This window comes from Barbatula barbatula, assembly GCF_947034865.1.
Source record: "Barbatula barbatula genome assembly, chromosome: 13".
NCBI lineage: Eukaryota > Metazoa > Chordata > Actinopteri > Cypriniformes > Nemacheilidae > Barbatula > Barbatula barbatula.
This window is the reverse complement of record NC_136776.1, coordinates 16,625,455-16,765,724: the sequence shown is the minus strand read 5'-3', so window position 1 is coordinate 16,765,724 and position 140,270 is coordinate 16,625,455. Positions and strand designations below refer to the sequence as shown.

The following is a 140,270-nucleotide window of genomic DNA, read 5'->3' as shown; positions in this document are numbered from 1 at the left end:
CTAGAAGGTAGATACGAGAATGGCAGTATACCAATGCAAAGGCAATAAGGCATGTGCATTGGCACTGATAGAAAAGAAAAGAGGTTGGAGTGAATGACAGTTGTTGGTGGTGTATGCGACTCGAGCAGGCATGGAAAGTCAGTCCTCTGAGATTAGAGGACCGGAAAAGGCTGAAGGGTCACCCTGCAAAGTCACAACCCGGTTGACAGTTGCAAACAGCACCAACAAGGCAGAAGAAAAGACAGAGTGCAGAGAACCAGGTGGTAAGAAAAGTACAGAATTGAACAGTTTGGAAGTAGGGGATTAGGATTGCAGGGTAGGTTAGTTTTAGATGTGTTCACCGCAGATAAAAGCAGTGTGTGTGTAAAAAGCTCAGGGTCAGTTGTTGTTTCTACATTCAGGAAGCTGGATGATATGACTGAACAGCCTAAATATGGAAAGTGATGAAGGCTGAAGCAGGTGGTGTTACCAATTCTAGTGGGATTTTAAGAACTGTTTAGATAGAAGAATGAAACCTGTAAGAGAAAGGGCGTTGCTCATCTTACATGGTCAAAGTATAAAGATTTTGGTTATCATATATGATAAAAGGGGGGAATGTAATGGAAATTTTCTAGTCTAGCTTCTTGATGTGTCTATCTATATGTTTATGAAGTTTCTATCTATGTTTTCTTTTCTATGTTATCATGTTTTTCTCTATACGCGTCATACCACTCTGCCTTTGCCCTCGAGCAGAGGCCAAGATGTTCTGTTTGGAATAACGGGCATCACTTCTCGGAAACCAGCTCGGGATTCTGGCTAGGGGGCAAAGGGAGGGGGTTTTCACGTTTTAATATATAAACTCTGGGTGCAGAAGGAAAGAGTGCCTTTGCTCTGCACCATGCTCATTGCTTATGATGCAGATTAAACGACAATAAAATACTTTGCAAAGTACCTGATGTCTCTGTATATTGCGTTTGTCAAAATTGACTCACCTTGATTAAGGAAGAAGAAAATTCCACCACACATGCGCCACAGAGAGCCGTAACTTCCATAAAAGCATGACGCTCGCTCTTCTAAAGTCCTCGCACTCTGGGTATCTTGAAACTGGCCTGCGGGCGCGAGAGGTTCCCATAGATGCGTTTTTTGACGTTGAATAGTTTCGTGACACTTGCGCATAGCACTGCATGTATTCATAAGTATGTACAATGTTTTTAACAATCAAATGATGGTGAAGGGTGAGACACCTGGCGAGTCAGGGGGTTTTTAAAACAGCCACGTGGTTCCCGCCCACAGACCTAACCCAACCACCACAACCACCTCTTAACCCCCCATCACCCAATCGTGGGTCTCCAAGATTTCGGTTTGAAACTTGTATCACTGTTTACTTTATCATATATATATATTCTGCAAACAAATCATCCTAAAGGCAAATGAAACAAGATTGTATTTACCATGAACTGTAGTATACTGCTTAATCTTTGTATTTGATACTGTGATTTCATTAGCTATCATTTGTCCTCCACCACCTTTAATAAAAGATGGAGATTATATCATTGAGGATAAGAACGACGAGGTCATCACAAAGGTATCATACTCTTGCCAATCTTACTATGTGCTGAAAATACAGAAAAAACATTACAGCTGTAGGGATGGGATATGGGACACCCCTCCAGAATGTCTGAGTAAGTCATCTAATACCATATTATTGTCAATCCTGTTATGAAGTTTATTCTGATGTCTTTAAATCAGTTTGTCTCTCTCATAGAGCCTTGCAAACTAACACCTGAGATTTATATGGAGTACAACCTACAACCTGTCCAAGATAACTACATAAGGCACAGTGATGAAGAGATTCAACTTTATTGTAAAGAGGGATGGAATGCTGGAGGTTTACGGAAATTAGATTATGTGATGGGGACATGCTCTGATGGGAAGATAACTATTAAAAAGAAATGTGAGTACGTGTTAGTCTGTTTTCACTTCACACATTAATGACAGTGCTGTAGTCACACTGGACATCTGAATGTGTTTCATCAAAGATCAATTCTGCATTTTATTGAAGTGATGTTTTACCATAATAAATGTACCCACAGTACCCACAATAATAGTGTTTTTATCCTTTTCTTAAGGTGATTCAAAAAATATATTTGGATAGACTTGGGTTAACACTGAGGTAATGCAACAATGCAAATTTACAATGAATTTAAGAGAAATGTAGAAGTGAAACATTTATACCAACCAACCTGTAATGATGTATTTTCTGTTTCATTATATTTTGTATTTAGACCTGAAGATTTGTTGCTGCAATCTATATGCTCACCATAAAGTTTCATGGTTTCAAATAATCTTTATAAAATTCTCACTTCGGAATAAAGATTCACATTCAATCTGTTGCAGTGAGTTTGGTTTATCATTCAGTAACATTCTCCTTTTTTATTAACACACAAATACTAACTATATTGAAAACTTTAATAATACTATCATTATTTTATTATAATGTTTATTTGCCTGTACGTTTCTTTAAACAACATGATTCTGTTACTTGCCGAGCAAAAGCTCAATGACTGTGGAGGCCTCGTGTTGAGAAACTCTCTGAGACGTTTGAATCAGATAAATGAATTCTATAATCTGACAAAAGTTTTAATATATACACCAATATCATGCAATCCTTCATTTCAACCTTCTCAGATTGATGGAGCTTTTTTTCTGGATGGAGGAAAAAAGGTTTATGCCGTATCAGAGATCTATCTATAGAGCCACTATGGTTCCCAATCTTTTCAGTTCAAGTACCACCTTTAATAAAACAGTTATTCAAAGTACCAATGACCGCCATAGAAAAAATCACATGAATAAACATTAAAATGAATAGTAGATCTGTGAATCTGTATCTTTACACCTAAATACTAATGTGTTATCAACAATACAAACACTTTCTCATTTTCTCACACTGTCTTCAAACTAACTACATTTTCCATGTTTTTTCACAAAAACTCACAGTCGAATCTTCACAGAGGTGTTATGCAATGGGGATCATGCCATTTTGGTTATATGTTCAGTGGCCTAGAAGACGGGCACACACTACACCGTCAAAAATATAATTTACGGTGTAAAGAAATGGGATATTTTTAGAGTTTGCTACCGGAACCCCTGAAGCATATGAGCGTGAGGTCCGGCTATGACCCAGCGCAGGATCACATCTCTCCGTGTCTTCTGTGCTGGGAGACCGATAAAGAGAAACAGCTTGTTCCACACGTGATTCGTGAATGTGTACACCGTTTTACAAACTTTTGTCACTCTCTGAATGTTTGGGCATTTTAATGTGAATTAACACGTTGTCTGTAAATTCACGTTCTAAGACTGAACTTTATGCTGCATGATACAAAAAATTATAATAAAGCAATATATCCAAAATCACTGCATATAGCAAGCAATATGACATTTTCAGAACTTGTCATTCTTGTCAGGAGGACGGAGAAAGAGTGTGAAGGGAAAAAAAGGAGAAAGGGCCTTTATGACGGTTTAAATGTTAAGATGCTTTCTTGCATTCCTCCTTTACATGCGGAAAATAAAGTAACTTTATCGGTAGTTCATTGGTAATGAAGGTGATGTATTCCCGTTTGTAAAAAACATTCATTATTATCAAGTAGTTTTAAGGTTTTGTGGTCTAGTATTGTATGGCACAGCCTTGTTACGGGACGTTCAAGGAATATCTCCATTCATTTGACTATTTGTGGCTTGTGTTTTGAATATTTTCCTCTGCATTTCAGACATTTTACCTATACACATTTATTATTTTTTATTATAAAGGTATATTCTGTTCTGAACAAATTCTGTAAATTCATGTTTTTTGGTGCATCAATGTTTTTTTGTGCTTAGTTTCAGGGTTATATTTTCTGTTTGATATATTGTAAAGGTTAATAAGAGGAAATAAATAACACAAGTTTATTTGATTTAGAATCTGGTTGTTTCTTGTTGTCTCTATTTCACCCTGAAACTGAAGAGAAACAAACACAAAAGAAAGTATTTAGCAAAGATACAGGTATCCTACAAAGGTTTTTCAAGGTTAAGGTTGCATGACTTTTGAATTATTCACTTCTGTGTATACAGTTCAACTTCCATGTCAATGTAGACGGGATTTAGCTCTTCTTCAGCTTCTGTTCTCTGGCATTTTTTAGCAGGTTTTACTTTACAATAAAGACTTATTTTAAAAAACACTGTGTATTTGGATTTGTTTAGATTCTGCAATGTTTGTCAGCACACAACCCTGAGCAGAAAATCATTAAACTTTTTACCAGTCAACTGTCAATCTTTGCTAGGAGACTACATTACTTCATTCCATTAAAACAGGTAAACTGCTATAAAGATTTTCTACATTTACACAATATATTACAGGCATCATGTTTTACACTATATTTACTGACTACTGTATTTACACATTTGGATAAAGGTTAATGTTTAAATTCATATTGAAATAAACTAATATTAAACATTCTTTAATATTTGTATAGCTTATATTTGATAATAAATTGTACTTTCGGTCATGTTAGCGCCAACATTGTTTTATTCTCTGTTTATCCAGCTATAGACTTTCTTGCAACAAACACCGACGGCTCACATGTTAAAACACATTTAATGTCTAATTTATGCAGGAACTGTTGGCACAGTTTATTTGTACTATTTTATTTTACTATCATTATTTAAAAAACATCATTCCTCGTGTTTTATACATTCTTCAAACATGTAAATCTTCTGTGTAAAAAGTATTAATCCAAGGACTGCTTATGATGTTCTGCTTACAGTTTAACATGAAATCCTGCAAGATATTTCTCTTTATTCTTCTTTTGACATGGAAGGAAATCACAACAAACACTGAAGGTAGGGCTGTTTGTGTTCTGTGCCAAAATCATACCAAACTGTGGCCTCGGAGTAAACTGAGTATTGAAAATGCCTGTTTTTCTCCAAAGGAGACCTTTTATATTCTTGTACATTCTTATATCATTTCTTGTAGAAGTCACCTGTCAGGTGCAAGATCTCAATAAAGTTCACATTTTAATGGGACATCCAGGAGTCAATCCACCTTATAAATCTGGACATGTCTTGGTTTTCAAATGTACTCATGATAACATGAAGATGAACGGCCAACGAGCAATTGCATGCCAGTCAGATGGAAACTGGGATAATCCATATCCACAATGTGAAGGAAAAGGTATATTGAACTTTCAAATGCTTAACACTATGTTTTTCTGTGACCTTTTCTGATTTGTAGTTTTGTTTCCAGTCAAATGTAGCCACGTCTTAATACAATACAATAAACAAAATGTTCCTATTGTACAAAACTTGGTTTCACTGGGTTCAAGCACTCTGGGTTTTATCTTGTTTTTTCCACGTTTATTGGCAGCTTTTTGTTCAAAGCCTCTTCTGACTGTAAACAAATCCAAACTTATTGATGAAACCCAATATTCACACGGAGACACAGTACGCTATGAGTGTGAGGATGGCTATGAATCTATGGGAGAGACCATCGCCAAATGTGACGTGCACACTTGGATTTACCCAGAATGCATTAGTGAGTCAAGTTCTATAAATCCTGTAATTAGAATATAATATATGCACATTACATGTAGATACATGTCTACATATGCATGACATAGTATCCAGTATATGCAGGCATTGTTATTTGTTTAATACAGGAATATTTTATTTCAGAAAAAGCTCAGTGTGCCAAACCGACAGTGAACTTGCGGTTTGTAACTCTGTTAGATGAGAAAAATCTATACAACAACTTTGATACTTTGACATACAGGTGCAATAAACCATATGACAAAATACCAGGAGGAACTTTGATGTGTAAAAATGAAAAATGGATTGGAACGATTGACTGCGCAAGTGAGTCACATTTACAAATGATTTATAACAATAAGTCTGAAAACTCATTTAACATTTCAATTAAAAGCAAGATATTGAAATATAGCTATTAAAAAGGTAAGTACATCAGTATTTTATTGATGAACTGTAGAAAACTGTTCAAACCAGACATACATGCGTTTGTGATTTGTTCAGGCAGCATTTGTCCTCCACCACCTTTAATTGAAGATGGAGATTATAACATTGAGAGTGAGATTGATGAAATCATCACAAAGGTATCATACTCTTGCCAATCTTACTATGTGCCTGACAAACCACAGAGATTTTACATGTGTCGGGATGGGAAATGGGAGACGCCTCCAAAATGTCTGAGTAAGTCATCCATTACCAAAGTAGTCGAATTCCATTACACTCCTAAACACATACAGTACTTCTGGACAGATTACACGAGCCATGCAAAATAATAATGCAAATGAACAAACAAGTAAAGATGATATGAAAGTATACACGTCCATCTTATAGACATCTAGCAAACACTCACAAAAGTGTTTGTTTGTTTGTTCATTTAAGTTTTTAACAGAAATCGCTCACAGCACCTTTCATCCGTTCTATTTTGTCTCTCGCAGAGCCTTGCGAATTTACACCTGAGATTTATAAGGAGTACAATATAGAACTTCAGCAAGATAAATATGTAAAACACAGTAGAGAAAGCTTTACACGTGATTGTGAGTATGGATGGATGGTTGGAGGTTCGAGAGGAAAATACACAGTTAAGGTGTCGTGCTCTGATGGGAAGATGACAATTGATAATAAATGTGAGTACATGTTAGTCTCTTTATATTTATCACAGTGTTGGTTTAGTCACAGTGCACAGCTGAATGTGTTATAAATGTTATGTTATCTTATGCATGTCCTGTAAGAGGAAGGTTTGAAAAAGCGACAGATCATTCAGAGACCATTAAACTCTTCTCCTCACATGAGTTTCCATCAGGAGAAGAAGCAGTTATTAGTTTACTCATGTGATCACATGTCATTTTATTATACTGTATATAGCCACAATCTTTTTTCTTTTCTTTAGGTGACCAAAGATATTAAACAAAATAAACTGAAGCACACTGAGGTAATGCATGAAAGTTCACAATGAATCTGAGAGAACGTTGTTGAATATTGTTCTATTTTTATGCACAGAAAATCTGAAATAAATTAAAAGAAAATATGACAGGGTTATCAAAGATTTGATTTCTTTGATCACATTTTATATAGAATACTTAATTTCATCCAAAGTATAATCGGAGATGATAGGTTCTCAAGTCAAACCCCATTCTGTTAGTCTCGACACAACAAGACAACATTTTTATTTAAAGGCAATAATTGTTCAATAAAAACAAAGTGAATATCTTATTCTAATGTTCAGTGAGTTATAAGATGTATTCACAGTTTCATAATGTTATGTGTTAAGGCCTGCAGATTTCTGATGTAACCAAACCATGAAGATGGACAGACACAGCGACAAGAGCACTCAAACGCATTTATAACCACTGTTGCTTTAGTGTAAAAGCTTATCTTATAGTTCAATTTAACTTTGAAAATGACCCAGATATTATCAGATACTGTATAAGAGAAAAGTCAAGATCTTTGACCAAAACATGATTTAAATACAGTGTTGTAAGCCATGACTGTGTGTGATGGAGTTTTTGTTGTCTGGTCAGGTGGAAACATTTTGTTAAGATAACATCAGATCACCAAACCACAAACAAGTGACATCAAAATCTGTTCTGTATGCAATGGACATTTTAGGATGAATCACAACAAAACAAGGGATTCTAACTTTGGTGTGTTGTATAAAAAACACCTCATAAATAGACACATTATAAAAAGAGAGAGCACTGAGCATGTGTTACTGAAAGATGTTTGATGTGGGTGGAAGGACATTATGGGGAGGGACAACGCTGTTGGGAGGGTGCAGTATGAGTCAATGTTTTTATTCCCGGAGAAGCAGAGGACCTTGATACTTGTTTTACGTGCACCTAAACACCCATTTGATTTAATTCCATTTGACACATGCTTGCATTTCTCTGAAGATACTGGTTGTCAAATATTTGCTTGACTGAACATTCTTCAAACAGATCACATCTCTGGAAAATGGAAATATATCCGATAATCGTCAGTTTGATTTTAGGTTTAAATACACTTGGATCCTCAAACGCAGCAGGTAATAAAATGTTTCATTCAATTGGACGATTATAATTGATTCATGAGAGATGAGAAGAATCTGTACACTTAATGCCTTTCAGTAAAAGTATCAGTTGATTGTTTAACTAAAAGCATTTAAAAAAGAGATGGACATTTGAACTAAATCATGAAAACACTAAATAAATAAAGTTGCGAAACGGTACATCACTGCCCGATTTTTCATATGTGTACAGCTGCAGTAAATGTTATAAATTATGCTAAATGTTCAATACATGCATAAAGAATGATCATTGTCTCATTGGGTTCCCTTTCTGTTTGTCTCTCGACGTTGTTTCGAGACTGACAGAATGGGGTTTGACTTGAGAACCTATCATCTCCGTTTATACTTTTGAGAAGGCCAATGAACTTGGCGAATGGGACAGCGTGACCATTCATTCTCCTTTTTGTTCTTCGGAACCTGCAAGGCTTATGCTGAGTGATCTTAGATTCTTTCTACTGGGTCTATGAAGCAAAGCAGCGGAACTCGTCCAAGCGTTTTGCCACTTCCCCTGTGCGTTTCGGTAGTTGTTTCTAAATGGGCAAATTCTCCTACAGCGAGCACATGTCACCAGGCATGTCTCGCCGCTGTAGTCTTGGGTGCGACCGTCCCCAGCATGCTGAGGTAGCAATCGTGGATATGGTAATGCAGTCATTGCTGGTTGTTTGCGTGGACACAGCCACAATACCGTCTTGGATAGCAACATTGGATGGCGTCTTTCTGACATCAGACGCTGAGGACTCGCAGCTTGAGCCCAGGTCAAGACTGACGCAGAGTTGTTTCAGCTATGCTAGCCCGGCCGCCATGAGCATCGGGTTGCGGTGCACTTTACTGCCTTCCCAGCAGCCCACAGCCGGAGTCTTGGTACCTGGATACGGAACATGGGGAACTGCGTCCCGCATAGGGGCCAGTTTCCCGGAAAGGCATGAGGAGCACGAAAATCTGGAGTGCCCTCTTCGGGGTGTTCATGGTAGATGAGCTTGGTCGCCCTGACTTCCCTCAACTCTGGAGCACCTAAGGGCAATGTCGGTAGCCCAGATAGAGCGTGCTGTTATGGGACCTTCCGAAGCTTGTAAGCTCTCGTCATCGCTGAGGTTGGACAATGTGCACTTTGGTGGTCTGAGGCAACTTGTGCAGATGTGAGATTTCAAGAAAGCCAGCTTTCTAAATGCATCCATCGCGCAGCGTGGGATGTTGGTGACACCGGCAGCAGACAGAGGAACGTCTTCAACCAGCCATGACCAGGCCCCGGTCGGTATTTGCAGCCCTCCAGGTAGTGGCCCGGACGGGGACCACCCAGGGAGACTTGCGCAGCTCCAGTAATATCGTCGCTGTCGAGCCGCACTGGGATGGTCCTGGCCACGTCCCACCTCAATCCTACCCAGGGCCTGTCGACCATTTTGCCCACTTTCTCCCTGGGTGCCCATGACATGCAGCAGCCTCAACTCGAAGTTGCGCATCCAACTTTCGCAGCCATCCGCACCCTCCATTCGTCGCTGCGTCCGGCGGCAAAGACTTTAGGCAGGTGAGTTAGCAGACCGGCTTGCCACCTGCCCTCACGAGACAGCCATGCTGCCCACAACAGAACATCCCCCCACAGGGGCAATGAAGCAGATCCCCTCGCTAGCTCCTTCATCATGCTATCTAGGTGCACGCCAGCACGTCACGACGAGTAGTGAGGACGATTCGGTTCGTCAGGCACCCCGCCCAAGTTACCTCAGTCAGAGGTGAGAACACTCCCGTGCTTCGGTCTGAGGTTACCAGCCTTCTGGAGAGGGGGGCGATCAATGAAGATCGCCAGAGTGGGGGGCAATGCCGGACGAACGCCAGAGCAGAAGGGACCGCAGCATCGCGCTCTTGCATAGATCATTCAAATGGGGACATACCTGACGAAGAGATGGATGAGGAGTTATGAGCATACTTGAGCCACGAGATCTGTTGGCTGCAGGAGCTGGGATTGTGGGACGTCAGACAGCTGAGTCTTCATTCTAGATTCTGGTGGGCTCACTCACACTGCCAGTTGGACTGGGGATGGAAACCTGAGGACAGACTAACAGAGGCCCTATCTGTCTGCAGAACTCTTTTCAGAACTGGGAGGTGAACCGAGGACCCCAATCGGAAATGACGTCAACCGGTAGACCGTGGAGACGTGGTCCACCAACAGCTGAGTTAACTCTTGGGCGAAGGGGATCTTGGGCAAGGGAACAAAATTGACCGCCTTGGAGTAGTGATCCAACACCATAAGGATGATGGTATTATCGCTAGAGGGTGAAAGGCCGGTGACAAAATTCATGGCAATGTGTCACCAAGGGCAGGAGGGGATGGAAAGAGGATGGAGTAGACCAGCCAGTGGTCGATGAGATGGCTAACATTGAGCACACACTGAGCAAGCCAACACAAAGCTCTGGCGCACGGAAACCAAGGTTCCTTGAACCCCTGGATGGCCTGCCAGCCGGAAGTCCCGTTGAGATAGCTCCGAAGGAGGGAAGATCCCCATAGTGAGATGAGTGCCGGTGGTGGAGGGTGGTGCAGTCCGGGACGCCAACAGGAACTTTGGAGAAGTAGAGAATAGGCTAACGAGAACTGAGGGAACTAGGTTAACTGCTGGAGATATTACTACACAAGACAAGATAGTTTTAACTACAAGACCTAAAGCCAAGACGGCAGAGCACAGCGTTCAGAGGTTTACCTTGTGACGGTCCGAAAAGACAAGAGAACGAGAGGGACTTAATAGGGGAACCTAACAAGGCTCAGGCAGCGAGAAATCAAAGATAAGGATGATAATGATGGCCAGAAAGAACTACAGGAGAACAGGGTGAAGTGGTGATGAGAACCTGGTGAGGGAAAAGCCTGACAGGGGGGATGAGTGAGGTAGACACCGGACGTACGGCAAGCTGACAAAAACACTAGTACGTGCCTCCGAAAGAACAACCACAGACAAAGTGACAGGAAGGTGACAGGAAGGTGATGCTTCACTATTAATAAGAATAAAGGATTCTGAAGAATCTATTGAAATAAAGAAAACAAGGCTTCAAAGTTATAGTTTGCAATAATTGTTAATGTAATTTTATATTATGTTTTTAAAATCTCTATTTGGTCAAATCCTCCTATATTATTATTTTGCTTGTGGCTATATAAATAATATAAAGATCCAACACAAAGTCAACAGTGCCACAGTCAAATATGCCCCAAAACAGTTATGCAAATAATTCATTTAAGTTTGACCCCTTTATTATGCTCGTTTTATTCAGAAATAACCTGTGAACTCAAGAATGTAAAATATGGAATAGAAAATATTACACCAGAGGGAAAAACTTTCTTTCGAGCTGGAGAGACGGTCCGTATTACCTGCTCTGAAAGATTCTTGCTGTTATTTACAAAAGAAGGCACAAAAACATTTCACTGTCAGAATGATGGGGAATGGGACAGCCGTCCTACTTGTGCGGGTGAGCATACAGAGAAGCTTTTATTGGACTTATTGCTTAACTCGTTGTATAATTGTTTTATTATAATAAATCTTGAATAACAAATCTTCTTACAGAGATTAGATGTGAAATTCCACGTGACGGACGTCTTTATTATCCAAGTTATTACTTCGATGGAGAAATGAAATTGGATGCGAAAAGATCTTACAGGTGTTTGCCTCGATATCGTCAAACGGCAGAGATGGCCACATGTACAAGAGATGGTTGGAAACCAGATCCACTGTGTGCTGGTACTGTATGTCTTTCTATCCATCCGCAATCGGTGCTATTAATACATCATATAATTTACATTCTAATACTGTGATGAATTTGTTTTCCAGACATTACCTGTGAAGCACCAAACATCCCAAATGCAAAGATTGTGAGTCGTGAACGCACTAAATACGATGTGTCCTCAAGAATAGAATACAAATGTCTTCCAGGATTCGAACCCGAGCAACTTATACAAATCACATGTAATTCTGCAGGCGAATGGATAAACAAACAGGACTGCGTTGGTAAATCATGTTATTATCATTCATCTAAACACCCTCAACATCTGAGTATTGTGTCAATGAGACCGTATTTATATACTTCACAGAAAAGGAAGGATCTTGCATTACACCAACTTTGGAAAACGGGTACATAGAGAGAAACCCCCCTACAGAGGACAGTATCTATTATTCATGCAACACAGGTTATAAAACGGTCTTTGGGTACTGGTGGGGAGCAGTGACGTGCCACAACAGCCGCTGGTCAAATGAGCCGCAATGTATTCGTGAGTGTTTTTACTGAATCAGATTTCACAGCCCAGGAGTAAATTTTACTTTATATTAAGTAACAAAGTAAACTATATGCAAATTTATTGAAAATCAGTATTGAGAATGATTTGCTTGGGTAGTATTAACTAAACCTCAAGAATATTTTTTTTCAGTGGAATGTGTTTGTTATGAAAATGTGTTTGTTGGGTTTACAGCGGAGGACAAATGTGGTGTTCTGCCAATTGTTCAACATGGACATCTAAAAGAAACAATCCCTGGACAATCTGCAGATATCGTATGTGATCCAGGATACAAATCATTAAAAAAATCTATTAAATGCGACAAAGGAACATGGGAAACAATAACCTGTGAAGGTGAGCCGTTTCATAAATCTCTCTGTATATACTGTATGTTGCAAAACACAAGTGACATATTACATTAGATAAATGAATACATGTTAATTATGTTGTGGTTTTGTTGCTGAAAGTTGGCAGTTACTGTTTGCTCTTAAAGCATTCCTAAACATCAATTCTGCTGTCATTCAAGACATTCTGGAAAAAAATATAGTATATTAATTCAAGTGTATAATGCATCATGCTTAACGCTATGTTATTTTTTGCATTCTGCCAACAAGTTGCATTGTAAAAATGAAAGACTCTCAAATCTTGTGATTTTCCAGTGGATGAGGAGGGTTGTGACAGTCCTACAAGAGTTGAAAACGCGGTCATCATCTCTAAACCTCAAGAACGTTGTAGCGACTATGAGTTTTGGGGAATAATTAACTCAAATGGATTGAATATTCATTAGTTTATGAATATAATTTGCTTGTCGTTAACAACAAATATCAATTTCCCGATAGGGGAATTGTTTAATTAAGTACAAGTAACCTTTATAGAATTGCTTTAAGTTATCTGACGACTTCGTTTGTCCTGCAAACTAAAGTTGTAGACTTCCAACTCACTTCTCAATAGAGGATTACTGCTTTACAAACGTTTAAGAAACATTAAATTTCTGATCAGGATAAAATAATATTTCCTATGTTCGTACAGTTTGTATTACTAAAATAGTAATACAATATACAGCTTAAATAACGTTTAAGATCTTATTTCATTGACTTCGAGTTATATGAGCAAACAGCAGATTCAATTCAGGTGTACTTTTGGGATTTTATTGACTACGAGACAAAGGGGAAATAAACCAACTAACTAAACAATGATGAACAATTAGACAAACACACATGGAACGTAAAAGCAGTAAAGAATGAAAGTAATAGACAAAGTAGGAGTGGCATTATTACATCAGCAATTCACATCTGCATAAACCATCAAGGACAACCTCCTTATTGAAAGGGGTAAAACTTATGTGCAGCTATTTATAAATAGACCAGATACTTGCATTGGCTTTTAGATGTGCTGGGACATGTTCTGGTCTGCGCTGATGGAAGTCCTGATGCGTTTAAAGCGAGCGGTGAGTCCGTTGGGTTCTCCCTGAGAACCGGATTGGCTGCCGAAGGAAGTACGAACTTAGCCGAAGCAAACTGCCGAAAAAGGGCTGTCTCCAGGGAGGAGACAGGTCTCGAGATATTGAAGGAACAGCAACGAGCGCATTTTCTTCCGTGCACAGATGTTTTAACCCTGAGGGCGTCACGCCCCTCCCGAGTGGGCGATCCAATGTAGTGAGCTGATTTTTGAGCGGGAATGTTCCTTTGTCCGGCTCAACAGCTCATTTGCATTTATGGTCACCGGGAAGTTTTGGCGCTGTAATATTCTTAGATGAAAATAAAACGAGTATGGTATACAATACATTACTGTGCTATACACCATCATCTAAAGAAGGAAAAGGGGAACCTTTATGTATGAAACATGATAGGGTTATTAGAACATTGACCCATAATTTGTACAAGAACACAATTATGAGCCTAGTTACGGTGTAACACCTATGCCTTTGATATTATGGTTAGGCTAGCATATCATGGGAACAAACATAAACGGTAGAAACAATTATTTACACTTTAAGCCTTTCTAAGGTGGCAAGAGGGGAGAAAGAGACATTCTTTGGTAGACTTTGAATCTCTCTCTGTTCCTGGTGCCACATGGCTTTTGTCACCTTAGGACGCGGATGGACTTATGGATGGTCTTGAAAAATCACAAGATCATGTGGTTGAGTAAAAAATTACAACATTTTTATTTTGAGGTGAAGTTTTCTTTTAAGGTTCCTCGACATCACCACCGCCAAGCCTCCGAAAAAGCTTTCGAACTATAAAAAATATGTTCCCTGGAAAGTTATCATCTGTGAATGAATCCGCATCTACGTTTTAAGAGATTTGTGTCCATGTTGCATTATTTGTGAGCTTTATATGCGCGATGACGTGTAACGTCCCCGCCAAAGTAAGTAGACACCTTTACAAACTTGATAGTAACCACCATTTTAAAGACACAATCAGGCTTTTAAAAAACAGTGTGTTTTATGTCAAGGAATAAAACGTTAAAAAGTTTTAGCCCTATTTGCCCTGCACAACAGCTGCAACCACCTGTGGGGATCAATTGTTCTCTTCCTTCGAAAAGATAACATGTCCACAGACAACTCAAAATCAGTGAAACAAATTCAACGATGGATGCATTACTTATAAACAATTTATAGGTTTACATTAGGCTTCCATTCAATTAAACTTCATAATATCTAACATATAACAATTTTTAAACGTGCATGTTCCCATAGCACGGATACTCGCACAACACTGCAGTTTCGTTCGACTTCTTGAAATTCTGCAGACTGATCGGCAAATGTCTAAACTTCTGCTCTGCTCATGAAAGCAAACATAACTAGCGTCTTTCAAACAGCTTTGTAGTTCGGTTTGTACTTTGTCAAGACACTAACATACCGCCATTTGAACTCCTCTGTCAACCTTGACAGCTGTATGTATGGACTTCATAGGATTCATATGCGAGAAATACTGCTCACACGGATATGATGAGCGAAGATCAGCACACCAATACTAACGCGTTGCAGTTTGCTTCAATCTGATCAACGGATACTTTGCTGCATGGTTTGTCTTTAAAACGTTTTACTTGTGATTATAGCCAGGCAACAAGTTCTGTATCATGCGCCACAGAGAGCCGTAACTTCCATAAAAGCATGATGCTCGCTCTTCTAAAGTCCTCGCACTCTGGGTATCTTGAAACTGGCCTGCGGGCGCGAGAGGTTCCCACAGATGCGTTGTTTGAAGTTGATTAGTTTCGTGATACTTGCGCATAGCACTGCATGATTCATACGTATGTACAATGTTTTTAACAATCAAATGATGGTGAAGGGTAAGACACCTGCAGAGTCACGTGGTTTTTAAAACAGCCACGTGGTTCCAGACCACAGACCTAACCCAACCACCACAACCACCTCTTAACCCCCCATCACCCAATCGTGGGTCTCCAAGATTTCGGTTTGAAACTTGTGTCACTGTTTAGTTTATCATATGTATAATCTGCAAACAAAACATCCTAACGGCAAATTAAACAAGATGTATTTACCATGAACTGTAGTATACTGCTTAATCTTTGTCTTTGATACTGTGATTTCATTAAGTATCATTTGTCCTCCACCACCTTTAATAAAAGATGGAGATTATATCATTGAGGATAAGAACGACGAGGTCATCACAAAGGTATCATACTCTTGCCAATCTTACTATGTGCTGAAAATACAGAAAAAACATTACAGCTGTAGGGATGGGATATGGGACACCCCTCCAGAATGTCTGAGTAAGTCATCTAATACCATATTATTGTCAATCCTGTTATGAAGTTTATTCTGATGTCTTTAAATCAGTTTGTCTGTCTCATAGAGCCTTGCAAACTAACACCTGAGATTTATATGGAGTACAACCTACAACCTGTCCAAGATAACTACATAAGGCACAGTGATGAAGAGATTAAACTTTATTGTAAAGAGGGATGGCATGCTGGAGGTTTCCGGAGATTAGATTATGTGATGGGGACATGCTCTGATGGGAAGATAACTATTAAAAAGAAATGTGAGTACGTGTTAGTCTGTTTTCACTTCACACATTAATGACAGTGCTGTAGTCACACTGGACATCTGAATGTGTTTCATCAAAGATCAATTCTGCATTTTATTTAAGTGATGTTTTACCATAATAAATGTACCCACAGTACCCACAATAATAGTGTTTTTATCCTTTTCTTAAGGTGAAACAAAAAATATATTTGGATAGACTTGGGTTAACACTGAGGTAATGCAACAATGCAAATTTACAATGAATTTAAGAGAAATGTAGAAGTGAAACATTTATACCAACCAACCTGTAATGATGTATTTTCTGTTTCATTATATTTTGTATTTAGACCTGAAGATTTCTGATGCACCAAAGCATGAAGATGGACAGACACATGAGACAGAGACACAGAGACAAGAACACATGAATGCATTTATGTTGCTGAAATCTATATGCTTACCATACAGTTTCATGGTTTCAAATAATCTTTATAAAATTCTCACTTCGGAATAAAGATTCACATTCAATCTGTTGCAGTGAGTTTGGTTTATCATTCAGTAACATTCTCCTTTTTTATTAACACACAAATACTAACTATATTGAAAACTTTAATAATACTATCATTATTTTATTATAATGTTTATTTGCCTGTACGTTTCTTTAAACAACATGATTCTGTTACTTGCCATGCAAAAGCCCAATGATTGTGGAGGCCTTGTGTTGAGAAACTCTCTGAGACGTTTGAATCAGATAAATGAATTCTATAATCTGACAAAAGTTTTATTATATATGAATTACCAATATATACTGAATATATTAGCAATATCATGCAATCCTTCATTTGAACCTTCTCAGATTGATGGAGCTTTTTTTCTGGATGGAGGAAAAAAGGTTTATGCCGTATCAGAGATCTATCTATAGAGCCACTATGGTTCCCAATCTTTTCAGTTCAAGTACCACCTTTAATAAAACAGTTATTCAAAGTACCAATGATCGCCATAGAAAAAATCACATGAATAAACATTAAAATGAATAGTAGATCTGTGAATCTGTATCTTTACACCTAAATTCTAATGTGTTATCAACAATACAAACACTTTCTCATTTTCTCACACTGTCTTTAAACTAACTACATTTTCCATGTTTTTTCACCAAAACTCACAGTCGAATCTTCACAGAGGTGTTATGCAATGGGGATCATGCCATTTTGGTTATATGTTCAGTGGCCTAGAAGACGGGCACACACTACACCGCCAAAAATATAATTTATGGTGTAAAGAAATGGGATATTTTTAGAGTTTGCTACCGGAACCCCTGACGCATATGAGCGTGAGGTCCGGCTATGACCCAGCGCAGGATCGCATCTCTCCGTGTCTTCTGTGCTGGGAGACCGATAAAGAGAAACAGCTTGTTCCACACGTGATTCGTGAATGTGTACACCGTTTTACAAACTTTTGTCACTCTCTGAATGTTTGGGCATTTTAATGTGAATTAACACGTTGTCTGTAAATTCACGTTCTAAGACTGAACTTTATGCTGCATGATACAAAAAATTATAATAAAGCAATATATCCAAAATCACTGCATATAGTAAGCAATATGACATTTTCAGAACTTGTCATTCTTGTCAGGAGGACGGAGAAAGAGTGTGAAGGGAAAAAAAGGAGAAAGGGCCTTTATGACGGTTTAAATGTAAAGATGCTTTATTGCATTCCTCCTTTACATGCGGAAAATAAAGTAACTTTATCGGTAGTTCATTGGTAATGAAGGTGATGTATTCCCGTATGTAAAAAATATTCATTATTATCAAGTAGTTTTAAGGTTTTGTGGTCTAGTATTGTATGGCACAGTATTGTTACGTGACATTCAAGGAATATGTCCATTCATTTGACTATTTGTGGCTTGTGTTTTGAATATTTTCCTCTGCATTTCAGACATTTTACCTATACACATGTATTATTTTTATTATAAAGGTATATTCTGTTCTGAACAAATTCTGTAAATTCATGTGTTTTGGTGCGTCAATGTTTTTTTGTGCTTAGTTTCAGGGTTATATTTTCAGTTTGATATATTGTAAAGGTTAATAAGAGGAAATAAATAACACGAGTTTATTTGATTTAGAATCTGGTTGTTTCTTGTTGTCTCTATTTCACACTGAAACTGAAGAGAAACAAACAAAAGAAAAGAAAGTATTTAGCAAAGATACAGGTATCCTACAAAGGTTTTTCAAGGTTAAGGTTGCATGACTTTTGAATTATTCACTTCTGTGTATACAGTTCAACTTCCATGTCAATGTAGACGGGATTTAGCTCTTCTTCAGCTTCTGTTCTCTGGCATTTTTTAGCAGGTTTTACTTTACATTAAAGACTTATTTAAAAAAACACTGTGTATTTGGATTTGTTTAGATTGTGCAATGTTTGTCAGCACACAACCCTGAGCAGAAAATCATTAAACTTTTTACCAGTCAACTGTCAATCTTTGCTAGGAGACTACATTACTTCATTCCATTAAAACAGGTAAACTGCTATAAAGATTTTCTACATTTACACACTATATTACAGTCATCATGTTTTATACTATATTTACTGACTACTGTATTTACACATTTGAATAAAGGTTAATATTTAAATTCATATTGAAATAAACTAATATTAAACATTCTTTAATATTTGAATAGCTTATATTTGATAATAAATTGTACTTTCGGTCATGTTAGCGCCAACATTGTTTTATTCTCTGTTTATCCAGCTATAGACTTTCTTGCAACAAACACCGACGGCTCACATGTTAAAACACATTTAATGTCTAATTTATGCAGGAACTGTTGGCACAGTTTATTTGTACTATTTTATTTTACTATCATTATTTAAAAAACATCATTCCTCGTGTTTTATACATTCTTCAAACATGTAAATCTTCTGTGTAAAAAGTATTAATCCAAGGACTGCTTATGATGTTCTGCTTACAGCTTAACATGAAATCCTGCAAGATATTTCTCTTTATTCTTCTTTTGAAATGGAAGGAAATCACAACAAACACTGAAGGTAGGGCTGTTTGTGTTCTGTGCCAAAATCATACCAAACTGTGGCCTCGGAGTAAACTGAGTATTGAAAATGCCTGTTTTTCTCCAAAGGAGACCTTTTATATTCTTGTACATTCTTATATCATTTCTTGTAGAAGTCACCTGTCAGGTGCAAGATCTCAATAAAGTTCACATTTTAATGGGACATCCAGGAGTCAATCCACCTTATAAATCTGGACATGTCTTGGTTTTCAAATGTACTCATGATAACATGAAGATGAACGGCCAACGAGCAATTGCATGCCAGTCAGATGGAAACTGGGATAATCCATATCCACAATGTGAAGGAAAAGGTATATTGAACTTTCAAATGCTTAACACTATGTTTTTATGTGAACTTTTCTGATTGGTAGTTTTGTTTCCCGTCTTAATACAATACAATAAACAAAATGTTCCTATTGTACAAAACTTGGTGTCACTGGGTTCAAGCACTCTGGGTTTTATCTTGTTTTTTCCCCGTTTATTGGCAGTTTTTTGTTCAAAGCCTCTTCTGACTGTAAACAATTCCAAACTTATTGATGAAACCCAATATTCACATGGAGACACAGTACGCTATGAGTGTGATGATGGCTATGAATCTATAGGAGAGACCATCGCCAAATGTGACGTGCACACTTGGATTTACCCAGAATGCATTAGTCAGTCAAGTTCTATAAATCCTGTAATTTGAATATAATATATGCACATTACATGTAGATACATGTCTACATATACATGACATATTATCCAGTATATGCAGGCATTGTTATTTATTTAATACAGGAATATTTTATTTCAGAAAAAGCTCAGTGTGCCAAACTGTCAGAGAACTTGCGGTTTGTGACTCTGTTATATAAGAAAAATCTATACAACAACTTTGATCTTTGACATACAAGTGCAATAAACCATATGACAAAATACCAGGAGGAACTTTGATGTGTAAAAATGAAAAATGGTTTGGAACGATTGACTGCGCAAGTGAGTCACATTTACAAATGATTTATAACAATAAGTCTGAAATCTCATTTAACATTTCAATTAAAAGCAAAATATTAAAATGTAGCTATTCAAAAGTTAAGTTCATCAATATTTTATTGATGAACTGTAGAAAACTGTTCAAACCAGACATACATGCGTTTGTGATTTGTTCAGGCAACATTTGTCCTCCACCACCTTCAATTGAAGATGGAGATTATAACATTGAGAGTGAGATTGATGAAATCATCTCAAAGGTATCATACTCTTGCCAATCTTACTATGTGCCGGACAAAACACAGAGATTTTACATGTGTCGGCATGGGAAAGACAACGCGATCATGCCGATATGCAGTATTTAACATTAGAAAGGTTAGACCCTATCTCACTGAACATACGGCACAACTCCTTGTCCAGGCCCTGATCATCTCAAGGTTGGACTACTGCAATGTTCTCCTTGCTGGTCTTCCTGCAAAGGCTATCAAACCAATTCAGCTGGTTCAAAACGCAGCAGCACGGCTCATCTTCCAACAGCCCAAAACGGCTCATGTGACACCCCTTTTCATCTCTCTCCACTGGCTACCGGTTGAAGGCCGGATTAGATTCAAGTCACTGATGTTTGCCTACAGGACAATCACTGGATCTGCACCGGCATACTTTCACACCCTACTACACTCCTACACCCCATCAAGAACACTGTGTTCAGCAAACGAGCGGCGCCTTGTAATACCTTCTCATAAGGGCAGTAAATCCCTTTCCCGCTCATTCTCCTTCACGACTCCTTCCTGGTGGAACATTCTTCCCAATGCGGTCCGGTCAACCACATCTCTCACAAACTTCAAAAAACTACTTAAAACACCTCTTCTGTGAATACTTGACAGAAATATGAAAAAAAAACATGAACAAAAACGTACACTAACCCTCTCTCTACTCTCGACAGGAAGTGGTCTAGCTTTTGTTGAAACTAGTAACTTTGTATTAGCACCTATTGTACTATTGCTCTTTGTATGACATATGGCTTATTGCTCCCCGAACTCTTTGTAAGCAGCTTCGGATAAAAGCGTCTGAGAAATGACTAAATATAAATAGCCAAAAGCCCCGCCCCTTTTGGCGGGTGCCATCGCCATTGGTCTGTGCAGCTTCACTGCCATTGGTTTAAAGTTTTACTTTTCTCACACAAATGGCCGTACAGTTTTCACTGCGCTATTGAAAAGCTTCAGTCATCAGAAAAAAAGGAGTTTTCCCCATAGCGTCCTGCTACGCAGTACGAGTGAAGTATCGATAGGGAACTAGCGTCTTGCAAATAGCTTTGTAGTTCGGTTCGTACTTTGTCAAGACACTTACATACCGCCATTTCAACTCCTCTGTTAACCTTGACAGCTGTATGTATGGACTTCATAGGATTCATATGCGAGAAATACTGCTCACACGGATATGATGAGCGAAGATCAGCACACCAATACTAACGCGTTGCAGTTTGCTTCAATCTGATCAACGGATACTTTGCTGCATGGTTTGTCTTTAAAATGTTTTACTTGTGAATATAGCGAGGCAACAAGTTCTGTATCATGCGCCACAGAGAGCCGTAACTTCCATAAAAGCATGACGCTCGCTCTTCTAAAGTCCTCGCACTCTGGGTATCTTGAAACTGGCCTGCGGGTGCGAGAGGTTCCCATAGATGCGTTTTTTGACGTTGAATAGTTTCGTGACACTTGCGCATAGCACTGCATGTATTCATAAGTATGTACAATGTTTTTAACAATCAAATGATGGTGAAGGGTGAGACACCTGGCGAGTCAGGGGGTTTTTAAAACAGCCACGTGGTTCCCGCCCACAGACCTAACCCAACCACCACAACCACCTCTTAACCCCCCATCACCCAATCGTGGGTCTCCAAGATTTCGGTTTGAAACTTGTATCACTGTTTACTTTATCATATATATATATTCTGCAAACAAATCATCCTAAAGGCAAATGAAACAAGATTGTATTTACCATGAACTGTAGTATACTGCTTAATCTTTGTCTTTGATACTGTGATTTCATTAGGTATCATTTGTCCTCCACCACCTTTAATAAAAGATGGAGATTATATCATTGAGGATAAGAAAGATGAGGTCATCACAAAGGTATCATACTCTTGCCAATCTTACTATGTGCTGAAAATACAGAAAAAACATTACAGCTGTAGGGATGGGATATGGGACACCCCTCCAAAATGTCTGAGTAAGTCATCTAATACCATATTATTGTCAATCCTGTTATGAAGTTTATTCTGATGTCTTTAAATCAGTTTGTCTGTCTCATAGAGCCTTGCAAACTAACACCTATGATTTATATGGAGTACAACCTACAACCTGTCCAAGATAACTACATAAGGCACAGTGATGAAGAGATTCAACTTGATTGTAAAAAGGGATGGAATGCTGGAGGTGTCCGGAGATTAGATTATGTGATGGGGACATGCTCTGATGGGAAGATAACTATTAAAAAGAAATGTGAGTACGTGTTAGTCTGTTTTCACTTCACACATTAATGACAGTGCTGTAGTCACACTGGACATCTGAATGTGTTTTATCAAATATCAATTCTGCATTTTATTTAAGTGATGTTTTACCATAATAAATGTACCCACAGTACCCACAATAATAGTGTTTTTATCCTTTTCTTAAGGTGAAACAAAAAATATATTTGGATAGACTTGGGTTAACACTGAGGTAATGCAACAATGCAAATTTACAATGAATTTAAGAGAAATGTAGAAGTGAAACATTTATACCAACCAACCTGTAATGATGTATTTTCTGTTTCATTATATTTTGTATTTAGACCTGAAGATTTCTGATGCACCAAAGCATGAAGATGGACAGACACACGAGACAGAGACACAGAGACAAGAACACATGAATGCATTTATGTTGCTGCAATCTATATGCTCACCATAAAGTTTCATGGTTTCAAATAATCTTTATAAAATTCTCACTTCGGAATAAAGATTCACATTCAATCTGTTGCAGTGAGTTTGGTTTATCATTCAGTAACATTCTCCTTTTTTATTAACACACAAATACTAACTATATTGAAAACTTTAATAATACTATCATTATTTTATTATAATGTTTATTTGCCTGTACGTTTCTTTAGACAACATGATTCTGTTACTTGCCGAGCAAAAGCCCAATGACTGTGGAGGCCTCGTGTTGAGAAACTCTCTGAGACGTTTGAATCAGATAAATGAATTCTCTAATCTTACAAAAGTTTTATTATATATGTATTACCAATATATACTGAATATATTACCAATATCATGCAATCCTTCATTTCAACCTTCTCAGATTGATGGAGCTTTTTTTCTGGATGGAGGAAAAAAGGTTTATGCCGTATCGGAGATCTATCTATAGAGCCACTATGGTTCCCAATCTTTTCAGTTCAAGTACCACCTTTAATAAAACAGTTATTCCAAGTACCAATGATCGCCATAGAAAAGAATCACATGAATAAACATTAAAATGAATAGTAGATCTATGAATCTGTATCTTTACACCTAAATTCTAATGTGTTATCAACAATACAAACACTTTCTCATTTGCCTGCTGTCTTCAAACTAACTACATTTTCCATGTTTTTTCACCAAAACTCACAGTCGAATCTTCACAGAGGTGTTATGCAATGGGGATCATGCCATTTGGGTTATATGTTCAGTGGCCTAGAAGACGGGCACACACTACACCGCCAAAAATATAATTTACGGTGTAAAGAAATGGGATATTTTTAGAGTTTGCTACCGGAACCCCTGACGCATATGAGCGTGAGGTCCGGCTATGACCCAGCGCAGGATCGCATCTCTCCGTGTCTTCTGTGCTGGGAGACTGGTAAAGAGAAACAGCTTGTTCCACACGTGATTCGTGAATGTGTACACCGTTTTACAAACGTTTGTCATTTTCTGAATGTTTGGGCATTTTAATGTGAATTAACACGTTGTCTGTAAATGCTCGTTCTAAGACTGAACTTTATGCTGCATGATACAAAAAATTATAATAAAGTAATATATCCAAAATCACTGCATATAGCAAGCAATATGACACTTTCAGAACTTGTCATTCTTGTCAGGAGGACGGAGAAAGAGTGTGCAGGGAAAAAAGGAGAAAGGGCCTTTATGACTGTTTAAATGTTAAGATGCTTTATTGCATTCCTCCTTTACATGCGGAAAATAAAGTAACTTTATTGGTAGTTCATTGGTAATGAAGGTGATGTATTCCCGTATGTAAAAAATATTCATTATTATCAAGTAGTTTTAAGGTTTTGTGGTCTAGTATTGTATGGCACAGCATTGTTACAGGACGTTCAAGGAATATGTCCATTCATTTGACTATTTGTGGCTTGTGTTTTGAATATTTTCCTCTGCATTTCAGACATTTTACCTATACACATTTATTATTTTTTATTATAAAGGTATATTCTGTTCTGAACAAATTCTGTAAATTCATGTTTTTTGGTGCATCAATGTTTTTTTGTGCTTAGTTTCAGCGTTATATTTTCTGTTTGATATATTGTAAAGGTTAATAAGCGGAAATAAATAACACGAGTTTATTTGATTTAGAATCTGGTTGTTTCTTGTTGTCTCTATTTCACCCTGAAACTGAAGAGAAACAAACACAAAAGAAAGTATTTAGCAAAGATACAGGCATGGGCGTAGCTAGCCCCTTTTTAGGAGTTCTTCAGCACCCCTAAAACTTGCAGTAAGAAATGTTGTTATTAATTGCTTGAAATAATTGAACCCCAAAGGGTCATTGACAGGTTTGCCAGCCTCAAAGTGCGGCGACACAGATGAACTCTCCCAAAGAAGAGCCAAATGGGGATTCAGGGGAAGTACTTTAAAGATTTCCCTCTATTTCTTTTTTTTATATCTTTACTTTCTAAGTATTTTCAAGACCTCTGAAAATTATCTGGATATTTTGGACTTTTTGGTTTTACCTTCTTTTTTTTAATTTTTTTTATTTATTGATGACTTTTATTGGTTTATGAAAGTTCAGACTGGCGTGCGACCAGATACGTTAGAGATGGTCATTTGTAAATAATTTAAAGAAGGTGAATTACATTTTGTTGTCCAAGTACCTGTTACTTGGTTCAATGACAATAAAGATCTAATCTAACCAATCTGATGACTGTTGATACAGAAGGAGGCATATGGAGTTAAGGGTCAGGAAAAGCTGTGTGAAGAAGGTTTTGTGTTTGTTACAGGGGGCTGTCTGTGTGAACTCTCACGATTAAGCTGGTGTCCTGAAAAGGTCTCAAACCTTGTTTGTATGTGTTAGCGACCACTCGTTCAGTATTTTAGGTTTAGTTAGTTAAAACGGCTCCGTTCTAACGTTCTTACTTTAAAGGGATTGCCATGCAAGGAGTTCTGTTCTGCAAAAAAAGGTCTAAAAAAAGGTGTAAAAAAATACATCTGGATTTTGGAGTTAGTTGAGTCAATGTTAAAATGATTAAGTTATTTTTCAATAGACACATTTTTTGTTTTTGTGTGAAAAGAGGGTGGGTGGTGGCAGTGGGGCTCATTGGGTGCTCAGCACCCCTAAAGCTCTGACCCTAAAATTGCCCCTGGATACAGGTATCCTACAAAGGTTTTTCAAGGTTAAGGTTGCATGACTTTTGAATTATTCACTTCTGTGTATACAGTTCAACTTCCATGTCAATGTAGACGGGATTTAGCTCTTCTTCAGCTTCTGTTCTCTGGCATTTTTAGCAGGTTTTACTTTTCAATAAAGACTTATTTAAAAAAACACAGTGTATTTGGATTTGTTTAGATTGTGCAATGTTTGTCAGCACACAACCCTGAGCAGAAAATCATTAAACTTTTTACCAGTCAACTGTCAATCAGTGCTAGGAGACTACATTACTTCATTCCATTAAAACAGGTAAACTGCTATAATGATTTTCTACATTTACACAATATATTACAGGCATCATGTTTTATACTATATTTACTGACTACTGTATTTACACATTTGGATAAAGGTTAATATTTAAATTTATATTGAAATAAACTAATATTAAACATTCTTTAATATTTGTATAGCTTATATTTGATAATAAATTGTACTTTCGGTCATGTTAGCGCCAACATTGTTTTATTCTCTGTTTATCCACCTATAGACTTTCTTGCCACAAACACCAACGGCTCACATGTTAAAACACATTTAATGTCTAATTTATGCAGGAATTGTTGGCACAGTTTATTTGTACTATTTTATTTTACTATCATTATTTAAAAAACATCATTCCTCGTGTTTTATACTTTCTTCAAACATGTAAATCTTCTGTGTAAAAAGTATTAATCCAAGGACTGCTTATGATGTTCTGCTTACAGCTTAACATGAAATCCTGAGAGATATTTCTCTTTATTCTTCTTTTGACATGGAAGGAAATCACAACAAACACTGAAGGTAGGGCTGTTTGTGTTCTGTGCCAAAATCATACCAAACTGTGGCCTCGGAGTAAACTGAGTATTGAAAATGCCTGTTTTTTTTCAAAGGAGACCTTTTATATTCTTGTACATTCTTATATCATTTCTTGTAGAAGTCACCTGTCAGGAGCAAGATCTCAATAAAGTTCACATTTTAATGGGACATCCAGGAGTCAATCCACCTTATAAATCTGGACATGTCTTGGTTTTCAAATGTACTCATGATAACATGAAGATGAACGGCTGTTCTGTTCTTATCATATTACAGTAGAATTTAAATAAGCATTTCAGTATTCTAATGTGTTTTCCGGGAATATGCATTTTGTACGTGTTTATATTCAGGTTACGTTCACTTTAAGATCGCGCTGTTTGGATTGTGCTATCGCGTTATCCGTAGGTCAGAAGTGAACACTCACGCACTTCATGCGCATTTCTGCGTTTTCCTCCTGTGTTTTAAAATCACGGTGCTTCTTATCTGTTTTCTCATGTCTGACGTAGCATCGTCGGTATGTATACTTTGTTTGTGAAATTATTTGGAAGAATTATTTGATATTTCTGCCTATTATTTTAAGTTCGTAAAGTGTAATCTGAGGATGGTTTGGATGCACGTCGGCGATGTATATGCTAGCTCTCACGTGTTCTTTGTTAGCGAGCTGCACGGTAAAAGTGTTATAATGTCTTGAATGTATTTACATGTATTTCTTGTTAGTTTAATAACGAACTTTGACTAGTAATTGTACAATTTGCTATTTTTCACGTAATTCGTCATTGCTCCTTTGTGTGTTACAGTTTCACTATTTTCCTTGTAACTCCAATAAACCTGTGGAACTAAGAATTAATCTTCAGAGTCTTGGTGTTGGGAAAAAGTTTAGCTGGCTGTCAGGATATTAAGCAAACATATCGAGGACGGCACAGTGAAACGACGACTATCAAGCAAGCGAGATATAGCAAAGTTGGAAGCTACCCAAACATGTCTGCACACGCATCCAGTGGACGATCGATGGACCATACTCTTCAGTCAAGTGCTACTGGAGCAGCGCGCGCCACAGAGCTACAGGCTAAAGAAGAGAGTTCACATGGAAATATAGCAGCACAGGAGAACCCATGCAGTGCATCAATAAGGACACGCTCGCAAGTATGTTGTTCCATGAGATCCAGTTCATCATCAGTGGGGTCTGCAGCTGTCAGAGCAAGAGCGAGGGCCGAAGCAGCAAAGGCACGGCTATGCTATGCTGAGGAGGAAGCAAATCTGAGGCTACAACAAGCTAAGTTGGATGTGTCTATAGAAATGCTAAAACATCAAAAAGAGACAGCAGCAGCCATTGCTGAAGCAGAGGCGTTTGAAGCTGCTGCTGAATTAAAGAGTGAGAAACATAGTTGTGACCTGAGCAAAGACACTGTTCCTATAGAAGCCTCGCAACGTACAAAGCAGTATGTGCTTGATCAACTAAAAGAAAGGGATTCAGAACTTAAGTCATGTGAACACGGTGACACACCTGCAAAGGCAGAGCCGGTCACCAACCACAACGTGTCACCTCCACCACTAAAGCCTGAAGCCAGTCCCTTCTATCCGCACCAGAACAATAGTGCTCCACATCATCTCATCTCACAGCAGCCTTACATCAGCACATACGAGGAAAGCCAAAAGCCATTCAGAAGGACATCTGGAGAAGTTCGTCTACCTCACTTCAAGTCCAATGGTGAGCATGCTTGGCCTACACACCACTTTAGACCACAAAAGCACGACACTCAGCCTCCTCTCGCACACCATGCCATACGGCCAGACTCCTATGAATGCAGCTCATACATAAATGATGGCGGCTCACACATAAATGACTTTGTCAGGTATCTAGCCCGCCGTGAGCTTGTGGCTACAGGCTTGCTTCAATTCAACGACAAACCTCAAAACTACAGAGCATGGAAGCGTTCTTTTTTGGCTGCCATCAGAGGCCTTAACCTGGGACCTAGTGAGGAGATGGATCTTTTGCTAAAGTGGCTCGGAAAGGAGTCAGCTGAGCATATAGAGCAGATAAGAGCAATACACATCAATCGGCCAGAAGCAGGACTCGCCATGGCATGGGAAAGACTAGAGCTAACATATGGCTCAGCTGAAGCAGTAGAAAATTCTCTGTTCAAACGCATTGACAGCTTTACAAAAATAATAAACCGAGATGGAGCTAAGCTGACAAAGCTGGGTGATCTACTAATGGAACTGCAGGCCGCTAAGGCTGAAGGAGACTTACCAGGCCTGGCTTTCCTTGACACTGCGAGAGGCGTCAACCCGATCGTACAAAAACTCCCGTTTCGTCTCCAGGAGAAGTGGGTGATAGCTGGTGCAGCCTACAAGCATCAAAACCAAGTGAGCTATCCCCCCTTTTGCTTCTTTGTTGATTTTGTCATCCAGCAGGCTCGCATTGCCAATGATCCAAGCTTCAGCCTCATCACCAACACAGATACAGCCCCCAAGACAGAGAAGACCGTGTGGAAGCCGAATAGACAGCGGGAAATCTCCGTCCACAAGACCGATGTATCACCCAGAACCACATTTGACATGGATGAGCCTCTAACAAAATCTGACGACAGCGAAAGACTGTGTTTGTTGCATAAAAAGCCACACCCTCTCCATAAGTGCCGGGCTTTCAGAGAGAAGCCCATTGACGAGCGCAAAACATTCCTCAAAGAAAACAATGTGTGCTTTAAATGTCTGTCTTCCTCGTCTCACATAGCAAAGAATTGCAAATTCAATGTCCAGTGTTTTGAATGTAAGAGCAACAGGCACAACTCCGCGCTCCACCCTGGACCCGCACCCTGGCAGCAGGAGGATGGCCCTGCTGAGCACGGCGGGGAGGGAGATGAAGCTTCAGCGCGGTCTCAGGTAACCAACAAATGCACGAAAGTCTGCGGAGGTGAACTCACAGACCGCTCCTGCTCGAAAATATGCCTTGTTAAAGTGTTCCCAGCTGGCCATAGAGGAAAAGCTGTGACGTTGTACGCTGTCATGGACGAGCAAAGCAATAGGTCACTGGCTCGCTCACAGTTCTTCGAAATGTTCCATGACCAAAGTGCTAGTGCTCCTTACACACTGAGAACATGTGCTGGAGTGAAGCAATCAGCAGGCAGAAGGGCCAGTGGCTATGAAGTGGAGTCTCTAGATGGAGCTGTTCGCATCCCGTTGCCAAGCCTCATAGAATGTAACGACATACCGAATAACAGAGAGGAGATTCCAACCCCCGAAGTAGCTCTTCATCATGCTCATCTAAGGTCAGTTGCTCACCTCATCCCAGACATTGATCCGCAAGCCCCTATCATGCTTCTCTTAGGACGGGACATTATCAGAGTGCATAAAGTCCGCAAACAGGTGAATGGCCCTCACAACCTGCCTTACGCACAGAAGTTAGACCTGGGGTGGGTCATTGTAGGAAATGTGTGCCTAGGTAATGTTCACAGGCCATTGACAATTAGCACGTTCCACACGAACACCACAGAGCTGCAACGCCCCACTCTCTTTGACGCATGCCCCAATGTGTTCCATGTGAAAGAGAGGTTCAGTGACACCCAAGCCACAAGTGAGCCTCCAGCATATCCTGAGGACCAGCCTATCTGCGAAACCGACCACCTTGGATGCACAGTGTTCAGGCTGACCAAGGATGACAACCAGGTGGCTCCCTCCATTCAAGATACAAAGTTCATGGAGATAATGGCTCAGGGACTGCGTAAAGACTCAAATAACAGTTGGGTGGCACCATTACCATTCAAGAGCCCACGGCCACGGCTCCCAGACAACAGGCTACAGGCGCTGAGGCGTCTCATGTCTCTCAAACGTAACTTTGAAAAAAAACCTGAGATGAGAGACCACTTTCTCTCCTTCATGGGCAACATGTTTCGGAACGGTCATGCAGAGTTAGCCCCCCCTCTCAACCCGGATGAAGAAAGGTGGTACTTACCAACATTCGGGGTGTATCATCCAAAAAAACCCAAGAAAATCCGGGTGGTATTCGATTCCAGTGCCCAATATAACGGTGTATCACTCAACAACGTCCTGTTAACAGGACCTGACCTTAATAACACACTACTGGGAGTGCTGATTCGGTTCAGAAGAGAGGCCATCGCAGTCACAGCCGACATAGAACAGATGTTCTATTGCTTTCGGGTAAAAGAAACAGACCGTGACTACTTGCGTTTTCTCTGGTTCGAGAATAATGACCTCTCAAAGGCCATCGTGGATTACCGCATGAATGTCCACGTCTTCGGCAACAGCCCATCACCTGCAGTGGCTATTCATGGTCTACACAAGTCTGTCCAAGGCAACCAATTCCACGTCGACCCAGATGTGCAGCACTTTGTGTTGCATGACTTCTATGTCGACGATGGGCTGAAGTCCCTGCCCACAGCTCAAGATGCTATTAGCCTGTTAAAAAGGACACAGGATGTCCTCTCCAAGTCAAACCTGAGACTTCACAAGATTGCAGCGAACAACAAAGAGGTCATGGACTCCTTTCCATCCAGTGACCACGCGAGTGACCTCAAAGACCTTGACCTCGACGCAGACGTGCTGCCGATGCAGCGCAGCCTCGGGCTTGACTGGAATCTCAAGACAGACTGTTTTCTTTTTAATGTCTCCAGTGAGACCAAGCCTTACACACGGCGGGGTGTCTTGTCCACTATCAATAGCCTCTATGACCCACTTGGATTCGTTGCGCCCGTCACAGTCCAAGGCAAGGCTATCCTGCGAGAGCTCACGACGGAGAACGGTGACTGGGATGCGCCCTTACCTCCTTCCATGGAAGAAGCCTGGACGTCATGGAAAGCCTCTCTGTCCGAGCTCGCTGAGCTTTCCATCCCAAGGCGCTACACAGAAGCCTCACCATCTGCAGCGGTAAGAAGAGAACTGTGTGTGTTCTGTGATGCGTCAGTCAAAGCTATCGGTGCTGTGTGCTACCTGAAAGTGACAGACAGTAATGGCAACAACCAGATTGGATTTGTAATGGGAAAAGCCAAGCTGGCCCCCCGCCCTGAACACACAGTACCAAGACTTGAACTCTGCGCGGCTGTGCTTGCTGTTGAGTTAGCAGACCTGGTCTCAGCAGAACTAGACCTACAGCTTGATGCCGTAACGTACTACTCGGACAGTAAAGTAGTCCTGGGCTATATTTGCAATGAGACCAGGCGCTTTTATGTCTATGTCAGCAACCGAGTGTTACGCATCAGAAAATCCTGTCGTCCAGACCAGTGGCGTTACGTGCCTACAGACATGAACCCTGCAGATCACGCAACACGTTCAGTCCCTGCTAGCCAATTGAAACACTCCAACTGGTTTAGTGGGCCCAAATTTCTCTCCAAGCCGGAGCCCAGTATCTCTGAAAGCACTTATGGCCTTGTTGACCCGAGCTCAGACCCAGATATCCGCCCTTTGGTGTCTGCCTTAAGCACTGCAGCCTCAAACCAGCAACTGGATTCACAACGCTTTGCAAAGTTCTCTACCTGGAAGTCCTTAACTCGTGCATTCACTCGCCTCATTCACATAGCCTGTCATTTCAAGACAGCTCACAGAGTGAACAGTGCATGCGAGGGCTGGCATTACTGTAAAGCTGAATTCACAGTTGAGGAATCAGAGAAAGCGTCAGCTGTAATCATCCAAGCAGTTCAAAAGGAAGTCTACAGTCAAGAGATAAAGTGCATTCAAAAACATGAAAGGATGCCAAAAACGAGCCCTCTCAGAAATCTGGACCCGTTCATTGACACACTCGGCCTTCTCAGAGTGGGAGGCCGACTTCATTATTCAAGTGTGGATCAGAACGAAAAGACTCCCCTGATTATTCCTGGCCAGCATCACATCGCCACTTTGCTTATCAAACACCACCACAAGCAGGTCCAGCATCAAGGCCGTCACTTTACTGAAGGGGCGGTCCGTTCAGCTGGCCTTTGGATAGTTGGAGGGAAGAAAAGAGTGAGCAGCATCATTTACCAATGCATAACATGCAGAAGGCTCAGAGCTCCACTCAGTATCCAGAGAATGGCTAACCTGCCAGCCGATCGTCTTTCAACAGATCCTCCATTCTCTAATGTAGGTCTTGATGTGTTCGGCCCATGGAACGTCTCCTCACGCAGAACCAGAGGTGGCTGCGCTCAAAGTAAAAGGTGGGCAGTTATATTTACGTGCATGAGCATAAGAGCTGTGCACATTGAAGTCATAGAATCCCTCGACACCTCTAGCTTCATCAACGCGCTACGGCGCTTCCTTTCAATGCGTGGGCCGGTCAAAAACATTCGTTCCGACCGCGGCACGAACTTCATTGGTGCCTGTAAGGAACTGAAGATAGCCTCAAACATTGACAGCACTGCCGTAAAGACTTACCTCTCAGACAAGGGTTGCATCTGGTCTTTTAATCCCCCTCATGCATCCCATTGGGGTGGATCATGGGAGAGAATGATAGGGCTGGCAAGGAGGATTCTGGACGCAATGTTCCTCCAGCTGAAAGACAAGCTCACCCACGAAGTGCTGGTTACTTTCATGGCAGAAGTCGCAGCTATCATCAACGCCAGGCCACTTGTTCCAGTGACTATGGACCCTGATGACTCGTTCATACTCACGCCAGCTGCTCTTCTCACACAAAAGCCGAACTATGTGCCTGCTCCTGCCGGTGAGTTTGGAGTTGCAGACCTCTACAAGTCCCAGTGGAGGCAGGTTCAGCAGCTGTCCAACACCTTCTGGGACCGCTGGAGGAAACAATTCCTCCCAACACTGCAGGCCCGCAAGAAATGGCAGTCCACTCAGCCAAACATTCAGCCTGGAAGCGTTGTTCTCCTTAAGAACAGCCAAGCGCCTAGAAATGAATGGCCTCTTGGATTGATTACTCAGGCCTTCTCTAGCAAAGATGGGAAAGTACGCCAGGTTGAGGTAAAGATCATCAAACCAGGCGGGACTAGCCTCTTTCTCAGGCCAGTCAATGAAATTGTTCTCCTTCTACCTCCAGAGGTATAGTAAATGGACTGTGGGGTGACGTGTGTCCACGTCAGACGGGGAGTGTTCTGTTCTTATCATATTACAGTAGAATTTAAATAAGCATTTCAGTATTCTAATGTGTTTTCCGGGAATATGCATTTTGTACGTGTTTATATTCAGGTTACGTTCACTTTAAGATCGCGCTGTTTGGATTGTGCTATCGCGTTATCCGTAGGTCAGAAGTGAACACTCACGCACTTCATGCGCATTTCTGCGTTTTCCTCCTGTGTTTTAAAATCACGGTGCTTCTTATCTGTTTTCTCATGTCTGACGTAGCATCGTCGGTATGTATACTTTGTTTGTGAAATTATTTGGAAGAATTATTTGATATTTCTGCCTATTATTTTAAGTTCGTAAAGTGTAATCTGAGGATGGTTTGGATGCACGTCGGCGATGTATATGCTAGCTCTCACGTGTTCTTTGTTAGCGAGCTGCACGGTAAAAGTGTTATAATGTCTTGAATGTATTTACATGTATTTCTTGTTAGTTTAATAACGAACTTTGACTAGTAATTGTACAATTTGCTATTTTTCACGTAATTCGTCATTGCTCCTTTGTGTGTTACAGTTTCACTATTTTCCTTGTAACTCCAATAAACCTGTGGAACTAAGAATTAATCTTCAGAGTCTTGGTGTTGGGAAAAAGTTTAGCTGGCTGTCAGGATATTAAGCAAACATATCGAGGACGGCACAACGGCCAACGAGCAATTGCATGCCAGTCAGATGGAAACTGGGATAATCCATATCCACAATGTGAAGGAAAAGGTTTATTGAACTTTCAAATGCTTAACACTATGTTTTTATGTGACCTTTTCTGATTTGTAGTTTTGTTTCCAGTCAAATGTAGCCACGTCTTAATACAATACAATAAACAAAATGTTCCTATTGTACAAAACTTGGTTTCACTGGGTTCAAGCACTCTGGGTTTTATCTTGTTTTTTCCCCGTTTATTGGCAGCTTTTTGTTCAAAGCCTCTTCTGACTGTAAACAAATCGTCTCGGTTACGTATGTAACCTCCGTTCCCTGATGGAGGGAACGAGACGTTGTGTCGACAGAATGGGGTTTGACTTGAGAACCTACCTTCTCTGACTGACTTGAACAGGCCAATGAAAATTGGCGAATGAAATTTGCATGCCGGACTCCGCCCCCGGATATCCGGGTATAAAAGGGAGCCGGCGTGCCGCATTCATTCACCTTTTGTGCTGAGGAGCCTGAGGATCTTGCCCCGACTGCTGCAGCGGGCGGCCAGCGTTGTGGCATGAAGGACACAACGTCTCGTTCCCTCCATCAGGGAACGGAGGTTACATACGTAACCGAGACGTTCCCTTTCTGTCGGTCTCTCGACGTTGTGTCGACAGAATGGGGTTCCTCGGAAAACGCCACAGCGCTGTGCCGCGTCACAATTCCTCGCGAAGTTGACTGGCCTGGGCGTGTCAAACGTGGGCGCTAGCATGAATTGCAACCTTCCAGTGGAAGGGAAGGGGTCCAGAGCTTTCCTAAAAGATGGGAGCCCCTTCCACCGGCCGTCACGGACGGCGGCCTAGTTCTCTTAACAGCGAGAAGCCGCCCGGCACCGTAAGGCCACTGGGAAGCGTCATTCCCCCCTGAGGGAACGCGCTACGGAGACCACTTCCTACCGCAGGGATGAGTTTAGTGGAGATCCACACACGGTCTCACCAGATAGGGGAGAGCACGTGGGAACATGCAGACACGAGAGGGTGTCGCGAGCAGGTGAAGTACACCTGGGAGAGGTCATGGGCCATCGATTGAGAGCCATTCATGAGAAGACAACAGACGGAACCGCCCTGTGGGGGGATTACTACGTGTGGAGCACTAGGCCTTGTTTGAGTCACTGCTAGAGCTCAGAAACAGGCCAAGGGAGACAGGGCTGCTCCGCCGAGCAGAAGGGCGCGATCGGGACGCGCCTGTTGCCGGTGTGCCCCGCACTCCAAGGAACTCTGCTCTGTAGCCAGTGCTGTAGCGGTCTCATGTGCATCAACCCGAGGGGGACCACCCCCGCCGAGGATGCCATGTGTCCTATGAGCCTCTGAAAAAGTTTCAGTGGGACCGCTGGCTGCTGCCTGAAGCTCCTCAGGCAGGTCAGCACCGACTGGGCACGCTTGGAAGAAAGACGTGCAGTCATGGAGACAGAGTCGAGTTCCATACCGAGGAAAAGGATGCTCTGCACAGGGGAGAGCTTACTCTTCTCTCGGTTGACCTGCAACCCCAAATGGTCTAGGTGCCGGAGCACCAGGTCCCTGTGTGTACACAACAGATCTCGCGAGTGCGCCAAGATGAGCCAGTCGTCGAGATAGTTGAGTATGCGCACCCCCTGCTCCCTGAGGGGAGTGAGGGCGGCCTCCACGACCTTCGTAAAGACTCGAGGAGACAGGGACAGACCAAATGGGAGGACGCGGTACTGATATGCCTGTCCCTCGAAAGCGAACCGTAGGAACGGCCGGTGACGAGGGAGGATGGACACACGGAAGTACACGTCCTTCAGGTCGATCGCCATGAACCAATCCTGACGCCTGACGGACGTCAGAAAGCGCTTCTGCGTTAGCATCCTGAACGGCAGCTTGTGAAGGTGCTTGTTCAGGGTACGCAGGTCCAAGATGGGGCGCAACCCGCCACTTTTCTTGGGGACAATGAAATACGGGCTGTAAAACCCGGAGTACATCTCGGCCAGAGGGACGAGCTCGATCGCCCCCTTCGCCAGAAGGGTAGCGACCTCGGCCCGAAGCACGGGAGCATCTACTCCCACTGATGTGAAGAGGATGCCCCGAAACTTGGGTGGGCGTTTGGCGAACTGAATCGCATAGCCGAGACGGATCGTTCTCTCTAGCCACCGTGCTGGCCTGGGAAGAGCCAACCAGGCTCCCAGGGACCGAGACAGGGGGACCAAAGGTTCGATCTGGTTCATTGCCCCCGTGGGGGGTGGTTCGATGGCTGGCAGTACGGCTCCCTCGCCGTGGGGGGGGGACCCCGGGGAGGAGAGCGGCTCTGCCGAGGTGCCTGCCGGGCGACATCGCGGCATACCGCACCGTCTGGTGCCACGAGCACAGCGGGACATGCCGCGCTGGAAAATCTCTAAGCCCTGAAAAGGACTCGCTCTTTAGAGAGATGCCTTGGAAGTTGCCGAGACGCCCAGGGGAAGTCACAGGAAAAGGGACAGTCCGCTGCACCACGTCGTAAGACCAGCAACACGTAGATAGTATCTGCAGAGTCGTCAGCATCAGGATGCGAAGGCTCCGAAGAACAAAAGGTGAATGAATGCGGCACGCCGGCTCCCTTTTATCAAAGATTTGATTTCTTTGATCACATTTTATATAGAATACTTAATTTCATCCAAAGTATAATCGGAGATGATAGGTTCTCAAGTCAAACCCCATTCTGTTAGTCTCGACACAACTGGACAACATTTTTATTTAAAGGCAATAATTGTTCAATAAAAATAAAGTGAATATCTAATTCTAATGTTCAGTGAGTCATAAGATGTATTCACAGTTTCATAATTTTATGTGTTAAGGCCTGCAGATTTCTGATGTAACCAAACCATGAAGATGGACAGACACAGCGACAAGAGCACTCAAATGCATTTATAACCACTGTTGCTTTAGTGAACAAGCTTATCTTATAGTTCAATTTAACTTTGAAAATGACCCAGATATTATCAGATACTGTATAAGAGAAAAGTCAAGATCTTTGACCAAAACATGATTTAAATACAGTGTTGTAAGCTATGACTGTGTGTGATGGAGTTTTTGTTGTCTGGTCAGGTGGAAACATTTTGTTAAGATAACATCAAATCACCAAACCACAAACAAGTGACATCAAAATCTGTTCTGTATGCAATGGACATTTTAGGATGAATCACAACAAAACAAGGGATTCTAACTTTGGTGTGTTGTATAAAAAACACCTCATAAATAGACACATTATAAAAAGAGAGAGTACTGAGCATGTGTTACTGAAAGATGTTTGATGTGGGTGGAAGGACATTATGGGGAGGGACAACGCTGTTGAGAGGGTGCAGTATGAGTCAATGTTTTTATTCCCGGAGAAGCAGAGGACCTTGATACTTGTTTTACGTGCACCTAAACACCCATTTGATTTAATTCCATTTGACACATGCTTGCATTTCTCTGAAGATACTGGTTGTCAAACATTTGCTTGACTGAACATTCTTCAAACAGATCACATCTCTGGAAAATGGAAATATATCCGATAATCGTCAGTTTGATTTTAGGTTTAAATACACTTGGATCCTCAAACGCAGCAGGTAAAAAAATGTTTCATTCAATTGGACGATTATAATTGATTCATGAGAGATGAGAAGAATCTGTACACTAAATGCCTTTCAGTAAAAGTATCAGTTGATTGTTTAACTTAAAGCATTTATGAAGCATTTTTTGCTGCCATATAAAAAAGAGATGGACATTTGAACTAAATCATGAAAACACTAAATAAATAAAATTGCGAAACGGTACATCACTGCCCGATTTTTCATATGTGTACAGCTGCAGTAAATGTTATAAATTATGCTAAATGTTCAATACATGCATAAAGAATGATCATTGTCTCATTGGGTTCCCTTTCTGTTGGTCTCTCGACGTTGTGTCGAGACTGACAGAATGGGGTTTGACTTGAGAACCTATCATCTCCGTTTATACTTTTGAGAAGGCCAATGAACTTGGCGAATGGGACAGCGTGACCATTCATTCTCCTTTTTGTTCTTCGGAACCTGCAAGGCTTATGCTGAGTGATCTTAGATTCTTTCTACTGGGTCTATGAAGCAAAGCAGCGGAACTCGTCCAAGCGTTTTGCCACTTCCCCTGTGCGTTTCGGTAGTTGTTTCTAAATGGGAAAATTCTCCTACAGCGAGCACATGTCACCAGGCATGTCTCGCCGCTGTAGTCTTGGGTTCGACCGTCCCCAGCATGCTGAGGTAGCAATCGTGGATATGGTAATGCAGTCATTGCTGGTTGTTTGCGTGGACACAGCCACAATACCGTCTTGGATGGCAACATTGGATGGCGTCTTTCTGACATCAGACGCTGAGGACTCGCAGCTTGAGCCCAGGTCAAGACTGACGCAGAGTTGTTTCAGCTATGCTAGCCCGGCCGCCATGAGCATCGGGTTGCGGTGCACTTTACTGCCTTCCCAGCAGCCCACAGCCGGAGTCTTGGTACCTGGATACGGAACATGGGGAACTGCGTCCCACATAGGGGCCAGTTTCCCGGAAAGGCACGAGGAGCACGAAAATCTGGAGCGCCCTCTTCGGGGTGCTCATGGTAGATGAGCTTGGTCGCCCTGACTTCCCTCAACTCTGGAGCACCTAAGGGCAATGTCGGTAGCCCAGATAGAGCGTGCTGTTATGGGACCTTCCGAAGCTTGTAAGCTCTCGTCATCGCTGAGGTTGGACAATGTACACTTTGGTGGTCTGACGCAACTTGTGCAGATGTGAGATTTCAAGAAAGCCAGCTTTCTAAATGCATCCATCGCGCAGCGTGGGATGTTGGTGACACCGGCAGCAGACAGAGGAACGTCTTCAACCTGCCATGACCAGGCCCCGGTCGGCATTTGCAGCCCTCCAGGTAGTGGCCCGGACGGGGACCACCCAGGGAGACTTGCGCAGCTCCAGTAATATCGTCGCTGTCAAGCCGCACTTGGATGGTCCTGGCCACGTCCCACCTCAATCCTACCCAGGGCCTGTCGACCATTTTGCCCACTTTCTCCCTGGGTGCCCATGACATGCAGCAGCCTCAACTCGATGTTGCGCATCCAACTTTCGCAGCCATCCGCACCCTCCATTCGTCGCTGCATCCGGCGGCAAAGACTTTAGGCAGGTGAGTTAGCAGACCCGCTTGCCACCTGCCCTCACGAGACAGCCATGCTGCCCACAACAGAACATCCCCCCACAGGGGCAATGAAGCAGATCCCCTCGCTAGCTCCTTCATCATGCTATCTAGGTGCACGCCAGCACGTCACGATGAGTAGTGAGGACGATTCGGTTCGTCAGGCACCCCGCCCAAGTTACCTCAGTCAGAGGTGAGAACATTCCCGTGCTTCGGTCCGAGGTTACCAGCCTTCTGGAGAGGGGGGCGATCAATGACGATCGCCAGAGGGGGGGGCAATGCCGGACGAACGCCAGAGCAGAAGGGACCGCAGCATCGCGCTCTTGCATAGATCATTCAAATGGGGACATACCTGACGAAGAGATGGATGAGGAGTTATGAGCATACTTGAGCCACGAGATCTGTTGGCTGCAGGAGCTGGGATTGTGGGACGTCAGACAGCTGAGTCTTCATCCTAGATTCTGGTGGGCTCACTCACACTGCCAGTTGGACTGGGGATGGAAACCTGAGGACAGACTAACAGAGGCCCTATCTGTCTGCAGAACTCTTTTCAGAACTGGGAGGTGAACCGAGGACCCCAATCGGAAATGACGTCGACCGGTAGACCGTGGAGACGTGGTCCACCAACAGCTGAGTTAACTCTTGGGCGAAGGGGATCTTGGGCAAGGGAACAAAATTGACCGCCTTGGAGAAGCGATCCAACACCATAAGGATGATGGTATTATCGCCAGAGGGTGAAAGGCCAGTGACAAAATTCATGGCAATGTGTCACCAAGGGCAGGAGGGGATGGAAAGAGGATGGAGTAGACCAGCCAGTGGTCGATGAGATGGCTAACATTGAGCACACACTGAGCAAGCCAACACATAGCTCTGGCGCACGGAAACCAAGGTTCCTTGAACCCCTGGATGGCCTGCCAGCCTGGACGAATGACACCACTGAAGGACGTCAGGGCACAGTGCAGCGCAGTGCAGTCGGCATGAACACCCTGCATGCCGGACACTCATCCGGCACTTGTACCTCTCAACCACCCTCGGCCACTCATTGCTTGAGACTCCAGGTTACAGCCCCAACCACCACCAAACAATTACTATAGTCCAAGAGAGTCACCCCCACCAGCGCAGTGGCAATGGGACAAATGTTGGGGATAGGCTCATTCCACGGATAGGCTCGATCCACTGGAGAAGTAAGGGGAATAGAGCAGAGGTTGTTACCCCCTCACTGGAGGACTGCTCAACGAGACAAATCTCTCGGTGAGAGACACTAGATTACCAGCCGTAAGACGGCTCGGAAGTCCCGTTGAGATAGCTCCGAAGGAGGGAAGATCCCCATAGTGAGATGAGTGCCGGTGGTGGAGGGTGGTGCAGTCCGGGACGCCAACAGGAACTTTGGAGAAGAGATATTGCTACACAAGACAAGATACTTTTAACTACAAGAACTAAAGCCAAGACGGCAGAGCACAGCGTTCAGAGGTTTACCTTGTGACGGTCCGACAAGACAAGAGAACAAGAGGGTCTTAATAGGGGAACCTAACAAGGCTCAGGCAGCGAGAAATCAAAGATAAGGATGATAATGATGGCCAGAAAGAACTACAGGTGAACAGGGTGAAGTGGTGATGAGAACCTGGTGAGGGAAAAGCCTGACAGGGGGGATGAGTGAGGTAGACACCGGACGTACGGCAAGCTGACAAAAACACTAGTACGTGCCTCCGAAAGAACAACCACAGACAAAGTGACAGGAAGGTGACAGGAAGGTGATGCTTCACTGTTAATAAGAATAAAGGATTCTGAAGAATCCATTGAAATAAAGAAAACAAGGCTTCAAAGTTATAGTTTGCAATAATTGTAAATGTAATTTTATATTATGTTTTTAAAATCTCTATTTGGTCAAATCCTCCTATATTATTATTTTGCTTGTGGCTATATAAATAATATAAAGATCCAACACAAAGTCAACAGTGCCACAGTCAAATATGCCCTAAAACAGTTAAGCAAATAATTCAATTAAGTTTGACCCCTTTATTATGCTCGTTTTATTCAGAAATAACCTGTGAACTCAAGAATGTAAAATATGGAATAGAAAATATTACACCAGAGGGAAAAACTTTCTTTCGAGCTGGAGAGACGGTCCGTATTACCTGCTCTGAAAGATTCTTGCTGTTATTTACAAAAGAAAGCACAAAAACATTTCACTGTCTGAATGATGGGGAATGGGACAGCCGTCCTACTTGTGTGGGTGAGCATACAGAGAAGCTTTTTTTGGACTTATTGCTTAACTCGTTGTATATATAATCTTGAATAACAAATCTTCTTACAGACATTAGATGTGAAATTCCACGTGACGGACGTCTTTTTTATCCAAGTGATTCCTTCTATGGAGAAATGAAATTGGATGTGAAAAGATATTACAGGTGTTTGACTGGATATCGTCAAACGGCAGAGATGGCCACATGTACAAGAGATGGTTGGAAACCAGATCCACTGTGTGCTGGTACTGTATGTCTTTCTATCCATCCACAATCGGTGCTATTTATACATCATATCATTTACATTCTAATACTGTGATGAATTTGTTTTCCAGACATTACCTGTGAAGCACCAAACATCCCAAATGCAAAGATTGTGAGTCGTGAACGCACTAAATACGATGTGTCCTCAAGAATAGAATACAAATGTAATCCAGGATTCGAACCCGAGCAACTTATACAAATCACATGTAATTCTGCAGGCGAATGGATAAACAAACAGGACTGCGTTGGTAAATCATGTTATTATCATTCATCTAAACACCCTCAACATCTGCGTATTGATATCAATGAGACCGTATTTATATACTTCACAGAAAAGGAAGGATCTTGCATTACACCAATTTTGGAAAATGGGTACATAGAGAGAAACCCCCCTACAGAGGACAGTATCTTTTATTCATGCAACACAGGTTATAAAACCTTCTCTGGGAACTGGTGGGGAGTAGCGACGTGCAACAACGGCCGTTGGTCAAATGAGCCGCAATGTATCTGTGAGTGTGTTTTGAATGTTGTGTTCAACACTGAGATCTAAAAGAAAGTAACGCTGGACAATCTGCAGAAATTGTATGTGATTGTAAGTGAACACATCATCACAAAAATCAAGTGAATGCGTCAGCAGTGGACTGGAAATACCAACCTGTCAATTTGAGCATCTTTCGATATATGAACTGTTACAGAGGTAGCACTTCATAACACATTTTGAAGACAAACTTTATGTTGGCTTGACAAAGCCTAGCCCAAAAACTTAGTATAATAATTTTTTAAGTTTTTAAAATGGTTAAACATTCAGCTTTAAAATTGTTTTGTCTGAAAAACAGTTGTAGAATGAAGATAGCACATATTAACTTATTTTACATAAGGTTAACATGGGCACAACCTACACACGATTTTGAAGTGTAATCTTACAGAGGCTGCCTGCGGCTTTTATTGTTGTAACCCACATTTTTCGACAAAATCCTCGTCCAGAGTTTTTACTCAAAGTTCAGCGCAATGTTAAGTCCACCTGAAGTTATTTTCCACCTGCTCTACGAGCATCGTAGGGCAGATCGCACAAAAAAAGTCATAGCATGTCAGAGCCTGTGTGAATCTTGTCTTTTTCAGTGGATGAGGAGGGTTGTGTCAGACCTCCAAAAGTTGAAAACGCAGTCATCATCTCTAAACCTCAAGAATGGTATTCATATGGATCCCATGTAATCTACAGATGTCGAAGACTTTTCACAATAAAGGGGAATAACAGAGTTTCTTGCCACAATACAGGTTGGGATGAAGCACCAAAATGTGAAGGTGAGCTCTCATAAATAGTAATTTGGCTAATCTAGCAGAGAATATTTACAGCACTATAAAAATGTGAGAAGGAGTTTTAGTCCTTTCTCTCAAATAGTGTTTTTAGAGAAAATCTTGAGCGCAGACATTTTACAGTAAAATAAATCGGACAAAATCTTGACAAAAAAATGTCTGCATAACACTTATTTCTGATTTATTGTCAGCTTTTTGTTCAAAGCCTCTTTTGACAGTAAACAATTCCAAACTTATTGATGAAATCCAAGATGAGAGGAAATATTCACATGGAGACACAGAACGCTATGAGTGTGATGATGGCAACCGCATTCTTTAACCAAACTAAAATCGAAGTAAATATGGATGTAAATCCTAAAAATTCACTGTGTGAACGTGACTGTACAAAGGAACGTATCAAATGTAGATATATTATACAATATATAACGGCATTAAACAATATATTTTTGTACATATATATATTTTACTATATATTGTACAAATTTGCAGTTTGTGACGCGTTTAAATGAGAAAAGTCTATACAACAACTTCGAAAGTTTCACATACAGGTGCAATGAACCATATGACAAAATTCCAGAAGGAACTTTGATGTGTAAAGGTGAAAAATGGATTGGAACGATTGACTGCACAAGTGAGTCACATTTACAAATGATACATAACAATACGTCTGAAAACTCATTGAAAATTTCTATTAAAAGCAACATTTTTTGAATTCTGCTAATAAATCATTAGGGCTGGGCAATCTTCCCAAAAAGTTTATAACAGTTTTCATAACAAAGAATCTCGTTCAGGGCAGGGGTAGTAGTCTACGATCACACTCTTATGAAGGAAAATTACAAAACTTGTTAGCAACCGCCATTTTTTAGACACAATCAGGCTTTAAAAGAAATCACAAAACGGTCATAATTGGCATAATTCAATGATTTAAAAAATGTATAACACAAGGGTGCCCTATTTGCTCTGTACACCAGGTGCAACCACTCAATTGTTCTCTTCCTTCGATAAGATAACATGTTCACAGACAACTCAAAAACAGTGAAACAAATTAAACGATGCATGCATTACTTATAAGCAACTTATAGGATTACATTAGGCTTCCATTCAATTCAACTTCATAATATCTAACATATAAAAAAATTATAGTACAGATACTCACAAAATACTGCAGGTTGGTTCAACATCTTGAAATGCTGCAGACTGATCAGCAAATCTCTAACATCTGGGTACCACGAGAACATTTCGAAAGCACACAGAGCTCTGCACTTCTGCTGTGCTCATGAAAGCAAACATAACGTACTCGGTTACTAAAGTAAGCTCGGTTCCCTGAGATAGGGGAACGAGTACTGCGTAGCAGGATGCTATGGGGAAAACCTCTTTTTCTCCGATGACTGAAGCTTTTCAATAGTGCAGTGAAAACTGCACGGCCATTGGTCTGAGAAAAGTAAAACTTTAAACCAATGGCAGCAAAGCTGCACGGACCAATGGCTATGGCACCCGCCAAAATGGGCGGGGCATATGGCTATATAAGCAGACACATCGCTGTAGTGTCCTCAGGTTACTTTGACTGAAGCGACGACCATCTGCAGCTTGTAGCACGGCCAGGAACGCAGTACTCGTTCCCGTATCTCAGGGAACCGAGGTTACGTATGTTACAGAGTACGTTCCCTATCGATACTTACTCGTACTGCGTAGCAGGAGGCTATGGGGAACCAGTATAATCACGCCGTGCTACAAATGGAACAAAAAACACCAGTTAGTCCAGGAGCCTTGGCTCGGGGACAGGGTATGGAACAGGGAATCCCTGCTGAAGGCGGAAAAGGCCAAGCTAATAGGTGGCCTAGTCCGGCTGATTGTCCCAACAGTGTGCTAGGTGCTGGTGTGGTTTGAGAACTGAGGTTCAGCAGCCTAATTTAAGTAGAAAGGACCCGGGCCTGGAGGGCCGGAATGTCCAGACTGTAGAATCTGGTAAATGTGGACAGCGAAGCCTAGCAGGCTGCCGCACAGATATACTCTATGGAGACACCACTAGACCAGGCCCAGGAAGAGGCAATGCCTCTTGTGGAATGGGCTCTAATTTCTGTGGGACATTGAAGGCCCACAGAAGAATATACCAGCGCAATAGCCTCAACTATCCATTTAGACAGTTTATGCTTCAAGACCAGGGATCCTCTGATGCGGTCACCGAAGCACTCAAAAAGCTGATTCGACCGCCTGAAGGGGGCGGAACGCTCAATGTAAATTTTTAACGCTCTGACTGGGCAGAGCAGGTTCAGCTCCAGGTCCCGCTCGGAGGAGGGGAGCACAGAGAGCGTAATTACCTGTGCTCTGAACGGAGTAGAGAGCACGTTAGGTACGTAACCGGGCCTTGGTTTGAGGACAACCGTGGAGTCATTAGGCCCAAATTCAAGACAGGAGGGGCTCACGGAGAGTGCCTGTAGGTCGCCCAAACGCTTCACCGATGTTAGCTTTAAAGAACGGTGGTCCACAGATTGCAGAGGCTCGAAGGAAGAACTCTTCAGAGCCCTCAGGACCGTGGGCAGATCCCATGTGGGAACTGTAAGGGGGCGAGGGGGGTGTAGCCATCTGAAGCCCTTCAAAAAACGAAAGATAAAGTCGTTCTTGCCCACTCCTTTGCCCGCAATGAGGGCATGTGAAGCTGAAATGGCTGCCACATAGACCTTGAGCGTGGAAGGGGAACAGCCTTTATCCAGCAACTCTTGTAAGAAGGACAGAATTAGCGATGTATCACAGGACACTGGGTCTGAGCCACGTGGTATACACCAGCTCGCCGTCGCACAGAGCCCCCCAACCTGTTTTGGAACTCTCGGTTTCAGCCAGTATTGAAGGGGCGCATTCTCTGGAACCCCTTGAGGGGGTGTGAAACCCCTGGTTTGAAGGAGGCCGCGAGCTGCCGAATAGCCAGAGCACGGTCTGGCGAGATTCTGGCCGTCATACAGGTTGAATCGAAAACTGTCCCCAGGAACAACATACATTGACTGGGGGACAGTGCGCTCTTGGCAAGGTTGATCCTGAGCCCCAGGCATTCCAGATGGCTGAGGAGGAGGGATCTTTGGGACCTTAGCTCTTCCTCCGACTGTGCTAGAACAAGCAAGTCGTCGAGGTAGTTCAGAATGCGGATTCCAGCCTGCCTGAGAGGAGATAAAGCCGCAACCATGCATTTCGTGAAAGTTCGGGAGCCAGTGAGAGTCCGAATGGGAGGACCATGCATTGATATGCAACCCCCTCGTAGGCGAATCTCAAGAATCATCTGTGACAGGGGGCTATCTGGATGTGGAAGTACGTGTCTTTCAGATCCAGGGAGAAGAACCAGTCCTCTAGGCGTATTTGTGAGAGGATCTGTTTCAGTGTAATCATTCTGAAACGGCATTTCATAAGGGGGTGGTTCAGATGTCTGATATCGAAGATGGGGAAGTAGCGGCTGTAGAAGCCCGACTCGGTTTGTTCTGGAGGAACTGGTTCTATGGCTCCTTTGTCCAGTAAATTCCTTAATTACGTGCGCAGAACGTGGGAATTTGCGCTCTGCACTCGGGTGGGGATGACCCAGCGTAATCGCGGGGGTCGACTAGCAAACTGGAGTGAATATCATTGATATATTATTTACAGGACCCAATCCGAAGCACCATGGATGGCCCGCCAGGCCTTGGCCCGTGTTGCAAGAGGTTGGGTGCAATAAGGAGGTATGCCGCCCTTTGGGGGCTTGACTCCAGAGGACAGTGGAAGAGGAAGATTGCTCTTTTTTTTGACAATGTTTGTGTTTATTTATTTTTTTGCTAAAACAGCAGTATGATGTGCGGTCATTAGAACAGACCCTGCACTCACACCATGAAACAAAAATTAGTTTTTGCCGGCACCCGGAACTGAACGGGGTGACATAGTCTGTGCTCCTCATCTGCTATAAATGTTACTGTTTCCAAATATATAGAGACTGTATGTGTCCCACGAATAATACTACAAAGTAATTATTTTGACAAAAATAATTCATAAAGTTCGGCATACTTAATATTAGATCACTAAATTCAAAAGCAGTTATTATAAATTAAATGATCACGGACAACAGTTTTGATATACTCTGTCTTACCGAGACCTAGCTCAAACCAAATGATTATTTCGGTCTAAATGGGTGTACCCCACCAAGCTACAGTTATATGCATGAGCCACGTCCGGTTGGTCCGGTTGGTGGTGTCGCTACAATATTTAGAAACATTCTTACTGTAACTCAGAGAAGAGATCATATATAAAAATCATTTGAAGTGCTTGCGTTGAACATAATTATTCCTAACAATTAAAAAAAACATTGCTTTCTTTTACATTGGCTACGGTGTATAGACCCCCTGGTCCCTATACTGATTTTCTGAAAGAGTTTGCGGACTTCCTATTGGACCTATTGGTTAACGTTGATAAAGTACTAATTGTCAGAGATTGTAATATCAACGTACATAGCGCTAACGATGCATTAGCTGTGGCGTTTACAGAACTACTACACTCTTTTAGAGTAATACAACACATTAAAGGACCCATTCATCGATTTAATCATACATTAGACCTGATTATATCTTATGGAGTCGATCTAACCAATATAGATATTATGCCTCAAAGCGACAATGTCACCGATCACTATCTTATAACAGGTACATTGCGCACAGCAGGAATCAGCCCTTTAACTCGTTAATGAAAGGGGAGAACAATTACCCGTTAACTCTGTTAAAAACCATACCAATAAATAAAGAATCGAGTGTCGTCTTCCTTGTGTTCGTCTCCACTGAACGAGATCACGGCAGTGGGCGCTGATCAGGCTGGGAGAAACGAACCGGCGAGATATCTCTCTGTGGAGAAGGCGAGGCACGCTGAGTGGGCGTGAGCTCGCGCTTCCCTGAGCACTTAGTTCCTCTACCCTGCTGCTTCATCCGCACAGAGGTCTGTGGGGGCTGAAGCGGTATGGATTGAGGGGCGGATTCGCTCTCTGAAAAGAAAGCTATCTGCGAGCGCTGAGAGAAGAGACTCCTGCTCTCGCAGTGAGAGCATTCCGTCTCTCTGAGAGCGTCTTCAGCGTCGGAAAGTCCCAAGCATGAGACGCACTCGTCGTGCCCATCAGCAGCGTGTAGGTGACCCCACACGAGTGACAGGGACGACACTGCATTCGCAACAATGGCGCAGGAAATTTGCTCCGAAATTATGCGTTTTTAGTGTTGCCGGTTGGCAGCAGGGAGAAGACCGGCGCTGCCATGTAGCGAAACTGCTAACTAGCCGTTGTGAAGCGAAGCCGCTGAGAAGCGAAAGATCGAGTCGTCGCTGAAAGGAGAAGAGATCCTGAGGACACTACGGCGATGTGTCTGCTTATATAGCCGGATAGCGGCTTCTCGTATCACTGTTATGCTGTTGACACCCAGATCTATATCTCGTTTCACCCAGACGATACCACTGTAGCAGCTAGCATAACAGCCTGCCTAGATGACATCTCAGCTTGGATGAAAGAGCATCACCTGCAGCTGAACCCAGCCAAGACAGAACTACTCGTGTTTCCGGCACGCCCCACGGTCCAACACAATCTCACCATCCAGCTTGGAGTCATATTTGATGAACAGCTGTCCTTCATTGATCACATTGCTAAGACAACGCGATCATGCTGATATGCCTTATTTTCACACCCTACTACACTCCTACACCCCATCAAGAACCCTGAGTTCAGCAAACGAGTGGCGCCTTGTAATGACTTCTTAGAAGGGCACTAAATCCCTTTCCCGCTCATCCTTCACGACTCCTTCCTGGTGAAACATTCTTCCCAATGCGGTCCGGTCAACCACATCTCACAACCTAAAAAAAAATACTGAAAACACACCTCTACGGCTAATACTTGACAGATGAAAAAAAAAACAGGTAGTGGTCTAGTTTTTGTTGAAACTAGTAACTTTGTATTAGCACCTTTTGTACTATTGCTCTTTGTATGACATATAGCTTATTGCTCCCCGAACTCTTCGTAAGTTGCTTTGGATAAAAGCGTCTGCTAAATACCTAAATGTAAATAGCCATAAGCCTTTTGGCGGGTGCCATCGCGATTGGTCCATGCAGCTTCGCTGTTTTATTTTTCTCACACCAATGGCCGTACAGTTTTCACTGCGCTATTGAAAAGCTTCAGTCATCGGAGAAAAGGGAGTTTTCCCCATAGCGTCCTGCTACGCAGTACGAGGGAAGTATCAATAGGGAACTAGCGTCTTGCAAATAGCTTTGTAGTTCGGTTTGTACTTTGTCAAGACACTTACATACCGCCATTTCAACTCCTCTGTTAACCTTGACAGCTGTATGTATGGAATTCATAGTATTTAATATGCGAGAAATACTGCTCACACGGATATGAAAAGTGAAAATCGGCACATCAATACGAACGCGTTGAAGTTTGCTTCAATCTGATCAACGGACACTTTGCTGCATGGTTTTTCTTTAAAACGTTTTACTTGTGATTATAGCGAGGCAACAAGTTCTGTATCATGCGCCACAGAGAGCCGTAACTTCCATAAAAGCATGACGCTCGCTCTTCTAAAGTCCTCGCACTCTGGGTATCTTGAATCTGGCCTGCGGGCGCGAGAGCTTCCCATAGATGCGTTGTTTGACGTTGAATAGTTTCGTGACACATGCGCTGCATGTATTCAAACGTATGTACGATGTTTTTAGCAATCAAATGATGGTGAAGGGTGAGACACCTGTCGAGTCACGTGGTTTTTGAAAAGAGCCACGTGGTTCCCGACCACAGACCTAACCCAACCACCACAACCACCTCTTAACCCCCCATCACCTAATCGTGGGTCTCCAAGATCTCGGTTTGAAACTTGTATCACTGTTTAGTTTATCATATGTATAATCTGCAAACAAAACATCCTAACGGCAAATTAAACAAGTTGTATTTACCATGAACTGTAGTATACTGCTTAATCTTTGTCTTTGATACTGTGATATCATTAGGTAGCATTTGTCCTCCACCACCTCTAATAAAAGATGGAGATTATATCATTGAGGATAAGAAAGATGAGGTCATCACAAAGGTATCATACTCTTGCCAATCTTACTATGTGCTGAAAGAACCGAAAAAACATTACAGCTGTAGGGATGGGATATGGGACACCCCTCCAAAATGTCTGAGTAAGTCATCTAATACCATATTATTGTCAATCCTGTTATGAAGTTTATTCTGATGTCTTTAAATCAGTTTGTCTGTCTCATAGAGCCTTGCAAACTAACACCTATGATTTATATGGAGTACAACCTACAACCTGTCCAAGATAACTACATAAGGCACAGTGATGAAGAGATTCAACTTGATTGTAAAAAGGGATGGAATGCTGGAGGTGTCCGGAGATTAGATTATGTGATGGGGACATGCTCTGATGGGAAGATAACTATTAAAAAGAAATGTGAGTACGTGTTAGTCTGTTTTCACTTCACACATTAATGACAGTGCTGTAGTCACACTGGACATCTGAATGTGTTTCATCAAAGATCAATTCTGCATTTTATTTAAGTGATGTTTTACCATAATAAATGTACCCACAGTACCAACAATAATAGTGTTTTTATCCTTTTCTTAAGGTGATACAAAAGAAATATTTGGATAGACTTGGGTTAACACTGAGGTAATGCAACAATGCAAGTTCACAATGAATTTAAGAGAAATGTAGAAGTAAAACATTTATACCAACCAACCTGTAATGATGTATTTTCTGTTTCATTATATTTTGTATTTAGACCTGAAGATTTCTGATGCAACCAAAGCATTAAGATGGACAGACACATGAGACAGAGACACAGAGACAAGAACACATGAATGCATTTATGTTGCTGCAATCTATATGCTTACCATACAGTTTCATGGTTTCAAATAATCTTTATAAAATTCTCACTTCTGAATAAAGATTCACATTCAAACTGTTGCAGTGAGTTTGGTTTATCATTCAGTAACGTTTTTATTAACACACAAATAATAACTATATTAAAAACTTTAATAATACTATCATTATTTTATTATAATGTACGTTTCTTTAAACAACATGATTCTGTTACTTGCCGAGCAAAAGCTCAATGACTGTGGAGGCCTCGTGTTGAGAAACTCTCTGAGACTTTTGAATCAGATAAATGAATTCTATAATCTGACAAAAGTTTAAATATATACACCAATATCATGCAATCCTTCATTTGAACATTCTCAGATTGATGGAGCTTTTTTCTGGATGGAGGAAAAAAGGTTTATGCCGTATCAGAGATCTATCTATAGAGCCACTATGGTTCCCAATCTTTTCAGTTCAAGTACCACCTTTAATAAAACAGTTATTCCAAGTACCAATGACCGCCATAGAAAAAAATCACATGAATAAACATTAAAATGAATAGTAGATCTGTGAATCTGTATCTTTACACCTAAATTCTAATGTGTTATCAACAATACAAACACTTTCTCATTTTCTCACACTGTCTTCAAACTAACTACATTTTCCATGTTTTTTCACAAAAACTCAGTCGAATCTTCGCAGAGGTGTTATGCAATGGGGATCATGCCATTTTGGTTATATGTTCAGTGGCCTAGAAGACGGGCACACACTACACCGCCAAAAATATAATTTACGGTGTAAAGAAATGGGATATTTTTAGAGTTTGCTACCGGAACCCCTGACGCATATGAGCGTGAGGTCCGGCTATGACCCAGCGCAGGATCGCATCTCTCCGTGTCTTCTGTGCTGGGAGACCGATAAAGAGAAACAGCTTGTTCCACACGTGATTCGTGAATGTGTACACCGTTTTACAAACTTTTGTCACTCTCTGAATGTTTGGGCATTTTAATGTGAATTAACACGTTGTCTGTAAATTCACGTTCTAAGACTGAACTTTATGCAGCATGATACAAAAAATTATAATAAAGTAATATATCCAAAATCACTGCATATAGCAAGCAATATGACATTTTCAGAACTTGTCATTCTTGTCAGGAGGACGGAGAAAGAGTGTGCAGGGAAAAAAGGAGAAAGGGCCTTTATGACTGTTTAAATGTTAAGATGCTTTATTGCATTCCTCCTTTACATGCGGTAAAAATAAAGTAACTTTATCGTTAGTTCATTGGTAATGAAGGTGATGTATTCCCGTATGTAAAAAAATATTCTTATTATCAAGTAGTTTTAAGGTTTTGTGGTCTAGTATTGTATGGCACAGCATTGTTACGTGACATTCAAGGAATATGTCCATTCATTTGACTATTTGTGGCTTGTGTTTTGAATATTTTCCTCTGCATTTCAGACATTTTACCTATACACATTTATTATTTTTATTATAAAGGTATATTCTGTTCTGAACAAATTCTGTAAAGTCATGTGTTTTGGTGCGTCAATGTTTTTTTGTGCTTAGTTTCAGGGTTATATTTTCTGTTTGATATATTGTAAAGGTTAATAAGAGGAAATAAATAACACAAGTTTATTTGATTTAGAATCTGGTTGTTTCTTGTTGTCTCTATTTCACCCTGAAACTGAAGAGAAACAAACAAAAGAAAAGAAAGTATTTAGCAAAGATACAGGTATCCTACAAAGGTTTTTCAAGGTTAAGGTTGCATGACTTTTGAATTATTCACTTCTGTGTATACAGTTCAACTTCCATGTCAATGTAGACGGGATTTAGCTCTTCTTCAGCTTCTGTTCTCTGGCATTTTTTAGCAGGTTTTACTTTACAATAAAGACTTATTTTAAAAAACACTGTGTATTTGGATTTGTTTAGATTGTGCAATGTTTGTCAGCACACAACCCTGAGCAGAAAATCATTAAACTTTTTACCAGTCAACTGTCAATCTTTGCTAGGAGACTACATTACTTCATTCCATTAAAACAGGTAAACTGCTATAAAGATTTTCTACATTTACACAATATATTACAGTCATCATGTTTTATACTATATTTACTGACTACTGTATTTACACATTTGGATAAAGGTTAATATTTAAATTCATATTGAAATAAACTAATATTAAACATTCTTTAATATTTGTATAGCTTATATTTGATAATAAATTGTACTTTCGGTCATGTTAGCGCCAACATTGTTTATTCTCCATTTATCCACCTATAGACTTTCTTGCAACAAACACCAACAGCTCACATGTTAAAACACATTTAATGTCTAATTTATGCAGGAACTGTTGGCACAGTTTATTTGTACTATTTTATTTTACTATCATTATTTAAAAAACATAATTCCTCGTGTTTTATACATTCTTCAAACATGTAAATCTGTGTAAAAAGTATTAATCCAAGGACTGCTTATGATGTTCTGCTTACAGCTTAACATGAAATCCTGCAAGATATTTCTCTTTATTCTTCTTTTGACATGGAAGGAAATCACAACAAACACTGAAGGTAGGGCTGTTTGTGTTCTGTGCCAAAATCATACCAAACTGTGGCCTCGGAGTAAACTGAGTATTGAAAATGCCTGTTTTTCTCCAAAGGAGACCTTTTATATTCTTGTACATACTTATATCATTTCTTGTAGAAGTCACCTGTCATGAGCAAGATCTCAATAAAGTTCACATTTTAATGGGACATCCAGGAGTCAATCCACCTTATAAATCTGGACATGTCTTGGTTTTCAAATGTACTGATGATAACATGAAGATGAACGGCCAACGAGCAATTGCATGCCAGTCAGATGGAAACTGGGATAATCCATATCCACAATGTGAAGGAAAAGGTTTATTGAACTTTCAAATGCTTAACACTATGTTTTTATGTGACCTTTTCTGATTTGTAGTTTTGTTTCCAGTCAAATGTAGCCACGTCTTAATACAATACAATAAACAAAATGTTCCTATTGTACAAAACTTGGTTTCACTGGGTTCAAGCACTCTGGGTTTTATCTTGTTTTTTCCACGTTTATTGGCAGTTTTTTGTTCAAAGCCTCTTCTGACTGTAAACAAATCCAAACTTATTGATGAAACCCAATATTCACATGGAGACACAGTACGCTATGAGTGTGAGGATGGCTATGAATCTATGGGAGAGACCATCGCCAAATGTGACGTGCACACTTGGATTTACCCAGAATGCATTAGTGAGTCAAGTTCTATAAATCCTGTAATTTGAATATAATATATGCACATTACATGTAGATACATGTCTACATATACATGCCATATTATCCAGTATATGCAGGCATTGTTATTTGTTTAATACAGGAACATTTTATTTCAGAAAAAGCTCAGTGTGCCAAACCGACAGTGAACTTGCGGTTTGTAACTCTGTTAGATGAGAAAAATCTATACAACAACTTTGATAATTTGACATACAGGTGCAATAAACCATATGACAAAATACCAGGAGGAACTTTGATGTGTAAAAATGAAAAATGGATTGGAACGATTGACTGCACAAGTGAGTCACATTTACAAAAGATTTATAACAATAAGTCGGAAATCTCATTAACATTTCAATTAAAAGCAAAATATTAAAATGAAGCTATTAAAAAGGTAAGTTCATCAGTATTTTATTGATGAACTGTAGAAAACTGTTCAAACCAGACATACATGCGTTTGTGATTTGTTCAGGCAGCATTTGTCCTCCACCACCTTTAATTGAAGATGGAGATTATAAAATTGAGAGTGAGATTGAGGAAATCATCACAAAGGTATCATACTCTTGCCAATCTTACTATGTGCCTGACAAACCACAGAGATTTCACATGTGTCGGGATGGGAAATGGGAGACGCCTCCAAAATGTCTGAGTAAGTCATCTATTACCAAAGTAGTCGAATTCCATTACACTCCTAAACACATACAGTACTTCTGGACAGATTACACGAGCCATGCAAAATAATAATGCAAATGAACAAACAAGTAAAGATGATATGAAAGTATACACGTCCATCTTATAGACATCTAGCAAACACTCACAAAAGTGTTTGTTTGTTTGTTCATTTAAGTTTTTAACAGAAATCGCTCACAGCACCTTTCATCCGTTCTATTTTGTCTCTCGCAGAGCCTTGCGAATTTACACCTGAGATTTATAAGGAGTACAATATAGAACTTCAGCAAGATAAATATGTAAGACACAGAGAAAGCTTTACACGTGATTGTAAGTATGGATGGATGGTTGGAGGTTCGAGAAGAAAATACACAGTTAAGGTGTCGTGCTCTGATGGGAAGATGACAATTGATAATAAATGTGAGTACATGTTAGTCTCTTTATATTTATCACAGTGTTGGTTTAGTCACGGTGCACAGCTGAATGTGTTATAAATGTTATGTTATCTTATGCATGTCCTGTAAGAGGAAGGTTTGAAAAAGCGACAGATCATTCAGAGACCATTAAACTCTTCTCCTCACATGAGTTTCCATCAGGAGAAGAAGCAGTTAATAGTTTACTCATGTGATCACATGTCATTTTATTATACTGTATATAGCCACAATCTTTTTTCTTTTCTTTAGGTGACCAAACATATTCAACAAAATAAACTGAAGCACACTGAGGTAATGCATGAAAGTTCACAATGAATCTGAGAGAACGTTGTTGAATATTGTTCTTTTATTTTATGCCCAGAAAATCTGAAATCAGTAAAAAGAAAATATGACAGGTTTATCAAAGATTTGATTTCTTTGATCACATTTTATATAGAATACTTAATTTCATCCAAAGTATAATCGGAGATGATAGGTTCTCAAGTCAAACCCCATTCTGTTAGTCTCGACACAACAAGACAACATTTTTATTTAAAGGCAATAATTGCTCAATAAAAACAAAGTGAATATCTAATTCTAATGTTCAGTGAGTTATAAGATGTATTCACAGTTTCATAATGTTATGTGTTAAGGCCTGCAGATTTCTGATGTAACCAAACCATGAAGATGGACAGACACAGCGACAAGAGCACTCAAATGCATTTATAACCACTGTTGCTTTAGTGAACAAGCTTATCTTATAGTTTTATGATTTGTATAATCTTTCTTAAATTCACAGTTAATTATTCTTTAAGAAATACATTCTTTATCATTCAGCTACTTTCCTCTCTTTTATGTACACACATGAGCTTTAGAGCTAAAAAGACTAATTTTCATCGCTGCCTTACAATCGATTTAACTCTGAAAGTGACCCAGATATGATCAGATACTGTATGAGAGAAACATCAAGATCTTTGAGCAAAACATGATATTAAATACAGTGTTGTAAGCTATGATGGTGTGTGATGGAGTTTTTGTCAAGCACAAAGGAGAACGTAATACTGTCTGACACATTTCAGCTGATTCAGCCTTTAGTCCGTGTATACGGTGTATACACCAGACGGGACCGCTGTAGCTAGAAGCTCTCTCTATACTGTACGCATCAAAGCAACCGTTTTAGATCATGGTTTAAAGCAGGGGTCCCCAAACTACGGCCCGCGGGCCAGCCACAGGTTTTGACCGGCCTTCTGAACAACGCCTTATAGTGTGTTCAAACCAAACGCGAATGAAGCGTTAAGCGCAAGTGATTTTCATGTTAAGTCAATGCAAAGACGCGGCAAGAATTTTCGCCAAAGTTCAGATTTTCAACTCACACGAATCACGCAAACGCTCAATTCGTGCGAGTTGATAATTCTGGACTTTGGCGAAAATTCACACCGCGTTAACCAATCAGGAGCTTGCTCTAGTAGGGCCGTGAGTGAGCGGCAGAAGCCCCTTCCATTCGCGTCTGTAATGAAGCGGATTTCAGTAAACTCAAAATGTTCAAGCGTCCAACTACACGCGAATAGCGCCATTTACCCCGTTTAGTGTGAACAATCTGAGACATTTTTTTTTTCAAATATACAGTTTCGCTTATATCATGTCTATATTTGATAATAAATATTGGCTTTCAGACTCAAATTTCGCTAAGTTCCTAACATAGCGTAATTGTTTGTTAAATTCACATACCACCGGAATGGTATGCTCAACATAACGTACCATTGCGATAGAACAGCTGACGCGCGAACCAGCAGAAAATTTTAAAGAGACGACAACAAGGCCAAGCGCTTGGGAAAGAGAAAGGTTAATTCATATGCATAAGTAAATGTTTTGAATTTGAGTAGCACTCGATATGAAAATAATTCATTATGATAGTAATAACATTGCTCTGTAAATAGGCTATATCTCTTGAAAAGTAATCATTTATGGTGCATAACAAAATAAACTATTCTACCATTAGGAGGCATAATAAATACATTTTAAATCATAATTAAATCTCCACAATAATTCAAGTAGTACCTCCGGCACATGTCATTTTCTGTTACAAACCAACCCGGCCCCCCATTAAGGACAGGGAGAATTATGTGGCCCCTGCAGAAAAAAGTTTGGGGACCACTGGTTGAAAGGTTAATACATGAAAAAAAGCGTAATTGTATAATGTAAAGCTAGAAGAAGGTGGTCAACATATTTTTAAAGTATTATTCTGAAAAGGTAATGCCATCTGGGAAAACCCATCACATTGTGAAATTGTACATATTACAAGTTTTGATTACATATTAAAAAGGTTTCAGCCCCCTTCCAAATCCAAGTTTTTACAGCTTGAATATCAATTAACCATGCAACCATATAATAAGATTGATTCATAGATGAAGTATACGATCAATCATAAATTAAAAATGTATTTCTTAGTTATATTTTACCAAGGAGATGACACTCGGTGGCTTTGTGTCGAACTCAAATCCAGTAAACGTTACAGGGTTTGTGACCAGCGAATGTGTGCAAATGTGCTTTTTGTCCGTCAGAATTTCGAGCGCCGACATCACCGTTTTAATCTAGAGGTTATATGGGTGCTGTGTTCCTGTTGTAAAATACATTTGGCCAAAACTAATTTATAAAAGATGAAATGCTATTGTGTGCACAGGCTATTAAGTGCAGGCGAGCCCTCTCTCCATTCCCAAACGTCCCAGACCTCAAATACACATAAATGACCATTTTAGACTTTCTTCGTGTTTCTTGCGTGAAGGAAATGCTGCAAAATCGTATATATACACTGTGAGAGTTGATTTGACCATTTTTAACACTGGTGATTTTGCTGTGAACGGACGTGTTGTTGATGTTTGGGTCAAACACTTGCTCTTATCCCAAGCACACTCCACCGGGCTGCTCGCGTGCGGAGTAGAAAGTCGGTGCGTTCCAAACGGGATACATTGCACTCTGAAGGGGGAGAACTAATGTGAGATGAGAGAACTGCTCGGTCGGCTTCTGTTTCTGAAGTTGGATACCTTTTATGGTTTGTCTCTTGAATCTGCATGAATGGGGATGACTGTGACGATGCACAAGCAGCCTTATTAAAATCGAAGGAAGTATTACAGCTTTTGCGCGGTGTCAGTACTTTTCTCTAGTAATTGTACTTATTTCTCTACACATCCCAATTTTGAGGTACAACGGGGAGATAGAAAACTTGAAAACTGACCTGAACTGTATATCTGGACAAGTGCAGAGACGCAATAAAAAGAAAACTGCAAGCAGAAACAGTAATGTTCATACATACAATACACGCCATAGAAACCATGGGCCAAAGCAGTCCGCTCGTCATTTGTTGTATGTGCCCTTGACGGTAATCTTCATTCTACGTTCACACATCGTCACCTACTGGAATTTGCCGGTAATGTTATTACTTCTATTACTGGAAGTACCGATTTACCCCAAAGTAAAGTACAGTGATCTGTTAACTGCAATTTTCTTGCAATTTACCAGTAAAGACTGTACGTGTGAAAGGGACTATAAATAGACACATCACAAAAAGAGAGAGTATTGAGCATGTGGTAACTAAAGGATGTCTGATGTAGGTGGAAGGACAATATGGGGAGGGACAACGCTGGTAAGAAAGTTCAGTATGAGGTAATAGTTTTTATTCCTGTATAAGAGGAGCATTGTGCTGCATGTATTGTCTCCATGTTTAGCAACAACTTAACACCCATGTGATTTAATTCCATTAGACACACGTTTGCTTTTCTCTGAAGATACTGCTCGTCGAATATTTGCCCGACTGAACATTCTTCAATCAGTTTCTTGTTTAACCACAGGACAGATCACAGCGCTGGAGGATGGAAATATATCCAATAATCGTCAGTTTGATTTTAGGTTTAAATACACTTGGATCCTCAAATGCTGCAGGTAATAAAATGTTTCATTAAATGGGACGATTATAATATATTCATGAGAAATGAGACGAATATGTAAGAATATAAACCGGTGTGTCTTTCAAACAGTTATGAAATTTAGAAAGAGCTGTATGGATTTGTTTAATTTACATCTATTGTTTAACTAAATGCATTTATTTATGCATTTTTTGCTGCCATATAAAAAAAGAGACGGACAAAATTAAACCAGTAGAGGAAACCAGAAATCTGGACATAAAACAACATTTTTGCGAAACGTTCATTCAGTTTTTATTTGTACTGTTGTACACATTTTGGCACAAAATGTATTGGGCTCTACATTGTATAGCCAATACAACAACACTGTTTTAGAAAGCGATTTCTGAATGGATACCTCTATACAACAAGGCTGAATTTGTTAACATGAGTAAATGCGTTTGCTAACATGAACTAACAATAAACAATGTCGCTTTTCAATTCCAATTTATGGTACCAAAATGTGTATGTTGGGTTTACAGAGGAGGACAAATGTGGTGTTTTGCCAATTGTTCTACATGGACATCTAAAAGTAACAATCGCTGAACAATCTGCAGAAATCGTATGTGATCCAGGATACAAATCATTAAAAAAATCTATTAAATGCGACAAAGGAACATGGGAACCAATAACCTGTTATGGTGAGCCTGTTACCTATAAAACTACAGTAATAAAAGTATTAACAATGTATAGATATATATAGTATAGCTTTATGTTTGGCAAAATGCAAATGTACCACATTTGGAAGTCATGTCGGATAAATAACATTTAAATGTAAAGCAAATAAAGGTGTGATTTTTCCCTTTTCTAGTGGATGAGGAGGGTTGTGACAGTCCTACAAGAGTTGAAAACGCGGTCATCATCTCTAAACCTCAAGAACGGTATTCATCTGGATCCCATGTGACCTACAAATGTCACATAAAATTCAGAATAAACGGGAATGACAAAGTTTTTTGCCGCAATTCAGCTTGGGACAAAGCACCCACATGTGAAGGTGAGCTGGCATTTATGACCTCTTCAGGTAGTAAGCAATGCCAATCTGGAACAAAGAAATCGGACAAGAATATTTACCGAATGCGCATGTGTCGAAGTGCTCTGGTGAACACGCACCATAGACTGAAAACACACAGGAGAATATGTTGAATAAACTTGTTAGTTTGTTTCGTTTTTCACACAAAAAGTATTCTCGTCACTTAAAAAAATACAATTGAGCCACTATGAGCGGATGGACTTGAAAAATCACAAGATCATGTGGTTGAGTAAAAAATTACAACATTTTTATTTTGAGGTGAAGTTTTCTTTTAAGGTTCCTCGACATCACCACCGCCAAGCCTCCGAAAACGCTTTCGAACTTTATAAAAAATGTGTTCCCTGGAAAGTTATCATCTGTGAATGAATCCGCATCTACGTTTTAAGAGATTTGTGTCCATGTTGCATTATTTGTGAGCTTTATATGCGCGATGACGTGTAACGTCCCCGCCAAAGTAAGTAGACACCTTTACAAACTTGTTAGTAACCACCATTTTAAAGACACAATCAGGCTTTAAAAAAACAGTGTGTTTTATGTCATGGAATAAAACGTTAAATAGTTTTTTTAACCACAGACCTTATTTCATGCGATTTACCCAATATAGTTACTCAATAAACAAAGCTAAAACAACAGAACTACGGGACGTGTGAAGGGACAATCTGGGTGTACTATTCTAAACCGCATTTCGATGCTTTACCTTTCATGGATTTATGGCCCTGTGATATGCATTACCTTTTTATTCTGAATAAATATATTGAAGAACTTGACATTCAAACGATGTTATGTAAGATCTAAAGTAATTCAATGATTTTAAAGATTTATAACAGAAGTGTGCCCTATTTGCCCTGCACATCAGCTGCAATTGTTCTCTTCCTTCGATAAGATAAAATGTCCACAGACAACTCAAAATCAGTGAAACAAATTCATCGATGCATGAATTACTTATAAACAATTTATAGGTTTACATTAGGCTTCCATTCAATTAAACTTCATAATATCTAACATATAACAATTTTTAAACGTGCATGTTCCTATAGCACGGATACTCGCACAACACTGCAGTTTCGTTCGACTTCTTGAAATGCTGGAGACTGATCGGCAAATGTCTAAACTTCTGCTCTGCTCATGAAAGCAAACATAACTTGCGTCTTTCAAACAGCTTTGTAGTTCGGTTCGTACTTTGTCAAGACACTAACATACCGCCATTTGAACTCCTCTGTCAACCTTGACAGCTGTATGTATGGACTTCATAGGATTCATATGCGAGAAAGACTGCTCACACGGATATGATGAGCGAAACACAGCGCATCATTACTAACGCGTTGCAGTTTGCTTCAATCTGATCAACGGATACTTTGCTGCATGGTTTGTCTTTAAAACGTTTTACTTGTGATTATAGCAAGGCAACAAGTTCTGTATCATGCGCCACAGAGAGCCGTAACTTCCATAAAAGCATGACGCTCGCTCTTCTAAAGTCCTCGCACTCTGGGTATCTTGAAACTGGCCTGCGGGTGCGAGAGGTTCCCATAGATGCGTTGTTTGACGTTGATTAGTTTTGGGACACTTGCGCATAGCACTGCATGATTCATACGTATGTACAATGTTTTTAACAATCAAATGATGGTGAAGGGTAAGACACCTGCAGAGTCACGTGGTTTTTAAAACAGCCACGTGGTTCCCGACCACAGACCTAACCCAACCACCACAACCACCTCTTAACCCCCCATCACCCAATCGTGGGTCTCCAAGATTTCGGTTTGAAACTTGTGTCACTGTTTAGTTTATCATATGTATAATCTGCAAACAAAACATCCTAACGGCAAATTAAACAAGTTGCATTTACCATGAACTGTAGTAAACTGCTTAATCTTTGTCTTTGATACTGTGATTTCATTAGGTAGCAGCATTTGTCCTCCACCACCTTTAATAAAAGATGGAGATTATTTTATTGAGGATAAGAAAGATGAGGTCATCACAAAGGTATCATACTCTTGCCAATCTTACTATGTGCTGAAAGAACCGAAAAAACATTACAGCTGTAGGGATGGGATATGGGACACCCCTCCAGAATGTCTGAGTAAGTCATCTAATACCATATTATTGTCAATCCTGTTATGAAGTTTATTCTGATGTCTTTAAATCAGTTTGTCTCTCTCATAGATCCTTGCAAACTAACACCTGAGATTTATATGGAGTACAACCTTCAACCTGTCCAAGATAACTACACAAGGCACAGTGATGAAGAGATTAAACTTTATTGTAAAAAGGGATGGAATGCTGGAGGTTTCCAGAGATCAGATTATGTGAAGGGGACATGCTCTGATGGGAAGATAACTATTAAAAAGAAATGTGAGTACGTGTTAGTCTGTTTTCACTTCACACATTAATGACAGTGCTGTAGTCACACTGGACATCTGAATGTGTTTCATCAAAGATCAATTCTGCATTTTATTTAAGTGATGTTTTACCATAATAAATGTACCCACAGTACCCACAATAATAGTGTTTTTATCATTTTCTTAAGGTGAAACAAAAAATATTGGGATAAACTTGGGTTAACACTGAGGTAATGCAACAATGCAAATTTACAATGAATTTAAGAGAAATGTAGAAGTGAAACATTTCTACCAACCAACCTGTAATGATGTATTTTCTGTTTCATTATATTTTGTATTTAGACCTGAAGATTTCTGATGCACCAAAGCATGAAGATGGACAGACACATGAGACAGAGACACAGAGACAAGAACACATGAATGCATTTATGTTGCTGAAATCTATATGCTCACCATAAAGTTTCATGGTTTCAAATAATCTTTATAAAATTCTCACTTTGGAATAAAGATTCACATTCAATCTGTTGCAGTGAGTTTGGTTTATCATTCAGTAACATTCTCCTTTTTTATTAACACACAAATACTAACTATATTGAAAACTTTAATAATACTATCATTATTTTATTATAATGTTTATTTGCCTGTACGTTTCTTTAGACAACATGATTCTGTTACTTGCCGAGCAAAAGCCCAATGACTGTGGAGGCCTTGTGTTGAGAAACTCTCTGAGACGTTTGAATCAGATAAATGAATTCTATAATCTGACAAAAGTTTTATTATATATGTATTACCAATATATACTGAATATATTACCAATATCATGCAATCCTTCATTTCAAACTTCACAGATTGATGGAGCTTTTTCTGGATGGAGGAAAAAAGGTTTATGCCGTATCAGAGATCTATAGAGCCACTATGGTTCCCAATCTTTTCAGTTCAAGTACCACCTTTAATAAAACAGTTATTCCAAGTACCAATGATCGCCATAGAAAAAATCACATGAATAAACATTAAAATGAATAGTAGATCTGTGAATCTGTATCTTTACACCTAAATTCTAATGTGTTATCAACAATACAAACACTTTCTCATTTGCCTGCTGTCTTCAAACTAACTACATTTTCCATGTGTTTTCACAAAAACTCAGTCGAATCTTCGCAGAGGTGTTATGCAATGGGGATCATGCCATTTTGGTTATATGTTCAGTGGCCTAGAAGATGGGCACACACTACACCGCCAAAAATATAATTTACGGTGTAAAGAAATGGGATATTTTTAGAGTTTGCTACCGGAACCCCTGACGCATATGAGCGTGAGGTCCGGCTATGACCCAGCGCAGGATCGCATCTCTCCGTGTCTTCTGTGCTGGGAGACCGATAAAGAGAAACAGCTTGTTCCACACGTGATTCGTGAATGTGTACACCGTTTTACAAACTTTTGTCACTCTCTGAATGTTTGGGCATTTTAATGTGAATTAACACGTTGTCTGTAAATTCACGTTCTAAGACTGAACTTTATGCTGCATGATACAAAAAATTATAATAAAGTCATATATCCAAAATCACTGCATATAGCAAGCAATATGACATTTTCAGAACTTGTCATTCTTGTCAGGAGGACGGAGAAAGAGTGTGAAGGGAAAAAAGGAGAAAGGGCCTTTATGACTGTTTAAATGTTAAGATGCTTTATTGCGTTCCTCCTTTACATGCGGAAAATAAAGTAACTTTATCGGTAGTTCATTGGTAATGAAGGGGATGTATTCCCGTATGTAAAAAAATATTCTTATTATCAAGTAGTTTTAAGGTTTTGTGGTCTAGTATTGTATGGCACAGCATTGTTACGTGACATTCAAGGAATATGTCCATTCATTTGACTATTTGTGGCTTGTGTTTTGAATATTTTTCTCTGCATTTCAGACATTTTACCTATACACATGTATTATTTTTATTATAAAGGTATATTCTGTTCTGAACAAATTCTGTAAATTCATGTTTTTTGGTGCATCAATGTTTTTTTGTGCTTAGTTTCAGGGTTATATTTTCAGTTTGATATATTGTAAAGGTTAATAAGAGGAAATAAATAACACAAGTTTATTTGATTTAGAATCTGGTTGTTTCTTGTTGTCTCTATTTCACCCTGAAACTGAAGAGAAACAAACACAAAAGAAAGTATTTAGCAAAGATACAGGCATGGGCGTAGCTAGCCCCTTTTTAGGAGTTCTTCAGCACCCCTAAAACTTGCAGTAAGAAATGTTGTTATTCTAAAATAAAATCGTCTTTTACAAGGATAAATAATGTGCAAAACACACTCCGTAGTTTTTTGTTTAAAATGTATGTGTTAAGGATGAAAATGAAACATCCCCGCTTAGCAAATGGTGTCATCCTCTTCTCTTCTTCTACTTCTCCTCTGTACCTGCACCACTCAGCGCGACCGTCATCCAGTGCAAAACACACGCGGAGTGAGAATCCTTTGTTTAGTGTTGTGAATCAACTAAGTTGCTCCAAAGCTGTCTCACACTTCTTTCCTTTTACATAGAGTTGTTCCGATTGCGAAACCATATTGGTGAGTACTGGAGTCAGTATCCTGAATCACCTTGGTACACCTATAACAAGTGTTTATTTTCGGACTATTTTAGGTGTGGAGTAGCACAGGACATGGGTGACTCGTCCATAGTCATAAACGGAGAGAAGTTGCGCCGGTTAATATGTTCTTCCGCAAGACGCATTCAGTTCTGTTCAGATTATTCACTTCTTTAGATTAGATTCAACTTTAATGTCATTACACATATACAAGTACAGTGTAACGAAATGTAGTTTAGGTCTAACCAGAAGTGCAGTTAGCAAGTGCAGGATATAAAGTTAGAATAAATACAGAATACAATATTGAGAAAATATTATACAGTGGGCATGGATTATAAAAATATATTTAAGTGTGAATGTGTATACAGTTCAACTTCCATGTCAATGTAGACGGGATTTAGCTCTTCTTCAGCTTCTGTTCTCTGGCATTTTTTAGCAGGTTTTACTTTACAATAAAGACTTATTTTAAAAAACACTGTGTATTTGGATTTGTTTAGATTGTGCAATGTTTGTCAGCACACAACCCTGAGCAGAAAATCATTAAACTTTTTACCAGTCAACTGTCAATCTTTGCTAGGAGACTACATTACTTCATTCCATTAAAACAGGTAAACTGCTATAAAGATTTTCTACATTTACACAATATATTACAGGCATCATGTTTTATACTATATTTACTGACTACTGTATTTACACATTTGGATAAAGGTTAATGTTTAAATTCATATTGAAATAAACTAACATTAAACATTCTTTAATATTTGAATAGCTTATATTTGATAATAAATTGTACTTTCGGTCATGTTAGCGCCAACATTGTTTTATTCTCTGTTTATCCAGCTATAGACTTTCTTGCAACAAACATCAACGGCTCACATGTTCAAACACATTTAATGTCTAATTTATGCAGGAACTGTTGGCACAGTTTATTTGTACTATTTTATTTTACTATCATTATTTAAAAAACATCATTCCTCGTGTTTTATACATTCTTCAAACATGTAAATCTTCTGTGTAAAAAGTATTAATCCAAGGACTGCTTATGATGTTCTGCTTACAGCTTAACATGAAATCCTGCAAGATATTTCTCTTTATTCTTCTTTTGACATGGAAGGAAATCACAACAAACACTGAAGGTAGGGCTGTTTGTGTTCTGTGCCAAAATCATACCAAACTGTGGCCTCGGAGTAAACTGAGTATTGAAAATGCCTGTTTTTCTCCAAAGGAGACCTTTTATATTCTTGTACATACTTATATCATTTCTTGTAGAAGTCACCTGTCAGGAGCAAGATCTCAATAAAGTTCACATTTTAATGGGACATCCAGGAGTCAATCCACCTTATAAATCTGGACATGTCTTGGTTTTCAAATGTACTCATGATAACATGAAGATGTACGGCCAACGAGCAATTGCATGCCAGTCAGATGGAAACTGGGATAATCCATATCCACAATGTGAAGGAAAAGGTATATTGAACTTTCAAATGCTTAACACTATGTTTTTATGTGACCTTTTCTGATTTGTAGTTTTGTTTCCCGTCTTAATACAATACAATAAACAAAATGTTCCTATTGTACAAAACTTGGTTTCACTGGGTTCAAGCACTCTGGGTTTTATCTTGTTTTTTCCCCGTTTATTGGCAGTTTTTTGTTCAAAGCCTCTTCTGACTGTAAACAAATCCAAACTTATTGATGAAACCCAATATTCACACGGAGACACAGTACGCTATGAGTGTGAGGATGGCTATGAATCTATAGGAGAGACCATCGCCAAATGTGACATGCACACTTGGATTTACCCAGAATGCATTAGTGAGTCAAGTTCTATAAATCCTGTAATTTGAATATAATATATGCACATTACATGTAGATACATGTCTACATATACATGCCATATTATCCAGTATATGCAGGCATTGTTATTTATTTAATACAGGAATATTTTATTTCAGAAAAAGCTCAGTGTGCCAAACTGTCAGAGAACTTGCGGTTTGTGACTCTGTTATATAAGAAAAATCTATACAACAACTTTGATCTTTGACATACAAGTGCAATAAACCATATGACAAAATACCAGGAGGAACTTTGATGTGTAAAAATGAAAAATGGTTTGGAACGATTGACTGCGCAAGTGAGTCACATTTACAAATGATTTATAACAATAAGTCTGAAATCTCATTTAACATTTCAATTAAAAGCAAAATATTAAAATGAAGCTATTAAAAAGGTAAGTTCATCAGTATTTTATTGATGAACTGTAGAAAACTGTTCAAACCAGACATACATGCGTTTGTGATTTGTTCAGGCAGCATTTGTCCTCCACCACCTTTAATTGAAGATGGAGATTATAACATTGAGAGTGAGATTGATGAAATCATCTCAAAGGTATCATACTCTTGCCAATCTTACTATGTGCCTGACAAACCACAGAGATTTTACATGTGTCGGCATGGGAAAGACAACGCGATCATGCCGATATGCCTTATTCAACATTAGCAAGGTTAGACCCCATCTCACTGAACATACGGCACAACTCCTTGTCCAGGCCCTGATCATCTCAAGGTTGGACTACTGCAATGTTCTCCTTGCTGGTCTTCCTGCAAAGGCTATCACACCACTTCAGCTGGTTCAAAATGCAGCAGCACGCCTCATCTTCCAACAGCCCAAAAACGGCTCATGAAACACCCCTTTTCATCTCTCTCCACTGGCTACCGGTTGAAACCCGGATCAGATTCAAGTCACTGATGTTTGTCTACAGGACTATCTCTGGATCTGCACCGGCATACTTTCACACCCTACTACACTCCTACACCCCATCAAGAACCCTGCGTTCAGCAAACGAGCGGCGCCTTGTAAAACCTTCTCATAAGGGCAGTAAATCCCTTTCCCGCTCATTCTCCTTCACGACTCCTTCCTGGTGGAACATTCTTCCCAATGCGGTCCGGTCAACCACATCTCTCACAACCTTCAAAAAACTGCTTAAAACACCTCTTCTGTGAATACTTGACAGAAATATGAAAAAAAAAAACATGAACAAAAACGTACACTAACCCTCTCTCTACTCTCAACAGGTAGTGGTCTAGCTTTTGTTGAAACTAGTAACTTTGTATTAGCACCTATTGTACTATTGCTCTTTGCATGACATATCGCTTATTGCTCCCCGAACTCTTTGTAAGTCGCTATCTTGAAACTGGCCTGCGGGCGCGAGAGGTTCCCATAGATGCCGTTCAAAAGACATTCAGAATTAAAGTGCAAATTAAGCAGCTGAATAAAACAACAGCTTCGCTAGCTTGATAAACGGGAATAAATAAATGGAAACAAAATCTCTTAATAATTTTTAAGAAAGTACAAAAAATATTTAAAAATCAATTCGCAATAAACAATAAAGCACCTGAAATTGAACAAAAAAAGCAATAGCTTTACTGCTTTAGATATTCAAAATAACATGAATCAGATCTTTTTAATGCTTAAGTCACTTAAGCAAAGTCCACTTAACTAAACTAAAGTTTTGTGAAAATAAAATGTAACATCCAACACAGAAACAGATAAATAAAACACTAGCTTCCATAGCTTGGTAAAACTCCACATGTTTGTTGCATTTAACGTGGCATTTTGTGGCACAAAATTCTCATCCAACCAGTGTGCGGTTATACTTAAAAGCGACACAGGTGGACACGTCGCAGCTCCAGATATCTGTTGTAAAACTCACCGCATTGACATCTTTAATTTTCGGATATGTGTTTTCAGACTTTTTGCTACAGTTCAGGTAGAGCCGTCTCAGATAAATATTTTCACTTCGGCGTGTCGTAACGCGGCTCCAGGTGGTTTACAAGGAGACTGAAGCCATTATTCGCAACGACGGACAGCGGTTGCCCCTCCATAACAATGAAATTCAGTATGCTTTCAGTGACTTTCGCTGCTTTCACACTACCAGATGGAAATTTCTGAATTCTTTCCGTTGTCTCCTCCAAGGTTAGCTGCTTCGTACCGTCTCGTTTTAGTTTCTTTAGCTTATTGAACTCTGCGTGCTTTTGGGGATGACATATCTGTAAATGCTTGATTCAATTAGTAATATTGTAATCAGAAGCTTATCACCACCCCTCAGAACATTTACTTGGCATGTATTGCAAACAGCGGTGGAACTTGTTGGCGTAGCTGTTGTAAAATAACTCCAAATGGCAGATATTTTGGCTCGCTCCATGCTGTTCGCTGCTATATGTTCACTTGTTCATGTGCACTACGTACAGAGCACGTTGCTAGCGTATGATGTCACACGTTGCGCAAAGCACAGCCACGAGACGACAGAGTTTAAGCGCCGGTGTCTCCATGAACTTTTACATCGCCTAGCACAAATTTTAGGTCAGATCAGGTATCGGTGACAAATTGCACGGATACCCGATCTAGAATTTCATTCCGTATCGACGGCGATACAAATATCGGATCGGAGCATCCCTAATTTACCATGAACTGTAGTATACTGCTTAATCTTTGTCTTTGAACTTTGATTTCATTAGGTATCATTTGTCCTCCACCACCTTTAATAAAAGATGGAGATTATATCATTGAGGTTAAGAACGACGAGGTCATCACAAAGGTATCATACTCTTGCCAATCTTACTATGTGCTGAAAGAACCGAAAAAACATTACAGCTGTAGGGATGGGATATGGGACACCCCTCCAAAATGTCTGAGTAAGTCATCTAATACCATATTATTGTCAATCCTGTTATGAAGTTTATTCTGATGTCTTTAAATCAGTTTGTCTGTCTCATAGAGCCTTGCAAACTAACACCTGAGATTTATATGGAGTACAACCTACAACCTGTCCAAGATAACTACATAAGGCACAGTGATGAAGAGATTCAACTTTATTGTAAAGAGGGATGGAATGCTGGAGGTTTCCAGAGATCAGATTATGTGATGGGGACATGCTCTGATGGGAAGATAACTATTAAAAAGAAATGTGAGTACGTGTTAGTCTGTTTTCACTTCACACATTAATGACAGTGCTGTAGTCACACTGGACATCTGAATGTGTTTCATCAAAGATCAATTCTGCATTTTATTTAAGTGATGTTTTACCATAAGAAATGTACCCACAGTACCCACAATAATAGTGTTTTTATCCTTTTCTTAAGGTGATACAGAAAATATATTTGGATAGACTTGGGTTAACACTGAGGTAATGCAACAATGCAAATTTACAATGAATTTAAGAGAAATGTAGAAGTGAAACATTTATACCAACCAACCTGTAATGATGTATTTTCTGTTTCATTATATTTTGTATTTAGACCTGAAGATTTCTGATGCAACCAAAGCATGAAGATGGACAGACACACGAGACAGAGACACAGAGACAAGAACACATGAATGCATTTATGTTGCTGCAATCTATATGCTCACCATAAAGTTTCATGGTTTCAAATAATCTTTATAAAATTCTCACTTCGGAATAAAGATTCACATTCAATCTGTTGCAGTGAGTTTGGTTTATCATTCTGTAACGTTTTCCTTTTTTATTAACACAAATACTAACTATATTGAAAACTTTAATAATACTATCATTATTTTATTATAATGTTTATTTGCCTGTACGTTTCTTTAAACAACATGATTCTGTTACTTGCCGAGCAAAAGCCCAATGACTGTGGAGGCCTCGTCTTGAGAAACTCTCTGAGACGTTTGAATCAGATAAATGAATTCTATAATCTGACAAAAGTTTTATTATATATGTATTACCAATATATACTGAATATATTAGCAATATCATGCAATCCTTCATTTCAACCTTCTCAGATTGATGGAGCTTTTTTTTCTGGATGGAGGAAATAAGGTTTATGTCGTATCGGAGATCTATCTATAGAGCAACTATGGTTCCCAATCTTTTCAGTTCAAGTACCACCTTTAATAAAACATTTATTCCAAGTATCAATGACCGCCATAGAAAATCACATGAATAAACATTAAAATTAATAGTAGATTTGTGAATCTTTATCTTTACACCTAAATACTAATGCGTTATCAACAATACAAACACTTTCTCATTTGCCTGCTGTCTTCAAACTAACTACATTTTCCATGTTTTTTCACAAAAACTCAGTCGAATCTTCACAGAGGTGTTATGCAATGGGGATCATGCAATTTTGGTTATATGGTCAGTGGCCTAGAAGATGGGCACACACTACACAGCCAAAAATATAATTTACGGTGTAAAGAAATGGGATATTTTTAGAGTTTGCTACCGGAACCCCTGACGCATATGAGCGTGAGGTCCGGCTATGACCCAGCGCAGGATCGCATCTCTCCGTGTCTTCTGTGCTGGGAGACTGGCAAAGAGAAACAGCTTGTTCCACACGTGATTCGTGAATGTGTACACCGTTTTCCCCGTTTGGGAATTAACACGCTCTAAGACTGAACTTTATGCTGCATGATACAAAAAATAATAATAAAGTCATATATCCAAAATCACCTCATATAGCAAGCAATAACAGACTTTCAGAACTTGTCCTTCTCTGCACTGAAAGCAATCGTGCGTGTCAGGAGGACGGAGAAAGAGTGAGCAGGAAAAAAAGGAGAAAGGGCCTTTTGACTGTTTAAATGTTAAGATGCTTTATTGCGTTCCTCCTTTACATGCGGAAAATAAAGCAACTTTATTGGTAGTTCATTGGTAATGAAGGTGATGTTCCCTTTCTGTCGGTCTCTCGACGTTGTGTCGAACCGACAGATGGGGTTCGCCCCTGAGAACCTATCATCTTCTGACTATTTTGAAAAGGCCAATGAATCCGGGTATAAAAGGGGAGCCGGCACTCATTCATTCACCTTTTGTTCTTCGGAGCCTTCGCATCTGATGACATTCTTCGAATTGCCGAATTCTACGACGCGGTGCAGCGGAGATTCCCCTGGGCGTCCTGGCAGTACCAGAGGTATTTTTCTAAAAGAGCAATTTCCTCAGCGTGGCATTGCCCGCTGAACTCTTGGGTGCAGTACACTCATCGAGGACGGGGACGGACACGGTGGTTGCCGCAGGTGTTCGGGGGTCCGACCACTGTGACAGCCTCGTGGATTCGTCCTGCCCGCACTGCGGGCGGATGGCTATTCAGACGTTGTGTCACTGCGGGCGGATGGCTATTCAGACGTTGCGTCACGGTGGCTGTGTTCTGTAAGATCCAGCCACCACCTCGTTTGCTTCCCGTTCTGTGACCGCAGCGGCTACGGCCCTGCCGTCAGCGGCGGCGAGCAGCGAGGGTGATGTGGGGATTATCGTGAGCGTTAATCCGTCAGCCGGCCGGCTCGCGGACCGCTCGCGCCCCGTCTCGCTCGTTTAGCAGTTCCCCAAAGATGGTCCTAAGCCGTCTTATTCCTCGGCCAACGCGCTCGGACACGAGCCGTGGAGATGATGTGTCTCTTGAAGCATCGGAGAGCGACCTGCTGGCATCAGACTCTGGCGATTCCCTGAAGCTCCCTCCCTCGGGAGGTCGAGCACAGGTGAGAGCAGACGTCAAGATGTCAGCCATGCTCGCTCGGACCGCCGTGAGTGTCGGATTGCGGTGCGCCGCAGCCCTGATGCTCGCGGCTGGGTACTTCGCACATTGGGTCCGGGCACGACTCCAAGCCGTGCCCGGCTCAAGTGCTGAGTTTTACCGAGCTGCATAAGGAGTTCAGTAAGACCTGGAGCGCCCCCTTCGGCGCGCTTCCGGCTAGCTGACTCTATCGCCATCTCTTCCCTCGGGGCGGGGAGGCAGCTAGGGACTATGTCAATGCACCCTGGGTGGAGCATGCAGTCGTGGGTATCCGCAGACAGCGGCCACCTGGGGAGCTTGACCTAGACTCACCGTCCACATGTAAGGTCTCGACATCTCTGATGTTGAGGCTGGCAGTGCCGTGGGCCAAGCTGCCACCACTCTTACGCCATGGCCATCCTGCAGGCCAGGGCGCTAAAGAGAGCCCCACGGTGTAAGACCGACCCAAGTACTGCCGCCGCCGACTGGCCCTCCGGGGACCACGGTGGCAGCGCAGGCTGGGTCGGACGATGTCCACATCAGTGGCCCGGAAAGATGCCTCGGACTCAATCTTGCGCAGGTGGGCGATGTCGAGAAAGGCCACTTTCCCGACTCCCCTCTCGCAAGGTCGGCTGATTGGTGGCGCTGTCAAGGACTGCTCCAGCAGCCTTTTGACAGTGTAGAAACAGACCGGCCTGCTGTGACCCGGCCGCCTTTCGGCCGTCGAGGTCTCGCACGTGGTCTGCCCCCCAGCAGCCCCGGCCTTCTCCACCATTGACTCCGGTTCTGGTGCCCCCGCAGGTGGCCCCCCGGAGGAAGATGTCGAGAGAAGGACCACCTAGAGAGATTGAACCATCGGGCCCCGACCCAGCCTTGGTCGCTGGATGGTCGGACTGGGGCGGTCCCTGACGCGTCCCAACACCTTCTGGGCCCCTCCGGGGGCCTAGTGCCCACCTTCTCACAAGGAGAGGTCTCTCTCTGGGTCCCACTTTGCAGCCGCTCTCACCCTCTGCAAGTTGGTGTTCGGCAACTCGACATTGCATCGTGGCGGCACGCAATGGCAAGTATAAAGCAGCCCTCAGCACTCTCGCTTCGACGGTGCGTTGAGCTGCGCCATCGCCTGGCAGGTGATTTAGCGGAGCTGTCCCCCCTGGGTGGGACCAGCACTGCTAGTCATTGAACCAACCCCCGCGGGTTGATGAAGCAGATCGTAGCCCCCCTTGTGAGGTCCCTGGGTGCTTGGTTAGCATTTCAAACCATCACGGTGGCTGCGAGTGCGGTCCGTCTCGGTATTCGATCCAGTTCGCCAGACCTCCGCTGGGCTTCGGGCATCCTCTTACCTCAGCAGAGGCAGGGATGTTCCCGTGCTCCAGGCCGGGGCTGCCACCCCTCTGGCGAAGGCGATCGAACCGTCCCCTAGGCCGAGATGTCCAGTGGCTTCTACAGCCGCACTTCATCATCCCCAAAACCAGGGGTCGCTGCATAACTTGAGGAGTCGCAGAAGCGCGTTGCAGAAGCCCGTTGCACACCACACCCGCACCCCGCAGGGAGGTGTCTGTCGTTACCACGACCAGCCTCAGGAGTGGTTCATGACAACTGACCGCATACTTTCATGTCCAGTCTCCCTCGGCACTGTCGAGGGGCTGGCATGTCAGTAATGGGTCAGCCGGGAAAAAGAGCAGCTCTCCCTGGCGCAGAGCTCCCCTTTTCCTGGTAGGGAACTCAACACTGTCTCCATGACGGCGTGCTCGCACTCGAGCACGCACAGTCAGTGCTGAGCTGCTTGTACTTCAGGCAGCAGCCAGTGGTCCCCTGAAATCAGTTTCAGTGGCACCCGCGGAATTGCTCGCTCAGGAACGTGCTGTCCTATTGCAGGAGAGGCTGGGGAGTAATCTCCCCTTCCACTTTGGAGCGTGGGTACCCGCTGTCGCGGTTATCACGTACCAGTTGCTGGTGAGCCTCTGGGGCGGCATGACCTGATTATTAGGTTCCTCTAGGGCGCGAGGGGCTAAAGCCTCGTCCGCGCCCCGTACCCTCTTGGGGCCTTAAGGTGGACCTCTGGGTTCCCTTTTTTTCGGGCCCTGCGGAGAGCCCCCTTCCTCGTTCTGCGAGGGGGGTTGGCTCTCCTGCTGGGGCTCGAGTCCATCCAGAGGGTGAGGCACCTGCAAGCATTTCGTATCCACCGATTGCCAAAATTCAGGCCCGGTGACTCTCACGTGATCCTGAGACCCCGGCCGACTTGCGTGCCCAAAGTTCCGCCACTCCCCTTGGGAACTAGGTGGTGAACTTGCAGGCACTCCCACACCGGGAGAAAGACCCAACCTGTACGTGTGGTGTCCAGTAAGCGCATTGCGCCTCTACTCGAACCACACGGAGGGCTTCAAGGCCCTGAGCAGCTCTTGTCTGTTATGGAGGTCAGCAACGGGAGTGCCGTCTCCGAGGAGAGTTGTCGCGCTGGATTGCACACGCCGTCACTACGGCGTGCCGATCCTAGCCCGTGCCCATTTCAGTGCCGGTACACTCCGCTCGGGGTGTGGCCTCCTCGTGGGCATCGGCTCAGTGCGCCTCTCTGGCAGACATCTGTAGAGTTGCGGGTTGGGCTACGCTATACCTCGCAGAGGCTTGCAACCTCCGCGAGTCTTGCCAACAGGTGAGACCAGCGGTCGTAGGGCGTACGCCTGCGCATAGCGCCATTCCCCTTCTTAGGTGGATCAGTGCGCTATGGGCTGCCTCCCTTCTTTCCCCAAGGGTGAAGAATAGGCAGTCCGTCCATCCATCAAAAAGCACTCAGGGCGGCGGGCTCGGCGGAGCAGCCCTGCCGCCTATGGCCGGGTATCAAGCTGTGTTATTACATATAGCTCTAACCGGACCTAGTGCCCCACACGTAGTAACCCCCCACTAGGGTGGTTCCGTCTGAGATGTCGTCATGAGATGGTTCCCCGCGTGGCAACCCATGACCTCCCCCAGGTGGACATCCACCTTGCGGCATTCCGCACATACCTCCCATGAGTTCTCCCCTATTTGGTGAGACCATGTTGGTGTCTCCACTGTATTCCCCCCTATGGTGGGAAGTGGTCTCCATAGCGCACGTCCACATTGAGGGAACAGCGCTTACCCAGTAGCCCTACGGTACCGGACGGCTTCTCGTTTAGAGAACAAAGCCTCCGTCTGTGGTGGCCGAGGGCAGGGGCTACTCATCTTTGCCCAAAGCTCTGGGAGCCCCTGCCTGCCCTCTGGAGCGATAGCGCTCACGTGTGGCTCGCCCAGGCCGGTCAACGTCGCTTCGCTAGAGATTGTGACGCGGCTTAGTGCTGTGGCGTTTTCAATAGGAACCCCATCTGTCGGTTCGACACAACGTCGAGAGACCGACAGAAAGGGAACGTCTCGGTTACATATGTAACCTCTGTTCCCTGATGGAGGGAACGAGACGTTGTATCCCTCATGCCACAACACTAGCCGTCCGCTGCAGCGATCGTGAGATGCTCTCAGGCTCCTCACAACAAAAGGTGAATGAATGAGCGCCGGCTCCCCTTTTATACCCGGATATCCGGGGGCGGAGCCCGGCATGCAAATTTCATTCGCCAATTTCATTGGCCTTTTCAAAATAGTCAGAAGATGATAGGTTCTCAGGGGCGAACCCCATCTGTCGGTTCGACACAACGTCTCGTTCCCTCCATCAGGGAACAGAGGTTACATACGTAACTGAGACGTATTCCCGTTTGTAAAAACTATTCATTATTATCAAGTAGTTTTAAGGTTTTGTGGTCTAGTATTGTATGGCACAGCATTGTTACGTGACGTTCAAGGAATGTGTCCATTCATTTGACTATTTGTGGCTTGTGTTTTGAATACTTTCCCCTGCATTTCAGACATTTGACCTATACACATTTATTATTTTTTATTATAAAGGTATATTCTGTTCTGAACAAATTCATGTTCTTTGGTGCATCAATGCGTTGTACCCCTGTTAACCACCTGGTGTCATCCCCACATAAACACGATCATTTTAGCTATATATAACACTCATTTACTCTCATCCAGCACTACACATAACAAGTGGTCAGGAAGAAACAGGTTCTACCAACAAATATTAAAATGCATTTAGAGAGAATGCTGTTCTGGAGAAAATTATTGGAGCAAACAAGTGCACTTGAAGTCAATGTTTTTTTGTGCTTAGTTTCAGCGTTATATTTTCTGTTTGATATATTGTAAAGGTTAATAAGAGGAAATAAATAACACGACTTTATTTGATTTAGAATCTGGTTGTTTCTTGTTGTCTCTATTTCACACTGAAACTGAAGAGAAACAAACACAAAAGAAAGTATTTAGCAAAGATACAGGTATCCTACAAATGTTTTTCAAGGTTAAGGTTGCATGACTTTATTATTCACTTCTGTGTATACAGTTCAACTTCCATGTCAATGTAGACGGGATTTAGCTCTTCTTCAGCTTCTGTTCTCTGGCATTTTTTAGCAGGTTTTACTTTACAATAAAGACTTGTTTAAAAAAACACTGTGTATTTGGATTTGTTTAGATTGTGCAATGTTTGTCAGCACACAACCCTGAGCAGAAAATCATTAAACTTTTTACCAGTCAACTGTCAATCTTTGCTAGGAGACTACATTACTTCATTCCATTAAAACAGGTAAACTGCTATAAAGATTTTCTACATTTACACAATATATTACAGGCATCATGTTTTATACTATATTTACTGACTACTGTATTTACACATTTGAATAAAGGTTAATATTTAAATTCATATTGAAATAAACTAATATTAAACATTCTTTAATATTTGAATAGCTTATATTTGATAATAAATTGTACTTTCGGTCATGTTAGCGCCAACATTGTTTTATTCTCTGTTTATCCAGCTATAGACTTTCTTGCAACAAACATCAACGGCTCACATGATAAAACACATTTAATGTCTAATTTATGCAGGAACTGTTGGCACAGTTTATTTGTACTATTTTATTTTACTATCATTATTTAAAAAACATCATTCCTCGTGTTTTATACTTTCTTCAAACATGTAAATCTTCTGTGTAAAAAGTATTAATCCAAGGACTGCTTATGATGTTCTGCTTACAGTTTAACATGAAATCCTGCAAGATATTTCTCTTTATTCTTCTTTTGAAATGGAAGGAAATCACAACAAACACTGAAGGTAGGGCTGTTTGTGTTCTGTGCCAAAATCATACCAAACTGTGGCCTCGGAGTAAACTGAGTATTGAAAATGCCTGTTTTTCTCCAAAGGAGACCTTTTATATTCTTGTACATTCTTATATCATTTCTTGTAGAAGTCACCTGTCAGGAGCAAGATCTCAATAAAGTTCACATTTTAATGGGACATCCAGGAGTCAATCCACCTTATAAATCTGGACATGTCTTGGTTTTCAAATGTACTGATGATAACATGAAGATGAACGGCCAACGAGCAATTGCATGCCAGTCAGATGGAAACTGGGATAATCCATATCCACAATGTGAAGGAAAAGGTATATTGAACTTTCAAATGCTTAACACTATGTTTTTATGTGACCTTTTCTGATTGGTAGTTTTGTTTCCCGTCTTAATACAATACAATAAACAAAATGTTCCTATTGTACAAAACTTGGTTTCACTGGGTTCAAGCACTCTGGGTTTTATCTTGTTTTTTCCCCGTTTATTGGCAGTTTTTTGTTCAAAGCCTCTTCTGACTGTAAACAATTCCAAACTTATTGATGAAACCCAATATTCACATGGAGACACAGTACGCTATGAGTGTGATGATGGCTATGAATCTATAGGAGAGACCATCGCCAAATGTGACGTGCACACTTGGATTTACCCAGAATGCATTAGTCAGTCAAGTTCTATAAATCCTGTAATTTGAATATAATATATGCACATTACATGTAGATACATGTCTACATATACATGCCATATTATCCAGTATATGCAGGCATTGTTATTTATTTAATACAGGAATATTTTATTTCAGAAAAAGCTCAGTGTGCCAAACTGTCAGAGAACTTGCGGTTTGTGACTCTGTTATATAAGAAAAATCTATACAACAACTTTGATCTTTGACATACAGGTGCAATAAACCATATGACAAAATACCAGGAGGAACTTTGATGTGTAAAAATGAAAAATGGTTTGGAACGATTGACTGCGCAAGTGAGTCACATTTACAAATGATTTATAACAATAAGTCTGAAATCTCATTTAACATTTCAATTAAAAGCAAAATATTAAAATGTAGCTATTCAAAAGTTAAGTTCATCAATATTTTATTGATGAACTGTAGAAAACTGTTCAAACCAGACATACATGCGTTTGTGATTTGTTCAGGCAACATTTGTCCTCCACCACCTTCAATTGAAGATGGAGATTATAACATTGAGAGTGAGATTGATGAAATCATCTCAAAGGTATCATACTCTTGCCAATCTTACTATGTGCCGGACAAAACACAGAGATTTTACATGTGTCGGCATGGGAAAGACAACGCGATCATGCCGATATGCAGTATTTAACATTAGAAAGGTTAGACCCCATCTCACTGAACATACGGCACAACTCCTTGTCCAGGCCCTGATCATCTCAAGGTTGGACTACTGCAATGTTCTCCTTGCTGGTCTTCCTGCAAAGGCTATCAAACCACTTCAGCTGGTTCAAAACGCAGCAGCACGGCTCATCTTCCAACAGCCCAAAACGGCTCATGTGACACCCCTTTTCATCTCTCTCCACTGGCTACCGGTTGAAGGCCGGATTAGATTCAAGTCACTGATGTTTGCCTACAGGACAATCACTGGATCTGCACCGGCATACTTTCACACCCTACTACACTCCTACACCCCATCAAGAACCCTATGTTCAGCAAACGAGCAGCGCCTTGTAATACCTTCTCATAAGGGCAGTAAATCCCTTTCCCGCTCATTCTCCTTCACAACTCCTTCCTGGTGGAACATTCTTCCCAATGCGGTCCGGTCAACCACATCTCTCACAAACTTCAAAAAACTACTTAAAACACCTCTTCTGTGAATACTTGACAGAAATATGAAAAAAAAACATGAACAAAAACGTACACTAACCCTCTCTCTACTCTCGACAGGAAGTGGTCTAGCTTTTGTTGAAACTAGTAACTTTGTATTAGCACCTATTGTACTATTGCTCTTTGTATGACATATGGCTTATTGCTCCCCGAACTCTTTGTAAGCAGCTTCGGATAAAAGCGTCTGAGAAATGACTAAATATAAATAGCCAAAAGCCCCGCCCCTTTTGGCGGGTGCCATCGCCATTGGTCTGTGCAGCTTCACTGCCATTGGTTTAAAGTTTTACTTTTCTCACACCAATGGCCGTACAGTTTTCACTGCGCTATTGAAAAGCTTCAGTCATCAGAAAATAAGGAGTTTTCCCCATAGCGTCCTGCTACGCAGTACGAGTGAAGTATCGATAGGGAACTAGCGTCTTGCAAATAGCTTTGTAGTTCGGTTCGTACTTTGTCAAGACACTTACATACCGCCATTTCAACTCCTCTGTTAACCTTGACAGCTGTATGTATGGACTTCATAGGATTCATATGCGAGAAATACTGCTCACACGGATATGATGAGCGAAGATCAGCACACCAATACTAACGCGTTGCAGTTTGCTTCAATCTGATCAACGGATACTTTGCTGCATGGTTTGTCTTAAAACGTTTTACTTGTGAATATAGCGAGGCAACAAGTTCTTTATCATGCGCCACAGAGAGCCGTAACTTCCATAAAAGCATGACGCTCGCTCTTCTAAAGTCCTCGCACTCTGGGTATCTTGAAACTGGCCTGCGGGCGCGAGAGGTTCCCATAGATGCGTTTTTTGACGTTGAATAGTTTCGTGACACTTGCGCATAGCACTGCATGTATTCATAAGTATGTACAATGTTTTTAACAATCAAATGATGGTGAAGGGTGAGACACCTGGCGAGTCAGGGGGTTTTTAAAACAGCCACGTGGTTCCCGCCCACAGACCTAACCCAACCACCACAACCACCTCTTAACCCCCCATCACCCAATCGTGGGTCTCCAAGATTTCGGTTTGAAACTTGTATCACTGTTTACTTTATCATATATATATATATATTCTGCAAACAAATCATCCTAAAGGCAAATGAAACAAGATTGTATTTACCATGAACTGTAGTATACTGCTTAATCTTTGTCTTTGATACTGTGATTTCATTAGGTATCATTTGTCCTCCACCACCTTTAATAAAAGATGGAGATTATATCATTGAGGATAAGAACGACGAGGTCATCACAAAGGTATCATACTCTTGCCAATCTTACTATGTGCTGAAAATACAGAAAAAACATTACAGCTGTAGGGATGGGATATGGGACACCCCTCCAGAATGTCTGAGTAAGTCATCTAATACCATATTATTGTCAATCCTGTTATGAAGTTTATTCTGATGTCTTTAAATCAGTTTGTCTCTCTCATAGAGCCTTGCAAACTAACACCTGAGATTTATATGGAGTACAACCTACAACCTGTCCAAGATAACTACATAAGGCACAGTGATGAAGAGATTCAACTTTATTGTAAAGAGGGATGGAATGCTGGAGGTTTCCAGAGATCAGATTATGTGATGGGGACATGCTCTGATGGGAAGATAACTATTAAAAAGAAATGTGAGTACGTGTTAGTCTGTTTTCACTTCACACATTAATGACAGTGCTGTAGTCACACTGGACATCTGAATGTGTTTCATCAAAGATCAATTCTGCATTTTATTTAAGTGATGTTTTACCATAATAAATGTACCCACAGTACCCACAATAATAGTGTTTTTATCCTTTTCTTAAGGTGATACAGAAAATATATTTGGATAGACTTGGGTTAACACTGAGGTAATGCAACAATGCAAATTTACAATGAATTTAAGAGAAATGTAGAAGTGAAACATTTATACCAACCAACCTGTAATGATGTATTTTCTGTTTCATTATATTTTGTATTTAGACCTGAAGATTTCTGATGCAACCAAAGCATGAAGATGGACAGACACATGAGACAGAGACACAGAGACAAGAACACATGAATGCATTTATGTTGCTGCAATCTATATGCTCACCATAAAGTTTCATGGTTTCAAATAATCTTTATAAAATTCTCACTTTGGAATAAAGATTCACATTCAATCTGTTGCAGTGAGTTTGGTTTATCATTCAGTAACATTCTCCTTTTTTATTAACACACAAATACTAACTATATTGAAAACTTTAATAATACTATCATTATTTTATTATAATGTTTATTTGCCTGTACGTTTCTTTAAACAACATGATTCTGTTACTTGCCGAGCAAAAGCTCAATGACTGTGGAGGCCTCGTGTTGAGAAACTCTCTGAGACGTTTGAATCAGATAAATGAATTCTATAATCTGACAAAAGTTTTAATATATACACCAATATCATGCAATCCTTCATTTGAACCTTCTCAGATTGATGGAGCTTTTTTTCTGGATGGAGGAAAAAAGGTTTATGTCGTATCAGAGATCTATCTATAGAGCCACTACGGTTCCCAATCTTTTCAGTTCAAGTACCACCTTTAATAAAACAGTTATTCCAAGTACCAATGACCGCCATAGAAAAAATCACATGAATAAACATTAAAATGAATAGTAGATCTGTGAATCTGTATCTTTACACCTAAATTCTAATGTGTTATCAACAATACAAACACTTTCTCATTTTCTCACACTGTCTTCAAACTAACTACATTTTCCATGTTTTTTCACCAAAACTCACAGTCGAATCTTCACAGAGGTGTTATGCAATGGGGATCATGCCATTTGGGTTATATGTTCAGTGGCCTAGAAGACGGGCACACACTACACCGTCAAAAATATCATTTACGGTGTAAAGAAATGGGATATTTTTAGAGTTTGCTACCGGAACCCCTGACGCATATGAGCGTGAGGTCCGGCTATGACCCAGCGCAGGATCGCATCTCTCCGTGTCTTCTGTGCTGGGAGACTGGTAAAGAGAAACAGCTTGTTCCACACGTGATTCGTGAATGTGTACACCGTTTTACAAACTTTTGTCACTCTCTGAATGTTTGGGCATTTTAATGTGAATTAACACGTTGTCTGTAAATGCTCGTTCTAAGACTGAACTTTATGCTGCATGATACAAAAAATTATAATAAAGTCATATATCCAAAATCACTGCATATAGTAAGCAATATGACATTTTCAGAACTTGTCATTCTTGTCAGGAGGACGGAGAAAGAGTGTGCAGGGAAAAAAAGGAGAAAGGGCCTTTATGACGGTTTAAATGTTAAGATGCTTTATTTCATTCCTCCTTTACATGCGGAAAATAAAGTAACTTTATAGGTAGTTCATTGGTAATGAAGGTGATGTACTCCCGTATGTAAAAAATATTCATTATTATCAAGTAGTTTTAAGGTTTTGTGGTCTAGTATTGTATGGCACAGCATTGTTACGGGACATTCAAGGAATGTGTCCATTCATTTGACTATTTGTGGCTTGTGTTTTGAATATTTTTCTCTGCATTTCAGACATTTTACCTATACACATGTATTATTTTTTATTATAAAGGTATATTCTGTTCTGAACAAATTCTGTAAATTCATGTTTTTTGGTGCATCAATGTTTTTTTGTGCTTAGTTTCAGGGTTATATTTTCAGTTTGATATATTGTAAAGGTTAATAAGAGGAAATAAATAACACAAGTTTATTTGATTTAGAATCTGGTTGTTTCTTGTTGTCTCTATTTCACCCTGAAACTGAAGAGAAACAAACACAAAAGAAAGTATTTAGCAAAGATACAGGCATGGGCGTAGCTAGCCCCTTTTTAGGAGTGCTTCAGCACCCCTAAAACTTGCAGTAAGAAATGTTATTCTAAAAAAAAATCGTCTTTTACAAGGATAAATAATGTGCAAAACACACTCCGTAGTTTTTTGTTTAAAATGTATGTGTTAAGGATGAAAATGAAACATCCCCGCTTAGCAAATGGTGTCATCCTCTTGTCTTCTTCTACTTCTCCTCTGTACCTGCACCGCTCAGCGCGACCGTCATCCAGCGCAAAACACACGCGGAGTGAGAATCCTTTGTTTAGTGTTGTGAATCAACTAAGTTGCTCCAAAGCTGTCTCACACTTCTTTCCTTTTACATAGAGTTGTTCCGATTGCGAAACCATATTGGTGAGTACTGGAGTCAGTATCCTGAATCACCTTGGTACACCTATAACAAGTGTTTATTTTCGGACTATTTTAGGTGTGGAGTAGCACAGGACATGGGTGACTCGTCCATAGTCATAAACGGAGAGAAGTTGCGCCGGTTAATATGTTCTTCCGCAAGACGCATTCAGTTCTGTTCAGATTATTCACTTCTTTAGATTAGATTCAACTTTAATGTCATTACACATATACAAGTACGGTGTAACGAAATGTAGTTTAGGTCTAACCAGAAGTGCAGTTAGCAAGTGCAGGATATACAGTTAGAATAAATACAGAATACAATATTGATAAAATATTATACAGTGGGCATGGATTATGAAAATATTTTACAGTAAGAATGTGTATACAGTTCAACTTCCATGTCAATGTAGACGGGATTTAGCTCTTCTTCAGCTTCTGTTCTCTGGCATATTTTAGCAGGTTTTACTTTACAATAAAGACTTATTTAAAAAAACACTGTGTATTTGGATTTGTTTAGATTGTGCAATGTTTGTCAGCACACAACCCTGAGCAGAAAATCATTCAACTTTTTACCAGTCAACTGTCAATCTTTGCTAGGAGACTACATTACTTCATTCCATTAAAACAGGTAAACTGCTATAAAGATTTTCTACATTTACACAATATATTACAGTCATCATGTTTTATACTATATTTACTGACTACTGTATTTACACATTTGGATAAAGGTTAATGTTTAAATTCATATTGAAATAAACTAATATTAAACATTCTTTAATATTTGAATAGCTTATATTTGATAATAAATTGTACTTTCGGTCATGTTAGCGCCAACATTGTTTTATTCTCCATTTATCCACCTATAGACTTTCTTGCAACAAACACCAACGGCTCACATGTTAAAACACATTTAATGTCTAATTTATGCAGGAACTGTTGGCACAGTTTATTTGTACTATTTTATTTTACTATCATTATTTAAAAAACATCATTCCTCGTGTTTTATACATTCTTCAAACATGTAAATCTTCTGTGTAAAAAGTATTAATCCAAGGACTGCTTATGATGTTCTGCTTACAGCTTAACATGAAATCCTGCAAGATGTTTCTCTTTATTCTTCTTTTGACATGGAAGGAAATCACAACAAACACTGAAGGTAGGGCTGTTTGTGTTCTGTGCCTAAATCATACCAAACTGTGGCCTCGGAGTAAACTGAGTATTGAAAATGCCTGTTTTTCTCCAAAGGAGACCTTTTATATTCTTGTACATACTTATATCATTTCTTGTAGAAGTCACCTGTCATGAGCAAGATCTCAATAAAGTTCACATTTTAATGGGACATCCAGGAGTCAATCCACCTTATAAATCTGGACATGTCTTGGTTTTCAAATGTACTCATGATAACATGAAGATGAACGGCCAACGAGCAATTGCATGCCAGTCAGATGGAAACTGGGATAATCCATATCCACAATGTGAAGGAAAAGGTTTATTGAACTTTCAAATGCTTAACACTATGTTTTTATGTGAACTTTTCTGATTGGTAGTTTTGTTTCCCGTCTTAATACAATACAATTAACAAAATGTTCCTATTGTACAAAACTTGGTTTCACTGGGTTCAAGCACTCTGGGTTTTATCTTGTTTTTTCCCCGTTTATTGGCAGTTTTTTGTTCAAAGCCTCTTCTGACTGTAAACAAATCCAAACTTATTGATGAAACCCAATATTCACATGGAGACACAGTACGCTATGAGTGTGAGGATGGCTATGAATCTATGGGAGAGACCATCGCCAAATGTGACGTGCACACTTGGATTTACCCAGAATGCATTAGTGAGTCAAGTTCTATAAATCCTGTAATTTGAATATAATATATGCACATTACATGTAGATACATGTCTACATATACATGCCATATTATCCAGTATATGCAGGCATTGTTATTTATTTAATACATGAATATTTTATTTCAGAAAAAGCTCAGTGTGCCAAACTGTCAGAGAACTTGCAGTTTGTGACTCTGTTAGATGAGAAAAATCTATACAACAACTTTGATACTTTGACATACAGGTGCAATAAACCATATGACAAAATACCAGGAGGAACTTTGATGTGTAAAAATGAAAAATGGTTTGGAACGATTGACTGCGCAAGTGAGTCACATTTACAAAAGATTTATAACAATAAGTCGGAAAACTCATTTAACATTTCAATTAAAAGCAAAATATTGAAATGTAGCTATTAAAAAGGTAAGTTCATCAGTATTTTATTGATGAACTGTAGAAAACTGTTCAAACCAGACATACATGCGTTTGTGATTTGTTCAGGCAGCATTTGTCCTCCACCACCTTTAATTGATGATGGAGATTATAACATTGAGAGTAAGACTGATGAAATCATCACAAAGGTATCATACTCTTGCCGATCTTACTATGTGCCGGACAAACCACAGAGATTTTACATGTGTCGGGATGGGAAATGGGAGACGCCTCCAAAATGTCTGAGTAAGTCATCCATTACCAAAGTAGTCGAATTCCATTACACTCCTAAACACATACAGTACTTCTGGACAGATTACACGAGCCATGCAAAATAATAATGCAAATGAACAAACAAGTAAAGATGATATGAAAGTATACACGTCCATCTTATAGACATCTAGCAAACACTCACAAAAGTGTTTGTTTGTTTGTTCATTTAAGTTTTTAACAGAAATCGCTCACAGCACCTTTCATCCGTTCTATTTTGTCTCTCGCAGAGCCTTGCGAATTTACACCTGAGATTTATATGGAGTACAATATAAAACCTCGGCGAGATAAATATGTAACACACAGTAGAGAAAGCTTTACATATGATTGTAAGTATGGATGGATGGTTGGAGGTTCGAGAGGAAAATACACAGTTAAGGTGTCGTGCTCTGATGGGAAGATGACAATTGATAATAAATGTGAGTACATGTTAGTCTCTTTATATTTATCACAGTGTTGGTTTAGTCACGGTGCACAGCTGAATGTGTTATAAATGTTATGTTATCTTATGCATGTCCTGTAAGAGGAAGGTTTGAAAAAGCGACAGATCATTCAGAGACCATTAAACTCTTCTCCTCACATGAGTTTCCATCAGGAGAAGAAGCAGTTAACTCATGTGATCACATGTCATTTTATTATACTGTATATAGCCACAATCTTTTTTCTTTTCTTTAGGTGACCAAAGATTTTAGACAAAATAAACTGAAGCACACTGAGGTAATGCATGAAAGTTCACAATGAATCTGAGAGAACGTTGTTGAATATTGTTCTTTTATTTTATGCCCAGAAAAAGACAATTAGAAAAAAACATGACATCATTATCAAAGTTTTTTTAAATAGAGATTTCATTAATCACATTTTATAAAGAATAATTAATAATTTCCTTAACATTTGGATGATTATATAATTCTTTTGAGATATTAATGTGCATGAGCTTTCCCTAAGCGTTTTTATAAAATGTTTATGTCTACCAACACCTATAAATGTATTCACAGTTTCATAATCTTCTGTGTTTAGATTTCTGATGTAACCAAAGCATGAAGATGGATAGACAGCGGCAAGAGCACACAAACACATTTATATGCACTGTTGCTTCAATCTACATGCTTATAATATAATTTTAGGATTTCAAGAAATCTTCCTTATAAGCTATTACAGTGAATTTGCTCTCTTCTTCTTGATCATTCAGCTACTTTGCTTCATTTATGTACACAGCTTTAAAGTTAAAAGACTAATTTTAATTGTTGCCTTATCATTTTAAGTGTGAAAATAACCCACATATGATCAGATACTGTATGAGATCTTTGACTAAAACATGATTTAAATACAGTGTTGTAAGCTATGACTGTGTGTGATGGAGATGTTTTTATCGGGTCAGGTGGAAACATTTTGTCATAAGATCACAAACAAGTGACATCACAATCTGTTCTGAATGCAATGAACGTGTTAGGATGAATCCCAACAAAACAAGGGAACTTTGGTGTGTTGTATAACGAAACTGTTCTTGGCCACCACTGTCCCACATAGGAGAAAAGACAATGGTACACAAAATGCACCATAACGGTCTCCTTTTCCTAAATTCTTCAAAATATCAAAAGATTGTGGTTAACAGAACAAGTACATTTTCCACACAATGGTAGTCAATGGTGCCCCAGAACGGTTTGGTCACCTTGTCGACAACGGTTTAAAAAGAATAGACCCACTTTAATCTCGGCCATTTCCAGCATTGATGGTAACAAGTGTTTAGGGTCACAAAAAGGGAGAACGCTGTTCTGGAGAGCATTATTGGACCAAATAAATGCTCTATAAGTGAATGTTTTTTATATTAGTAGATTAGGCACAACATGATTCTATACCTATAAAAAAATGTCAACATTTAAGTTAAATCAGATTTGGCCCTCACAAGAACAGTACAGCCAAACCACATACACACCTGCTGCATCTTCAGTCCTAAACTTGTGGTACTGGTATATGATTTTATATTATTCCACATACAAAATAAAGTTTGACATTAAAACAGTGTAGATGTACAAATACTCAGAGTTTGGTATTTACATATAGTCATTTAGCAGATGCTTTCGTCCAAAGTGACTTACAGAAAGTTCAGGGAGCAATAAGCGATATGTCATTCAGGAGCAATAATACAATAGATGCTAATACGAAGTTACTAGTTTCAAAACACTACCTGTTTAGAGAAAGAGTAATTGTTTTTTTCGCAAACATCAGTGACTTGAATCTTCAACCGGTAGCCAGTGGAGAGAGATGAAAAGGGGTGTTTCATGAGCCCCTTTGGGCTGTTGGAAGATGAGGCGTGCTGCTGCGTTTTGAACCAGCTGAAGTGGTTTGATAGCCTTTGCAGGAAGACCAGCAAGGAGAGCATTGCAGTAGTCTAACCTTGAGATAACCAGGGCCTGGACAAGGAGTTGTGCCGCATGTTCAGTGAGATGGGGTCTAACCTTTCTAATCATGAATAAGGCATATCGACATGACCGCGTTGTCTTTGCAATGTGATCATTGAAGGACAGCTGTTCATCAAATATGACTCCGATGTTCCTGGCTGATTCGGAAGGAGTGATTGTGGTATTGCCAAATAGGATGGTGAGATCATGTCGCATCATGGGGTGTGCCGGAAATATGAGTCGTTCGATCTTGGCAGTGTTCAGCTGGAGGTGATTTGTGCTTATTTTTAGGGTTATTCATTTTTACAAGAGGAAATAAATGGCAGGAGTTTATTAGATTTACAATCTGGGGGCGGATTCACAAAACATTCTTACACTGTGTCTACACCTGACGTGACCGGCACGATGTGTTTCAGTGTGGACAAAATGTTAAATTATAATAGAGTCTTTCATCATATTAAAATAGAATAATAACAACAAATTTCCTTAAATTTGGAAGATATGGCATTGTTGTTAAATAAAAACACGGCGATCATATTGTAAATATTTTGAGATTTAAATATGCACTACCTTGTTTGGACAAGTAAACTGCAACAAGTGTTGTTATTTAATGTTTATGCCTACCAAACTGTAATAACGTATTCATAAACTTCTGTATCAAGGCCAGAAGATTTGTGATGTATCCAGAGCGTGAAGATGGACAGATGCACAGCGACAAGAGCACACTAACCCATTTATAACCCCTGTTTCCATAATATCATAAAGTTCATGCTTTGATTCGCTTAAAAGGAATAGGTTATTAATCCAACGATTTCAGCACATTCTTGTTCAGAATAAAGTTTCAAATTAAAACTATATCACTAAGTTAGGTTATTTTTATCGTTTAGCTACTTTCTCCCACCTTGTTACACACAGGAGCTTTACTGACCTAAAACTCGATGACTCAATTTCATTAAAGCCTTTAATAACTTCTTTTAAAATATTTATTTGAAAGTGACACACATTATCAAGCATGACAAAGGCAATTTCTTGGGGATAAAATCACCTCAACACATCGCTATCAGGGCCGGATTATCCAATAGGCATTTTGGGCACCGGCCTGGGAACATGCGCGCTTGGGGCCCAAGAAAGGGGGTAGAAATTTTTGCTATATTCATTCTGTGTGCCTCTCTGTCACACACACAAGTGCGCACACAAAGCAGTGTTTCAATGTAGGCAAGTCTGTCTCTTGATTTAGTAACGTTTACAAGACCTTTAGCAGCTTTTGTTCAGGAGAAGCACGTAGCGAAATAGTTAGAGACGAGACCGTGCGTTCTTGCAAATGGCAGTGAATTACAGTATGGTGGGAAATGTCTTAATATTGTTGTTGCTGGTCCAGAAAAGCATTGTTGTGTTGTAAATCCTATATGATGAAGAATGTGTACTGTACAGGTGTTGATATTGATCTTCAAGTTGTGATCATAATTTGTAATTTGGCAATGTAATCCTGTGCGTATTGGGGGGAGTTTACTAGACACTTGTGGCCAGAGGCACGTGCATTCTTAATCCGGGTCTAATCGCTACATAAACCATACACATCGCTATCGAAAGGAAGAGTATTGAGTATCAATCACATATGGTCACATAGACATACACCAATGGGTCCCGGCTGTCTTCTTCCGAAACAGTTGGACATATGGTACTGAGAGATACTGAAAGACTTTAGAATAGAGACAAAGTCATTCTTGACATTACTGATCAAAATGAATAAGTGCAGTATGAGTCAATTTTTTTGCTCTGTCTTTTCTCGGTGTTTAGCACAAGTTAGTAACACACATGCACTTCCTCGAAACTCAGATTTTGATTTAATGGGGTCTTTAAGCCCACGTGCCCACGTGATGAAATCTTCCTCATGTGATTTACGGCCTCTCTTACACATTTACTTTAATCTGAAAATCAGTGGTTTGAGCATTAAGATTTGCAGACTGAAATTCCTCAATCAGTTTCTTAACCACAGGACAGTACACAGCACTGGAAAATGGAAATATATTCAATAATCGTCAGTCTGACTTTAGGTTTAAATACATTTTGATCATCGGCAGGTAATTAAATGTTTAGTTAAATTGAATATATACTGTATATATACAGTATCTGTTCTTGCAAATGAATTCTTCAATTATTGTTGAATATAGACAAATCAATTATATGACAATGGGTTGCTATATAATGTTAAAGTTATGCAGATACAGACATTTATTATGTTTCTGATGTTTCCAGTGCACGATGATGGGCTTTAGTCTTCATACTCATGTTATAAATAATATTATATTATTCCAAAAATAATGATTGAATTTTGTCAATTATGTTTCAAAACAAACTTGACAAACTAATACACAGAGTTTGGCATTAATCACTCATCAGCTTTGTACTTTATTCTTATTTTCTGTGGCAGTTTTGTTTTAACACTAAGTTTAACTTAGATTTTAAAGGGATAGTTCACCCCAAAACTCAAATTAGCTGTTTATTTACCCACCCCAGGCCATCCGAGATGTAGGTGACATTTTTTCTTGAGTTTAACCACTCAGAAGATTGTTTGGTAAATCCGTAGCCCTCTTTGCTACGTATAATGGGAGACTATGGACTCCACCTTTCTAAGAGTTCCTAAAGCACATAATTCAAAAAAAGCGGCTCCTGGAGACATGTTGACGTCTTGTGAAGCGAATCGTTCGATATTTTTCATAAAACTGAACCTCATTTTTAATAATATTAGCCATACTGTGCAGCATCTGCACTCTTCCCGATCGCAATCTTCTTTATGTAGTACTAGCGCAACGTTGAACTTCTTCAGTCTGTTCAGTAAGGAGCGTCATCCTTAAAAAGGTCATCCTTAAAAAAAGAGTTCCGCTTGAATCTCAGCGTGGCAGGACAGCCACAAATTCAAAGCAATCCACACACGGGTGGCGATTTGCAAATGCAGATTCACCAATCCATAAATGCATGTTACAACATTCACAAATGTTAATTGGAAAGTAATTCAAGAACATGATATACATATTTGTGAAAACATTCTGAATTTATTTCTGAGATATATATTTGTGTGAGCATTTGGGGAAAATGTTTGTGAATTTATGAATTGTGTTTTGAATTTACGAATCTGATTTTGTGAATGCGAATTGTGCTGTGAATTTATGAATTGTGTTTTGAATTTACAAATCTGATTTTGTGAATGCGAATTGTGCTGTGAATTTATGAATTGTGTTTTGTAAATGTTTTATTTTTAAAACTGTTGTGGCTCCATACTTTAAGACCAATGCAGCCTGATCCCACAAAAACAACATCACAAAAAACGAAAACCTTTATGCAAAATATTATATTGTTTTTGCCAGCAGTTTGCCAGTAATTTACTGTAGATTTACATTTTTGTAATTTGTGGGCAACAGTTTGTTCAAAGATAAAGGATCATTTAACATTAACAAGTCTCTATCCTTACAGAAAAAACTATACAATAACAGTCTCATGCAAAGCATTCTGTGAACCAAAATAAATTTAAAAAAAGATTTATGTGGATTTCTGGTTCCCACAATGCTTTGCATGAGGCTGTTATTTTATAGTTTTATAGTATATAGTAAAGACTTGTTAATGTTTAAAATTCCCTTATCTTTGAACAAACTGTTCCAAATAAACTAGATGATTATAGATCTACAGTAAGTTACCGGCAACTAGCTGCATAACTACAGCAAAAACGTTTACAGTGTACAGGGCCGGATTATCCAATGGGCATTATGGGCACGGGCCCAGGGGCCCATGCGCGTTGGGGGGCCCAATTAAGAGGAAGATTTTTTTTATAACACCAAATATAACCAATGAAATACAAGCTTACATTTTATTAATCTAAAAAGACTGTTCTAATTGGTTAAACGCAAGTACGTAACAGCCCGCGCAATGCCGAACTATTTTTAAATAATTTCACGCTTAATCGGTCTTAACGTACTTTGTCGTAGTTCAAAATGAGTGAAAGTGGTTGTAGAAAACGCAAACGAAAAAGAGAAAAAGAGGAGAGGGAGGCATCTTTATTAAGGCATGTGCCATCAATAAAAACATTCTTTAAACGGAGCCAGGGGGAGAATCAGGGTGAAGTTGAAGATGACGAGCAAACTGACCAGGGACGGCAGCCCGGAGTCGGGCCGCAGCCCACACCGGAGCCCAACCTGTCTGAGTCCGAAGCTAGCTGTAGCAGCAGCACGCCGTGGATTTATCAGGTGTCTGATCCGGCGTTGTGGGGGGCAATCACCGACGATGGACGCGCTGTCCTTATCGATCGTGGTCATGCTGCCTTTCATAATAGACGGAGTAAATATCCAGCCTCAAACCGTGACGATGGTTTGGGCGGAAAGGTGCGCTCTCTCACTAATGATCTGTTGTGTTGTCAACTCCCAAATGGCGAAAAAGTTTCCCGAGACTGGATCACCTATTCACCATCCACAGGTAATATTTTTTGCTTTGCCTGTATGCTTTTTTCGACAAAAAGAAACCAATTTGTTAGTGGGTTTTCTGACTGGAAACACCCTGAACGTGTGCGTGAACATGAGAAAAGCACAGAGCACTGTAATTGCATGTTAGCACTGCTTCGGCGCTCATCTGTCACTGGGACTGTAAATTCAAAACTAGTGCAACAAATGGAGGGAGAGAGGCGTTACTGGCGGGACGTGCTCAAACGTGTTGTGGCTGTCATTAAATTTCTGAGTGAAAGAGGGCTTCCTTTCCGTGGTAGTGATGAAGTACTTGGTTCATCACAAAATGGTAACTTTCTTGGCATTCTGGAAGTCATTTCTCAGTTTGACCCTTTCCTCGCTGAGCACATTAACAAGTATGGATCGAAGGGTAGGGGCAGCACATCTTATCTTTCATCCACTATATGTGAGGAATTGATTCAACAAATGGGCAACAAAGTGAAAACTACCATAGCTGCAGAGATACAGCAGGCAAAATATTTTTCTGTAATAGTGGACTCCACTCCTGACCTGTCACATACTGACCAGCTGACATTCATTTTCAGATTTGTGAGTAAAGAGGGTAAAATAATCGAACGATTTATTAGCTTTGAACCAATTGAAAGTCACACAGGGGAGAGCCTCGCTGACACTGTGATGGCTATGCTTGATAGTTTAGGCTTAGATATTGCAAACTGTAGAGGCCAAGCATATGAAAATGCAAGCAATATGTCAGGGCGTTATAACGGGCTGCAGGCTCACTTGAAGAACAAAATCCTTTAATACATTACATACCCTGCGCAGCACATTCTCTCAATTTGTTGGGTGTAAACAGTATAGATGGCAGCTGTCAAGCTGCAAGTCAGTTTTTTGACCTCATGCAGTCCCTATATGCCTTTTGTGCAGGTTCCACTCATAGATGGAACAGATTATTTAATAATGCAGACATAAAGGTAGACATGACAATAAAATCATTGTCAGTAACACGTTGGAGTTGTCGTGCAGATGCATCTAAAGCCCTTTGTGCAAACTATTCAAAAATCAGGGATATAATTCAGAGCATATCATCTGATACAGGAGAGAAACGTGAGACACGCAATGAGGCAGGAGCATTGTGCTCAAAATTGGGCACTCTCGACATGGCATTTATGACACAGTTTTGGCACTGTGTCTTAGGCAGATTTAAAGTGACAAGTGAGGCATTACAAAAGCCTGACATGGATCTGATGAGTGCAGTTCGTCTGTTTGAGTCTTTGAGATCATGGGTTGTATCACTTCGAGACCAGTTTGACCATTTTGAAAGATCTGCAAAGAATATTCCTGGGGTGTGCCAGTCATATAAAGATGAACTGCAGCGGGCCAAAAAGCGCAAAGCATTTTCAGATGAATCAACAGAGCATGAAGTAACTCTGAATGGCCGGGAACGATACCAGGTAGAAACATTCAATGTCATTATTGACAAGCTAGTCAGCTGTTTAGACCACAGAGCAGATGCATACCGGAACATTAATAACACGTTTGGGATTCTACTGAACATGGAATCTGCCGATTTGCTCACTGTTCGTAAACAGGCTGATGCACTCTGTGCCTTATATTCTTCTGATTTAGATCAGAACTTTGCAGATGAAATTATCCAGTTCAGATGCTTCATGGAGAGTGAGGTGGATAAGTCTCCTCGAAACATGCTGCTGGTGCTCTTAAAACATAGTCTGCAATCAATTTTCCCTAATGTGTTTGTAGCCCTGTGTATTTTTTTGACATTGCCGGTTACAAACTGTGAAGGAGAAAGATCATTTTCACACATGGCAAGAATTAAAAATGAACTCAGAACAACACAAACACAGCAGCGCCTCAGTGCACTGTCACTGATGGCCAATGAATCTCAGCTGGTAGCTAAAGGACTTGGACTTTGATGACATTGTAACAGAGTTTGTTAGCAGGAAAGCCAGAAAAAAGTCTTTCTAAGGACAGAGAAAGACAGAAACACTGCAAAAAATTACTTTCTTTCTTAGTATTTTTGTCTTGTTTTAAGTACAAATATCTAAAAATTCTTAAATTAAGATGCATTTTCTTCATGAGCAAAATTACCTAAGAAAATAAGTCTAGTTTTTAGACATAAAATAAGATTTTTTTCTGAATTTGTGCATAATACAAGCAAAAACAAATCTGCCAATGGGGTAAGCAAAAAAATCTTAGCTTACCACATTGGCAGTTTTATGCACAAATTTAGGCTATTATGCTCATCAAGAAATTGCATCTTAATATAAGAATTTTTAGAAATTTGTACTTGAAACAAGACAAAAATACTAGGCAAGAAAGTCTTTTTTTGCAGTAAAGAGGAGAAGAGATACAGACAGAGGAAGTGTCAAGTAATCCCAATTATGTTGGCCGGTAAACTGAAATCAAACCCTGACACATCATTGCAAATTATATCCAATAAACAATTTCATAACAATGGGAAAATTTGCGTGCCCTAAATGTTGAAACACGCACGTAAAAAAATTATGCCAAGGGGTACTGTTTTTCACTCAGTCGCTTCAAAATGCACCTTGGATTACAGTAAACGATGTGAATCATACTATCCAAACACTACGTCACACATTGACAACCAACAAGAAGCACTTTTCAGGCATATTTTTAAATATGAAAAAACGCTAACGCTTACCAAATCCATATGATGACAAAGGCATATAGCAATGTTCAGTCATAGTGTTGTCGATTGGCTGAAATGTAACCGTGTTCTTCCTAAACACATAGTATCTCAAAATACATCAGCAAAATGAGAGAGGAAGTGGCTTAGCTGGCTGAGAAGTACGTTATTGCCCCGTATGCATAAACCCCATTCAGGGGCGTCATGCACCCATTTTTTAAAGGGGACACAGTGTGCACAACACACAGAAACATGTCCTATACGTACAAATACATACATTGAAAAAGAAAATAAAAATGAAGCAAAATGGTTACCCTTTGTTAAACTGCCTATAAAACAGTTGTTGCACCCTGAAATTAAACTGTAACATAAAAGTTATTCACTTTAAACGATGCTACCTGTATACCAACTGCCAAGATGAGTGTTTGACTGTGCATACTAAAACAACTTATCGCAATTGCCATTCGAAAGCATCTGGAGCAGTCTGTTCTCACATACTGGAATCACTATGTGCCACTTTTAAGTCAAAACCCAGTTCATGGGTCCAGTTCTCTCACCCCTGTTTAGTTGCGGGGTCTAAACGAAAGTCGGTGACAAATGCATTGCCTAAATGACGGCGCATACTAGCATAGAACGAGTCTGAAAATCCTGTACATCATTAGCCAGTGCTGTTGCTTCTGTCGGATTGACAAATGTTAAGCTCCTGTACGTGATAAAAACTGCAAAAAATCTCCAAAAGAGGACATGGGTGCCGATCATAAATGATACAGTTTCTTCCTATAGAATCGTGCAACTGATAAGTAGATGTCTAACTCGTCATTTGAAGGTTATGTGCAAAACTAACTATTCAAAAATCTGAGGGGGCACGTGTTAAACAGTTATTAACACTATTATGAAGTTTTACCGTTTTCAATCAGTGTGATTTAGATTTTCTCATAGAGCCTTGCACACTTACACCTGAGATTTAGAAGGAGTACAATATACAATCCGTCCAAGATAACTATGAACACAACAGTGAGGAAAACTTAACACTTGACGGTAAACCCTGGATTTTATGATGGAGGTTTGAGAAGACTAGTTTATGTAAAGACGGGTTTTTTTTATTCAAGTATTTTATTCAAAACTATGAGTAAATCTATCTATTTTTACATCCTCATTTACAACACAAATATACTATACAACATACTGACGTATACTGTAGAACATTTTAAAGATCACTTCTGTACTCGGTTACATGCTCGATTTATAAAGTTTTTACAGTCATTGTAGACATCTGTAAACAGTGTATTTAACTGAATGTGTTATGAATGTATGAACTAGTGTAGCTAAAATGCAAGATGAAAGTTTAAGTGGTCAAATTACATTTTTTAACACTTAATTTTACCTCAATAATTTTTTTTAAATAATTTTTTAGGTGATAAAGAAAACTAGACAAGATAAAACAAATGGTGCAAACACTAAGATACAAAAATTATGAATATTCACAATGAAATTTAGAAAATATAATATTGTTCTATTATTCAATGCAGAGAAAAAGACATTTCTTAACATTCCATTGTTTGAACACATTTCATTTACAATAATTACTAAATGGACAATTCCAACATTGTGGCTTGACATTTTGCGTTATGGACATGACATAAAAATGCTCAGAGAATGAATTTGTTACGAATAAATTGACCCATTCTGTTTTTATTTTACTTAACCCCTGTTGATAGAGTCTTAACATCAAAAAATCTCAGTCTATGAACAAATTTTCTATTTGTGGGTTATGGATGTGACAAAAAAAGGACATGTTTTTTGGGAGACGACAAATTTTCCAAATGATATTTTTATGTACATACTGTAGAACTGTTTTGGTGTGTCATTTTTTTCTGTGTTGTTGTTTAAAAAGAAAGCATTTCTACCAACCTGTTTTGATGCATTCATGATGTAGGAATATCTTCTGTGATTGACCTGAAGATCTCTGATGTATCGTGAAGATAACCTACAAGAGTAGGCAACACAAAAAGAGAGAGAGAGAGACCCATTTATTAGTCTGGAATGTTGTTTTACTGAGATAAATACTCTACTAAACCAAACTCTCACAGAAACCTGTTGTACATTTTTTTATCATGAATACATATTTTATCAAATCAAAATGTATTTCTCTATATTTTTTTTTAGTTATACGTAACAAACCTCTGCATAATAATTAGACAAATTAAATATAATTTTTTTAATACTGCATTACTAAAAATATTACATTAATCTTAGGTTATGTACAAAAATTGAACGTCTGCAGGTGGTTTTAACTTATTTCGGAAACGGGCATCTATTAAATTGTGATCATGCCAGTTCCATGTGTTTTGTGTGGAGAAAGAGAAATACAAAAAAAATTATAAAAATAATTCCTATATTCTATCTATTGTTCCTGTGTTTTTTAGGTATTTAAAAAATATTTCATGTACTCTTGATTGCCTTGACCCGTTTCCTAACAATACTTTTAAAGAGATAGTATCCACTCCCAACCATCCTGATTCTTGTATTAATTGGAATCTCTGCCTTTCATATGCAGAACAGTCATTAAGGATATGCCAAACTGTTTCTAATTCTCCACATTACTATTCATGACTATAGTTTATTTTTTATTCAAAAGACTTTGTTTGTTTTGTCCCCTTGTGGGAAGTGTACTATTACATCTGTCTTGTTTGGTTCTTGTTTTCCCCATCGAGGGTTTTTGGTTTTGTTATTTAATATTCGTCTGCATAAAACTGTACATTTACAAAACAGAGTTTGGCATTTACTATTACTCATATTATCATATCTTCTATGGCAGGTTTGTCAAATCCTTTGACTCCAATGGAACGTTTTTCACAGCAATGACGGTTCTGACTAAACTAATGGAGCTTCGACTAAACAGACTGATTGTGACGAACTTTTAACAAGACGTAGGTCCTTTAATAAATTAAAGAAAATAAGCATTTTAAGAGAAACCTGGAACAATCTAAAGGCTCCATGAATCACGTGACACGTGGAAATTTTGAACTTCAGATGTCACGGCTCTCTCTCAATGGTTCTGGGTGAGATAAAAGTCATGGGTCTAGAACAGCAATGTGCCCTACATATTGAAATAAATATGACATTCATTACGATTCGATACTAACTCCTATTTATAACACGGCTATCCGGAACGTGTTATTCTCCAAAACACCCACATAACACATGGCTCAATTGAGATGTTATTTACAAATGAATAAATGAAGTTTTGTATTACATTGTTTCTTGAAAGGCTGCTACGATGTTTTTTCCACTTGCTGAGGGTTTGCATTCACCCTTAACAAAATATTTCAAGTCAACATGTGCCAAGTGGCAATGATATAACATGTCCTGATCATCCGGGGTCTACATTGTATTATTCTGAACTTCTCTCAAACAAGGTCAGTGCGGTGGGATTCTCACTCTACAAAGGTTAAAAACCCTTGAGCTGGTGCGGTTGCATCACAGTACACTGACGCAAGAAAACTCACAAAAGAATTGATATCTACATGTTTACAATTTATTTAATTGTCAGAGGAATTATTGTAAGTTGATTATATCAATACAATACTATTAAGCAGAATCTAGGGTCTTGCTTTTTCATTGCCTCATTTCCCATAAAGCACAACAATTCTTTTATTTGTTTTTAAGAGTCCCATACAAAGAGCACTTTATATTTACACACACTATTTGTTTAGCAGCGCCACAGTTTGCTGAGTTTTCAAAACAGTGTTTATGTTGACGACTGGACCGTGCCCTGTAAACCCTAACTTCAGCATTAATCCTGATAGTAACATTATTTCAAACAATTACATGTTTAAAATAAACTTCAAATGTTGATTTTGGAAATCACAACCTAGGAGAACAAGCTGATTTTAGTGTTTTGAGCAAATTCAATTTATAAAGCCCTGAGATGACCTTTTGAAATCTACAAAGCTATTTTAATGTGAATAAAGAAAAGTATTTGATTACTTTAGCCTTATTAGAAAACTCATGTATTTGAAACATACTAAAAATACACCAATTTGGTTTTAAACAAACATCATACATCACATACAAAAGTCCTTCCCAGAACTGTCAAATATTAACTTTGTTAAAGACTTTGTTGGATTTCTTCATCTCCCAATGTGAGTCAACTAACAGAGATCATGAGATCAAGTCTTGCTACTTTATCCCTATGGATATTCATCAGTATTGATGCTACGACACAGGAAGGTAAGGCCTTTTTGAGCATTCCATGTAAAGAATGACAATACATTTTAACAGCAAGAATGAAATGCAGATGTAAAGTAAGAATAATTGTGTCTAGGTCAGTGGTTCTCAAACTTTTTTGGTCATTCCCCACTTTAGACAAGGGGGAATTGTTTCAAGCCCCACCTGCCCCCATCGCCCCAACACAATGCTAATGAAATGCGCAACAAGCTTAACATGTTCCAATTTATTGAACTAACAAGTAGTATCAGAGTAACAAGTTGTATCTAAAATACAAACTATATACATCAAATAACAGAAAGTTCTAAAATAAAGAAAATAAAAGTGCAGCTGTGTCATAATAACTTTCATGAAATAAAAAAATAGAGAAAATAAAAGTGCAGCTGTGCACTACTAATTTCAAAAATAGAAAAGATATAAAAGTGCCATTTTGAAATCTGTAAAAAAAACATTTAAATATGGCTGCGAAAGTTTGTTCCGTTACAATTAATATGCCGATGTCACGTTATTTTGGTACTTCGGTTCCAGGTTACGTTTTTCTCGGGGTCTCATATCTAATGTTCTTTTAATATAGACTCCATGTAGACTAGTAATGATTACCCCTTTAATGTTTCCATGGCGACGCGTCATATTTGTCACGTGACACACCGCAGCCACACCTTATGACAGATCGCCTTAATTTCTTTTTTATTTCAAAATATTCACAAACTTGCTTACCACGTCATCAACTATCTGATATTCCGATTCACAAAAATGTGTAAGTGAGTGTGTTTGGTCATTTATAAATAATCTTGATCTATACGTGAGACGGGTGCCACCATGTTTCTTTGCGACGCAGTTCAGAGAGTTTTGTCTGTCATCAGTTTCTCCCGAAATACATGCAAGAAAGTGGCCGGTGAACTCAGAGAACTTTAACTCTTGTAAACTTTATAGTTACTTCCACTATGTTTGTCTGATGTGAATAACACACGTCGTCAAATTATATTTGAATTGATTGTTATTGCTGCTTCCACAGACACGAGTGTGTATCTTACAAACTCCAAATGTATTGTTTTACTTGTGCTTATGTGTATTTAAATGGCTAAAACCTAAAAAAAAAAAAATATTAGGTTGAAAACACTGCATAGTTGTGATATATGACAGCGCTGAGCTCGTCCGTCTCTAGCTCAGCGCAAACCAACGCGCAAAAGCACTATTTGAATCTGGTAGTCACTGAACATTCTAAATCTCATATCTGGGACCATATTCTCATGGGCACGTAAATAATATCCCATATATGGGACCAAACCGGATACCGCTCAAAAGGTTAACAATTTCTGTAGCGAGGTAGGCGGGACGAGAGCCGGGATTCGAGTCTGGTGCGTGAATGATAACGAGCGTCAGCTGTACGCGCACCGTACTATTGGTTTGCGGCACCAGTGTAACAAAGTTCCATGAAGGGAAGGAAGGAGGCGGGAACCGGCGAACATGTAACATCTTTAATCAAATGAAATAAACAAGGACGTAAAAGACAAACACAAACACAATTTCCGGGCCCGGTCCTCTCTCGCTGACGGTCCGGCCGCTCGTCCACTTATGGTTCACAATCCCCTCCGTGATACCAGACCAGTGCGCGTACAGCTCGTTATCATTCACGCACCGGCCTCGAATCCCGGATCTCTCCCCGCCTACCTCACTACAATTTTATTTGTAACCATGAATACAAAATGCCGGAAGATTTGATCTCACGTTTCCATGTAAGGCATAAAAAGGAACATTTCCTCCCGTTCGGCGCGCCCCACCTGTCACGTCTCTATTCCCTACCAGTGGGGCGCGCCCCACAGTTTGAGAAACGCTGGTCTAGGTGAACTCCTAAAAGCAACCAAATGTTTGGATTTGTGACTGATGTGTCGTTCTTTATTTGTCTATCAGTGTGTCCTGAGCCCCCAGAAGTAGAGAATGCTCAAATTTCTCAAGACTCACCATTAATGAGATCCAACTACATTAATGGTGATGAAATAGACTACATTTGCAATGATGGCTACGTTTCTCTGCGGAAAATCACCTACAGGTGTAAAAATTACATTTGGTCTAAGCAGCGTAGTGCGGAGTGTACACGTAAGTTTATGACATCTCTTTCTAAACTGAATATTAGGCTTATATTTGGTAAATGTAACAACATTTTGTTTCTTTAATACACAGATAACGTTGTTATGTTTTACAATATTATATAATTAATGATAATATTATATCATTATGTGAACTGGATAAAATGGCAAACTTCAATACTCACACATCAAGCAGTATTTGGCATAAATTTTAACTAGATTTGGACACCACACTCATAAGTATCAAAAACATTATATATAAAATATAAATTAAAACACAGCAATATAAAGAGAAACATAGATACAACGTTTTGAATGCAAGCGCAGTAAGTAAACAAAACATTTAAATTTCTAACTAACTAAAAATAACAAAAAATATTGTTTTTTCTGAATTCAGTCAAACGCTGTGAGCCGCCGGCAGATATTCCAAACGGCCATTATATTATTACAAATGGCAAGGGCTTTTTCGTGGGATCTACCATTGTGTACACCTGCAAAGATGGGTAAGACTTCACAGGAAATCAGACTGAATCTACTGATAAAGTATTTTTACTATAAAATATATTTTGTTTTCAAGCTACCAGATGATGAGTCGAATTTATACCAGAACGTGTCGCCCGACCGGATGGGACAATCAGTTACCCGTGTGTGAAGGTACCGATGAAGTTTACTATAACAATGCTCCAGTAACAATACAGCCCCAACCACCACCAAACAATTACTATAGTCCAAGAGAGTCACTCCCACCAGCACAGTGGCAATGGGACAAATGGTGGGGATAGGCTCATTCCGCGGATAGGCTCGATCCACTGGAGAAGTAAGGGGAATAGAGCAGAGGTTGTTACCCCCTCACTGAAGGACTGCTCAACGAGACAAATCTCTCGGTGAGAGACACTAGATTACCAGCCGTAAGACGGCTAGGAAGTCCCGTTGAGATAGCCCCGAAGAGGGAAGATCCCCATAGTGAGATGAGTGCCGGTGGTGGAGGGTGGTGCAGTCCGGGACGCCAACAGGAACTTTGGAGAAGTAGAGAATAGGCTAACGAGAACTGAGGGAACTAGGTTAACTGCTGGAGATATTACTACACAAGACAAGATACTTTTAACTACAAGAACTAAAGCCAAGACGGCACAGCACAGCGTTCAGAGGTTTACCTTGTGACGGTCCGACAAGACAAGAGAACAAGAGGGTCTTAATAGGGGAACCTAACAAGGCTCAGGCAGCGAGAAATCAAAGATAAGGATGATAATGATGGCCAGAAAGAACTACAGGTGAACAGGGTGAAGTGGTGATGAGAACCTGGTGAGGGAAAAGCCTGACAGGGGGATGAGTGAGGTAGACACCGGACATACGGCAAGCTGACAAAAACACTAGTACGTGCCTCCGAAAGAACAACCACAGACAAAGTGACAGGAAGGTGACAGGAAGGTGATGCTTCACTGTTAATAAGAATAAAGGATTCTGAAGAATCCATTGAAATAAAGAAAACAAGGCTTCAAAGTTATAGTTTGCAATAATTGTAAATGTAATTTTATATTATGTTTTTAAAATCTCTATTTGGTCAAATCCTCCTATATTATTATTTTGCTTGTGGCTATATAAATAATATAAAGATCCAACACAAAGTCAACAGTGCCACAGTCAAATATGCCCTAAAACAGTTAAGCAAATAATTCAATTAAGTTTGACCCCTTTATTATGCTTGTTTTATTCAGAAATAACCTGTGAACTCAAGAATGTAAAATATGGAATAGAAAATATTACACCAGAGGGAAAAACTTTCTTTCGAGCTGGAGAGACGGTCCGTATTACCTGCTCTGAAAGATTCTTGCTGTTATTTACAAAAGAAAGCACAAAAACATTTCACTATTTATTACATCATATCATTTACATTCTAATACTGTGATGAATTTGTTTTCCAGACATTACCTGTGAAGCACCAAACATCCCAAATGCAAAGATTGTGAGTCGTGAACGCACTAAATACGATGTGTCCTCAAGAATAGAATACAAATGTCATCCAGGATTCGAACCCGAGCAACTTATACAAATCACATGTAATTATGCAGGCAAATGGATAAACAAACAGGACTGCGTTGGTAAATCATGTTATTATCATTCATCTAAACACCCTCAACATCTGCGTATTGATATCAATGAGACCGTATTTATATATACTTCACAGAAAAGGAAGGATCTTGCATTACACCAATTTTGGAAAATGGGTACATTGAGAGAACCCACCCTACAGAGGACAGTATCTTTTATTCATGCAACACAGGTTATAAAACCTTCTCTGGGAACTGGTGGGGAGTAGCGACGTGCAACAACGGCCGTTGGTCAAATGAGCCGCAATGTATCTGTGAGTGTGTTTTGAATGTTGTGTTCAACACTGACATCTAAAAGAAAGTAACGCTGGACAATCTGCAGAAATTGTATGTGATTGTAAGTGAACACATCATCACAAAAATCAAGTGAATGCGTCAGCAGTGGACTGGAAATACCAACCTGTCAATTTGAGCATCTTTCGATATATGAACTGTTACAGAGGTAGCACTTCATAACACATTTTGAAGACAAACTTTATGTTGGCTTGACAAAGCCTAGCCCAAAAACTTAGTATAATAATTTTTTAAGTTTTTAAAATGGTTAAACATTTAGCTTTAAAAGTGTTTAGTCTGAAAAACAGTTGTAGAATGAAGATAGCACATATTAACTTATTTTACATAAGGTTAACATGGGCACAACCTACACACGATTTTGAAGTGTAATCTTACAGAGGCTGCCTGCGGCTTTTATTGTTGTAACCCACATTTTTCGACAAAATCCTCGTCCAGAGTTTTTACTCAAAGTTCAGCGCAATGTTAAGTCCACCTGAAGTTATTTTCCACCTGCTCTACGAGCATCGTAGGGCAGATCGCACAAAAAAGTCATAGCATGTCAGAGCCTGTGTGAATCTTGTCTTTTTCAGTGGATGAGGAGGGTTGTGTCAGACCTCCAAAAGTTGAAAACGCACTCATCATCTCTAAACCTCAAGAATGGTATTCATATGGATCCCATGTGATCTACAGATGTCGAAGACTTTTCACAATAAAGGGGAATAACAGAGTTTCTTGCCACAATACAGGTTGGGATGAAGCACCAAAATGTGAAGGTGAGCTCTCATAAATAGTCATATAGCTAATCTAGCAGAGAATATTTACAGCACTATAAAAATGTGAGAAGGAGTTTTAGTCCTTTCTCTCAAATAGTGTTTTTAGAGAAAATCTTGAGCGCAGACATTTTACAGTAAAATAAATCGGACAAAATCTTGACAAAAAAATGTCTGCATAACACTTATTTCTGATTTATTGTCAGCTTTTTGTTCAAAGCCTCTTTTGACAGTAAACAATTCCAAACTTATTGATGAAATCCAAGATGAGAGGAAATATTCACATGGAGACACAGAACGCTATGAGTGTGATGATGGCAACCGCATTCTTTAACCAAACTAAAATCGAAGTAAATATGGATGTAAATCCTAAAAATTCACTGTGTGAACGTGACTGTACAAAGGAACGTATCAAATGTAGATATATTATACAATATATAACGGCATTAAACAATATATTTTTGTACATATATATATTTTACTATATATTGTACAAATTTGCAGTTTGTGACGCGTTTAAATGAGAAAAGTCTATACAACAACTTCGAAAGTTTCACATACAGGTGCAATGAACCATATGACAAAATTCCAGAAGGAACTTTGATGTGTAAAGGTGAAAAATGGATTGGAACGATTGACTGCACAAGTGAGTCACATTTACAAATGATACATAACAATACGTCTGAAAACTCATTGAAAATTTCTATTAAAAGCAACATTTTTTGAATTCTGCTAATAAATCATTAGGGCTGGGCAATCTTCCCAAAAAGTTTATAACAGTTTTCATAACAAAGAATCTCGTTCAGGGCAGGGGTAGTAGTCTACGATCACACTCTTATGAAGGAAAATTACAAAACTTGTTAGCAACCGCCATTTTTAAGACACAATCAGGCTTTAAAAGAAATCACAAAACGGTCATAATTGGCATAATTCAATGATTTAAAAAATGTATAACACAAGGGTGCCCTATTTGCTCTGTACACCAGGTGCAACCACTCAATTGTTCTCTTCCTTCGATAAGATAACATGTTCACAGACAACTCAAAAACAGTGAAACAAATTAAACGATGCATGCATTACTTATAAGCAACTTATAGGATTACATTAGGCTTCCATTCAATTCAACTTCATAATATCTAACATATAAAAAAAATTATAGTACAGATACTCACAAAATACTGCAGGTTGGTTCAACATCTTGAAATGCTGCAGACTGATCAGCAAATCTCTAACATCTGGGTACCACGAGAACATTTAGAAAGCACACAGAGCTCTGCACTTCTGCTGTGCTCATGAAAGCAAACATAACGTACTCGGTTACTAAAGTAAGCTCGGTTCCCTAATTGGGGGGGAACGAGTACTGCGTAGCAGGATGCTATGGGGAAAACCTCTTTTTCTCCGATGACTGAAGCTTTTCAATAGTGCAGTGAAAACTGCACGGCCATTGGTCTGAGAAAAGTAAAACTTTAAACCAATGGCAGCAAAGCTGCACGGACCAATGGCTATGGCACCCGCCAAAATGGGCGGGGCATATGGCTATATAAGCAGACACATCGCTGTAGTGTCCTCAGGTTACTTTGACTGAAGCGACGACCATCTGCAGCTTGTAGCACGGCCAGGAACGCAGTACTCGTTCCCGTATCTCAGGGAACCGAGGTTACGTATGTTACAGAGTACGTTCCCTATCGATACTTACTCGTACTGCGTAGCAGGAGGCTATGGGGAACCAGTATAATCACGCCGTGCTACAAATGGAACAAAAAACACCAGTTAGTCCAGGAGCCTTGGCTCGGGGACAGGGTATGGAACAGGGAATCCCTGCTGAAGGCGGAAAAGGCCAAGCTAATAGGTGGCCTAGTCCGGCTGATTGTCCCAACAGTGTGCTAGGTGCTGGTGTGGTTTGAGAACTGAGGTTCAGCAGCCTAATTTAAGTAGAAAGGACCCGGGCCTGGAGGGCCGGAATGTCCAGACTGTAGAATCTGGTAAATGTGGACAGCGAAGCCTAGCAGGCTGCCGCACAGATATCCTCTATGGAGACACCACTAGACCAGGCCCAGGAAGAGGCAATGCCTCTTGTGGAATGGGCTCTAATTTCTGTGGGACATTGAAGGCCCACAGAAGAATATACCAGCGCAATAGCCTCAACTATCCATTTAGACAGTTTATGCTTCAAGACCGGGGATCCTCTGATGCGGTCACCGAAGCACTCAAAAAGCTGATTCGACCGCCTGAAGGGGGCGGAACGCTCAATGTAAATTTTTAACGCTCTGACTGGGCAGAGCAGGTTCAGCTCCAGGTCCCGCTCGGAGGAGGGGAGCACAGAGAGCGTAATTACCTGTGCTCTGAACGGAGTAGAGAGCACGTTAGGTACGTAACCGGGCCTTGGTTTGAGGACAACCGTGGAGTCATTAGGCCCAAATTCAAGACAGGAGGGGCTCACGGAGAGTGCCTGTAGGTCGCCCAAACGCTTCACCGATGTTAGCTTTAAAGAACGGTGGTCCACAGATTGCAGAGGCTCGAAGGAAGAACTCTTCAGAGCCCTCAGGACCGTGGGCAGATCCCATGTGGGAACTGTAAGGGGGCGAGGGGGGTGTAGCCATCTGAAGCCCTTCAAAAAACGAAAGATAAAGTCGTTCTTGCCCACTCCTTTGCCCGCAATGAGGGCATGTGAAGCTGAAATGGCTGCCACATAGACCTTGAGCGTGGAAGGGGAACAGCCTTTATCCAGCAACTCTTGTAAGAAGGACAGAATTAGCGATGTATCACAGGACACTGGGTCTGAGCCACGTGGTATACACCAGCTCGCCGTCGCACAGAGCCCCCCAACCTGTTTTGGAACTCTCGGTTTCAGCCAGTATTGAAGGGGCGCATTCTCTGGAACCCCTTGAGGGGGTGTGAAACCCCTGGTTTGAAGGAGGCCGCGAGCTGCCGAATAGCCAGAGCACGGTCTGGCGAGATTCTGGCCGTCATACAGGTTGAATCGAAAACTGTCCCCAGGAACAACATACATTGACTGGGGGACAGTGCGCTCTTGGCAAGGTTGATCCTGAGCCCCAGGCATTCCAGATGGCTGAGGAGGAGGGATCTTTGGGACCTTAGCTCTTCCTCCGACTGTGCTAGAACAAGCAAGTCGTCGAGGTAGTTCAGAATGCGGATTCCCGCCTGCCTGAGAGGAGATAAAGCCGCAACCATGCATTTCGTGAAAGTTCGGGAGCCAGTGAGAGTCCGAATGGGAGGACCATGCATTGATATGCAACCCCCTCGTAGGCGAATCTCAAGAATCATCTGTGACAGGGGGCTATCTGGATGTGGAAGTACGTGTCTTTCAGATCCAGGGAGAAGAACCAGTCCTCTAGGCGTATTTGTGAGAGGATCTGTTTCAGTGTAATCATTCTGAAACGGCATTTCATAAGGGGGTGGTTCAGATGTCTGATATCGAAGATGGGGAAGTAGCGGCTGTAGAAGCCCGACTCGGTTTGTTCTGGAGGAACTGGTTCTATGGCTCCTTTGTCCAGTAAATTCCTTAATTACGTGCGCAGAACGTGGGAATTTGCGCTCTGCACTCGGGTGGGGATGACCCAGCGTAATCGCGGGGGTCGACTAGCAAACTGGAGTGAATATCCTTGATATATTATTTACAGGACCCAATCCGAAGCACCATGGATGGCCCGCCAGGCCTTGGCCCGTGTTGCAAGAGGTTGGGTGCAATAAGGAGGTATGCCGCCTTTTGGGGGCTTGACTCCAGAGGACAGTGGAAGAGGAAGATTGCTCTTTTTTTTGACAATGTTTGTGTTTATTTATTTTTTTGCTAAAACAGCAGTATGATGTGCGGTCATTAGAACAGACCCTGCACTCACACCATGAAACAAAAATTAGTTTTTGCCGGCACCCGGAACTGAACGGGGTGACATAGTCTGTGCTCCTCATCTGCTATAAATGTTACTGTTTCCAAATATATAGAGACTGTATGTGTCCCACGAATAATACTACAAAGTAATTATTTTGACAAAAATAATTCATAAAGTTCGGCATACTTAATATTAGATCACTAAATTCAAAAGCAGTTATTATAAATTAAATGATCACGGACAACAGTTTTGATATACTCTGTCTTACCGAGACCTAGCTCAAACCAAATGATTATTTCGGTCTAAATGGGTGTACCCCACCAAGCTACAGTTATATGCATGAGCCACGTCCGGTTGGTCCGGTTGGTGGTGTCGCTACAATATTTAGAAACATTCTTACTGTAACTCAGAGAAGAGATCATATATAAAAATCATTTGAAGTGCTTGCGTTGAACATAATTATTCCTAACAATTAAAAAAAACATTGCTTTCTTTTACATTGGCTACGGTGTATAGACCCCCTGGTCCCTATACTGATTTTCTGAAAGAGTTTGCGGACTTCCTATTGGACCTATTGGTTAACGTTGATAAAGTACTAATTGTCAGAGATTGTAATATCAACGTACATAGCGCTAACGATGCATTAGCTGTGGCGTTTACAGAACTACTACACTCTTTTAGAGTAATACAACACATTAAAGGACCCATTCATCGATTTAATCATACATTAGACCTGATTATATCTTATGGAGTCGATCTAACCAATATAGATATTATGCCTCAAAGCGACAATGTCACCGATCACTATCTTATAACAGGTACATTGCGCACAGCAGGAATCAGCCCTTTAACTCGTTAATGAAAGGGGAGAACAATTACCCGTTAACTCTCTTAAAAACCATACCAATAAATAAAGAATCGAGTGTCGTCTTCCTTGTGTTCGTCTCCACTGAACGAGATCACGGCAGTGGGCGCTGATCAGGCTGGGAGAAACGAACCGGCGAGATATCTCTCTGTGGAGAAGGCGAGGCACGCTGAGTGGGCGTGAGCTCGCGCTTCCCTGAGCACTTAGTTCCTCTACCCTGCTGCTTCATCCGCACAGAGGTCTGTGGGGGCTGAAGCGGTATGGATTGAGGGGCGGATTCGCTCTCTGAAAAGAAAGCTATCTGCGAGCGCTGAGAGAAGAGACTCCTGCTCTCGCAGTGAGAGCATTCCGTCTCTCTGAGAGCATCTTCAGCGTCGGAAAGTCCCAAGCATGAGACGCATCGTCGTGCCCATCAGCAGCGTGTAGGTGACCCCACACGAGTGACAGGGACGACACTGCATTCGCAACAATGGCGCAGGAAATTTGCTCCGAAATTATGCGTTTTTAGTGTTGCCGGTTAGCAGCAGGGAGAAGACCGGCGCTGCCATGTAGCGAAACTGCTAACTAGCCGTTGTGAAGCGAAGCCGCTGAGAAGCGAAAGATCGAGTCGTCGCTGAAAGGAGAAGAGATCCTGAGGACACTACGGCGATGTGTCTGCTTATATAGCCGGATAGCGGCTTCTCGTATCACTGTTATGCTGTTGACACCCAGATCTATATCTCGTTTCACCCAGACGATACCACTGTAGCAGCTAGCATAACAGCCTGCCTAGATGACATCTCAGCTTGGATGAAAGAGCATCACCTGCAGCTGAACCCAGCCAAGACAGAACTACTCGTGTTTCCGGCACGCCCCACGGTCCAACACAATCTCACCATCCAGCTTGGAGTCATATTTGATGAACAGCTGTCCTTCATTGATCACATTGCTAAGACAACGCGATCATGCTGATATGCCTTATTTTCACACCCTACTACACTCCTACACCCCATCAAGAACCCTGAGTTCAGCAAACGAGCGGCGCCTTGTAATGACTTCTTAGAAGGGCACTAAATCCCTTTCCCGCTCATCCTTCACGACTCCTTCCTGGTGAAACATTCTTCCCAATGCGGTCCGGTCAACCACATCTCACAACCTAAAAAAAATACTGAAAACACACCTCTACGGCTAATACTTGACAGATGAAAAAAAAAACAGGTAGTGGTCTAGTTTTTGTTGAAACTAGTAACTTTGTATTAGCACCTTTTGTACTATTGCTCTTTGTATGACATATAGGTTATTGCTCCCCGAACTCTTCGTAAGTTGCTTTGGATAAAAGCGTCTGCTAAATACCTAAATGTAAATAGCCATAAGCCTTTTGGCGGGTGCCATCGCGATTGGTCCATGCAGCTTCGCTGTTTTATTTTTCTCACACCAATGGCCGTACAGTTTTCACTGCGCTATTGAAAAGCTTCAGTCATCGGAGAAAAGGGAGTTTTCCCCATAGCGTCCTGCTACGCAGTACGAGGGAAGTATCAATAGGGAACTAGCGTCTTGCAAATAGCTTTGTAGTTCGGTTTGTACTTTGTCAAGACACTTACATACCGCCATTTCAACTCCTCTGTTAACCTTGACAGCTGTATGTATGGAATTCATAGTATTTAATATGCGAGAAATACTGCTCACACGGATATGAAAAGTGAAAATCGGCACATCAATACGAACGCGTTGAAGTTTGCTTCAATCTGATCAACGGACACTTTGCTGCATGGTTTTTCTTTAAAACGTTTTACTTGTGATTATAGCGAGGCAACAAGTTCTGTATCATGCGCCACAGAGAGCCGTAACTTCCATAAAAGCATGACGCTCGCTCTTCTAAAGTCCTCGCACTCTGGGTATCTTGAATCTGGCCTGCGGGCGCGAGAGCTTCCCATAGATGCGTTGTTTGACGTTGAATAGTTTCGTGACACATGCGCTGCATGTATTCAAACGTATGTACGATGTTTTTAACAATCAAATGATGGTGAAGGGTGAGACACCTGTCGAGTCACGTGGTTTTTGAAAAGAGCCACGTGGTTCCCGACCACAGACCTAACCCAACCACCACAACCACCTCTTAACCCCCCATCACCCAATCGTGGGTCTCCAAGATCTCGGTTTGAAACTTGTATCACTGTTTAGTTTATCATATGTATAATCTGCAAACAAAACATCCTAACGGCAAATTAAACAAGTTGTATTTACCATGAACTGTAGTATACTGCTTAATCTTTGTCTTTGATACTGTGATATCATTAGGTAGCATTTGTCCTCCACCACCTCTAATAAAAGATGGAGATTATATCATTGAGGATAAGAAAGATGAGGTCATCACAAAGGTATCATACTCTTGCCAATCTTACTATGTGCTGAAAGAACAGAAAAAACATTACAGCTGTAGGGATGGGATATGGGACACCCCTCCAGAATGTCTGAGTAAGTCATCTAATACCATATTATTGTCAATCCTGTTATGAAGTTTATTCTGATGTCTTTAAATCAGTTTGTCTCTCTCATAGAGCCTTGCAAACTAACACCTGAGATTTATATGGAGTACAACCTACGTCCCGTCCAAGATAACTACATAAGGCACAGTGATGAAGAGATTCAACTTTATTGTAAAAAGGGATGGCATGCTGGAGGTTTCCTGAGATTAGATTATGTGAAAGGGACATGCTCTGATGGGAAGATAACTATTAAAAAGAAATGTGAGTACGTGTTAGTCTGTTTTCACTTCACACATTAATGACAGTGCTGTAGTCACACTGGACATCTGAATGTGTTTTTATCAAAGATCAATTCTGCATTTTATTTAAGTGATCTTTTACCATAATAAATGTACCCACAGTACCCACAATAATAGTGTTTTTATCCTTTTCTTAAGGTGATACAAAAGAAATATTTGGATAGACTTGGGTTAAGACTGAGGTAATGCAACAATGCAAGTTCACAATGAATTTAAGAGAAATGTAGAAGTAAAACATTTATACCAACCAACCTGTAATGATGTATTTTCTGTTTCATTATATTTTGTATTTAGACCTGAAGATTTCTGATGCACCAAAGCATTAAGATGGACAGACACATGAGACAGAGACACAGAGACAAGAACACATGAATGCATTTATGTTGCTGAAATCTATATGCTCACCATAAAGTTTCATGGTTTCAAATAATCTTTATAAAATTCTCACTTTGGAATAAAGATTCACATTCAATCTGTTGCAGTGAGTTTGGTTTATCATTCAGTAACATTCTCCTTTTTTATTAACACACAAATACTAACTATATTGAAACCTTTAATAATACTATCATTATTTTATTATAATGTACGTTTCTTTAAACAACATGATTCTGTTACTTGCCGAGCAAAAGCTCAATGACTGTGGAGGCCTCGTGTTGAGAAACTCTCTGAGACTTTTGAATCAGATAAATGAATTCTATAATCTGACAAAAGTTTAAATATATACACCAATATCATGCAATCCTTCATTTGAACCTTCTCAGATTGATGGAGCTTTTTTTCTGGATGGAGGAAAAAAGGTTTATGTCGTATCAGAGATCTATCTATAGAGCCACTATGGTTCCCAATCTTTTCAGTTCAAGTACCACCTTTAATAAAACAGTTATTCCAAGTACCAATGACCGCCATAGAAAAAAATCACATGAATAAACATTAAAATGAATAGTAGATCTGTGAATCTGTATCTTTACACCTAAATTCTAATGTGTTATCAACAATACAAACACTTTCTCATTTGCCTGCTGTCTTCAAACTAACTACATTTTCCATGTTTTTTCACAAAAACTCAGTCGAATCTTCGCAGAGGTGTTATGCAATGGGGATCATGCCATTTTGGTTATATGTTCAGTGGCCTAGAAGACGGGCACACACTACACAGCCAAAAATATAATTTACGGTGTAAAGAAATGGGATATTTTTAAAGTTTGCTACCGGAACCCCTGACGCATATGAGCGTGAGGTCCGGCTATGACCCAGCGCAGGATCGCATCTCTCCGTGTCTTCTGTGCTGGGAGACCGATAAAGAGAAACAGCTTGTTCCACACGTGATTCGTGAATGTGTACACCGTTTTACAAACTTTTGTCACTCTCTGAATGTTTGGGCATTTTAATGTGAATTAACACGTTGTCTGTAAATGCACGTTCTAAGACTGAACTTTATGCTATATGATACAAAAAATTATAATAAAGTCATATATCCAAAATCACTGCATATAGCAAGCAATATGACACTTTCAGAACTTGTCATTCTTGTCAGGAGGACGGAGAAAGAGTGTGCAGGGAAAAAAAGGAGAAAGGGCCTTTATGACGGTTTAAATGTTAAGATGCTTTATTGCGTTCCTCCTTTACATGCGGAAAATAAAGTAACTTTATTGGTAGTTCATTGGTAATGAAGGTGATGTATTCCCGTTTGTAAAAACTATTCATTATTATCAAGTAGTTTTAAGGTTATGTGGTCTAGTATTTTATGGCACAGCATTGTTACGTGACGTTCAAGGAATATGTCCATTCATTTGACTATTTGTGGCTTGTGTTTTGAATATTTTCCTCCGCATTTCAGACATTTTACCTATACACATTTATTATTTTTTATTATAAAGGTATATTCTGTTCTGAACAAATTCTGTAAATTCATGTGTTTTGGTGCGTCAATGTTTTTTTGTGCTTAGTTTCAGCGTTATATTTTCTGTTTGATATATTGTAAAGGTTAATAAGAGGAAATAAATAACACAAGTTTATTTGATTTAGAATCTGGTTGTTTCTTGTTGTCTCTATTTCACCCTGAAACTGAAGAGAAACAAACACAAAAGAAAGTATTTAGCAAAGATACAGGTATCCTACAAAGGTTTTTCAAGGTTAAGGTTGCATGACTTTTGAATTATTCATTTCTGTCCATACAGTTCAACTTCCATGTCAATGTAGACGGGATTTAGCTCTTCTTCAGCTTCTGTTCTCTGGCATTTTTAGCAGGTTTTCCTTTACAATAAAGACTTATTTTAAAAAACACTGTGTATTTGGATTTGTTTAGATTGTGCAATGTTTGTCAGCACACAACCCTGAGCAGAAAATCATTCAACTTTTTACCAGTCAACTGTCAATCTTTGCTAGGAGACTACATTACTTCATTCCATTAAAACAGGTAAACTGCTATAAAGATTTTCTACATTTACACAATATATTACAGGCATCATGTTTTATACTATATTTACTGACTACTGTATTTACACATTTGGATAAAGGTTAATATTTAAATTCATATTGAAATAAACTAATATTAAACATTCTTTAATATTTGAATAGCTTATATTTGATAATAAATTGTACTTTCGGTCATGTTAGCGCCAACATTGTTTTATTCTCTGTTTATCCACCTATAGACTTTCTTGCAACAAACACCAACGGCTCACATGTTAAAACACATTTAATATCTAATTTATGCAGGAATTGTTGGCACAGTTTATTTGTACTATTTTATTTTACTATCATTATTTAAAAAACATCATTCCTCGTGTTTTATACATTCTTCAAACATGTAAATCTTCTGTGTAAAAAGTATTAATCCAAGGACTGCTTATGATGTTCTGCTTACAGCTTAACATGAAATCCTGCAAGATATTTCTCTTTATTCTTCTTTTGACATGGAAGGAAATCACAACAAACACTGAAGGTAGGGCTGTTTGTGTTCTGTGCTAAAATCATACCAAACTGTGGCCTCGGAGTAAACTGATTATTGAAAATGCCTGTTGGGATAATCCATATCCACAATGTGAAGGAAAAGGTTTATTGAACTTTCAAATGCTTAACACTATGTTTTTATGTGACCTTTACTGATTTGTAGTTTTGTTTCCAGTCAAATGTAGCCACGTCTTAATACAATACAATTAACAAAATGTTCCTATTGTACCAAACTTGGTTTCACTGGGTTCAAGCACTCTGGGTTTTATCCTTTTTTTTTCCCGTTTATTGGCAGTTTTTTGTTCAAAGCCTCTTCTGACTGTAAACAATTCCAAACTTATTGATGAAACCCAATATCCACATGGAGACACAGTACGCTATGAGTGTGATGATGGCTATGAATCTATAGGAGAGACCATCGCCAAATGTGACGTGCACACTTGGATTTACCCAGAATGCATTAGTCAGTCAAGTTCTATAAATCCTGTAATTTGAATATAATATATGCACATTACATGTAGATACATGTCTTCATATACATGACATATTATCCAGTATATGCAGGCATTGTTATTTATTTAATACAGGAATTTATGAAGCATTTTTTGCTGCCATATAAAAAAGAGATGGACATTTGAACTAAATCATGAAAACACTAAATAAATAAAGTTGCGAAACGGTACATCACTGCCCGATTTTTCATATGTGTACAGCTGCAGTAAATGTTATAAATTATGCTAAATGTTCAATACATGCATAAAGAATGATCATTGACACATTCGGTTCCCTTTCCGTTGGTCTCTCGACGTTGTTTCGAGACTGACAAAATGGGGTTTGACTTGAGAACCTATCATCTCCGTTTATACTTTTGAGAAGGCCAATGAACTTGGCGAATGGGACAGCGTGACCATTCATTCTCCTTTTTGTTCTTCGGAACCTGCAAGGCTTATGCTGAGTGATCTTAGATTCTTTCTACTGGGTCTATGAAGCAAAGCAGCGGAACTCGTCCAAGCGTTTTGCCACTTCCCCTGTGCGTTTCGGTAGTTGTTTCTAAATGGGCAAATTCTCCTACAGCGAGCACATGTCACCAGGCATGTCTCGCCGCTGTAGTCTTGGGTGCGACCGTTCCCAGCATGCTGAGGTAGCAATCGTGGATACGGTAATGCAGTCATTGCTGGTTGTTTGCGTGGACACAGCCACAATATCGTCTTGGATGGCAACATTGGATGGCGTCTTTCTGACATCAGACACTGAGGACTCGCAGCTTGCAGCTTGAGCCCAGGTCCCGCGTCCCGCATAGGGGCCAGTTTCCCGGAAAGGCATGAGGAGCATGAAAACCTGGAGCGCCCTCTTCGGGGTGTTCACGGTAGATGAGCTTGGTTGCCCTGACTTCCCTCGACTCTGGAGCACCTAAGGGCAATGTCGGTAGCCCAGATAGAGCATGCTGTTACGGGACCTTCTGAAGCTTGTAAGCTCTCGTCATCGCTGAGGTTGGACAATGTGCACTTTGGTGGTCTGAGGCAACTTGTGCAGATGTGAGATTACAAGAAAGCCAGCTTTCTAAATGCATCCATTGCCCACTTACTCCCAGGGTGCCCATGACATGCAGCAGCCTCAACTCGATGTTGCGCATCCAACTTTCGCAGCCATCCGCACCCTCCATTCGTCGGTGCGTCCGGCGGCGAAGACTTTAGGCAGGTGAGTTAGCAGACCCGCTTGCCACCTCAGGGCCTCGCCCTCACGAGACAGCCATGCTGCCCACAACAGAACATCCCCCCACAGGGGCAATGAAGCAGATCCCCTCGCTAGCTCCTTCATCATGCTATCTAGCTGCACGCCAGCATGTCACGACGAGTAGTGAGGACGATCCGGTTCATCAGGCACCCCGCCCAAGTTACCTAAGTCAGAGGTGAGAACACTCCCGTGCTTCGGTCCGAGGTTACCACCCTTCTGGAGAGGGGGGCGATCAATGACGATCGCCAGAGTGGGGGGCAATGCCGGACGAACGCCAGAGCAGAAGGGACCGCAGCATCGCGCTCTTGCATAGATCATTCAAATGGGGACATACCTGACAAAGAGATGGACGAGGAGTTATGAGCATACTTGAGCCACGAGATCTGTTGGCTGCAGGAGCTGGGATTGTGGGACGTCAGACAGCGGAGTCTTCATTCTAGATTCTGGTGGGCTCACTCACACTGCCAGTTGGACTGGGGATGGAAACCTGAGGACAGACTCACAGAGGCCCTATCTGTCTGCAGAACTCTTTTCAGAACTGGGAGGTGAACTGAGGACCCCAATCGGAAATGATGTCGACCAGTAGACCGTGGAGAACCAACAGCTGAGTAAACTCTTGGGCGAAGGGGATCTTGGGCAAGGGAACAAAATTGACCGCCTTGGAGAAGCGATCCAACACCATAAGGATGATGGTATTAATCGCCAGAGGGAGAAAGGCCAGTGACAAAATTCATGGCAATGTGTCACCAAGGGCAGGAGGGGATGGGAAGAGGATGGAGTAGACCAGCCGGTGGTCGATGGGACGGCTAACATTGAGCACACACTGAGCAAGCAAACACAAAGCTCTGGTGCACGGAAACCAAGGTTCCCTGAACCCCTGAAGGACGTCAGGGCACAGTGCAGCGCAGTGCAGTCGGCATGAACACCCTGCATGCCGGACACTCATCCGGCACTTGTACCTCTCAACCAGCCTCGGCCACTCATTGCTTGAGACTCCAGGTTACAGCCCCAACTACCACCAAACAATTACTATAGTCCAAGAGAGTCACTCCCATCAGCGCAGTGGCAACGGGACAAATGCTGGGGATAGGCTCATTCCACGGATAGGCTCGATCCACTGGAGAAGTAAGGGGAATAGAGCAGAGGTTGTTACCCCCTCACTGGAGGACTGCTCAACGAGACAAATCACTCGGTGAGAGACACTAGATTACCAGCCGTAAGACGGCTCGGAAGTCCCGTTGAGATAGCTCCGAAGGAGGGTAGATCCCCATAGTGAGATGAGTGCCGGTGGTGGAGGGTGGTGCAGTCCGGGACACCAACAGGAACTTTGGAGAAGTAGAGAATAGGCTAACAAGAACTGAGGGAACTAGGTTAACTGCTAGAGATATTAATACACAAGACAAGATACTTTTAACTACAAGACCTAAAGCCAAGACGGCAGAGAACAGCGTTCAGAGGTTTACCTTGTGACGGTCCGACAAGACAAGAGAACGAGAGGGACTTAATAGGGGAACCTAAGAAGGCTCAGGCAGCGAGAAATCAAAGATAAGGATGATAATGATGGCCAGAAAGAACTACAGGTGAACAGGGTGAAGTGGTGATGAGAACCTGGTGAGGGAAAAGCCTGACGGGGGGGATGAGTGAGGTAGACACCGGACATACGGCAAGCTGACAAAAACACTAGTACGTGCCTCCGAAAGAACAACCACAGACAAAGTGACAGGAAGGGAACCCGCGTGACCTGGATCACAACAAATTTAAGTTTTAAAGTTATAGTTTGCAATAATTGTAAATGTAATTTTAATATTATGTTTTTAAAATCTCTATTTGGTCAAATCCTCCTATATTATTATTTTGCTTGTGGCTATATAAATAATATAAAGATCCAACACAAAGTCAACAGTGCCACAGTCAAACATGCCCTTAAACAGTGAAGCTAATAATTCATTTAAGTTTGACCCCTTTATTATGCTCGTTTTATTCAGAAATAACCTGTGAACTCAAGGACGTAAAATATGGAATAGAAAATATTACACCAGAGGGAAAAACTTTCTTTCGAGCTGGAGAGACGGTCCGTATTACCTGCTCTGAAAGATTCTTGCTGTTATTTACAAAAGAAAGCACAAAAACATTTCAATGTCAGGATGATGGGCAATGGGACAGCATTCTTATTTGTGCGGGTGAGCATACAGAGAAGCTTTTTTTGGACTTACTGCTTAACTCGTTGTATAATTGTTTTATTATAAATCTTGAATAACAAATCTTCTTACAGAGATTAGATGTGAAATTCCACGTGACAGACGTCTTTATTCTCCAAGTTATTACTTCGATGGAGAAATGAAATTGGATGCGAAAAGATCTTACAGGTGTTTGTCTCGATATCGTCAAACGGCAGAGATGGCCACATGTACAAGAGATGGTTGGAAACCAGATCCACTGTGTTCTGGTACTGTATGTCTTTCTATCCATCCACAATCGGTGCTATTAATACATCATATCATGTACACAGCAATGTATTCGTGAGTGTTTTTACTGAATCAGATTTCTCAGCCCAGTTGTAAATTTTACTTTAATATATTAAGTGACAAAGTAAACTATATGCAAATTTATTGAAAATCAGTATTGAGAATGATTTGCTTGGGTAGTATTTACTAAACCTCAAGAATATATTTTTTCAGTGGAATGTGTTTGTTATGAAAATGTGTTTGTTGGGTTTACAGCGGAGGACACATGTGGTGTTTTGCCAATTGTTCAACATGGAGATCTAAAAGAAACAATCGCTGGACAATCTGCAGAAATCGTATGTGATCCAGGATACAAATCATTAAAAAAATCTATTAAATGCGACAAAGGAACATGGGAACCAATAACCTGTTATGGTGAGCCTGTTACCTATAAAACTACAGTAATAAAAGTATTAACAAAGTATAGATATATATAGTATAGCTTTATGTTTGGCAAAATGCAAATGTACCACATTTGGAAGTCATGTCGGATAAATAACATTTAAATGTAAAGTAAATAAAGGTGTGATTTTTCCCTTTTCTAGTGGATGAGGAGGGTTGTCACAGTCCTACAAGAGTTGAAAACGCGGTCATCATCTCTAAACCTCAAGAACGGTATTCATCTGGATCCCATGTGACCTACAAATGTCACATAAAATTCAGAATAAACGGGAATGACAAAGTTTTTTGCCGCAATTCAGCTTGGGACAAAGCACCCACATGTAAAGGTGAGCTGGCATTTATGACCCCTTCAGGTAGTAAGCAATGCCAATCTGGAACAAAGAAATCGGACAAGAATATTTACCGAATGCGCATGTGTCGAAGTGCTCTGGTGAACACGCACCATAGACTGAAAACACACAGGAGAATATATTGAATAAACTTGTTAGTTTGTTTCGTTTTTCACACAAAAAGCATTCTCGTCACTTAAAAAAATACAATTGAGCCACTATGAGCGGATGGACTTGAAAAATCACAAGATCATGTGGTTGAGTAAAAAATTACAACATTTTTATTTTGAGGTGAAGTTTTCTTTTAAGGTTCCTCGACATCACCACCGCCAAGCCTCCGAAAACGCTTTCGAACTATAAAAAATATGTTCCCTGGAAAGTTATCATCTGTGAATGAATCCGCATCTACGTTTTAAGAGATTTGTGTCCATGTTGCATTATTTGTGAGCTTTATATGCGCGATGACGTGTAACGTCCCCGCCAAAGTAAGTAGACACCTTTACAAACTTGTTAGTAACCACCATTTTAAAGACACAATCAGGCTTTAAAAAAACAGTGTGTTTTATGTCATGGAATAAAACGTTAAATAGTTTTTTTAACCACAGACCTTATTTCATGCGATTTACCCAAAATAGTTACTCAATAAACAAAGCTAAAACAACAGAACTACGGGACGTGTGAAGGGACAATCTGGGTGTACTATTCTAAACCGCATTTCGATGCTTTACCTTTCATGGATTTATGGCCCTGTGAGATGCATTACCTTTTTATTCTGAATAAATATATTGAAGAACTTGACATTCAAACGATGTTATGTAAGATCTAAAGTAATTCAATGATTTTAAAGATTTATAACAGAAGTGTGCCCTATTTGCCCTGCACAACAGCTGCAATTGTTCTCTTCCTTCGATAAGATAACATGTCCACAGACAACTCAAAATCAGTGAAACAAATTCATCGATGCATGAATTACTTATAAACAATTTATAGGTTTACATTAGGCTTCCATTCAATTAAACTTCATAATATCTAACATATAACAATTTTTAAACGTGCATGTTCCTATAGCACGGATACTCGCACAACACTGCAGGTTCGTTCGACTTCTTGAAATGCTGGAGACTGATCGGCAAATGTCTAAACTTCTGCTCTGCTCATGAAAGCAAACATAACTTGCGTCTTTCAAACAGCTTTGTAGTTCGGTTCGTACTTTGTCAAGACACTAACATACCGCCATTTGAACTCCTCTGTCAACCTTGACAGCTGTATGTATGGACTTCATAGGATTCATATGCGAGAAATACTGCTCACACGGATATGATGAGCGAAACACAGCGCATCATTACTGACGCGTTGCAGTTTGCTTCAATCTGATCAACGGATACTTTGCTGCATGGTTTTTCTTTAAAACGTTTTACTTGTGAATATAGCGAGGCGACAAGTTCTGTATCATGCGCCACAGAGAGCCGTAACTTCCATAAAAGCATGACGCTCGCTCTTCTAAAGTCCTCGCACTCTGGGTATCTTGAAACTGGCCTGCGGGCGCGAGAGGTTCCCACAGATGCGTTGTTTGAAGTTGATTAGTTTTGGGACACTTGCGCATAGCACTGCATGATTCATACGTATGTACAATGTTTTTAGCAATCAAATGATGGTGAAGGGTAAGACACCTGCAGAGTCACGTGGTTTTTAAAACAGCCACGTGGTTCCCGCCCACAGACCTAACCCAACCACCACAACCACCTCTTAACCCCCCATCACCCAATCGTGGGTCTCCAAGATTTCGGTTTGAAACTTGTGTCACTGTTTAGTTTATCATATGTATAATCTGCAAACAAAACATCCTAACGGCAAATTAAACAAGATGTATTTACCATGAACTGTAGTATACTGCTTAATCTTTGTCTTTGATACTGTGATTTCATTAGGTAGCATTTGTCCTCCACCACCTTTAATAAAAGATGGAGATTATAACATTGAGGTTAAGAACGACGGGGTCATCACAAAGGTATCATACTCTTGCCAATCTTACTATGTGCTGAAAATACAGAAAAAACATTACAGCTGTAGGGATGGGATATGGGACACCCCTCCAGAATGTCTGAGTAAGTCATCTAATACCATATTATTGTCAATCCTGTTATGAAGTTTATTCTGATGTCTTTAAATCAGTTTGTCTCTCTCATAGAGCCTTGCAAACTAACACCTGAGATTTATATGGAGTACAACCTTCAACCTGTCCAAGATAACTACATAAGGCACAGTGATGAAGAGATTCAACTTGATTGTAAAAAGGGATGGAATGCTGGAGGTTTCCTGAGATCAGATTATGTGATGGGGACATGCTCTGATGGGAAGATAACTATTAAAGAGAAATGTGAGTACGTGTTAGTCTGTTTTCACTTCACACATTAATGACAGTGCTGTAGTCACACTGGACATCTGAATGTGTTTTATCAAATATCAATTCTGCATTTTATTTAAGTGATGTTTTACCATAATAAATGTACCCACAGTACCCACAATAATAGTGTTTTTATCCTTTTCTTAAGGTGATACAAAAAATATATTTGGATAGACTTGGGTTAACACTGAGGTAATGCAACAATGCAAATTTACAATGAATTTAAGAGAAATGTAGAAGTGAAACATTTATACCAACCAACCTGTAATGATGTATTTTCTGTTTCATTATATTTTGTATTTAGACCTGAAGATTTCTGATGCACCAAAGCATGAAGATGGACAGACACATGAGACAGAGACACAGAGACAAGAACACATGAATGCATTTATGTTGCTGCAATCTATATGCTCACCATAAAGTTTCATGGTTTCAAATAATCTTTATAAAATTCTCACTTTGGAATAAAGATTCACATTCAATCTGTTGCAGTGAGTTTGGTTTATCATTCAGTAACATTCTCCTTTTTTATTAACACACAAATACTAACTATATTGAAAACTTTAATAATACTATCATTATTTTATTATAATGTTTATTTGCCTGTACGTTTCTTTAAACAACATGATTCTGTTACTTGCCGAGCAAAAGCCCAATGACTGTGGAGGCCTCGTGTTGAGAAACTCTCTGAGACGTTTGAATCAGATAAATGAATTCTATAATCTGACAAAAGTTTTAATATATACACCAATATCATGCAATCCTTCATTTGAACCTTCTCAGATTGATGGAGCTTTTTTTCTGGATGGAGGAAAAAAGGTTTATGCCGTATCAGTGATCTATATATAGAGCCACTATGGTTCCCAATCTTTTCAGTTCAAGTACCACCTTTAATAAAACAGTTATTCCAAGTACCAATGACCGCCATAGAAAAAATCACATGAATAAACATTAAAATGAATAGTAGATCTGTGAATCTGTATCTTTACACCTAAATTCTAATGTGTTATCAACAATACAAACACTTTCTCATTTTCTCACACTGTCTTTAAACTAACTACATTTTCCATGTTTTTTCACCAAAACTCACAGTCGAATCTTCACAGAGGTGTTATGCAATGGGGATCATGCCATTTTGGTTATATGTTCAGTGGCCTAGAAGACGGGCACACACTACACCGCCAAAAATATAATTTATGGTGTAAAGAAATGGGATATTTTTAGAGTTTGCTACCGGAACCCCTGACGCATATGAGCGTGAGGTCCGGCTATGACCCAGCGCAGGATCGCATCTCTCCGTGTCTTCTGTGCTGGGAGACCGATAAAGAGAAACAGCTTGTTCCACACGTGATTCGTGAATGTGTATACCATTTTACAAACTTTTGTCACTCTCTGAATGTTTGGGCATTTTAATGTGAATTAACACGTTGTCTGTAAATTCACGTTCTAAGACTGAACTTTATGCTGCATGATACAAAAAATTATAATAAAGTCATATATCCAAAATCACTGCATATAGCAAGCAATATGACATTTTCAGAACTTGTCATTCTTGTCAGGAGGACGGAGAAAGAGTGTGAAGGGAAAAAAAGGAGAAAGGGCCTTTATGACGGTTTAAATGTTAAGATGCTTTATTTCATTCCTCCTTTACATGCGGAAAATAAAGTAACTTTATTGGTAGTTCATTGGTAATGAAGGTGATGTACTCCCGTATGTAAAAAACATTCATTATTATCAAGTAGTTTTAAGGTTTTGTGGTCTAGTATTGTATGGCACAGCATTGTTACGTGACATTCAAGGAATATGTCCATTCATTTGACTATTTGTGGCTTGTGTTTTGAATATTTTCCTCTGCATTTCAGACATTTTACCTATACACATTTATTATTTTTATTATAAAGGTATATTCTGTTCTGAACAAATTCTGTAAATTCATGTGTTTTGGTGCGTCAATGTTTTTTTGTGCTTAGTTTCAGCGTTATATTTTCTGTTTGATATATTGTAAAGGTTAATAAGAGGAAATAAATAACACGAGTTTATTTGATTTAGAATCTGGTTGTTTCTTGTTGTCTCTATTTCACCCTGAAACTGAAGAGAAACAAACACAAAAGAAAGTATTTAGCAAAGATACAGGTATCCTACAAAGGTTTTTCAAGGTTAAGGTTGCATGACTTTTGAATTATTCACTTCTGTGTATACAGTTCAACTTCCATGTCAATGTAGACGGGATTTAGCTCTTCTTCAGCTTCTGTTCTCTGGCATATTTTAGCAGGTTTTACTTCACAATAAAGACTTATTTTAAAAAACACTGTGTATTTGGATTTGTTTAGATTGTGCAATGTTTGTCAGCACACAACCCTGAGCAGAAAATCATTAAACTTTTTACCAGTCAACTGTCAATCTTTGCTAGGAGACTACATTACTTCATTCCATTAAAACAGGTAAACTGCTATAAAGATTTTCTACATTTACACAATATATTACAGTCATCATGTTTTATACTATATTTACTGACTACTGTATTTACACATTTGAATAAAGGTTAATGTTTAAATTCATATTGAAATAAACTAATATTAAACATTCTTTAATATTTGTATAGCTTATATTTGATAATAAATTGTACTTTCGGTCATGTTAGCGCCAACATTGTTTTATTCTCTGTTTATCCAGCTATAGACTTTCTTGCAACAAACACCGACGGCTCACATGTTAAAACACATTTAATGTCTAATTTATGCAGGAACTGTTGGCACAGTTTATTTGTACTATTTTATTTTACTATCATTATTTAAAAAACATCATTCCTCGTGTTTTATACATTCTTCAAACATGTAAATCTTCTGTGTAAAAAGTATTAATCCAAGGACTGCTTATGATGTTCTGCTTACAGCTTAACATGAAATCCTGCAAGATATTTCTCTTTATTCTTCTTTTGACATGGAAGGAAATCACAACAAACACTGAAGGTAGGGCTGTTTGTGTTCTGTGCCAAAATCATACCAAACTGTGGCCTCGGAGTAAACTGAGTATTGAAAATGCCTGTTTTTCTCCAAAGGAGACCTTTTATATTCTTGTACATTCTTATATCATTTCTTGTAGAAGTCACCTGTCAGGAGCAAGATCTCAATAAAGTTCACATTTTAATGGGACATCCAGGAGTCAATCCACCTTATAAATCTGGACATGTCTTGGTTTTCAAATGCACTGATGATAACATGAAGATGAACGGCCAACGAGCAATTGCATGCCAGTCAGATGGAAACTGGGATAATCCATATCCACAATGTGAAGGAAAAGGTATATTGAACTTTCAAATGCTTAACACTATGTTTTTATGTGACCTTTTCTGATTGGTAGTTTTGTTTCCCGTCTTAATACAATACAATAAACAAAATGTTCCTATTGTACAAAACTTGGTGTCACTGGGTTCAAGCACTCTGGGTTTTATCTTGTTTTTTCCCCGTTTATTGGCAGTTTTTTGTTCAAAGCCTCTTCTGACTGTAAACAATTCCAAACTTATTGATGAAACCCAATATTCACATGGAGACACAGTACGCTATGGGTGTGATGATGGCTATGAATCTATAGGAGAGACCATCGCCAAATGTGACGTGCACACTTGGATTTACCCAGAATGCATTAGTCAGTCAAGTTCTATAAATCCTGTAATTTGAATATAATATATGCACATTACATGTAGATACATGTCTTCATATACATGACATATTATCCAGTATATGCAGGCATTGTTATTTATTTAATACAGGAATATTTTATTTCAGAAAAAGCTCAGTGTGCCAAACTGTCAGAGAACTTGCGGTTTGTGACTCTGTTATATAAGAAAAATCTATACAACAACTTTGATCTTTGACATACAAGTGCAATAAACCATATGACAAAATACCAGGAGGAACTTTGATGTGTAAAAATTAAAAATGGTTTGGAACGATTGACTGCGCAAGTGAGTCACATTTACAAATGATTTATAACAATAAGTCTGAAATCTCATTTAACATTTCAATTAAAAGCAAAATATTAAAATGTAGCTATTCAAAAGTTAAGTTCATCAATATTTTATTGATGAACTGTAGAAAACTGTTCAAACCAGACATACATGCGTTTGTGATTTGTTCAGGCAGCATTTGTCCTCCACCACCTTCAATTGAAGATGGAGATTATAACATTGAGAGTGAGATTGATGAAATCATCTCAAAGGTATCATACTCTTGCCAATCTTACTATGTGCCGGACAAAACACAGAGATTTTACATGTGTCGGCATGGGAAAGACAAGGCGATCATGCCGATATGCAGTATTTAACATTAGAAAGGTTAGACCCTATCTCACTGAACATACGGCACAACTCCTTGTCCAGGCCCTGATCATCTCAAGGTTGGACTACTGCAATGTTCTCCTTGCTGGTCTTCCTGCAAAGGCTATCAAACCAATTCAGCTGGTTCAAAACGCAGCAGCACGGCTCATCTTCCAACAGCCCAAAACGGCTCATGTGACACCCCTTTTCATCTCTCTCCACTGGCTACCGGTTGAAGGCCGGATTAGATTCAAGTCACTGATGTTTGCCTACAGGACAATCACTGGATCTGCACCGGCATACTTTCACACCCTACTACACTCCTACACCCCATCAAGAACACTGTGTTCAGCAAACGAGCAGCGCCTTGTAATACCTTCTCATAAGGGCAGTAAATCCCTTTCCCGCTCATTCTCCTTCACAACTCCTTCCTGGTGGAACATTCTTCCCAATGCGGTCCGGTCAACCACATCTCTCACAAACTTCAAAAAACTACTTAAAACACCTCTTCTGTGAATACTTGACAGAAATATGAAAAAAAAACATGAACAAAAACGTACACTAACCCTCTCTCTACTCTCGACAGGAAGTGGTCTAGCTTTTGTTGAAACTAGTAACTTTGTATTAGCACCTATTGTACTATTGCTCTTTGTATGACATATGGCTTATTGCTCCCCGAACTCTTTGTAAGCAGCTTCGGATAAAAGCGTCTGAGAAATGACTAAATATAAATAGCCAAAAGCCCCGCCCCTTTTGGCGGGTGCCATCGCCATTGGTCTGTGCAGCTTCACTGCCATTGGTTTAAAGTTTTACTTTTCTCACACCAATGGCCGTACAGTTTTCACTGCGCTATTGAAAAGCTTCAGTCATCAGAAAAAAAGGAGTTTTCCCCATAGCGTCCTGCTACGCAGTACGAGTGAAGTATCGATAGGGAACTAGCGTCTTGCAAATAGCTTTGTAGTTCGGTTCGTACTTTGTCAAGACACTTACATACCGCCATTTCAACTCCTCTGTTAACCTTGACAGCTGTATGTATGGACTTCATAGGATTCATATGCGAGAAATACTGCTCACACGGATATGATGAGCGAAGATCAGCACACCAATACTAACGCGTTGCAGTTTGCTTCAATCTGATCAACGGATACTTTGCTGCATGGTTTGTCTTTAAAATGTTTTACTTGTGAATATAGCGAGGCAACAAGTTCTGTATCATGCGCCACAGAGAGCCGTAACTTCCATAAAAGCATGACGCTCGCTCTTCTAAAGTCCTCGCACTCTGGGTATCTTGAAACTGGCCTGCGGGTGCGAGAGGTTCCCATAGATGCGTTTTTTGACGTTGAATAGTTTCGTGACACTTGCGCATAGCACTGCATGTATTCATAAGTATGTACAATGTTTTTAACAATCAAATGATGGTGAAGGGTAAGACACCTGGCGAGTCAGGGGGTTTTTAAAACAGCCACGTGGTTCCCGCCCACAGACCTAACCCAACCACCACAACCACCTCTTAACCCCCCATCACCCAATCGTGGGTCTCCAAGATTTCGGTTTGAAACTTGTATCACTGTTTACTTTATCATATATATATATTCTGCAAACAAATCATCCTAAAGGCAAATGAAACAAGATTGTATTTACCATGAACTGTAGTATACTGCTTAATCTTTGTCTTTGATACTGTGATTTCATTAGGTATCATTTGTCCTCCACCACCTTTAATAAAAGATGGAGATTATATCATTGAGGATAAGAAAGATGAGGTCATCACAAAGGTATCATACTCTTGCCAATCTTACTATGTGCTGAAAATACAGAAAAAACATTACAGCTGTAAGGGTGGGATATGGGACACCCCTCCAAAATGTCTGAGTAAGTCATCTAATACCATATTATTGTCAATCCTGTTATGAAGTTTATTCTGATGTCTTTAAATCAGTTTGTCTGTCTCATAGAGCCTTGCAAACTAACACCTATGATTTATATGGAGTACAACCTACAACCTGTCCAAGATAACTACATAAGGCACAGTGATGAAGAGATTCAACTTGATTGTAAAAAGGGATGGAATGCTGGAGGTGTCCGGAGATTAGATTATGTGATGGGGACATGCTCTGATGGGAAGATAACTATTAAAGAGAAATGTGAGTACGTGTTAGTCTGTTTTCACTTCACACATTAATGACAGTGCTGTAGTCACACTGGACATCTGAATGTGTTTTATCAAATATCAATTCTGCATTTTATTTAAGTGATGTTTTACCATAATAAATGTACCCACAGTACCCACAATAATAGTGTTTTTATCCTTTTCTTAAGGTGATTCAAAAAATATATTTGGATAGACTTGGGTTAACACTGAGGTAATGCAACAATGCAAATTTACAATGAATTTAAGAGAAATGTAGAAGTAAAACATTTATACCAACCAACCTGTAATGATGTATTTTCTGTTTCATCATATTTTGTATTTAGACCTGAAGATTTCTGATGCACCAAAGCATGAAGATGGACAGACACATGAGACAGAGACACAGAGACAAGAACACATGAATGCATTTATGTTGCTGCAATCTATATGCTCACCATAAAGTTTCATGGTTTCAAATAATCTTTATAAAATTCTCACTTCGGAATAAAGATTCACATTCAATCTGTTGCAGTGAGTTTGGTTTATCATTCAGTAACATTCTCCTTTTTTATTAACACACAAATACTAACTATATTGAAAACTTTAATAATACTATCATTATTTTATTATAATGTTTATTTGCCTGTACGTTTCTTTAAACAACATGATTCTGTTACTTGCCGAGCAAAAGCCCAATGACTGTGGAGGCCTCGTGTTGAGAAACTCTCTGAGACGTTTGAATCAGATAAATGAATTCTATAATCTGACAAAAGTTTTATTATATATGTATTACCAATATATACTGAATATATTACCAATATCATGCAATCCTTCATTTCAAACTTCACAGATTGATGGAGCTTTTTCTGGATGGAGGAAAAAAGGTTTATGTCGTATCAGAGATCTATCTATAGAGCCACTATGGTTCCCAATCTTTTCAGTTCAAGTACCACCTTTAATAAAACAGTTATTCCAAGTACCAATGATCGCCATAGAAAAAATCACATGAATAAACATTAAAATGAATAGTAGATCTGTGAATCTGTATCTTTACACCTAAATACTAATGTGTTATCAACAATACAAACACTTTCTCATTTGCCTGCTGTCTTCAAACTAACTACATTTTCCATGTGTTTTCACAAAAACTCAGTCGAATCTTCGCAGAGGTGTTATGCAATGGGGATCATGCCATTTTGGTTATATGTTCAGTGGCCTAGAAGACGGGCACACACTACACAGCCAAAAATATAATTTACGGTGTAAAGAAATGGGATATTTTTAAAGTTTGCTACCGGAACCCCTGACGCATATGAGCGTGAGGTCCGGCTATGACCCAGCGCAGGATCGCATCTCTCCGTGTCTTCTGTGCTGGGAGACCGATAAAGAGAAACAGCTTGTTCCACACGTGATTCGTGAATGTGTACACCGTTTTACAAACTTCTGTCACTCTCTGAATGTTTGGGCATTTTAATGTGAATTAACACGTTGTCTGTAAATGCACGTTCTAAGACTGAACTTTATGCTGCATGATACAAAAAATTATAATAATGTCATATATCCAAAATCACTGCATATAGCAAGCAATATGACACTTTCAGAACTTGTCATTCTTGTCAGGAGGACGGAGAAAGAGTGTGAAGGGAAAAAAAGGAGAAAGGGCCTTTATGACGGTTTAAATGTTAAGATGCTTTATTTCATTCCTCCTTTACATGCGGAAAATAAAGTAACTTTATTGGTAGTTCATTGGTAATGAAGGTGATGTACTCCCGTATGTAAAAAAATATTCTTATTATCAAGTAGTTTTAAGGTTTTGTGGTCTAGTATTGTATGGCACAGCATTGTTACGTGACATTCAAGGAATATGTCCATTCATTTGACTATTTGTGGCTTGTGTTTTGAATATTTTCCTCTGCATTTCAGACATTTTACCTATACACATGTATTATTTTTATTATAAAAGGTATATTCTGTTCTGAACAAATTCTGTAAATTCATGTTTTTTGGTGCATCAATGTTTTTTTGTGCTTAGTTTCAGGGTTATATTTTCAGTTTGATATATTGTAAAGGTTAATAAGAGGAAATAAATAACACAAGTTTATTTGATTTAGAATCTGGTTGTTTCTTGTTGTCTCTATTTCACCCTGAAACTGAAGAGAAACAAACACAAAAGAAAGTATTTAGCAAAGATACAGGCATGGGCGTAGCTAGCCCCTTTTTAGGAGTTCTTCAGCACCCCTAAAAAGAAGCTCAGCACCCCTAAAACTTGCAGTAAGAAATGTTATTCTAAAAAAAAATCGTCTTTTACAAGGATAAATAATGTGCAAAACACACTCCGTAGTTCCCCTTCAGTCGGTCTCTCGACGTTGTGAGAGACTGACTGGGGTTTGATCTTGAGAACCTACCTTCTCCGAGATAATTAATTATAAAACGCCAATGGGCTTGGCGAATGGCACGCGCACGCCAGTCTCCGCCCCGTGCACACGGGTATAAAGGAAGATGGCGGCGGTCATTCAATCATCCTTTGTTCTTCGGAACCTGTGTGTTTGCTGATGCTACACGCGATACTCGACTTCGAGAAAACTTTTAACCTGCTGGATTTATGACGCGGAGCAGCGGACTTCTCCTTTCGGTGGACTTCCCCTGGGCGTTTCGGCAGAAGGCTACAGACCTTAAGAGGTAAGTCCCTCCGGCTACGAGCATGTCTCGTAGCTGTATCCTTGGGTGCGACAGACTCATCCCGGAGTCTGACGGCCATGATTCCTGTGTCACTTGCTTGGGGCTCAAGCATGCTGAGGCAGGTTTCACTGATGCGGTATGTCCCGTGTGTGCGGACATAGCAATCAGGGTGTTGCGGTCACGGTGGCTACGTGCTTTTGAGCGCTGCCACCACCCCGTCTGTTTCCCAGGCGTGTTCAGCTGCCGTTTCGGCGAGGTTGACCGCTTTGGCGAGCGGCGGGGGTGATTTAGGGACGCCGATAGATGTTGCTCCGTCAGTTTCACGCTCGCGGACCATCTATACCCCTTCACGCTCACCTGGTTCGTCCCCTACGAGCGGCAGACGGCCGTCTCATAGTGGTAAGACTTCGCATACGGATGATGATGCTATCTCTGTCGCTACGTCGGACAGCTGCCTGCTGGCATCGGATACGGAAGACTCCTCTGATCTCCTGTCGTCAGGCAGTCGAGCTCCGGAGGAGACTGACGCTGAGATGTCGGCCATGCTTTCCCGGGCAGCCGCGTGCATCGGGTTGCAGGGTGTAACAACATCCTCCTCGGAACGCTCGCGGCTAGACGCGCGGTTTCGGGGGCGTGGTCAAAAGCCACGCCCCGCTCCGTTACCATTCTTCCCGGAGGTGCATGACGAGCTCGCCAAGTCCTGGAATGCGCCCCTTTCGGCGCGTTTCAGGCCGGAGGGCTCGGTGGCTGTGACTTCCCTGGTTGGTGGGGCGGCTAGAGGCTATGTTCACGTCCCCCGCGTGGAGCGTGCCACTGCCACTTGGGGGGGCTCGACCTAGACTCCCGTCCAGAGCATGTAAGCGCTCTTCGACACGTGTCGAAGGCTTGCAGTGCTGCTGGACGAACCGCCTCCGCTCTCCACGCCATGGCGGTCCTCCGGGTTTTTCAGGCGAAAGTCCTGAAGGATTTGGACGGCGGGAAGTCCGACCCAACTCGTATGAGTGAGCTGCGTACTGCCACAGACCTCGCGCTAAGAGCGACGAAGGCCACGGCACGTGCCCTGGGTCGGTCGATGTCCACAATGGTGGTCCAAGAGAGGCATCTGTGGCTTAGTCTTGCGCAGGTGAGCGGCGCCCAGAACGCCCGTTCTGGATGCGCCCATCTCGCAAGCAGGGCTGCTTGGTGATACCGTGGAGGACGGCAGTTCTCCGCGGTCTGGAAGCAGACTGAGGCGATCGAACAGATCCTGCCACGCCGCAACGCGCCCGCCAACAGGTCGGCATGGTCTCGGGCACAGCCTGGTTCCCAGCAGCCCTGCCCTCCCGCGGCGGCCCTCCGGTTGAGGAACCTCCCAGAGGACGACCCACCAGAGAGACCCCCGCGGTAGAGGGCATCTGTTCCCCGTTAGCAGCCCGCCAAGAGGTCCTTTAAGCGGCCCTGACGGGACGAACCAGGGGGAGATTTTACTGGGCCCGAATCCCGGCCTTTCCAACGCCGGATCGGAGAGGGATGCTGCCTGCCACGTTCCATCGAGTCTGGGCCCTTTTCAGGGTCCGGCGCCCACATACTCTCAAAGAGACAAATCTCCCCTGGGTTTTCCTCCACAACACTCTCGTCCAGACGGTGTATTGGATGGATCGGGCTGCCGACCGCAATCTCCCCTGGACATTGCGTCAGGCCGCCTGAAGCAGGTAAACATACAGAGCCGTCAACCTCCCGGGGGGTCCCCCCTGTGCGAGATGACCGTACTGTCAGCCACCGAACCAGCCTTCGCCGGCACGGTGAAGCAGATTGTCCCTCTGGTCCCGTTGTCGCGGTTCTTGGGTGCTTGGTAGCGCACCAGCCCGTCACACTGGATAGAGAGGACAGTCCGTCTCGGTTACTCGATCCAATTCGCCAAGCGCCCCCCCAAGTTTCGGGGCATTCTGTACACCTCGGTGCGAGGAGAGAATGCTTCCGTGCTTCGGCAGGAGGTCGCCGCCCTACTGGCGAAGGGTTGCGGTCGAACCCGTCCCTATAACCGAGATGTCGTCCGGGTTTTACAGCCCGTACTTCATCGTGCCCAAAAAGGGCGGGGGGCTGCGCCCATTTTGGATCTGCGTCGCCTGAACAAGCACCTGCACAGGCTGCCGTTCAGAATGCTGACGCAGAGACGCATCCTGGGCTTGGTACGTCACCAGGATTGGTTCGTGGCAATCGACCTGAAGGACGCGTACTTTCACGTCTCTATTCTCCCCCGACACCGGCCGTTCCTACGGTTCGCGTTCGAGGGAAGGGCGAATCAGTACAGGGTCCTGCCATTCGGTCTGGCCCTGTCTCCACGGGTTTTTTCCAAACTAGTGGAGGCTGCCTTAGCTCCTGTCAGGGAGCAAGGCGTGCGAGTGCTAAACTATCTCGACGACTGGCTTATCTTGGCACACTCGCGAGATGTGTTGTGCACGCACAGGGACCTTGTGCTTCGGCACCTAGACCGTCTAGGCCTCCGGGTCAACCAGGAGAAGAGCAAGCTCTCCCCCGCGCAGAGCACCTCTTACCTCGGTATGGAACTAGACTCTGTCCGTATGACAGCACGTCTCACCAACGAGCGTGTACAGTCAGTGCTGCGCTGTCTGAGGTTGATCAGTCAGAATCCCTTGACGCCGCTGAATAATTTTCAGAGGCTCCTGGGGCACATGGTGTCCTCGACGGGGGTAATCCCTCTCGGGTTGATGCACATGCGGCCGCTTCAGCACTGGCTACAGAGTCGGGTTCCATGGACAGCGTGGCACGCCTGCACCAGGCGGATTACGGTAACGCCTCAGTGCCTTCGCACTCTCTTACCCTGGTCAGACTTGACCTTTCTCCGAGCGGGGGTTCCGCTCGGACAGGTTTCGAGGCGTGCCGTGGTAACGGCAGACGCCTCCCTGCAAGGGTGGGGTGCGGTGTGCAAGTGGGCACGCAGTATAGGGTCGGTGGACGGGTCCCCGACTGCGTTGGCATATCAACTGCCTAGAGTTGCTGGCAGTCCTTCTGGCACTGAGGAGGCTCCAGCCCCTCGTGCAGGACAAACACGTGCTAGTCCGGGTGGACAGCACGACTGCCGTGGCGTACATCAATCGCAAGGCGGCCTACGCTCACCGCAGTTATCACAACTCGCCCGACGCCTCCTCCTTTGGAGTCAGCAGGTGAAATCCCTGCGGGCCACGTTTCTTCCGGGCAACCTGAGCCAGACAGCCGATGCGCTCTCTCGACAGTGTACTCCCCGCGGAGAGTGGCGACTCCATCCCCGTGCAGCCCGGCTCATGTGGGAAGCGGTTCGGCAGGCACAGGGGGACCTGTTGCCTCCCCGGACTCCACCCATTACCCGCTATGGTATTCCCAGACCGAGGGTCCCCTCGGCACGGATGCCCTAGCACACAGCTGGCCGCGGGACAAGCGGAAGTACGCCTTCCCCCCAGTGAGCCTCCTTGCACAGGTCCTGTGCAAGGTCAGGGAAAAGGGGCATCAGGTTCTGGTGAGTGGCGCCATACTGCCCCAACCAGACCTGGCTCTCGGATCTGGTAGATCTGACGACGGCCCCCCCTGGCCCATTCCCCTGACGAAGGACCTTCCGTTGCAGGGGAAGGGCACGTTGTGGCACCCCAATGCAGGCCTCTGGAACCTCCATACCTGGCCCCTGGACGGGACGAGGGCTTGCCCGTTAGCGGTCCGGGAGACTGTCTTACAGGCTAGAGCCCCGCCTCTAGGCGGTTATACGCTTAGTGGCGTCAAATTGTCCTGGTGTTCTCCCCGGGAGGAGAACCCGCGGAGTTTCCTGATCGGATCAGTGCTGACCTGCAGGTAAGTATCCCCGTCAGCACATCCTGGTCACCAGGTTCCTCAGGAGCGCGAGAAGGGTGGATCCACCTTGGTCGCGCTCCGTACCCTCTTGGGACCCTAATGTGGTCCTACAGGGCCTTGGTACGGCCCTGGTGAGCCCCTTAGAATTGCCAATCTTCCTCAGTTGGATGAAAGATGCACTCTTTGTGGCGCTCACCTCCTTCAAGAGGGTGGGGGACCTACAGGCATTCTCTGTGTCCCAAAGGTGCCTGGAACTCGGGATCGGTATTCTCACGTGGTCCTGAGATCCTGTCCCGACGACGTGCCCAAGCTTCCCACTACTCCCTTCCGGGACCAGGTGGTGAACCTGCAGGCGCTCCCCTCCGGAGAGGAAGACCCAACCTTTTTAAGTGTTGTGTCCAGTACGCGCGCTGCGCCTCGGTCTGGACCGCACACAGAGCCGCAGAAGCTCTGAGCAGCTCTTTGTCTGTTCTGGGAGACAGCACCCGGGGGGGGCTGTCTCCAAACAGAGGTGGCGCACTGGGTACCAATCCCAGGATCGCCGTGCTCGCTGGCAGTGAGAGCCCACTCCACTCGTGGGCACTGGCAGGGCGCCTCTCTGGCAGACATTGTAGAACTGCGGGTTGGGCTACGCCCAGTACCTTCACAAGGTTTTACAATCTCCACGTGGAACCAGTTGCAGCACATGCCCTTAAACGCCGCCAACGTTTAGGGTGGGCTCCTGGTTTGGGCGTACGCCTGCGAAAGCGCCTTCTCCCCTCACCAGGTGAGACTAGTGCGCTATTGTAGCCTACCTACTTTCCCCTCTCGGGCGAAGTATAGGCATTCCATCCATCACTAAGCATTGCACTTGGTAACAGACTGAGCGGAGCCGTCTGTTAGAACCAGGTCCGTTATAGGTAGAGTCATCCCTGCTCAGGCAGACCCCTGTATTAGGACTAGTGCCCCATACGTAGTGACTCCCCACTGGGTCGTCCCGTGTGTTGAATTCCTCACTCAGGATTTCCCGATTGGTGAATCTGTGACCTCCCCGCCGGTGGTAATCCCACCTGGATTGTCCCCTATTCGGGCTAACACCTTTCTGCATGTTGTTCTCCCCGCCGGGGAGACCATGTCATGTCTCCACATGTACCTCCCCTCCGGGTAGGATGTGGCCTCCGTAACACACTCTTCTAAGAGGAGAGCAGTGTTTCCCCAGTGTTCGGCTCCGGACAGCTCCTCGCTACTAGAGGCGTACGCCACTGTCCGTGAGGCCGTCTGTAGAGGCTTCTCAGTATGACCAATACTATATGACTGGAAGATTACGTCTCGCGGTAGCACTCTTGTGACTCGCTAGCCCAGTCAGGGTCGCTCCGCTAGAGGTCGTGATATCGGTGCAAGCGCTGTGGCGTTTAAGATTGATCCCCAGTCAGTCTCTCACAACGTCGAGAGACCGACTGAAGGGGAACGTCTCGGTTACGTCTGTAACCTCGGTTCCCTGATGGAGGGAACGAGACGTTGTGTCCTTCATGCCACAACGCTGGCCGCCCGCTGCAGCAGTCGGGGCAAGATCCTCAGGCTCCTCAGCACAAAAGGTGAATGAATGCGGCACGCCGGCTCCCTTTTATACCCGGATATCCGGGGGCGGAGTCCGGCATGCAAATTTCATTCGCCAATTTTCATTGGCCTGTTCAAGTCAGTCAGAGAAGGTAGGTTCTCAAGTCAAACCCCATTCTGTCGACACAACGTCGAGAGACCGACAGAAAGGGAACCAAACTTATTGATGAAACCCAATATTCACATGGAGACACAGTACGCTATGAGTGTGAGGATGGCTATGAATCTATGGGAGAGACCATCGCCAAATGTGACGTGCACACTTGGATTTACCCAGAATGCATTAGTGAGTCAAGTTCTATAAATCCTGTAATTTGAATATAATATATGCACATTACATGTAGTTACATGTCTACATATACATGACATATTATCCAGTATATGCAGGCATTGTTATTTATTTAATACAGGAATATTTTATTTCAGAAAAAGCTCAGTGTGCCAAACCGACAGAGAACTTGCGGTTTGTGACTCTGTTAGATGAGAAAAATCTATACAACAACTTTGATAATTTGACATACAAGTGCAATAAACCATATGACAAAATACCAGGAGGAACTTTGATGTGTAAAAATGAAAAATGGATTGGAACGATTGACTGCACAAGTGAGTCACATTTACAAAAGATTTATAACAATAAGTCTGAAAACTCATTTAACATTTCAATTAAAAGCAAAATATTGAAATGTAGCTATTAAAAAGGTAAGTTCATCAGTATTTTATTAATGAACTGTAGAAAACTGTTCAAACCAGACATACATGCGTTTGTGATTTTTTCAGGCAGCATTTGTCCTCCACCACCTTTAATTGATGATGGAGATTATAACATTGAGAGTGAGATTGATGAAATCATCACAAAGGTATCATACTCTTGCCAATCTCACTATGTGCTGGACAAACCACAGAGATTTTACATGTGTCAGGATGGGAAATGGGAGACGCCTCCAAAATGTCTGAGTAAGTCATCCATTACCAAAGTAGTCGAATTCCATTACACTCCTAAACACATACAGTACTTCTGGACAGATTACACGAGCCATGCAAAATAATAATGCAAATGAACAAACAAGTAAAGATGATATGAAAGTATACACGTCCATCTTATAGACATCTAGCAAACACTCACAAAAGTGTTTGTTTGTTTGTTCATTTAAGTTTTTAACAGAAATCGCTCACAGCACCTTTCATCCGTTCTATTTTGTCTCTCGCAGAGCCTTGCAAACTTACACCTGAGATTTATAAGGAGTACAATATAAAACCTCTGCGAGATAAATATGTAAAACACAGTAGAGAAAGCTTTACACATGATTGTAAGTATGGATGGATGGTTGGAGGTTCGAGAGGAAAATACACAGTTATGGTGTCGTGCTCTGATGGGAAGATGACAATTAATAATAAATGTGAGTACATGTTAGTCTCTTTATATTTATCACAGTGTTGGTTTAGTCACAGTGCACAGCTGAATGTGTTATAAATGTTATGTTATCTTATGCATGTCCTGTAAGAGGAAGGTTTGAAAAAGCGACAGATCATTCAGAGACCATTAAACTCTTCTCCTCACATGAGTTTCCATCAGGAGAAGAAGCAGTTAACTCATGTGATCACATGTCATTTTATTATACTGTATATAGCCACAATCTTTTTTCTTTTCTTTAGGTGACCAAACATATTAAACAAAATAAACTGAAGCACACTGAGGTAATGCATGAAAGTTCACAATGAATCTGAGAGAACGTTGTTGAATATTGCTCTATTTTTATGCACAGAAAATCTGAAATCAATAAAAAGAAAATATGACAGGGTTATCAAAGATTTGATTTCTTTGATCACATTTTATATAGAATACTTAATTTCATCCAAAGTATAATCGGAGATGATAGGTTCTCAAGTCAAACCCCATTCTGTTAGTCTCGACACAACTGGACAACATTTTTATTTAAAGGCAATAATTGTTCAATAAAAATAAAGTGAATATCTAATTCTAATGTTCAGTGAGTCATAAGATGTATTCACAGTTTCATAATTTTATGTGTTAAGGCCTGCAGATTTCTGATGTAACCAAACCATGAAGATGGACAGACACAGCGACAAGAGCACTCAAATGCATTTATAACCACTATTGCTTTAGTG

General features: G+C 40.7%; 10 protein-coding genes across 12 annotated transcripts; all 10 read left to right on the top strand.

Moving 5' to 3' along the window:
• Nucleotides 1-5,103: 5,103 nt before the first annotated feature.
• LOC306902981 (complement factor H-related protein 1-like) lies at nt 5,104-56,698 on the top strand (the record flags this gene model as incomplete). The annotated part of the gene is made up of 7 exons (XM_079471901.1): nt 5,104-5,185; nt 5,378-5,545; nt 5,686-5,865; nt 6,040-6,216; nt 6,471-6,659; nt 6,923-6,964; nt 56,339-56,698. The coding sequence occupies 6 exons, from the start codon at nt 5,104-5,106 to the stop codon at nt 6,937-6,939; spliced, it is 813 nt and encodes a 270-aa protein (XP_079328027.1). The 3' UTR covers nt 6,940-6,964; nt 56,339-56,698.
• Nucleotides 7,828-23,350, top strand: LOC306902848 (complement factor H-related protein 1-like). 2 transcript variants are annotated; one of them, XM_079471717.1, is made up of 10 exons: nt 7,828-8,056; nt 11,326-11,520; nt 11,616-11,789; nt 11,880-12,056; nt 12,140-12,316; nt 12,515-12,673; nt 22,394-22,570; nt 22,654-22,842; nt 23,018-23,061; nt 23,174-23,350. In XM_079471717.1, exons 1-9 carry the CDS (start codon nt 7,987-7,989, stop codon nt 23,041-23,043), a joined length of 1,344 nt encoding a protein of 447 aa, XP_079327843.1. In that variant the 5' UTR covers nt 7,828-7,986; the 3' UTR covers nt 23,044-23,061; nt 23,174-23,350. The 2 variants fall into 2 exon arrangements, with proteins under 2 accessions (XP_079327843.1, XP_079327844.1); XM_079471718.1 differs by lacking the exons at nt 22,394-22,570; nt 22,654-22,842; nt 23,018-23,061; nt 23,174-23,350 and adding exons at nt 15,911-16,054; nt 16,138-16,326; nt 16,502-16,545; nt 16,658-18,422.
• LOC306902844 (complement factor H-related protein 1-like) lies at nt 37,866-51,431 on the top strand. The gene is made up of 10 exons (XM_079471712.1): nt 37,866-38,094; nt 41,709-41,903; nt 41,985-42,158; nt 42,249-42,425; nt 42,510-42,686; nt 43,297-43,479; nt 50,467-50,643; nt 50,727-50,915; nt 51,091-51,134; nt 51,247-51,431. Exons 1-9 carry the CDS (start codon nt 38,025-38,027, stop codon nt 51,114-51,116), a joined length of 1,368 nt encoding a protein of 455 aa, XP_079327838.1. The 5' UTR covers nt 37,866-38,024; the 3' UTR covers nt 51,117-51,134; nt 51,247-51,431.
• Nucleotides 56,699-59,257: 2,559 nt separating the features above from the next.
• Nucleotides 59,258-63,533, top strand: LOC306902860 (complement factor H-related protein 1-like). 2 transcript variants are annotated; one of them, XM_079471736.1, is made up of 8 exons: nt 59,258-59,345; nt 59,531-59,621; nt 60,124-60,282; nt 60,453-60,635; nt 62,569-62,748; nt 62,832-63,020; nt 63,196-63,237; nt 63,350-63,532. In XM_079471736.1, the coding sequence occupies exons 1-7, from the start codon at nt 59,307-59,309 to the stop codon at nt 63,228-63,230; spliced, it is 876 nt and encodes a 291-aa protein (XP_079327862.1). In that variant the 5' UTR covers nt 59,258-59,306; the 3' UTR covers nt 63,231-63,237; nt 63,350-63,532. The 2 variants fall into 2 exon arrangements, with proteins under 2 accessions (XP_079327862.1, XP_079327863.1); XM_079471737.1 differs by having other exon boundaries at nt 59,261-59,345; nt 59,444-59,621; nt 63,350-63,533.
• Nucleotides 63,534-66,089: 2,556 nt separating this feature from the next.
• LOC306902864 (complement factor H-related protein 1-like) lies at nt 66,090-71,064 on the top strand. Its single transcript, XM_079471745.1, has 8 exons — nt 66,090-66,194; nt 66,647-66,722; nt 66,856-67,053; nt 67,231-67,398; nt 70,101-70,277; nt 70,361-70,549; nt 70,725-70,768; nt 70,881-71,064. Exons 2-7 carry the CDS (start codon nt 66,653-66,655, stop codon nt 70,748-70,750), a joined length of 828 nt encoding a protein of 275 aa, XP_079327871.1. The 5' UTR covers nt 66,090-66,194; nt 66,647-66,652; the 3' UTR covers nt 70,751-70,768; nt 70,881-71,064.
• Nucleotides 71,065-77,685: 6,621 nt separating this feature from the next.
• On the top strand, nt 77,686-82,263 carry LOC306902866 (complement factor H-related protein 1-like). The gene is made up of 7 exons (XM_079471747.1): nt 77,686-77,733; nt 78,186-78,261; nt 78,395-78,592; nt 81,306-81,482; nt 81,566-81,754; nt 81,930-81,973; nt 82,086-82,263. Exons 2-6 carry the CDS (start codon nt 78,192-78,194, stop codon nt 81,953-81,955), a joined length of 660 nt encoding a protein of 219 aa, XP_079327873.1. The 5' UTR covers nt 77,686-77,733; nt 78,186-78,191; the 3' UTR covers nt 81,956-81,973; nt 82,086-82,263.
• A 2,587-nt stretch (nt 82,264-84,850) lies between these two features.
• On the top strand, nt 84,851-139,838 carry LOC306902856 (complement factor H-related protein 1-like). Its single transcript, XM_079471732.1, has 8 exons — nt 84,851-84,913; nt 85,366-85,441; nt 85,575-85,772; nt 85,950-86,117; nt 86,258-86,437; nt 86,612-86,788; nt 87,043-87,231; nt 139,797-139,838. Exons 2-8 carry the CDS (start codon nt 85,372-85,374, stop codon nt 139,811-139,813), a joined length of 999 nt encoding a protein of 332 aa, XP_079327858.1. The 5' UTR covers nt 84,851-84,913; nt 85,366-85,371; the 3' UTR covers nt 139,814-139,838.
• LOC306902845 (complement factor H-related protein 1-like) lies at nt 100,135-115,550 on the top strand. Its single transcript, XM_079471713.1, has 11 exons — nt 100,135-100,563; nt 102,472-102,657; nt 103,045-103,150; nt 103,225-103,301; nt 104,570-104,746; nt 104,833-105,009; nt 105,619-105,801; nt 112,789-112,965; nt 113,049-113,237; nt 113,414-113,457; nt 113,570-115,550. Exons 1-10 carry the CDS (start codon nt 100,497-100,499, stop codon nt 113,437-113,439), a joined length of 1,365 nt encoding a protein of 454 aa, XP_079327839.1. The 5' UTR covers nt 100,135-100,496; the 3' UTR covers nt 113,440-113,457; nt 113,570-115,550.
• LOC306902850 (complement factor H-related protein 1-like) lies at nt 115,641-124,087 on the top strand. Its single transcript, XM_079471720.1, has 10 exons — nt 115,641-115,691; nt 116,144-116,219; nt 119,947-120,141; nt 120,234-120,407; nt 120,682-120,840; nt 121,011-121,193; nt 123,125-123,301; nt 123,385-123,573; nt 123,749-123,792; nt 123,905-124,087. The coding sequence occupies exons 2-9, from the start codon at nt 116,150-116,152 to the stop codon at nt 123,772-123,774; spliced, it is 1,173 nt and encodes a 390-aa protein (XP_079327846.1). The 5' UTR covers nt 115,641-115,691; nt 116,144-116,149; the 3' UTR covers nt 123,775-123,792; nt 123,905-124,087.
• LOC306902867 (complement factor H-related protein 1-like) lies at nt 125,994-130,566 on the top strand. Its single transcript, XM_079471748.1, has 7 exons — nt 125,994-126,041; nt 126,494-126,569; nt 126,703-126,900; nt 129,611-129,787; nt 129,871-130,059; nt 130,235-130,278; nt 130,391-130,566. Exons 2-6 carry the CDS (start codon nt 126,500-126,502, stop codon nt 130,258-130,260), a joined length of 660 nt encoding a protein of 219 aa, XP_079327874.1. The 5' UTR covers nt 125,994-126,041; nt 126,494-126,499; the 3' UTR covers nt 130,261-130,278; nt 130,391-130,566.
• Nucleotides 139,839-140,270: the final 432 nt, after the last annotated feature.

Coding starts and splice junctions, on each gene's coding strand:
- LOC306902850 (XM_079471720.1), top strand. CDS start 116,150: ATGAAATCCTGCAAGATATTTCTCTTTATTCTTCTTTTGACATGGAAG. Junction 120,142..120,233: donor CAGCATTCTTATTTGTGCGG/GTGAGCATACAG, acceptor ATCTTCTTACAG/AGATTAGATGTGAAATTCCA. Junction 123,302..123,384: donor CACCCCTCCAGAATGTCTGA/GTAAGTCATCTA, acceptor TCTCTCTCATAG/AGCCTTGCAAACTAACACCT.
- LOC306902864 (XM_079471745.1), top strand. CDS start 66,653: ATGAAATCCTGCAAGATATTTCTCTTTATTCTTCTTTTGACATGGAAG. Junction 67,054..67,230: donor TCCACAATGTGAAGGAAAAG/GTATATTGAACT, acceptor GTTTATTGGCAG/TTTTTTGTTCAAAGCCTCTT. Junction 67,399..70,100: donor GATTTACCCAGAATGCATTA/GTGAGTCAAGTT, acceptor TGATTTCATTAG/GTATCATTTGTCCTCCACCA.
- LOC306902867 (XM_079471748.1), top strand. CDS start 126,500: ATGAAATCCTGCAAGATATTTCTCTTTATTCTTCTTTTGACATGGAAG. Junction 126,570..126,702: donor AATCACAACAAACACTGAAG/GTAGGGCTGTTT, acceptor CATTTCTTGTAG/AAGTCACCTGTCAGGAGCAA. Junction 130,060..130,234: donor GATAACTATTAAAGAGAAAT/GTGAGTACGTGT, acceptor CCTTTTCTTAAG/GTGATTCAAAAAATATATTT.
- LOC306902844 (XM_079471712.1), top strand. CDS start 38,025: ATGGAAATATATCCGATAATCGTCAGTTTGATTTTAGGTTTAAATACA. Junction 38,095..41,708: donor TGGATCCTCAAACGCAGCAG/GTAAAAAAATGT, acceptor CGTTTTATTCAG/AAATAACCTGTGAACTCAAG. Junction 43,480..50,466: donor TGAAGCACCAAAATGTGAAG/GTGAGCTCTCAT, acceptor TGATATCATTAG/GTAGCATTTGTCCTCCACCA.
- LOC306902845 (XM_079471713.1), top strand. CDS start 100,497: ATGAGATCAAGTCTTGCTACTTTATCCCTATGGATATTCATCAGTATT. Junction 100,564..102,471: donor TGATGCTACGACACAGGAAG/GTAAGGCCTTTT, acceptor TTTGTCTATCAG/TGTGTCCTGAGCCCCCAGAA. Junction 112,966..113,048: donor CACCCCTCCAGAATGTCTGA/GTAAGTCATCTA, acceptor TCTCTCTCATAG/AGCCTTGCAAACTAACACCT.
- LOC306902866 (XM_079471747.1), top strand. CDS start 78,192: ATGAAATCCTGCAAGATATTTCTCTTTATTCTTCTTTTGAAATGGAAG. Junction 78,262..78,394: donor AATCACAACAAACACTGAAG/GTAGGGCTGTTT, acceptor CATTTCTTGTAG/AAGTCACCTGTCAGGAGCAA. Junction 81,483..81,565: donor CACCCCTCCAGAATGTCTGA/GTAAGTCATCTA, acceptor TCTCTCTCATAG/AGCCTTGCAAACTAACACCT.
- LOC306902860 (XM_079471736.1), top strand. CDS start 59,307: ATGGGGAGGGACAACGCTGGTAAGAAAGTTCAGTATGAG. Junction 59,346..59,530: donor GTAAGAAAGTTCAGTATGAG/GTAATAGTTTTT, acceptor GTTTAACCACAG/GACAGATCACAGCGCTGGAG. Junction 59,622..60,123: donor TGGATCCTCAAATGCTGCAG/GTAATAAAATGT, acceptor TTGGGTTTACAG/AGGAGGACAAATGTGGTGTT.
- LOC306902856 (XM_079471732.1), top strand. CDS start 85,372: ATGAAATCCTGCAAGATGTTTCTCTTTATTCTTCTTTTGACATGGAAG. Junction 86,118..86,257: donor GATTTACCCAGAATGCATTA/GTGAGTCAAGTT, acceptor ATTTTATTTCAG/AAAAAGCTCAGTGTGCCAAA. Junction 86,438..86,611: donor TGGAACGATTGACTGCGCAA/GTGAGTCACATT, acceptor TGATTTGTTCAG/GCAGCATTTGTCCTCCACCA.
- LOC306902848 (XM_079471717.1), top strand. CDS start 7,987: ATGGAAATATATCCGATAATCGTCAGTTTGATTTTAGGTTTAAATACA. Junction 11,521..11,615: donor CAGCCGTCCTACTTGTGCGG/GTGAGCATACAG, acceptor ATCTTCTTACAG/AGATTAGATGTGAAATTCCA. Junction 11,790..11,879: donor ACCAGATCCACTGTGTGCTG/GTACTGTATGTC, acceptor TTTGTTTTCCAG/ACATTACCTGTGAAGCACCA.